The sequence below is a fragment of the Centruroides vittatus genome, unplaced genomic scaffold, assembly GCF_030686945.1.
Source record: "Centruroides vittatus isolate TY-2023 unplaced genomic scaffold, ASM3068694v2 contig_1258, whole genome shotgun sequence".
NCBI classification, from domain to species: Eukaryota; Metazoa; Arthropoda; class Arachnida; order Scorpiones; family Buthidae; genus Centruroides; species Centruroides vittatus.
The window spans coordinates 1-117,301 of record NW_027120806.1 but is presented as its reverse complement, the minus strand read 5'-3'; the positions used below and the strand labels follow the sequence as shown (position 1 = coordinate 117,301).

Genomic DNA, 117,301 nt, shown 5'->3' with positions numbered 1-117,301 from the left:
GTTATTAATTTGTTGCGATACACAACTTATACACATTCAACAGCAGGTAACGAAGCGAAATTCATTTATTTTTCTCCTTTAACATCGTCGATTCAATTTCATATAAAAAATATAATACTCGAATTTCGTCAACCTATTCCTTCATCACGTACGGCAACACAGGAACATCATATTACTTTACTCACAAATAGTTGATTGGATATAAAACCACTAAATATTGTAGCTGGTTTCGGGTTTTTGCCTGACCAACTGCAGGCACGTGACGTTTACCGAATTTACTGTCCGCGTCTGACATCTAAACACAAGAGTCACCTTACAATAGGAAATATCTTCCTGCAGATACACTCCTTCGCAGATTGCTCTCGTCTTACGTTACGCTACCTCACACAACAACACTTTATTCACTTAAAAATCGCCAAATATAAAACAGTAGTAAAAGTAGACCAAGTATAAAAGCCCCGAACATAAAGTCAGAGAAAGTCAACCGCGGAGCAAATTAGTTCCTGTTTCAATTCTATATAAAGAGCTGTAATTCGACTGTAATTCGCAATACTAAATTGTTTCACCCAGAATCTCCCGCTGAAGAGGGAATGTTAGAAGAATTCTTTTACATTCTAGCAAGAGTAAAACATTGCTACATCCCTCAACTACAAGAAAGACATTCACAATTTTGTAATCTCTACTTTCTCTTAAAAAGTATTTCGCCATGCTTATCAAGGGAAATTGTAATATACAGTCGACTCCGCATAAGTCGATACCCCAAGGGAAAGTGGAAATGTGTCGACTAAAGCGAAGTTGGAAAAAAACCACAAAACTACAATTAATATAATACAGTAGTGCTTTATACAGTAGCATAGACTTACAAAACATTGTGTTCTCCATTTACAATTATTCTGTAGATGAAAAACTGAAAAATTCGTTTAGTGTTGTTTGTTTTGAGCACTTAACTGTTTCGACTTTCTTTTTCAACGATCACGAACGCCTTGAAAACATCATCTTCGCAATTGTCAATTGTTGGCAAGTAACGTCTAAGGATTCTTCATGCCTCTAGCGTGAGAAAATGAAAAATTGGATTCTGGTGTGACGTTGATGTAGATTGTATATTTTCTTTTTGTTTATCTGTTATTATTTTATACATAAAAATTCATAAAATGTTAAGGCATTTTATTTAATATGTATATATATTAATAATATTAATGTATTATTATATTATTAAATATATTAATTATATATCAATAAATAAATCGACTCCCCCTCCTGAAAAAAAGTGAGTTCGTACCACACGTGCGGAGTGAATTCATTTTTTCGGGAGGGGTGACGACTTATCGGAGTGTGGGACAGCAAAAGTATGTCGACTTATCCAGTGGTGTCGAGTAAACCGAAGTTTTTTTTAACATTAATGCCTATGTAAGTCGGCCGGGACCACAGAAAAGTGACTACTTAACCAGAGGGTGTCGACTTATCGCGATTCGACTGTATATATATATTCAGTACAGCAAGAAGAAAAAATACACCTTAAACATAAAATTACTGTATATATATGTTTAAAGCTTGTACTGTACGTTTAAATTGTATTTTAAGCTCTATAAATGAATTATAATTTATTATTTTTATAGTAATTTTTATTTACCATTGAAAACTATAATACTATTATAGAATGACTTTAGATAATTTTTGTGAAAAAGCCGATTTAATAATTCATTCACAAACTTTCATTCAAAACATTTAATTTATTAAATACATATTTTTAACATTAAAACATCACACATTTATTATTCAGTTAAAGATTCAGGAAGCAACTGTACAAAATACACCGAACAAATGTCGATAAAATTCACGAGTTTCTAATTTGTTTCAATGTAATTACTTTGGTTTGTAAGGTCCAATAATCTTGCGAAGTTCATCCAATTCGGGAATTCGCTCCCATTTTTGATTGATCGTAATCAGCTGGAAAATATATGTATATGTGCTTAATTAAAATTTATATTTAAATTTCACTCAGAATTTATTTTTTTAGATAGTTTTAAAAAGTCATTTTGTGTCATAATAATAATACAATTAAGACATTTTTAATTTAAGCGTGTCTACACTTTTTTTCATTTGTATTATTCTTTCAACAGGAAAATTGTTGATCTTACACACTTCTAATTATCATGTTAATCTAATTTATACTTTGAAAGTGGTATTTGAAAAAAAAAATTTGTAATGGAGAATTGATATTAAATATAAAGTAGTTATTATACAGGAAACGTCGAAGGAAAAATGCAGAACGGTTAACTTTTAGATTAATTTCAACATTTAAATAGTGAAGAATCCGGAAAGAGCCTATTGTTCTATTTTATAAAAAATAAGATTATTTCTATAACAGGACTTTTCTAAATAAACTGCTTTTGATATAGTTAATAAATCAAACTTTTTAATACGAATAAAAATCCATATTAAAATCCTACCTTCTGTGGTTTCTCGGGATCCACCAATTCCCATCTCGGACAGCCTCCTTTTACAAATCTGTAATTTTATATTAGAATAAACATGTTATTTAATTTATAATTTTATACATTTCTAATTAAAAATGTCAAAAGTAAAAATGAAATGAGACATAACAAGTAATATAAAAATTTTTTTTTAAAGTCAATTCCTACTTAGGTCAACAAAGAAAAATTTTATTTCAGTTACATTTTATGAAACGTCACGTACCTTGCATCTAAATTGTAAAATAATTGATATATAACAGAAGAGACCATTCCTGTCGCAGCGGCTGCCGTAATAAAAACTAATGGAACAAGCTGTAAAAAATCAAAAAAGTCATTCACGTTTCCTTTTATTTAAGCAATTTATGATAAATATTTCAATAATAAATCATATAAAAATAAATGAAAATATACGGCACTAACGAGTTACTACGATACGATTTAGAAGATAATTGTTTATTACCAGTTTGTATTATAAAAATAAAAAATATTAACGTCGGTTATTTATTTAAAAAATCCCAAATACAATTCATCGATAAAAGAAAACAGCGTCGATTACTTTTAAAATTACTAAAATTATTTCTATGACTGCATTGTGAAAACAACGGATTAATATACTCAATAAATACATATTTATGTGTTCATCATAATTTAACGATATTTTACATAAAACTTTCATACATTCTGACTAAAGTAAAAAAAAACTATTCATTTTAATTCACTGGTTTTCTTTTTACTTCGATCATTTAAAAAAGGTTTAGGAATAAGTCTAGAATATCGAGTTTAATAAATATATTAAGTTGTATCTAGTAACATTTTTCGGGATTTCAATTATCTTATAAATAAACTAAAATACATACCTCCGGATGTGTTCTCATTGTGCGCAAAGAAAATAACTTTCTGAAACTGTCCATTAAGGGTTCCCGTCCGGGACAGGTACCACGAAACTTTTCAAAACCCATTTCAACTTTATTCTATAATTTAAAAGTGTATTGAAAATTAACTTATCGTCAACAAAACATTTCTTATCTAAATTGCTTATATCTAATACATTTCAATTACCTACATAAATTTTAAAATTAAACTTTTCTTATGTATAAATGAATAAAGAGTATTGTTCATTAAATTCAGCTTTTATTTGCAAATCTGAACTACGTAAACTGTCGCTATTCAAAGGGAAAGTACAGGAAAGTCTGTTGTCAAAAACACATTAATTTCGAGTTTGCTAGGTACTGTTCAACAACAGTTATGAATCGCGATCCACGTTACAAACCGTACTGCAGCGAAAAATATAATTCAGAAACTCGCCACGCCTTAGCCTATCTTAAAACTAAGAAAACAGATATAAGAGATATATAGAAGAAACGAAGTGAATTGATACCTCTTGTCTCAAAATGGTGAATGGTGGAGACGATGCAGTCTTCGCCGGTCAAACGTAGTCCTACACACGAAGAATACTTTTCAACAAGTGGCTCGTATTTACCGGTCCACCGGTATATATCCTTCTGTCCAGCTTCCCCCGCTGGGTTTATTGTCCCCCTAGGCAACATATCGACAATACAAAAGCCATTAGGGAAGCGGCCAGATGGCCGAGCGGTCAAGGTGAGCAGCCTGCCGCCCTGGGGGACCCGGGATCGAATACGGACGGGTCGAAAAATCCCCAGGAATTTTTCGGGGGGTGGTCCGTCCAGATATGTCGGTCCCCGTCTCTCACCACCCGGCCGCCCCATTGTGGGCCTGGCCGAACCCATAATGGGCTTGCTATAAGAGGCCCTCTTAGTGCCCACAGGGCGGAAAGAGTTACAAAAAAAAAAAAAAAAAAGCCATTAGGGAAGACACAAAAGAGTACCACTGAACATTCTAGAAATGTTTATGAACAACGAACAATGGTGGCGTTAACTAGAAAAGCCTCTTTGTTAAAAGACAGTTTCGCTTTAAGTTAATTAAGCTAGCAGCTGTAGCCTTAGCAGCGACGTCCACACGCGTTTAGATGGCTGCCGCCACAAAATATACGTATTTTACGTACTGTGTGTCAAATCAAGTTTGTCACATACGAAATTGTATTTTAATCTGCTTATAGGAAAAATTAGAAACGCAGTTCTACACATAATCTTCTGTTCGGACATAAATATTTTCCGATTTATTAGTAAAGGCACGTGTTCTACTCACGTTGTTGTTTACAGTTTTACGCAATATCGTATTTTCTCGATCGACTGCCTCCGATATTTTACAGTCTCGGGGACAATTATGCGTCGTTTCTGATTAAATATTTTTATTCGTTCAAAACAACGTATATAAAGAGCCCAACAACAAAAACGAGTAACACAGGTGTAAAAGTGTTGCCCACTAAAGCGGAAATTTCTTAAAGCTCTTTCCATCAGCTTAACTAAAGTAGCTTTACGCTCCATTAACTTTAAAATCGAAAACAAAAGATTTCATTAATCATTCAATATGCTTTGAACTTTGCACTTTGAAATCTGAATGAAGACTGAAATGTCGTTGTTGTAATGTTTTAAATAAATAAATATTTATAAAAATACTACAGAATAGTTTTGAAACATTTTAAATTATATTATAATTAAAAATATTTTAAAACTGTTATTATTATTAATGGTAATAGTCTCGAAGACATCGCTTTTAACGTATAAAACAGAACATTCCTCGTGTTTCTAAATTTATCCCATTTCGACGTTCCTGGTTGTAATTCTTATCTCAGCGGCACACTCAATATTTCATCTTGGGGAGCCGAGTTCAACGGATAAAACATTTTTTAATGCGAATTCAATAAAATTACCATCCTCTTTGATAGCCAATTAATACCTGACATAGAAACTGAACACTGAACACACGACACAATATAAATTTAGAAAAAATGAATTTTAGTAAGGAAAATACTTCTGGAAGATTCACTATTGTTTCTTTTCCTTTTACTTTGTAAAGGTGCCAGGGTCCCTTCGCCCATCCCCTGCTGCGCCACTGGATTACTCATGCTGAAGTTATTTCTACGAATCAATTCGTCTTATCGATTCCAATTCTTTTCGAATCTTTTTTCAGCTGAAATATTGTAATTGTAACATCCTGACTTAAACGGCTAATATCGTCAGCTGTACTTAATTAAACCGACACTAAATATCGCTTTAAGTGGGTTCCAAAGAAATCATGGCGGAGGACATCACAATACAGTTTTTATTTGAGAAAACAATCAGGTATACAATTATGCTCGTATGTGTGTAAGATTAGCATCTAAATACAATTACAAGTAAAACTAATTATTACTTTTCTATCAATGTCTACACCATACTCAAACGTCACTTTATAAGACGAAGCTGTTATCCACGGATATTCCTTGTTTTGTATTGAAAGTTAGTTTCCGGTGGCAATTTGCGTAGTCGGATAGGTGCATTTGAATACAGAGTAAGCAATGGGCGCGGGCAACAGTGTCTACGATTCTGTTATCAGTTACACTCGTAACTGATAAATGGGGTCATCAGCTATTCTTCGTGTTTCGATTCTAACTGTCAGAAGCCCGGTGGCAATTTGCGTTACATATCGAATTTTCAGTGTAGACTACTTTCTCTTCTCTTTTGTCTAACATATGGCTTTACACATCTGAAATGAGATTTATAATTCGTTCTAAACGTAAAAATAAATCAATCATGAAGAGGAATGTAGAGTCACTCAATAGATCTCATCATCTTTCTTTTATTTCAGAGCGTAAATATTCCTACGATGTACAAGTTTTTATCTATGAAATTCGGACACTTAATTTAACAAACCTTCACTTTTATTAATAGATTATAGCGTAAATTACAAATGTCGATAAAATTGGGTTTACTATAATAGAAGTTTATTCTTTTTTCGATTGTAAGGGTCATCATAAAATCGAAATTTTTATTCAACTTTATACGAGATGATCATCACAAAACACGATAATATTAGTTTTTGCCTACATATTAACGTTAACACGATAAAAGTGTGTATATACTCTGTAATAAGAAATTGTCAGAATTTTATTGTTGCGAACGGTCGTATTTTCAGTTCGTGCGATTAAAAATTATTTATTTCAAGTGTTTTTTCAGCTTTTATTTATTCGCTGCGAGTTTATTGTTAGACTACGGTGTTTCTATATTTATGCATTTTTAAACATTGTTAAGGCGAATCTCACAATTAGTGTCAATGATTTTCCGACAAATCGCTATTTGCACGACAATTGATCGGTCGTTGAGCGGTTTATTCGCAGAGACGACGAATGGAATCCTTCTACCTATTTTGCGACGTAATTTTTACTCTTGTCATTGTTAATTTTCGTTAAGCGCAAAGCCAATCGAATTGTTAAAGCAAAATGGAAATTAGACAAATAGTTTATAATTTACATACACATCGTATCCCATATGAAATTTGCACCGTTATAATCTAAACTTTAATTAAACAGAATAATTTCAGGTTATTCGTCATCAGGTTTTCTCTATTTTCACACATGTTTTGTGTTATGGCAATGGACACGATTGTATAATTTGTAGAAAACCGGTTTCTCTAATTATATATCGAACATTAAAAATCGCCGAAAAGTTCAAATTACAATATTTATTAAAGATTTCATTATAATATTGATTTGTGACTTTTTGTTATAATTAAGACGATCATCTGTCATATTATTTAAAATCATTTTTTCATTAGAAATCTTACAGTTTACATTAAATACGCATGTTTTCTTAACGAATACAAGTTGCATTTTCATAATAGTCGTTTCTTTCTTTTGCAGAATGGAGAATTTCAAAGAAGTGGCACACCTCGGCAGACGATAAGCGGGAGGAAAGCGCCTCGTCGTCTTCCGCTTCGGTTCGAGTGATTCGGGTGCTTCCGAAAGATGTCGAGGAGCGCGAAGAGCGCGAGTCGCCTACACCCGACAACAAACGGGTGGTTGTCATCACTCCGAACGATAGCGCCACGCCTGTCGTCGACTACCTGGGACGACGTTACCCGGAAGTTACAGAATGGACGGTGGAGTGTCGATCACGCGAGATAAGACTCGATGGACAAGAGTCGAAAGTGATGGTGGAAACATCCGTCAAGCGGAAAGAGCCTTGGTGGAAAATGCTTTTCTTCTACTGCTTAAAATAAGCCTTTCCTCTGCCGAGTTTTGCTTTCACCCGTGTCCACTTTTCACCGAATATGACTTTCTTACCCGGAAATGACGTTTCACTCTGCTACGACTTAATTCACTGGACTTGATTTTTCATCCCGAATTAGGCTTTTTCCTTTTTAATTGACTGCCAGACGCTTCTGCAGTGTCAGATGACTCGTTGTTCCACTTCGGTTAAATTAATAGTCAATAGAACAACGACAGTTTAATGGTCGGCAAAGTGACATAAGGTAGTGTTTGTCGAGTTTAAAGACTGTGTTACTACATTGTTTAATCGTCTATAAATGGAAAAGGCGACTTATATTATAGGACATTCATGACATTCACACTGTATTTAAATCGGTATTTAACTGTTAACAAATTTTACCATAAATAGCAAATATTGGTCGTTAGTATGCATTACAAGAGGAAATCCATTTCAACGTTGAACTTAAATAAAAAACATTGTAGTCGGTATACGTCGAAACCAGAATTATAATTATTTCAACAATTAAATTTATAAATCGAATTGTTTTAAGCGTATATAAACTTTTATATTTAATAAAATTTAATATTTAAAAGATTCGATATTTATCAAAATAAATATTAAAATTTCACATTTTTAGATTCGTTAAAACTTTTTCTTGCCTCCGGTGCGAAATTACCTTGTGCACCGAATTCGAGAATGACCATGAAAATGCTGTTAGCAAGGTTCAGTTGTTAGTAAGTAGGCATATGTATATACCGGTAATTCAGTGGCGTAGCGTAGTGGGGGCGGTAGGGGCGGCACGTATAGGGAGCGCCAAAATTTCACAATAAATAATAATATCTTGTAAAAATACCTAAATAAGGGGCGGCGAAATTTTCCTCCGCCCCGGGCGGATGACACCCACGCTACGCCACTGCGGTGATGCCATAAAACGAACTCTGTGTCGTATTCACTGTTGCTTTCTCGTTTGAGAGTCGAACGATAATCCCTTAGCGTGACGGGTCCCATCGTTTTTGGTAACAAAATTCCCTTTTAGAAATGTGCCAATGACACCATTTTCCCTTCTTATCGCTCGCTCAAGTTCTCAGGAAATATGTCGCGATTTGATTGAAGAAGATTAATTTTTAATGACGTGTGGCAACCCATTTCTAAATTATTAAACTATTATTATTATAGTTATAGAAAACATTTGGCATATCTACATTGTTTAAAAATTGTGTCAGCCAATAAAATACAGCTTTTGAAACTAAAAAAAAAAAGTCATATTAAATGTTGCTAAATTAAAAATAATGATAAATTCGTAATAATCAACAGTTTATTACGTTTATGTAACTTATTGTTGTTTAAATTTTAATATTATTTACATGTCTAATACATTTAAATATGATTAATCAATTATTTTCAACTGTTTAAACCCGGAATTATCAGCCTAAATGTATATCAATTTTAAAATTGTTTTTCATTTTAAATCTTAATGTAATGTAACTCACCGTTTTAATTATAAAATTCTTTAACTTAAAAAATCCATTTTAAAACTAATTACTGTATCAGGAACAGTTAAAATTTACAAATAATAAATTACAGTACTCCAAATTTTACGAATTCAGATGTTTCTTTATTAATTAACGGACAATTTTACAATCCCCAGACCTTCAAATAGGATGAGATTAAGTTGACAATCACCACTTAACGTCATACATATTAATGCGATTAAATTTCTCTGTTATTGCTGGAATTAAGCTTACGAAACCAAGAAACCATAGACTTTTTCCGAGTTATTCATTCATTTAACAAGAACCGTAGTACAAAAGTAACGGAAAAGAAATTTAAAACGGCTATATGATCAAAGTTTAACGGTCGTATTATGAAGGCAATTTGCCGCCATATTAAAGTGCGGGAAGATAGTCGATATTCTCGCATTGTCTCCCTTCTGTTCAAACTCTAGGATGCGGGCAGCAGAAAAGTATTAAGAACCACCATTCTAAATTACCTATAATTAAATAAAGGTTAACATTGTTTTTTATCTGAAAGAATTTTGCCACCAAACGATGAAAAAAAAATTATTAATCAAATTACCATAGAAATCGTGCATTTGAAATAACCAATCATAAATAAGTTCTTTATATATGCGTAGTTATCGAGAAGGTGGCGCTTCAAGCCAAAATGGCGAGCTTCATTCCGGTCGATGTAAATGTCTCCGCTTGGATCCCTTTTGCTATTTTGATAATTGTAAGTCAATATATATTGGTAAAAGTTCACTTTTAATACACTTTTAATTATAATCAAGATGCTGAATATAATAATAATAATAACCTCGCTTTTAAATAACAGAATGTTATTGATTAGTAATGCGTATGAAGATGACAGGAAAAGTCACGTGGTCACGTGTTTATAGTAATAATACGCAAAAGTCCTAAATAGAAGTGCCAGCAAGACCATTTTGCCTGAATCCAGATGTGGGTTCAAATATTTATTCCTATGTAAAGAAACAGGAAATGAAATGATGTAAATTAAAATTTCTGGTTTTTCTTTTCGGTTAATGTTACCTATGGTAGCAAACACGGCAGCTCTGAAACAGTGGGGACGCACGTTCTAACCTAACCTAACCAATTCTAATAAATTACCATAATTATTGCCAGCCAAATTATTACAACAGGGGCAAGATTCTAGGATTGAATGACGCGGTGGGGAGGGAGGGCAAATTGTCGACCCCCCTGGGGGAGCAAAAAAGTCAAAGAAACCATACCTGTATATGTGCACGTTTGCGAGATATAGCCCTTGAAAGTTGTGCCTACGTTATGCGGGTTCACAAGCAAAAAGCCGGGTCACGTGACCCAATATTTTTTTTATGATTTTACGGGAGTCCCGTCGCTTGCCGTTAAAATTGCCTTTAGTAGACGTTTCCCCCATTTTTTTACTTTGTTCAAGAACTACCATGAATCGATCACTAGTTTAGCACATGGCAGCGTGTGGTGGCGCCCGTACGAAAGGTCAGTCGGGCTGCCATGTTCGCTGCCATATAGTCATTTTGGGGGCTTGTATCTCGCGAAGGCGCGCTCGTACACCCATGGTTCATTAGACTTTTTTTGTTCCTATCAGTATGTTCTACAGTTCTGTTAAAGTCCCAACCGCGTCATTCGGACCTAGAATTGTGCCGTTTAGGAGACAAGCTGCCATGTTTGCTACCATAGGTAACATTAACCTTATTTTCATAAGTGGTGAAAATATATTTTTTTTAATAATTTTGCTGGTAGATTTTGACCCAAAAATACATCTAGGTAGTCCCAATGGTTGTGCTCCTGACGGACTCTTCCCAGAGGGGAGCCGCTGCAGGCCGCCGAGTGTTTAACGTCACTAGTTATTGATTCACGGTAGTTCTTGAACAAAATAAAAAAAAAAAGTCTACTAAAAATAGTTAAACTAACCTAACCTAACCTAATTGAAGTGCTGCCATTGGGACTACCTAGGTAGACTTTAACCTATTTTTGGAGAATGGTGAAATTAACATTCGTTTCTGGTCCGGGCACCGTCTTCCTCTCGGCGTCTGTGCAAAATACGCGTCGTATTGAAATTACGACGGCAAAAGATGTTTCGGTCTAAAATTTTTAATTCTGTTGTTTTCGTAAAATATTTAATTTAACAAATGTTTATCTATTTTCTAACTGTAATAAATTAAAATGATGACGATAATGATACAGTATTTGTTTATAGGTTTTTTTTCAGTCTTTGTGATATTCTATATGTATAATTAGGACATTAAAGATGGTTTCCAAGATTTTTGGATTATTTCATACTTAATTGTGTGAGAGTGGCACACTTTATTATTGAATATTTACAAAATGTAATTAAATTTGAAAATTTCATGAATAGAATGGTAAAACAATAAAAGCTAAATTTGGTGTTGATGCTAATGAATTATTTTCTAAAATAAAAGTAATGTAAATGTTTAATTAAAACGATGTATATCTTAGCACAGATAAGGGAGTGTGACTTCTTAACAGACTTAGATCACCCGAAAACTGGTCCGCAGGTTAAGTAACTCAACCTGCAGACCAGTTTTCATCATTTAAAAAATACGCTAACATTAAAATAAAGTAATATCGTATAGGATGCATTAAACTTAAGTCAAACTTGTGATATTAAATAAATAATATTTAAAATATAAAATATTCAAATTACTGTGTTTTCAAACACTGACTCGACATTCTATTCTGTTAATAAATAATTCAAAAGTAATATCGATACATCAAAAAAAATAAATAAATAAATTTACACTTATTAAATTGAAATCAATAACGTTAATTTCAATTTTTAATCTTATCATATTCCTAGATCTAAAGATTATAATTAATTTCTTTATTTCCAGAACTTGACAAAATCTTACAGATCAGGAAGATAAAAAAAAAAAAGATGAACTAGCCACTGTGGTTACTTGGCTGAATTAATCAATGTACCTTTAACACTGGATGAAGTTTAAAAAATGCTATCATTTTTGATTCGGTTGATAGGCCATCTTTAGGCATGGACAGTTGAAAGTGAAAATGATTCTTTAAACTTTGGTGATTGCTAAAGGTGTATTGATTAATTCAGGTCAGAAAGGTTCTGAGAAACTTTTTAACTAACAAAAAATGTATTAAATAATTAAATATCCTTAAAAATTCATTCCATGATTCATAAAGATGATATAATTGTGTTATTTTTTTTTCAGCTTTTGTAATTGTCCATATTTAGCAGATTTAGACAAAATGTTAGTTTTGTCTAAATCTGTTCTTACTGGGATATAAAAAGGTTCTAGTGTGTTGATTATCCTTCCCGGTGATTGTGCGAGAAGTTGTTTTATTGTCCATATTTGTGAGAAACCGTGCAAATCATCAATTTCTGAGATTGAAATGAACTATAGGATGGCCATTTTATTTTGCTGAAAATAATATATTGTTCTGTTTATTACATTATGCAAATTGAGTTATAAAAAGTTATTGGATACGTCTTTTAAGAAACTCACTTTAAGCATTATATTAGCATATTCAGAGGAAAAGCAAAATAGTATTTTATTGAAGGAGAAGTCGTACTCGATGCAAACCATTTTAATTGTATGGACTCTGACACTATCAAAGATTTGTTTGCAGACTCATGAAGTTATTTTATTGAAAATTTTCTTTTATTCTTGATCTATAATATAGTTATTCATTTATCGAAAATATAAAATTTTACTAATTAATAAAAGGGAGTATACATATTTGCTTTTAGGAGCTAATATATTAGAATTTATTGGTGCTGTGTTTAGTTTAAAACACCTAACTATTCTCTGAGTCCCTTTACGTAAGAATAAATATTTATCTGTTGACACAAAGATTTGAATTAAATGACAGCAAATGATATCAAACAATTTATTTTAAAGTTGTATCCAAATAAAAATATTGCATTCATACAATATTCATACTTTTTAAGACGAATCATCTTACGGTAATAGAAGTATAATATTTTTTACTTGACAGTATATTATCAATCATGTGACAATACAAAGAGCAAACAAGACTTTTTTTCAAGTTTTAAAACACCTAACTACTGTTTTCGCACAACAGATCTTTTGAAAGACAATACAGTGAAATACTCTTGGTTTGTTGATCATACATTGAGGTACAATGCAGTAATAGTTTAATTATTTTTTCAAGTTCTTCCAAAATACCTCTCAAATCAATATGAAGGACATAGAAACAAGATAAATACAGATAAAAGCATTAATTTGATGACTCCAATATTATACAAAGCAGTTTTCTAAACCGATACTGGAGTGCAGATCATTTTGTTTTCAGTTGTGAATGTATGCAATATATATATCCCAGAATCTCTCTCTGCTCTGGTAGGTCTGGAAATTCAAAACTTAATACATCTAAAAGTTGTACATTCCATATGCTAAAACATGGAATGTGAAAATTTAAATTGGATGTTAAAACACATGGAAAGATGTGAAAAATAATTAAATTTTTTAAAACTAGAATACTAACATTTTAAAAATTTAAACTTTTTAGAGGTAATGATTTGCAACAACAGGAAGATAATTATAATAATTAAATTTTTTTCTTAACCTATATAAGAAAGAATTTTTCTTTAAATTTTGGTGAAAATTTAATGATTGTGGCATAAGCCTTTACTAATATTTTCATAAATTATGCACTTTGGCATGTTGTCTTGATATGTTGTTTGTCTTGATTGCAGTTTTAAATAATAATTTGTATCTTGTTGCATATTGTTAAAGGCTTTTTAATGTTCAATCTAACCCTATAATTAGATTTAAAATTGAATGAACTATTCAAGAATTATATCAGAAAAATCTTAGTATAAGTTATAAAGTTTTAATAACAGTACAAGTGATAAGTGTTTCTCATAAAAATTGTCTTCAGATAATATGGAATTTGGGAATGAAAAAGTAAGCAAACTTTGTTGTATTAAAATTATTTACTTAAGATTAAATCTAAATGGGGTTTCAGAGATTATTTAATTCAACATTTGATTACTTTTGTATACGAATCATGGACAAACAAAATGTGTAAGTTGCATATCTAGGACTTTAGAATAATTACTAATATTCATAATTAAACAAAGATAAAATCTTATCTATTAGGTTCAGAAAATTTTTCAGTGTAACTTCTGAATGGTTATTTCATTTCAAATCTAATTGTACTGTTGGATTCAGCATTAAAAATCTTCTGAAACAATTAGCCCTATGCTATAAGGTACAGGTTACTGTTTGAAAGAACATGCAAAAATGCAGTTTTAGATCTAACTATTAATACTTCCATAGTTTCAAATTTCCATATCTACTAGGTCCAGAGATATAAGGCTGCCTGTCCTCTTTGGGACATATTGTACCACATAACAGCACTTGCATTTGTTTGTGTTCGGCACTTGCATTTTTGATTTTGGATTTTCATTATGTTATTTATGGCTTTGTTAATTCTTTTCTTTCAGATATGTTGTGTAAGTATAATATATCTAAAATTTCAATTATATTTCATATACTGTTTTTAAAATTATTATTTATCATGCTGTTTTTGAATAAAATATTTATATTGTATCACAATATCTAAATTACTATTATATAATGGTCAATTAAAACTATATTACTTTTATTATTTTCTTATATTCTGAAATTTTGTTTTGGATGAAATGATTTATAATACTATTAAGTAACTTATTAACTTATTGACAGAATGTGTATATACCAGACATGGGCAAATGCGGCTCTTTTTGAGTTGTATGCGGCTCTTGCTGAAAGTGTTAATTTCTGTTTTTTATTATTATTTTTACAATTTTATCTTTATAATTTTGTGAAAATATGTTTATTAAAAAAATTCAATATTTGTTTTATATTGTATTTATATTATATAATAAAATTACACCCCTTACCATACTATCCGCCATGACAGTACAGAACTGCGGCTCCCGTGCATTTTGCAAAACCTACATTTTGGCTCCCACTGAACTTTTGCTTGCCCACCCCTGGTATATACTGTACATAAATTATAAACGTGTGTTTTTTATATACGCATTATTTTTAATTTTAGATTGTAATTTGGAATGAGCAATTATTTATTGTGACATTGTCAAAATGCCAGGCTGCAAATTTTTAATAATGTTTTTAATTCAGTTAATTTAAAATATATGCTTTCCACTTCAAATTAGTAATGTCTTGCCCTTGTACATCGTACTTTTCCATTAGCAACGGAGTCATGCCAGTCATCTAATTCCTTTTACGGGAAACTTTTTGAATTGAAATAATCTGACTTCAGGTTTGCATCAAAAGTTCATATAATATAGTTAATTGGGGCCGCCTACCCCTAAGCTTTACATATCTGGTCTTGAATTTCATATATCTAACGCTGTTCTCAAGGCTAAGGAAAGACAGACAAACAATGGACAACACTGGGTAGGACTACAATTTTTTCAAATTGCGGCCCTATTATTTATATATAAACTAGTACAGTGGTGCCTCATATAACATACTTAATCCGTTTCAGGTGCAAGTCTGTTAAGTGAAAAGTCTGTTATACAAGACACATTTTCCCATAGAAATACATGTTAAAACATCTAATTCGTTCCGCTGCATAAAATAACCGTACTGTACCATAAAAGAAAAAAAATGAAAATGGAGCAGTCACCAATTATGCCGGGTAGTCAGATATCATGAGGAGGAGGTGGAGGAACACTTTTTTCACACATTCATACAGACACACACTTTTTACACATTGCAGCAGGTCTCTTTTTTATTGTTTTTTAATTGGAGTCAGATTCAAGAGAGGCTACCAGGGCTTGCAGGGTCAACTCCTCTTGTTCCATCCTTTGTATTTTGGCGGCTGGCTTCTTGAAAAACATGTCCAAGGTGGTCTGTTTCTCTCTCTTCTTCAACTCCTGTTGGAAATGACGGGCAACGGTGTCATTGTAGAGATCATTGATCCTGTTGGCCTCAGCTGTGTTTGGATAGTGAGTGTTGTTTAAACTCCTGAACCTCTCCCCATTTGACAAGGAAGTCCTTGATGGCAGCTGTTGAAATTAGTTGATTGGATTGCTCCTCCTCGTCGTCAGATGAAGCTTTCCTTTGAGCTTCATCATGTTCCTGGGCCAGAAGTGCTTGGAGCTCTTCAGTTGTCAGCTCTTCTTGGTGTTCTTCAATGTGCTCCTTCACATCCTCCATTTTCACCTCCAATTCCAACTCTCGGGCCGTCGAGATGATCTCCTGCACCATTCCTGTATCCTCAGCTGGTTCTTCCTGGGTCCATTTAGGAACAAGCCTCTTCCAGGCTGAATTGAGAGTCTTCTGCGTGACTTCTCCCCAGGCCTTCTGGATGAGTCTGATTGCCACAAGAACATCAAACTTCTCTTTCCAGAACTTTCGGACAGTCATGTCTCCACAAAGCTGACATTCTTCAAACACCTTCATAAAGAGAGCTCTGGTGTACAGTTTTTTGAAGTTGACAATGATTGCTGATCCATTGGCTGAAGGATGGCAGTGGTGTTTGCTGGCAGATACTGCACCTTGATGAAAGGATAGCTTTCTTCCAGGATCTCCTCCTGGTTTTTTGGGTGACCAGGGGCATTGTCCAGTATCAGTAGGGCTTTGAGTGTCAGCTTTTTGTCCAGCAGGTATTTCTTTACAGCAAGAGCAAAGGTTTCCAGGATCCATTCCTTGAAGACAACCTGGGTCACCCAGGCTTTTTGGTTAGACTTCCAATGGACAGGCAGGTTGGACAAAGAAGAAGGAAAAAAAAACAGCTTACTCTTCTGCAACCAAAGAGCAACTGTTTTCAAAGGCTCCCAAAATACCTACATCAAGAAGCTATTCTGGGAAGCCAAGAAGGGGAAAACATCTAAAAAAAAAGCAGATTGTCATTGGCAATGGCAAAAGAGTGAAAACATCATTTGCACTTGTTCGCAGTGTCCATTATTTGAGGCATACGTTATACGAGGCACCACTGTATTTATTAATGTTAATAAATAATAATATAGTAAAATAAACTTTTGCTGCCATGGCCATTGACTATTTCAAGATATGATTGTGGAATCATTCTGCTTTAGAACTTATTAGTCATCTCCATTCTGTTTTTCTCTTCAATTTTTGTGTGATTTACTGTTAATTTATTTAACAAATCCTCTTAGTCAATAGGTTAAGTTTTGTGTTCCTGAGAAGATTGTCAATTATTTTATCTATGGCAATATTATTAAACTTGTAATTATTATGTTTTTTATCCAAAAATTATCAAAAAACAAGTTTCATTAACGAGTTGGAAAGATGTTTCAAAGAAACTGCAATATTAATTTTTAAAAAGTTTAATGAGCATATTAAAAGTAGTATTTTAGTTTTGCTTGGATCTCCATCCAATCTTTGCTTCCACAACTATTAATTTAGATATAATCATACTGGTTACTCATGGTGCTGACATGGATCTTCATGGGGATGGAGGTGAAGATCAGATGGAGATCCAAATAGTGTAACTGGCAATGTGTCCACATGACAAGTGGAGTTACTGGTTTGAGTCTCGCTTTGAACTGATTCTTTTCTTTCAGAATCTTCCAAATTATTTATTAAATTAATTAAGAGATGGCACCTAATGTCTATTTCTGGGTCAAATTACTTGACTTTTAATTAATAATTAGTAATATTATGAGGATAATCCCAAAAGTAAGGTCTCCTATTTTTTCTAAAATACAAAAAACCGTTTATTTTCAATAATGTTCATATCATTTTAAAGCTTGAACATTTATCTATTTTTCTACCTAATCGCCATTTCAGTCGATGCATTTCTGTATGTGCTGTGGCAATTTTTGTATGCCCATGTCATACTGGCTTGCCGCCATGTCGTGTTAAACCGATTGAAATTCATCGCCAATTGACAGAAGTGTGTGACGAGTCTTGTATAGATGTCAAAAACGTCCTTGAGTGGTGTAGGGAGTTTGCAGCTGATTGTACTGAAATTCACAACGAAGAAAGAAGTGGGAGAACGTCAATTTCCGACGAGATAGTCAAGAAGGTTGAGCAAACCATGCGTGGAGGTCGGCGAATCACTCTAGATGATCTCTGCATTTTGGTTCTTGGGGTTTTCCCGAAGTACCATTCATAGGAATTTAATGGAAAAGTTGCAGTATCGGAAGGTGTGTGCAAGATGGGTCCTGCGACATGGCGGCGAGCTGGTATGACACGGGCTTACAAAAATTGCCACAGCACCTACAAAAATGCATCGACCGAAATGGCGATATGTAGAAAAATAGATAAATGTTCAAGCTTTAAAATGACACGAACATTATTGAAAATAAATGTTTCTTTGTATTTTTTAGAAAATAGGAAACCTTACTTTTGGGAATTACCCTTGTATTATAGTCCAACGTAATCTGGCAGTCATCTGGCAAAAGTTGTTACTGTTGGATGCATTAATAGAGGCATGTTATTTGTGTGTGTGTGTGTGTGTATGCCCCAGCACTGCCTGAGAAAAAAGTAAGAATGACAAACATTAAAATGAAAACCAAATTAAGAGTCTGGTTATTTTAATGTACCATTGTCATGTTTATCACAAAATGTTAAATAAATTGTACTGTATATTTTGGCAGATAAGACGATAGTTGAATGATAAAAAAAGGCCCCCCCAAAATCCAGGGGTCGTCTTATAGGACAGATACAAAAAAATTTAGATTGAAATTTATATAAATTAAAACCATTATAAAAAAAACCCGACAAACTGTAATTATTTACCAGTAGAGTAGGGTATGTCCACAAAATAGAATAGCCCATATAACGTTTTTGTGAATATCAAGGTCATTACCCAAATGCTCAAATCAGTGCAAACGTTTGCAACAGTCGCAAAGCAGTGCTTACAGATGAAGATAATAAAATTTGTTCATTTGAAAAATTAGGAATAGGACATAATTTTGTATATGCTATACAGTATTATTATCCAGAAGATGTTCGCCGATCTAAACTAAATTCATAGGCCGTTGATAGTTTGGGGGTTGTCTTATAGGACAGACATATGCTAAAACTATAAAACTTTCATGAAAATTTATACCTTGTCTTATCTGAGGAAATATACAGTAATAAGAAAATGTAACGAAAAAAAATAAAAAAACATCAAAAATTTACTTTAAAAAAATAAAAAATTAGTCATATTTAAATTCATTTAACAAAATAAAAAAAAATGAACAATCAGATTTCAAGGCAAATGGACAAAAATTCATGCGTGGCACTGTGAAAAAGTACACTTTGTGTTGCTAAGAATGCAATATTCTGATGATACAGAATGGTGCAATTTCATTGACAAATAGATAGATAGGAATCAATCCTTTTCAACAGAAAATAGTTGTCGACTTTCGCCTGCACGAGATGAAAATTTGAGACGCCCTAATTTTTTCTGATGTTAATTCGTAACTTACTGTTCATGGCTGAATGTGAAATGGTAATTGCAAAAAATGGATCAAATATTTAAACTTGGCACTTTTGAACACTCGTAAAACATATTTTGCGCCTGTTGGTATTGAGCAGTTTTCCTATACAAATGCCACCATGTGGATGGGAAGTTGAAGTTAATTCAACCAAAAATAGTCTTTGATCTTCTCTCGTATGAGAGGATTGGATTGTCCCTGAAAAGTTTTAATGCATTTGCTCAAAACATGATGAAATGTATAAAGAATTAACTAACTTTCTTCTTTATTTATTATATAATTGAATTTTAGACTATGTTGACAGATAACTGAAAAATTTCATTTCATAAAATTTAAAAAATGTGAACATCTATTTACTTTTACAACTTTTAGATTATAAGCATGTAAATGTATTGTAATATATATATATATATATATATAATTATTTGAATGAATTAGTAATAAATAATTTTTGTATAATTTCAGGTAACATTGTTATTTTCTGGTGGTTACGTTCGATATTTTCGGTGCAAATATGACAGTGAAATGAGCTCGACAGTCACAGCTGTATTGGGATTGGCTATTGTTGTTCTTACTGCATTACTTATTCCAGTTGACATTTTTTATGTTTCGTTTATGAAAACTTCGAATGGAACATTTAAGGTAAACCATACCAGTAACAACTTTGATAATTATTAACTATTAACTAAGATTATTTATGTATTTTAAAATTTCTTATTAAATTTTATTTAATATACATCCACCAAAGCCGAATTATCGGGCTAGAGTCAGCTATAATAAATAAATAGTTAATAAGACAATTTGGCACTAGAGCTTGGCGTTAGGCGCCATCTCTTACTAAATTTAATAATTATAATTAAATTATAATTATTAAATTTAGTAATAGCCCGATAATTCGGCTTTGGTGAATGTATAGCTTTATAATGGGTTAGTTGTTATTTATTTTCTTTAATATTTTATTAACCTGCATTCACATGCTGTTATTTTTTCACATGATCTCATGTATAATAAGGCAACAATTTTTTGTGGATTTTTTTTTATGCCTAATTATGCTGCACATAATTGCTGTTCCTCTAATTTGATGATTATGAAAAATCCTGTAATGTGTCTTTGCATGTGCAAAGTTTTAACATCATACATTGTTTAGTTTGTAAGATGTGCTATTTACAGAACAGTGTCCTTGACCAGGAGGCTCCCATCAAAGTTTGCAATAGCATGGGCTAATGTGAAATGAGTTCTCCTAAAAATAAATGGCAAAAGGGTTGAGGCGTTTCTTAGAAGAGCAGAAAATTCTTCTGTAAAATGAAACAACACCTTCACTGTTCCAGCACAATATTTAATCGTTTAAGAACGTTTTCGACTGACTTGATCAGTCTTCCTCAGTAAATATTGTGCTGGAACAGTGAAGGTGTTGTTTCATTTTAGTTTATCAATTCCAGTAAGCATTTTGTTTTAATTTTTCTGTATTTTTCAGGCAGGAAATAAAGCTGCAAAAACATTTAAATTATTGAAAGGTTGTAGTGCCCCAGGATATCTTATGGAGAAAAACATTTAAGATAGTAGCAACTTGTAGATCACCTGCCATGCCATTACCATCACAATTATGCTTGCCTATATCCATGACATCATGCCTACCTCTTGTGACAGTTGTGAGAGATCATCATCAGGTCTCTCACAATTGGCACAAGAGGTAGAAGGGGCTGCAATTTTCCACTCTCATTTTCAGTGACATGTCATTTTTGATGACATCAGGTCACTGAAAATGACACTAGAGTGGAAAATTGCTGCATTGATTGTGTGACAATAAGGAAAATTTGCACACAATTGCAAAGTGTAAGGCAGTGGTTTTTCACAGCAGTTTTTTGAGAGCCTGTAATACATAGAAAACATTTTTTTCAACTGAAATTTTCACACAGACAGACAGCATGTAGCATGAGAATATCATGAAAACACAGCTTATGTGAATTAGAGGGAAAATGTCCTGTGAAAAAATTAGTCAGTGTTGAAAATTACTGTTACTATATGTGATTTGCTGGTTAATATCAGTACAGATATTTTCTGAAATAAATATGACAGGTTTCTAGAACAAATTGCTAGTATTAAATGTATTCTTTGTATTCTTAACTTCTATTAAAACAGTTTAAATTTAGTTGAAACTAAATTAAATATTCAATAGAAAGGAAAGTTGTATATATGACAACATTGAAAAAAAATGAGATTATGAAAGAGAAATTTTCTCCTATAATAAGTAGAAGAGATGTGATTTTATTGCTTCTGCTTTTTTGAAGGGTTTTGGTATAAATTTAATAGATTAAGAATAAATGTAATGTTAAAAATTTCCCGAATTAAATATTTCTTGAAATTAGTGTTAATATTAGAGTATATTTATATGTAGTTTCAATAAATCTTAATTTATTTAAACATAATTGTTAATACTTGATTTTATTCAAAATTGTCCATTATCCAATATGGTTTTAAAAAATTTGTAGTTGCTCATAAAATTGTCACCAGCTCTAGGCACAGGAACAGTTTGATCTTATTCTGTATGAAAAATATATAGAAGGTGGGGGGGTAAAATTGAAAAATTAAACTTTTTGTATTTAAATAAAGCTGGAATTCTGATTAGAATAAACTGTCTTTCCTTTTGACAAGTTTAATTATTATACTAAAGTATACAATATCCACGAAACTTTATCATAATTTTATCCAAAAGTTTTTCTTTTCTCCTCTTTCTCCCCAACTAAAATGAAATTATTTTAGCCAAATAGTTCAGCTTTGAGGAAGTATTATGTCTGAATGTCATATACATATGTTTAGTATTTGGCTGAATATTTGGTATTCTTTGTGGCTGAATATGTCCAAATACTGAATAATAGTGAATATTTAGTTCAAAACTAATATTTTCCACGATTAGTAGTAATTTTTCTTTGAGTAATTATTAAATTGCATTGTTAAATTCTTTTTAGATATTTATTTTTAGATATAAATATCTTGCTTCATTCAAATAAGATATTTTGGAAAATAATACAATAAAAATACTCTTGTTAGTACAGAATTATCAAAAAGTTTTTAATTGCTATTCTATGTTTTATTTAGGATTGGGCTAGCAATGCTACTGTACGAGATGATGCCGAAAATTCAGTTCTTTATGCCTATTACAGTAAGTAAAATTGTTACTTTAAGAAAAAGATTTTAAAATATTTTGTTTCTCATTTTCCTTTTTTCAGTTTTCAGTTTTTATATTCAATTATCTTGCAGTTATCTAATTAATTTTTGCAAAATATCACTGAAAATGATGTATATTTCGCTTTATCAACGAGAAAAATTTAAGAATTATGAAAATAAGGAATTATTAGCTTTTTGACATATTATCTAAATTATTTTAATGGCTTTATATCTTATTTTAAAGATTTAGTTCAAAAGTTTAAACGTAGTTTAAACTAAATTGTAGATTATTGTAGATTAGATTTAATTTAAAATACAATAAACTTTATGTAAAGTTAGTAAGTGAAACAGGATTTACAGAATTTATTTATGTTTATTATAATAAAATAACAGTAATAATAATAAAGAGGAATTGCAGGCTATTCAATTTTCCACAAAATACAATATAAACAACATATACCAACATATTGAACAATACACTATTCTCACAGAACAGAAAAGCTATTATAGAAACTGTATGGGCTGCAAAAAGCATTTAATCATAGATTTTTATTCTACAACAAGAATTAAACAATACAGAAACCTGCACTTGGCATACATTAATTACGAGGCGTGTTTTTAAAGTAAGTACCGTTTTAATATAACGCCGCTGGAGCACTGCAGTTGGCACTTAATGCATGCGCGCTGTGTACCTACATCTGTTGGGAAGCCACAAACACCATTACGGAGCCAGTCGACTGTGTTTACTGTTGTTTGTGTGTTACTGAAATGCCGCCGCTCATTGAGAATCCCGCCGACTGCGAAGTGTGTGCCGTTATTTGTTTTCTCAGTGCTAAAGGCTCGAAAGTGGCTGAAATTCATCGCCAAATTAGTGAAGTTTATGGTGAAAGCGTTATGAGTGATGGAATGGCACGAAAATGGGTTAGGGCCTTTAGTAATGGCCGCACAAACATTCACGAGGAGGAATGAAGTGGGCGACCTTCAGTCATTATCGATGATTTGATTAAAAAAGTGGACTGTAGAGTGAAAGAGAACAGACGTGTGAGACTTTAAAAAAACTGTGCCGTGCCGTACAAAACAAAAGGCGGGACTTACTGAGCAAGGGTGTCATTTTGCTCCACGATAATGCTCGTCCACATACGGCAAATCAAACTCAAGACCTAATCACATCATTTGGCTGGGAACAATTAGACCACCCTCTATACAGTCTCGACCTAGCACCGAGTGACTATCATTTGTTTCTGCATTTGAAGAAGCATCTGGCAGGGCAGCGCCATAACAATCACGACAAAGTCAAAACGACCGTTCTGCAGTGGTTGTCTCATCAGGCGGCAACATTCTTTGAGGATGGAATACAAAAGCTGGTCCCACGATACGATAAGTGTCTCAATATTAATGGGAATTATGTAGAAAAGTAGTGTAAAATATGGGCTTTCACATAAATAAAAATTTTGTTAAAAATGTTTGCTTGTTTTTTTTATATTTCAAAACGGTACTTACTTTAAAAACACGCCTCGTACAAGAAATCATTCAACAGCATCTTATATTTCTGGTTGTTGTATTATTACCCTTTGTATTTTATTTTTTGGCCTTATAATTTTTTATGTTTTATGTACTTTGTATCATTTTTGTGTGTGTGTTTTTGTATTGAAATTGTATGCATACAACTTTATGGATACTTCATAAAGGATTTCTGATGGAATTTGAGATGGAATTCTCTAGTCTCTGGATTTTATCTGTACAATTTAAAATATATATCATCATCAACCATTATCAATCCACTGCAGGATGAAGGTCTCCCCAAGCCTCTTCCACAGTATTTTGTTTTGGGCATTTCGCTTCCATGTTGTGCCAAGATGCCTCTTGATCTCATCAACCCACCGAATGTGAGGACGTTTTCTTGGTCGTTTTCGATCTCTTGGTATCCAATCAAGAACTTCAGATGTCCAGCGATGGTCAGTTCTTCTTGCAATATGTCCAGCCCACTGCCACTTGAGGGATTTTACTCTTGCGATGATATCGGTAACTCCTGTCATTTTCCTGATCCATGTTATACGTTTCCGATCTCTCCTTGATATGCCAAGCATACACCTTTCCATGCTTCTTTGGGTAGTCTGTAGTCTTTGGATTTCTGATTTCTTAAGAGTCCAAGTTTCTGCTCCATAAGTGAGAACTGGCAAGACACACTGATCAAAAACCTTGCGTTTCAGGCACAGGGGCATCTGTTGATTTTTCAAGACTATGCTATTCCTACCAAAAGCACTCCAGCCAAGTTTTACACGTCTGTTTATTTCCTCCTTGATGTTGCCATCCATTGATATTCTTTGTCCCAGGTAAATGTAAGCATCTACCTTTTCCAATTCCATGTTATTTATTTTTAGTAGTGTTTCTTCACGTACAAAACTGTTGTACATAATTTTCGTCTTGTTCAAGTTCATCTTTAAACCAACTTCTTTACCTTTGTTTGCAAGTTCTTGCATCATGTCCTGGAGCTCTGAAGGGCTATCTGTAATGATGGCTATGTCGTCGGCAAATCGAAGATGTGTCAGGTGGTCTCCATTTATCAGTACACCCTTGTTCTCCCAGTTCATTGATTGGAAAACACTTTCTAACACATTTGTAAAAAGTTTTGGGGAGATAGTATCACCCTGTCTCACTCCCTTTTCAATTTTAATATCGTTAGTATCTTGGAACAAGCGAACTTTTGCGGTTGCCCCTTCGTAAATGTTCTCAAGAATTTTGATATACATAGTTTCGATACCATATGCCTTTAGAGAGTTGGTGATTGCTGAAGTAGTTATAGAATCAAAAGCCTTTTCATAGTCAACAAATGCAATGCATAGTGGGATTTCGTATTCGTTTGACCTTTCAATGAGCTCCCTCACAACCTGAATGTGATCAAGTGTGCTGTATCCACTCCTGAATCCAGCTTGTTCTCTTGGTTGGGCAAGGTCCAGTTGTTTTTGTAGGCGATTAGTCAGTACCTTAGTGAAAATTTTATAAGTCACCGGGAGAAGGCTGATAGGCCTGTAGTTCCTCAGGTCTTCTATGTCACCCTTTTTATGAAGTAAGATTATTATTGATCTTTTCCAGTCTTCGGGGATTTTGCCACATTTAAGACAATCTGTAAAGTGTTTCGCAAGTATGGTTTCAGTAGCTTCGCCAGCTTCCCTCAGGATGTCTATAGTGATTCCATCCTCTCCTGGTGCCTTTCCTTTCTTCATATTTCTGATTGCATAAGCAACTTCTTCTTTAAGAATTTCAGGTACCTCATTTGTTACCTCATATGTTGTCTTTACTGTTGGTGCAGTATCTCTGGCATACAATTTTTTGTAGAATTCTTCAACTCTTGCTAATATTTCTTCTCGATCCCTGGTGACGGTGCCATCTTCCTTCTTCAGTGCAAAGATGTGTTTCCTTCCATTTGTTAATTGCTGTTTTGCATTTTTCAGACTTTTGTTGTTTTCAAGGGCTGTTTTCACAAGGCCACAATTGTATTTTCTGATGTCTTCAGTAAAACATTTTCGGATTGTTTTGCAGAGTTCCGCGTATTCGATGTTTGACGTTATATTTTCTTTACTTCTCTTCATCATCCGCCTTTTGCCCATCAATTGTCTTGTTTTTTCTGTTATTTTCTTCTCAGTCTTTCTAATTACATAACCTCCAATTCTAGCAACTGTTTCCATAATTATCTTGGTAATCTGTCTGTTGGTTTCTGATATGTCCGTTTCCTCTTTAGTTAAATTTTCCAGGACTGAGAATTGGTTTTTCAGTTCCATCTCGAATGTTTCATGTTGCTCTTTAAGATTCTTCAAGTCAACAGACTTGGTTGTTCTCATAAGCTTTCTTCGTTCCAATCTAGTGTTAAGATGAAGCCTACCTCTTACCAGCCGGTGGTCACTGCCTGTATTAAATCTATTCAGAACATTGCAGTTCTCAACGTTGTGTTGTTTGTTCGATAGGATGTAGTCACTCTCATATTTTCCTCCGTTTGGGTGGCGCCAGGTCCACTTTCTGCTTGACTTCTTTTTAAAAAATGAATTCATTATGTAGAACTTTTCCGCTTCAGCAAAATCCACAAGCATATCTCCACGTTCATTTCTTTTCCCATGTCCAAATTTACCAACGGAGGTTTCGTTCTTTTCCTTTGCTCCAATTCTTGCATTGAAGTCACCCATGATGATCTTTACATAATGTTTCCCTTTTCCATTCATCTGTTTTATTTCATCATAAAAATCCTCTATTTCTTCATCAGGGTGACTTGCTGTGGGAGCATAGACTTGGATGATCTGTAGTTTATACCTTTTTGAAAGTCTAAGAACTAATCTTGCCACTCTATCTGAAGAACTATCTACTTCTAAGATGTTATCTTTCCACCTTTTGTTTATTATAAAGCCAACTCCACTATTCTTTCCATTTTCTGTGCCTCTGTAGTAGAAGATATGTCCACTTTGCAGTTGAATTTGACCTTCACCTTTCCTTCTTACTTCACTCAGTCCTATCACATCCCACTTGATCTTGAGGAGTTCTTCTTCCAGTTCTTGTAGCCTTGGTTCGGAAGAGAGCGATCTGCAATTATAGCAAGCCAGGTTCATCATCAAATGGCAGCCAGGTCCAACCCGGTGATTCTTAGCACCCTCTGCTTTCATACAGCACTGGTCGCTGCCTTGACCAGGTGTAATCCTGCCTCCGGGGAATGAGGGCCATGGTTTCGGTTGAGTTTTCATCTTGGGGGTTAATGGCCATAACTCACCACGCTGGCCAGGCGGGTTGGTGAGTGAGTGCAGGTAGCCCTCCCTGTTGGTCTTTCCATCTGTGGCAACAACTACAAGATTTGGTACCACAGATGAAAGCTGCCAGTCCGCACCACGTGGAGGTGGGGTAGGACATTGGATAGCTAACCCGGCCGGTTCCACGCATTGTCACAAAATGTTCAGCCTGTGGGTCTCCTTCCAGTTAGTGCTAGCTATCCTTTGCGGACTTTAAAATTATATATATATATTTATAGATACTTCATAAAGGATTTCTGATGGAATTTGAGATGGAATTCTCTAGTCTCTGGATTTTATCTGTACAATTTAAAAAATATATATATATATATAATGTTGTAAACTGTAATTTATACATGGTTAATAAAATGAAAAGAATATAAAGTTGAAAAAACATAAATTAAAATGCTTCCGCATATTTAGTAATAAATAAAATAAATGGAAAACAGTTCAAATTTCTGTATTTTGAATTGATTAAGTAGTATTAAAGTAAAAATTTCTATTCAGAAAAAACATTTATATAGTATATTTGTGATGTTACTTTAATTATTACTGTAAATGTTTTTTTCATTCCAGCTATGTACAGTCTAGTTTTGTGTTTTGCATTTTTCATTCTGCCATTTATCTATTTTTATTACGAAGAAAGAGATGATGATGGAAATAATATTGCTTCTGTAAGTATTGGTAAATTTATGTAATTTTATTTATAGATGTGTTAGATTTAAGTTACAATACTATCAGATATTTATATATTTAAAGTTGGATTTATAAGTTGTTCTTAAAACAAATTTATGAAAGATACCATATTTTATTTTAAAATAAAAGCACCAACTATCACCTGTAATCCACATATTCTCTGACCCCCGGCTTCTCACAACATAGTAGATTAAAAATACTTTGATTTGTAAATACTTATTTGTAAGACTAGATGAAAATGAAAAGAATGAATTAAAGATTTATTTCCTTGTATATATTTTTAGAGAATATGTGCAGCACTGAAGTATACTCTAGTATTTATATTTGTAGCAGTTGTATTGATTCTTATAGGGTAAGTCATTTCTGTTTACTTAAAATTTTATTTTCTGATGATATAATTATTTAAATTTTATGGATTTTTTGGAATAAACTTTTAGTTAAAAATTTGAAAGGCTAAAGCATTAATTTCTTTATTTTATATCTTACTAACACAATCTATTTATAAGTCCTTAAGTTGTTTATAGCAGGAACAAATCATTTTAATAAAAGTAGTTTCACTAAATGACGTTTTCTGATTTCTTATAAATGCTTAAAACTTCACTACATAAACAATCTTTATAAGAAGTCCTTTTATTATTCCTATTTGTAAATATTTTCGAAACTACTCAAATGCTATATAGTTCTAAATCCGAACACGAAGAAACTTGATTTTTAAAACATTTTTTTTAGATATTAAATGATGAATAATAATATGATGCAGCCTGTTGAAATAAGGGCTGGCTACTACATTATTTTTTTTAACTTTTTTGCCAATTTTGGAACTTTAATTCCACAATTATACAATTTTTATATAAATTTTGATGAAGGTCAGGTTTACAGTTTTCAGTTCACTGTTTTCTGACTATTATAGAATATTTTAATTTTTTAAAGCAAATTTTATGATGTAATTGAAATGTAATGCAAATTTTTTACAATTTTTGTGTGATGTGCATTCTTTTTTATTTCATGATTGTTTTATAATTCAAAATAACATTAAACAAATTATTGAATATGTAAAATTATAACATACAAATAAGTTTTTATATTTTTTGTTCCACAGGAATTTCAGATTCAGGAATATATAATTAATTGTAATCAGTTTTTTTTAAAACTATCTTAGTTTTAATATGAAGAATTGCTAACAATTAAAAAGTATTTTGAATACTGAAACAAATTAGGGAATAACTGTTCACTTTAATGTATAACATATTAAATTGAAATGTTTAACCTACAAATTTCAGATTTTAAATGATTGTGACTGTGTATTTTTATAATTCTTATTAAATTATGAAAATAAATTTTATTTTAAACTGGATTAAATATATTTTTAAATGATATACTCTTGATTATTAATGAAGTTTTTGTGCTATGTGCTAGTAATCAAATGAAAAGTGTACTTACAGTGTTACATTAGATCTAATCTCGTAAGCCAGGGATGGCAAACCTTTTTGAGTCCACGTGCCGTATTGTAAGCATACTTAGCTTTAAAGATGTTAATGCGTGCCAAAGTCTTAGACTTAGAATAATGATATTTAAAGAAATTAAACGAATACACTTTAATTCGAATAAATGTAAAAAATCTGATTGAAAAAAGGATGATTGAAAAGGACAGAAATCATATGATACATTATGTGCCAGATGATTTCTCTTACGTGCCACTTTGGGCACGCATGCCATAGGTTTGCCACCCCTGTCATAAGCTAAACTTGCTTGTTATTGCCCTACATATTGCAAAAAACTAAATAAACTTGCAATAAGTAAATAAACAAAGAAGAGATAACATGTGAAATTCTAAATAAATAAATTGTTGACATTTGACAGGTTGGTCAAATGCTACTGAATTCCATCACTTCTAAGTCTGCTCTAATACAAGTAAACTTTTCATTTGATCACCCTGTATATTAATGTTTCATATATATATATATAAATTATTATTATTATTTTTTTTAATGTAGCTTATTTGCACCACTAAAGGATGAACCTCCAAGAAACAGCACTGAATGGGAAAAGTTAAAATTTTTATTTACTGAAATTGGAATTTCCAGTAAGCGTTGCATATAATTTAATTACTAAATATTCATTATATCACTTGAATTAATATTTTCCTTTAAGTTATAATAATTAAAACAATGAATGATATTTTTTAATCCAAAATAAATAAATATAATTTGCTTTATATTAAAGTTATATTTGGGTTAAATGAATTGTATGAATAAAATTACCATAATATTAAATTCTTAAAAAGGTAAGTATATCAAACATGGTGAAACCCGATATGTATATAGAAACATAACCAAATGAGTGCCTTGGTTTTGTGATGTTTGATATACTTATATATATACCTCACTGGGTAAAAAATTAGCTGGCTGAGTGACATTGTGGAGTTTTACTTAGGTGTGGGCTTAGGAGTCGTCCCCAGCCAGTGCTGTGATTAACTGTGTAATGTAATATCTAAAATTTAAATATATCTGAAAGCAAAGGCTTGCTTGGGGTTCGAGTGGTGCAACTGGCAAGCTCCCCGCACCAAGTGGAGCTTGCAGGTTCAAGCCCCGGGGTCAATTCTTTTCATCCAGATGGTTCTAAATCATTTAATAAATTATTGAAGTTATAATTATTAATTTAGTTAAGAGATTGTGCCTAACATCTACCTCTAGTAGCAAATTACTTAGTAATAATCATTAAATTAGTGGAGTTATAGCCCAATTGTTTGGTAATGTTTCATGAAAATGTTTTTAGTATATGAAAGAAAAATTTAATTATGGCATGAATAAATTATTATATGGCAAATAAATAATGACATTATTGAATTTTTAATGTAAGGAATAAAGGATTTCTTAACCAATAATGGAATAATTTTAGTTTAAACTGATATTTTTATTAGAAAATAAACTTTATGGATATAAGAGACTTTAAATTCCATATTTCAAAATTTTCTTAAGATGTATAATACCTTTCAGATTCTCTGTATATATAAATCATAAAATAATTTAAATTATACAAAACATTGTTTTAATGAGAATTTGTTTTATATATATATATAAACAAGAGAATTTGAAAGATGTATCTTTTAATCATTAAAGTAAATTCATCTTGAATCTGTGTAGAGTTTTATATATTTTTTATAATTACTTATAAAATATGTTAAATTATTTTTTCTTATAAGAAATCAAATATTGGACATAAACAAACTATTGTTTTAATCAGTGATTTCTAACTGGCAATATGCACATGGTGGTTTAGAGGTACACAAAAAAATTAATGACGGTAGATGTACTACAAGAATATTCAGATTCTGCTTTGAGATCTTTGGCAGCGACATTGCAACACTCAACAATAAAAATATAATTATATTTATCTGTGTCCTTCCTCTAATGCTTTTTGATTTAAAAAAAAAAACTTGTATAATGCTGTATAATTGACCAAGGCTCCACTGTTTGAAGAACATGTGAAATAAAATGTAGTGGAAATGAGGAAATAAGACAGGAAAATGAGCTACCAAGGGTCAAAAAAGGTTGGAACTGCTGGTTATAATAATAATGCTGTTTTTCCAAAAATTGTGGAAAGATAAGAGATTTGAACACATTGATTTTGTTTTCTACTGTGGACAAAAAATGTCACTATTTAAGTGCTTTATACATCAAATAAAGTACTTAAATACAAAAACATTACAAAGTCTACTGTGTCAAAGTATTCACAGCCAATCCGGCTGTGAATACTTTGACACAGTAGACTTTGTAATGTTTTTGTATTTATTTTCAATGTAAACACGTGTATGCAAATATGGATGTTCTCGTATAACACGGTAGATACGTTTCAAAAAAGTGCCTCGTTATGCGAATCCATGCTATAAGAAATAAAGGACAAATACAAAATATAGGGTTATGTTCCAGAAGTTAACAAAAGTATACTATTCTTTTTCATTACTAAGAGAAATATGTTTATTAAAGCAATCAATCCTTTATTTCCAATCAATAATTAACTAACAAGCACAGTTAAAAGTACTGTTAATATTAATTTTAGTTAAACAAGGGTATTTTCTTTTTTAAAGTATCATCATCATCATCTGAACTATTTTGTTGAACTTGATCAGAAATATCGACAATGTCTTCATTCTTTTATTTTTATCATAATTTTCTATGGATGACAAATATATTAATTGATAATTTGTTTTACTGGGTCGCATTTGTTCAGTCGAGTACCGAGTGACTTTTTTCCAGAATTTGTGCTCAAATACCTAATTGTTCCAGTTGGGAACAGTTTGAGATACCACTGTATTTTGTTTGTTATTTTCATGAATGATTACTTACTTATGGTTAAAAAAAGTTTAATAACACATACCTAAAAATATTTAAATAAACTTTACTAAATACAAAGATTAATCTATAAAAATAAAACACAGTGACAGTTTTAAGGACTAAAGTTTGAAAGCAACGACGAGGACATGTGGTTGATAGGAAAGTTAGTACAATTTTGTTTTCTTTTCCTATCAGTTTTCATTAAAGTGAATCGGACAAAGAACAAAACAAATTGAAAATTTCAATATTCTAAAATCTGTGAACAAATTTGAGATGACATGCATGCTTACTCGAATAAAAAAAAATATCTGATAACGAAGTTTATGCTTAAAAATTGTGAAATTTTATACAAAGATGGATTTCCAAAACCATGTTAGAGAGAAACCAAATGTGTTGTAAGGGGATATCCCTAATTTTCAAACCATATTAAAGCGAAATCGTGTTGTAGAAGTACCATGTTACATGAGGGATACCTGTACATATACAAAACAATAAACAGCTAAGTATCTAATTATTTTCATCATAAAAAGTCATTGGATATTTGAAGAGAGCAATTTTATTGCATAAAAACAATATTACATATTCATATTTAGGATGTAAAGGGAAAAGTACCTGCTGTGTATAGCATTGTATCTGATTTTCTCGTACAAAACTCGGGAATTAAAGTTAAATTCAAATTTGAATTACAAAGGTTATACAAACATAAGTTCGAGTCCTTATTTCTTTATTTTCTTCCCTTTATTCCGATCAGGAACCACCATGCAACTTGCAACCAAAAAAACTTCTAAAATTAACGAACAAAACACTATTAGACGACATACAACACAATTAAAAATGATCTTCGGCGCCGACCTGTCTTTATAGGCTACGGCGTCTACAAAGCATTAAAAACTGTTAGTCTTCCACAATAGTATCCGTGTATCTGATTTTCTAGAAAATATAAAACAAAATTTAAAAATTTTTTAATATTTTTTATCATTATTTTATTTTAATAACATTTTAAATGAATTTATTATTATTTTTAGGAGGTGAACAATCAATTTCATTTATCTTGAATATTCTTACTTCAATAGGGACAGTTACATTAGTTCTGTATACAGTAAGTATAGTGATTATTCAAAATTTATTTTTAAATAAGAATTAATTTTTAAAAAATTTAAATAACTTATTAAATAATAATGGCATGATTTTATACTTGTAATTTTGAATTGCATTTGTTTGAAAGTAAACAAAAATTTTTGAACATGATGATATATTATTTCAAAAACACTTATTAAAATTAATTTTTAATCTTTTTTTTTATTGTTAATAATATAATGTTAGTGGATTGGTTAGTTTGCCATGAAATTTAAGAAGTTTTTACTATGTAATCGATACCTGATTACTGAAATTATATTATTATGAAATATAACAAAAAAACACGTCTTTAAAAAAATCCAGCAATGAAATTTACTAAACAATAACATTTTCGATCGGTTTAACTGATCTTCCTCAGTTATGATAAAATAGAACATGAAAATAGATGTTCACATCTATTTTCACGTTCTGAAGTTAATTGTCAGTTTTAAAATGCAATTATGAATTTATCAAATAGTTTTTTTCTTTGACTAAAATCACTTTTAAAGCACCTTTTAAAAAATGTGAAAATTCTTTGTGCCTTGCAGACATATTTTCCTGCTATTGTAATTTTCCCTGTTCTCTCCCATTCATCTTTTTCAAATTTAATCTATGTTTTAATTGATCTTATTAGACATTCCTATTTGAATTTGTATCTTGTAAGCTAATAAATTTTTAACTATCTTTTTTATCTAAATAATGTCATCATTTCAGAGATCTTTGACTGTTAAGGATGCAACGATGTTTATCGTAATAATCTGTAAACTTACAGTTGTTTTCATTATTAAAAAGTAAATTTTGAGGATTAAAGATAATTTTATGCAATTAAAATGATAGCTCCAGCTTGACTGTACAATGTTTTGTTTTGCTTTGTTTACACACAGCACTACTTTTGAACATTTTGTTAATGAAATTGAAATTAAAAATGTCATTACAGTTTTGGTATAGTTACTTTGGTTTTTAAAGTGTACATTGTAGTGTGTTTTTAAAGTGTACAAGTGTACATTGTTTCAGTATCCTATTGAATAGTCGGACCACTGCAATCCATCAAGTGTTTACCATATTAGAAAGTTCATTTTTCATTTGAATGAGTTTACTGCCAGGAGAAACGTTTTTTTTTTTTATCATCATGTAACTTTATTTTTGTTTTATTTATCAAGTACAGTAAGACCCCACTTAACGTGGGGGATGATGTGTTCCTAGACGACAAAGCGCTAAACGAAACAGCATTAAACGAGGTCGTTTTAACAGAGTAAATAGGGATAGGGGAACATGCGACCAAAAATAAACAAATTTTACTTTAATTTTAAGTTATTTAACATATATTATTACACAAATTAATATAAAAATAACACATGAACTTTACATTTCTGTGTGCATGTTTATTTTTTCTGATGAAAGTCCTGACTTTTCTGAAATTTTTGTTTTTTTTGAAATAAAGTTGTGAAGTTTTGTTTGTTGCTTTTTTTCTTTCCTTAAGCAAATGTTGGTAGCAGAAGATTGCATCCAAAATGCCTTGTTTTGCTTTTGCATTCCTTTCGAAATCTGGATGATTCGCTACAATTTGATCAATGATTTCGGTTATCGTTACCAAACTTTTACTAAGGAAATCTGTAGAGAAATTCTTTGAGTTCTTCGTTTCAGAATCTCCATTTTCCAGTTCTACACGAATTCCTTGTTCTGCCAGTTCTCGAAGGTTGTCGTTGGTAAGGTTCTCACCAGAAACCTGCTGTAACTCCTCAATATCCTGATTGTCTATGTCTCCTAGTCCTGCTATATTGATTAGGTTGGCAATTTGGTCAATATAATGATAGTGATATGCTCTTCTCATTGAGAATTCTTCGATACCTTCAGCCATAACTTCTTCCACACTCCGTTTGTGCATTTATCAGTTAATTCTTGCCAAGCGAAGTCGATATTGCCTATGGCATCCATGCTGTTATATTTTTTCCAAAATTGCACCAAACAAACATAATTCAAAGAAAATACACCTTTTTCTGATTGGTTTGTAAGTAAATATATTATATACGAATCAGTAAAATGCTGCGATAATTTAAATCAGTAAATTTTGAGCTTTTTTTAGGTTCGAGCAGACCATGTTATATTGAATTAGAGTTAAGCGAGGCAGCATTAAGCGGGGTCTTACTGTAGTAATAATAAAATAACAACTGTTAAAATAATAAATCATTTTAATTCTTAATTTTAAGCTTAGTTCATTCAAAACTAATTGCTGGTAAAAAGCATATTGTGTTAGTACTAACACAATATTTGTTCTGCTTTTAGGTCAATATTTCTATTTTGTGAAGTGTGATTGAATTTATCATGTATTTTTCTGCAAGCAAAAATCATTCACCAATTAAACAATGAATTTCTTGAATTGAAAGAGAGAGATTTTAACATGGCAGTCACAGAGAACACACTTCCCAATTATAATCTTACATTATCATAATTAATTTCGAAAATTTGTTTTTGATAAATAAATGAAGTAAGCAAAAAAATTTCTATTACTAGCTTTCATTTTGTTTTGATGATATTTTGTATAGTTTACGTGATTGCTCGTTTCACTGTTGTTGTTTTGTAAAATGGCAGTGAGAATCAAATTTGTTATGTGAAAATAAGTCACATTTGTGTTCTGCTTTTACTTTTGCAAGCAAATGTTTGTCTAAATTAAGTTTAGAGTTCAAAGAGAGTAAGAGCTGAGCAATGATTCTTTAATTTGTATCATTGGATATTAAAATTATTCTCTACTTAATTTTTTCTGACTTAACTTTTTACATTTATTATCATGTTGGATTTAGTGAGTTATACTTGGTTGACGCTGGGTGCTGTGTACTATGCAGGACTAGAGTCAAGGCATAGCAACCAAAACAAGACAAAGATTAAATAAGTGTGTCAGTGTGTGTGTGTGTCTGCATTCAGGAATTTCCTAACATTATGACATGTATTCAGTATAGTGGCCTTCTGTAGTATAATGTATGTGTTTCTATTGAATATAATGTTCTCAGGCTTTTGTGTAGTGTGTGTGGTATCACACCTGTAGAAGAGAGAATGACAGGTACAATAAGCACCCTATCCGTCCTCCACAGATGCGCTATTTCCTGGACAAGTTTTGTGTCCTTGCTAATTTTTTCAGTGCATGTGTTTTGTATATTGTGAGTGTTTGGAATAGATATATCTATAATGTATGTGATTTTATTGTGTTTGTCAATGAGTGTGATGTCTGGTCTGTTGTGATAAATTATTTTATCTGTGATTATGGCTCTGTCGTAATACATTTTGTGCGTGTTGTTTTCCAATACTGTCTGTGGGATGTATTTGTAGTATGGTTTGTGAATGTCTAATAATTTGTGTTTGTTTGCAAGCTCTTGGTGTATTATATTTGCTACTTGATTATGTTTGTGTAAATAATCTCTGTGCCAAGAGCTTGCATCAGAAGTGATGTTTTGTTTAGTTTCTGGCATGATGTGACATTTTCTGCATGTGTCATTTGTGAGTGTTGTATCTTTCAGTATAAGTTTTTTGTAGTTTTTAGTATTTTACTTGATCCATGAATAAGTTGTTGTCTGTATGCTGTCATGTTTGTTTCTAGTCTTGTGATGGTGTAGTAAGTATGGATAATAAACTCATTCATTTCTATTGTCCATTTCGTCCGTTGGCATGATTTTCCAGCCTTTGGTCATTGCCACAGAAACACTAAGGCTAGGTTAGTTCCTCACATCTGTTGAGGGCATTGCAGTAGCTGTGCTTGGGCTGGCACTGTTTTTGCCACCGGTAATTAAGGGAGACTGTGGCCTGTTTTTCGAATTTGAGCTTCTGCCTTGTTAACCTGGGCCCAATATCCGAGCCCAGGCTAACAAGGTCCACATTCGTGGATAAAAAAAATATTGTTTTATTCACGAAACATTGTACTCTGTATATAATATATTTGCGTGACTTCTTGACTTTTGGAGTTTTAAAAATTTTCTTTTTACAGCCAAATTAATCAATAAATATTTGTCATAAAAAGACCAACAGAAAATTAAGCTTGTTCATATTAACTTAAAAGAAAATAATAGTAAATAGAAAAGAAAATATTTTATATAAGTGAATATATTAATATGTTATCTGTAATAGGGAATTGGTTTGCCAACTTGGCCTATTGATATGATTAAAGGATCAAGAAATGTCATAAAAGAGCATGAAGCTGTCATAGAAGAAAGAAAGAATACTGAAAATGAAATAGATTTCTTAAGGAAAAAGGTAAGTTTTATTTATTTAAAATAAAATGAAATAAGCAATGATTAATAGTAATTTAAAATTTATCAGTTTATATGAAATAAAACAGAACATACGAAAGAAATATCCAATTTATGTAAATTTTGTTGAAATGATATTTGGAAATTACATTTTTATTAAAAATGCAAATAACAATAAAAATAGCAACATTTTTATGCATATAGTGAATACATAATTAAACTTCAGAGTTTACACTCTTCTATGACTGCATTAATTTACAACACAAACTCTTAGGAAGAAAAGGTAGCAGCAGATGAGAAAACCAGCTACAGCAGATATTTACACGAACGCGGTATTTAGTTGACAATTGTATTAGGTATATTAACGGGCAAGGAAATTCATGTACAGCAGCACTTTACAAGAAACGTGTGTGTTATATACAAGTATATTAGGTATATTAACGGATAGGCAGGTGAATTCGTTAAGTTATTGTGATACATATCACGAGTGAAGAGCTGGGATGCGTATTAATGATATAAGTTTATTTTTTATAAGTTTATTTGTAAATCTCACATTAGGAGATTGCGAATAGTAGCATTTAAGAAAGTTCCATTACGATTGGCGACGTTTGTTCAAATTACGACCACATTCGACTGTAACTGTTCTTGAAAAAGGTTATTAAAAATAACCGAAAACGTTTGAATTGTAGCAAAAAACAGCTGTGTGTAAAAAGGTGTCTGAGTTTGTGTTGTAAACTTCAGAGTTTATTTTTATCTATGTAAATTTAGTTCTTTTTTCCTACAAGTTGGTAGATTCCTTAGCAGAGCGGTATTATCGAGGAATCTACCAATTTGCAGAAAGATTAGTCGAGATCATAGCTGGATATAACATGGTCTTTATTTCGAGGAACGACAATGTCTTTGTGTTTTATCATCAATAAAGTTTTGTATCATGTTTTGTGTCCAGGAACTTTTGAATCAACTTGATATATTATTATTATTAACAATTAACGAATATAATGTTCTGTATACCTAACTATATTCTGTTTAATAAATTACATCAGTTAGGCCTACGTGGCATTTGGCATATTGTGCTGAAATATGTATCTCGGGTAATTTGAAACTCGATAATTCAAAGTTGTGATTATTTCGTCCTTTGACTTTTGAACTAACGAGGATTTCCTGTATATCCTTAACATTTTTTTTTTATAACATTCAGCTTTGGCCAAAGTTGTGGAACAGAATCCTGTCATAAATTGAGAGATATTTGTGTAATATTTATATAAACAGAGTGTTTTATTACACAAACTATTATAAATTCATTCATTTTAATAATAAATTTGTTTTAATGTTGTTAAAAGCTAATTTTTGGAAAATTAACATACATTTATTATAAATTTATATAGAGATCTCAGAAGAAGTTGTCTTCAAGAGAATCTTCAACACTGTCAGAATTAGAAGAAACTCAGCACTTAATTGAGCGCCAGGAAAGATATTTAGATGAAGAAAGACACAGTTGGACTTATAAATTCAGATTTCTTATTCGACCTCTCCAAATTGTTTTTGGGATATTAGGAGCATCTCTTGGATTTTTAATTTGGCTTTCTTTACTACTAACAAAGTAAGGCTTAAAAATTCTTAGTGACTGTCCTCTAATAATAATTTAATTCATAGAATAAAATTTTCACAAAAATTATTAATATTTTTACATAGCAATTTTAACAATTACATCTCGCTTTCTATATTAACAAATCTTCCTCATACACACCGGGGTGTATTATATAATTATAACTTACTTGTGCCTGTGACCGGTGTGAGAATAGTCATTTCAAATGGAAGGCGTCCAGAAAACGTTTGTTTATTTGAAATGACTATTCTCACACCGGTCACAGGCACAAGTAAGTTATAATTATATCTTTCTATATTATTATTTTATATATTAATTTAGATTTTAACTAGTTATTTTATTGATTATTAATGAAATGAAATAGAAATATATTATAAGAAATACTTAATTGAGCCTTATTATTACTTGAAGACTGTGAAAAAGTATTTCAATTTCTAATGAAAAAATTAAATACTTTTTAATTCATTTTCATTTGAAGCAAATCAAAGTGTAAGGATGAAAAGAATTTGCTTCCTAAATAACAAGATCTACTATGGTGTGTAGATTAGTTTTAGAAAAAATTAGAAATTAAATGTAGATCATTTAATTTCAAAATTCAATATAAAACTCTCAAACACTTTTAGAGTTTGATTAAGAGGACTTTTTGAGCGATTTGTTTTTCTTTTTTAAATTAAGCCCTGTGCATAAGATCTTTGTATTCTTCAAGAATAATTTGCATAGAGCGTCCAATGAAAATTTATCATGTCAGTAACAGGTGGTTGATGTTACAACTTGTTATACATAGAACAATTGAATATAATATCCTAAAAGGATAGTTAATAATTTTACGTAAGGAACTAATAAACACTCTAGAATAGGCCTGGCCAACCCAAATTGTTTCGTGTGCCACTTTGATCACGTGTAACATTGCGGTGGGCCACAATTTAGGCAAACATGCTTTTAAAAAAGTAAAACAAATACAAAATGAATAATTTTATTGTTATATCAAGAGTTTGTACTCACACTTGCGCATTATAACAATGACACATGCAAATTTTCATTTATTTAATTGTTTTGGTATACACATAACGGGAAACAAAAGTTCTAATAGATATATAATATCGCTTAGCGGGCCACACAATTTAACGTGACGTGCCGCGGGTTCACCAGGCCTGCTCTAGAGTTTTATTACAGTCAAAATAAAAGCAAATTAGAAGTTGCTTAAAAAGTACACATATTTGTATTTTTGAATTTTGAATTGTCCATACTTAGTTTTCAAAGACACCGACTTTTTTGGTCAGAAGGACCCTTACATGATTTGTCATGAAAAATATGAATTAACATTATAATATCGCTAAATCAGAACTTGCAGAATGCAATGAAAAAGTTTTAAAAGAAATTGTACTGAGGGATGTGATAAATATTCTGTATTTGAAAAAAATGGAAATTAATACGACTCTTTAGGCTATCAATTTTTAAAAGACTTAGAGAGTTGTCTCTCAATGAGAGTGCTATTAAATGCTCACTTTTTTCTAAGATACACTTATTATTGGAAAACCATGTCATTGATAAAATTATTTCTGAATGGAAAAATTAAGACAAGGTATAGGAAAAATTGGATGTTTGAAATCGGAGACAAAAGCAATGTTAAAAAAATGAAATATCAATGACTATTGATATTTAGTTTTGTTATTTATTTGATATTTTGTTTTAATATTCAATTTACCAATCTTATTTTGCCAGAAAATACCATACTTTTAGCTTTGTTTTTTCTTAAAATTTGCATTCAGTATGTCTCTGTAGTGCTTTTATACCATAAACAAACAGCTAGCTAATTTCGATTGGTTGTATTAGTTGCATAAATACTATCTGATGATTGATAAATTGTTTTCGTGTATTACAAAAAGTTTAATTAAAAAACTTGATAAATAATAATAGTATATATTTGAAGACTCTGAGATAATTTGTTAAACTTTTAACACTTTATAACTTTTATCGCAGTATCTCTCATCATTTCGAGGGAAAGACGTCGAGCAGGGACAAAAATCGACCAAAATCGTATAATCCCTCGAGCGTTTTTGAGATAATTAGTATCCCAAAAACTCTCCTGCCCATCAAAACCACGCCCCTTTTTAATGCCCCTTCGGTTATACTTTTCCGCGTGATTTAAACGAGAGTTTTTGAAATAAAACCTCAATTTTAACTGTTATAAGAGAACATTTTTCTAACTGTTCTCTCTCTATATATATTTTATATAAGAGAACTAATATTTTTATATATATAACTTCGGCAAGACTAAAGATATCGTAAATGGTTTAAGAACCTTTTAAAACAGAGAGACTTTCTTACTTCATAGTCTGCAGTACAGATGCAATCTTCAAAAAACAATTCTTAGATTCCAAAATATTAATTAAATAAAGTTGTCATTCATCTCCTTTTTTTTTTTATTCATGTAAGAGAACTAATATTTTATACAAGTGTTGACAAAAATATTAAATTGTGATGACAATTAAATAAATTGGTTATGTTCGGATGGTGATTAAATAAATGATATGACGCAACAGATAAATTGGATAGTGTTTTTTGTCGCGATGATAATTAAATAAACGACTTGTTTTCTCTCTTTCTTTTATTGTGAATAAATAACATGTAAAATATGTGCTACAATAATGATAATAAAAATGATTACATTTCTTAATTTAAGAATTAAAATAACATTTACATGGATAATATTTTTTTTAAAAATCAATAAAGTATTAAAAATGTCTATGAAGAAATAGAATAATGTCCATAAGATAGTGTGTGTATTCCATTATTTAAAATATATTTTTTTGTCATAAAAAGTTGAAAGAGAGATTTTATTTTGAAACTGTGTGGTAATCAGATGATTTTTACTTATTATTTGTGTTTGACTAAGACTTTTCGCAGCATTGCATCTGTACTGCAGACTATGAAGTAAGAAAGTCTCTCTGTTTTAAAAGGTTCTTAAACCATTTACGATATCTTTAGCCTTGCCAAAGTTATATATATAAAAATATTAGTTCTCTTATATAAAATATATATAGAGAGAAAACAGTTAGAAAAATGTTCTCTTATAACAGTTAAAATTGAGGTTTTATTTCAAAAACTCTCGTTTAAATCACGCGGAAAAGTATAACCGAAGGGGCATTAAAAAGGGGCGTGGTTTTGATGGGCAGGAGAGTTTTTGGGATACTAATTATTTCAAAAACGCTTGAGGGATTATACGATTTTGTCCCTGCTCGACGTCTTTCCCTCGAAATGATGAGAGATACTGTGATAAAAGTTATAAAGTGTTAAAAGTTTAACAAATTATCTCAGTCTCTCAAATATATACTACTATTAATAATAATTAAATATAATTTGATATAGAATTCTAACTGAATGTGTTAATTAAACAAACAATGATATTGGATGTTTTCAATCTAATATAAATATCTATTATTGAATAAAACTGTGAAATCATTAAATATTGAAAATATAAGTTGTTTTAAAACAGTGATATTTTATATAAATTATATTTTTATTTAATAAAGAATATTATTATATTTATTTATTTTAGCATTGACAAGCTTATACATTCAATGGGATATAAAATTGGATATATGTTGTCTGAACCATCTATACCTAACCCTGTGGATTTTGTCCTTGTACAAAGCCAGAAGGTAAGGAAAATTATGTACAATATATCTGTAGAAAAACAAAAGAATATTGTTAAATATTCAAAATTCAATTTATGGCTGTAAGTTAGAATAAATTAAACTATCATTAGTCAGATATTTTTGCATTTAATTTTTTTGTGTCATTTCTTAACCTATCCCATGTTGAAATTTTTTCCGTCGCGTGTCTCTCGATGTCGAATTTTTGTCGATGTTAAGCCTAACAAAAATTCCATGTTTTAGAAGAAATAATCATGGCTATTGTATTGTCCAAAATTATTTTTTTATTTTGCACAAACAAAATAGACATATTAATAAATGTAAAAACAAAAATATTACATTTCGGAAGTTAGTTTTAATATAAAAATTATGCCATCTAACAACGTCTTGTATCAAAAATGTCCTGATACAGAAACGAGATATCTTGGTCCACAGATCGAGGTCATTATGTTTCAACTCGAGATATGTCGGGAATACCAAGGAATTGGTTAAAAACAATACAGGTATACCTCGAGTTACGTCGTTCTCGATTATATGTCATTTGTCAAAAAAGTATAGGAAAAATAAAAATCAAGTTTAAGTCATTTTATTCGACATTAAATCCGTCCGCCACAAATATCGAAGTCGAAATATCACTAGAAAAGCATTAAAAGTATGTAAAATCATATTAAAATATGTACATTTACAGTAAATGTTAATATAATCATCGTAAATCCTGGAGAACGAAACATGAAAGCATCTGTGTTTCTGTGTTGTCGTCTTATTTAGGGTCTTTAAGTGCTCATTATTGGCGTTTTCCACCATAAATTCGACTTACGTTGCCTCTCCTGGAACCAATTACCGACGTAAGGTGAGGTATACCTGTAATTCTGACTTTTATTCTGAAATTTCATACTAATATAAGATTGGCACTATGAGTTATCATATTGATATTTCTCATACTTTAAAGTAGACTGTAGAGATCTTTTTCTAATGTTTGCAAATGTTTTTAAAAAATGATTGGAAATTATGTAGACTGTTCAGTACAGGGTTTTCTAAAATACAAGAATTTAAAAATTATTCTTGATCACATTAGTTGAAACGTCAATATGATAGTTTTTAGAGTAAAGAATATAGATATCGATTTGCATTAAATGTTTCTTATTTCTTATTATTGAAATTTATTTACTGATGTTTTGTAGTTAACAAAAATGCAATTTTTTTATTAAATTGATTGAAGAATCATACCCAAAATTTTTATAATAAATTTTCTGATTTGTCTGTCCTATAAAGGACATTTTAATGTCAAACTTCAAGAGAGAGAAAATCATTAACAAAAAAATAATTTAACTTTATGTTAACGAGTTCTTAAATATATTACAATATAAAATATTTGAAATGCTACTTATTACACACAATTTATTTCTATTTTATTTCAGGTTTTTCCAATTGACTACATAATTTTTGCTGCTATAACTTTATTTTTGATTATTATAACTATATCTGGCATTCAAAAGTTAGGATTATGGTTCTTCTGTGTGAAGGTAAGAAAATAAATATTTTAATAAGAAAAATTGTTGTAATATTTATATCCAGAGTGACTTTAATGTGTAAAAATATTTAATATTTTCATTTTAGTTGCATCCATATCATTAAATAATACTAATTATCACGAAAACAAATTCTTTTTATCATCGTATAGGAAGCAAAATATTTCAATAATCTTCTCAGTCTATCAGTAACAGAGATATCATTATTAACCTAATCACATGCAGTTATTTTTTTTTAAAGGATGGCATATATAAGGTTGCCATTTTTGTTTATTTTTCGTGTCTAATTATGCCACGTGTAATTGCCGTTTCTCATATTTGATAATTCTGAAAGATCCTGTAATGTCTCTTCTCGGCACACGTAAAATTTTAACATCGTTACATTTTTTAATTTACAGGATATTATTTTGTTCATAGAACAGTGTCTGTCAATTGACCTTGCTCCCACAAGGATCCCTTTAGACTTCGCGATAGTACGGGCTAATTTAAAACGAGTTCAAATGGAAATAAATGACAGGAGGGCTGAGGTGTTTTTCAGAAAGACCAGAAAATAATTTTTCTGTATTTTTTGGGCATAAAATACACTGGTGAAAACATTTAATTTATTGGTCATATTACACAAGGCTGTCTTACGGAGACAAATGTCCAAGGTTACGGCAGCTTGTAGATTATGCTCGTCATTATGCAAAGCTGACAAACATTCATGATGTCGTGCCTACCTCTTGGTGGCAATCACGAGAGACCTCATGACACCATTTTTGATGACGTCGGGTCACCAAAAATTATGTAAGAGTGGAAAATTTCCATCTTAGACATGCGATTGTGTGACAATAAAGAAAAATTGTACATGATTGCATGTGGAAAGGGCTGCAATTTTTTGAGGGCCTATTGATAAAAGGAAAAAATTTTTTCTGAACAAAATTTTTACATGGTTGGATATTGTATAGCATGAGGATATCATGGAAACTCAGTTTAATAATTCAATTTGGCAAAAAATGCCCACAAAAAACTAGTAGGTGCAGAAAATTGCTGCTACTCCATGAGATTGTGGGTTAAGAAATAGCTTATATTTTTCTTTTTATAAACCTATAGTTAACAAGAAAAATGTACATCTGATTTCAAAATTTAACATTTTTGATCTTTTGTTTTCATAATAATTAACACAAACAAACTAATATTTAATATTAATACAGTAAGACCCCGCTTAACGTTGGGGATGCGTTCCTAGACGACAAAGCGTTAAGCGAAACAGCGTTAAACGAGACCACTTTAACATAGAGTAAATAGGAATAGGGAAACACGCAACCAAAAAATAAGCAATTTTACTATAATTTTAAGTTATTTTTATATAAATTTTTGCATAATAATATATGTTAAATAACACACAAACATATGCGCACAGAAATGTAAAGTCCATTTCTTGTGACGAAGGTTCTGGCTCTTCTGAAATTCTTGTTTTTTGCGATAAAGTTGTCTAGTGTCATTTGTTGCATTCTTTTTCTTTCTTGAAGCAAATGTCGGTAGCAGAAGATCATATCCAAAACGCCTCGTTTTGCTTTTGCACTCCTTTCAAAACCTTGATCATTCACTACAATTTGATCAACGATTTCAGTTATTGTTACCAAACTTTTACTAAGAAAATCTGTAGAGAAATTCTTTGGGTTTTTCATTTTCAGAATCTCTATTCTCCAGTTCTACACAAATTCCTTGTTCTGCCAGTTCTTGAAGGTCGTCATTGGTAAGGCTCTCACCAGAAACCTGCTGTAACTCCTCAATATCCTGTTGGTCTATATCTCCTAGTCCCGCTGTATCGATTAGGTTGACAAAGAAATTTATACAGAGTCGACTGTGGGCAAAAGCAATACATTAGATTTTTCAGCCAATTCACAACTCACAACCAGAAGAATACTGGAAGATCAACATTTGTTACCATGTGGTAGATAATATCATAGTAAATCTGAAACGCCGATTTGAAAATCTACCGTTAGATCGTGCGGTGGATGCATTTCTTAAATTGGACATGAAGAATGGAGAGGATTTCATCAGTAATTGTATCAATTAAGATTTTTTTATATCAGCCTTGGAAGCTGAAGCAATGGTCATGAAAAACATGATTCAATTAAAAAATGTTGAGATGAATGCTGAAAGTTTGAGAAACCACATTAAAAAAAGAGTACTGCCCTAATTTATATAAACTTTTTCAAGAAGCAATAGTACTCCCAGTAAGCTCTGTCAGCTGTGAGCAAAGTTTTTCTGCTATGAGGCAGATAAAAACGTGGCTTAGAAGCACAATGTTTCAAGAACAATTCTCTCACGTGTCACTGCTCAACATAGAGAATCCATTGTCAAGGAAAAAATTACAGCCGAGAAAGTGTTGAGCCAAATTGCAAAAAGAAATAGAAAGCTGAAGCTAATTTAATTGGGTGTAGTGTACCCACTGAAAGTCTAGATCTGGATTAAAGACAGTGAACTATATTAAAGAACGGGTAAAAAAAATAATTGATTGGTTAACTTTTGTTTAAGGCATTGCTAGAGTTTGATATATGTTACGAGTATGTTACGAGAACATATGATTAAAGGAAGTTTCATATTACGTGTGTGTTAAGTTATTGTCGATTTCTATGGAAATTCCATTTTAATGAGCAATAATTTGAAATAATTCAATTTTATGTCAGGCTGGCCTCTGCTAGGCCCCCATAACAAAACCCTGGCTACACCACTGCAAGCAGACTGCGTTATATCAAACCAGCATTAAGTGGCAGTGTCTTACTGTACTAACTTTTTCAAAAATTAATTTTTTTCAAATTTATGAGAATTTAAAATACACTCAAACCTGTTTTTGTGCAGTCTTTTTTTGTGCGATTTTTTATACGTGCAATGTGTTTTGTGCAATTATTTTTGTGCAGTATACCAATTTGATTGAAATTCATATACCGCACACAAAAAAATCACACAAAACAAATCGCACAAATAAAAAATCGCACAAAAACAGGTTTGAGTGTATGTACAAATATTAGAAGAAACACCTAAAATAAATGAAAGGTTTCTTCGTATTTCATTTTTTTGTTTTACATCTTTGGAACATAACAGTCTTATGGAAGAGTCGAGTTTTATCTCGAGTCTTTCATTTACCTCAATACGGAAAACATGTTAAAATCTTCTCTCTGGTGATGGCACAATTATAAAAATATAATAAAATGGCTTGGATGATACTTAAATAAAAATAATTTAACCTAATGTTTGAACTAATAGATGTGTAAATTGCAAGCTGATAGAGCCAGTTGTTAGTTAGTTATTGGAAAGGTAAGAGCATGTGCACTTTGGCAACATTGACAAAATATCAAGTCCCAATGCATTTACAATGAGAGACTTTCTGGCCAAAAAAGTAATTAACCAATTAGATCATCCTGCCTATTTGCCTGACTTAGCTCCCTGTGATTTTTGGCTATTTCCAAAATTAAAAGCTGTACTGAAAAACTGAAAATTTTCTAATACAGTCGATTCCACTTAATTGGGACACATTGGGACTAATCCATTTTAGCCCAATTAAGCAGCTGCCCCAATTAAACAAACTAATAATAAATTCCAAAATAAAATATGGGTTAATGTTACCTATGGTGACCAAAATGGTGGCACTTCCGGTCGCCATCTTATTTGCACACGTGTGTGCACAAACAAGATGGCGACTGTCGACAATAACCAAAATGCACCTATTTAAAATTTTTTTAAAAATAAAGCATTTTTAAAATGTAAAACTGCTACTTACATTTTTCGGTGCTTTTGTTTTAATATCCTATATTTTTTCCTGCTTGATGACTTTGGACGGTTCCATAAAACAAGTATAACATTCTCTAAATCGACTGTCTGACTACTTTTTTAGGAGATGTTTACTTCTTTTCTTACTTTTTCAGGTATTCCTTTCTTCTGTTAGATGGGTTTGGGGCAGTAGGCACTCACATTCTAATCTAACCTAAACCTATTCTAATAATTACCAAATAATTTCATTTTCTGGCTTTTTCTCGGCTGACAGATAAACCATAAAAACCATTGGCCAAATTTTAATACTTGTTAAGTTTAAAAATAGAAAATTGTACAAACATTAAAAAAACGCGAATGTCATTCGAAAAGAAAACGACCTGCACCTTCCGTCTACAGTCTACACCGTAACCTAACTGAAAATTTGCATAATTCCTCATATTTTCCAAATGGAAATTTTTGAAGAAAATTTGCATATGAAAATGTCAGTATGATAAGTTCCATCTACGTTACATTTCTAAATGCGCATACAGTTAAGGTTTCCAGAAGTGCTGCCATTTTAGTCACCATAGGTAACATTAACCAAAATATGTAATAAGTAGGTAAAAAAATAATAATTAGGTACCTATTTTAATGCTTCATTAAACCAAAATACAGAAAATATTTTTAATATAAATTTGCCAGACTCACAACAATAGATAACTGATTTGCATCACGCTAGTGTTGCCAAATACAGTATTAGTAGTGATGTACACGAGGGTTGACTGTTTGATTCGTTCCTGATCGAACGATTTTTCCTTTCTCCCCTTTTATTTAGAACATGTTCTAACTAAAAAGGGAGAAAGGAAAGGGTTCGTCCAAAAGTCATTTTACGGTCTTCCTTTGAGCACAGTTTCCTTTACTTGCAGATGGGCCACTTCAGCGGGAGTGTCCATAGAATCTGCCAGCTCTGGATGCTGGCAGATTCTACGGACACTCCCGCTGATTCTATGGATTCTCAATGATCAGATGGCTGCTGTCCTAATCTAAATGTAATTATGCACACAATACCTTCCAAGGGAACTCTAGCTGTCTTTTAACTCAGTTGAGAGATCTTGAAAAATTGTCCAGGGATCTTTGTCCCTTTGCTTTTAAGGGGATCATCCGGTTCAATCCAGAGCAGGGTCAGTAGCTCACATTCAGGTCTGCCTCGAATGGAATCCCCATGTGATATGTCCTGCTATGCCGATCCCGTCTGGAAAAACCAAATTGCCCGAGCGAAAGACAAAGCGATTTTGTCTTTCGCTCGGGCAGTTGCCAAACGTTTGGCCTACATGAAATTAGTGTATATAGTGTCTACATATTTTCGGAAGATCCCTAAAACATGTCAAAACTTGCTAAATTCCTTTTCTGCTACTGTCCCAATTAAGCAATTAAATTATGTATTAATTTATTAGTTTGGTTTCCGTTCTTTGAGATTTGGCCCAATAAAGTGGCTGCCCCAATTAACTGGTGCCCATTAAACGGAATCGACTGTATAACTTATATCCAATAGAACGTAAGACATGTACTTGACAGTATTTCAGAAAATGAGTTTCAGACCTGTTTCCAGAAATGGAATGCTGTCTAAGTTAATGTATAGATGCACAAGGAGAGCCTTGAGCATCTATACTTTAAAGGTAATAGTACTTTATGAAAGGAATACCTTGAAGGTGATAATATAGTACCCACTAGTGTACAGTTACACATGTGTATTTTTTAAAGGTACATTCCAAGAATTAAATTGTCACACTGTGTACATTTATAAATAATATAAAGCCTTTCTATATGATGATTTTCAATTTTTAATTTTATAATTTTACAGATGTACACAATTAGAGTGAAACGAACACGTCCACAAGGTTTATTGATGCTTTGTCTTACATTAATGTACACTGTCCTTGGCATAAATATATTGCTCTTCAATATCAGTCCACAATATATGCTGTATGGTAGTCAACACTATGTGGTATGTATATGTGTGTGTGTGTATATATATATTTTAAATTGAACTGCACATTAAAAATCTTTATAAATAATTTATATTACATTATGATTTTCAGGCTAATGTCACTGAAGGAAATGCTACAGTTTTTAAAATAAAACCTTGTTCTACAGTAGCACCATCAGGTTAGTTTTGAAATGTTTTATCTATTTGTGCATGATGATAATTTTATTTTAAGCTAATATACTATTATTTTAATATAACATTTAAAAAAATTTTTAAAGTAATATCTTGTACACGTTTTATAAAGTTGTTCACAATTTTGAGAGTAACATTTCAGTGTTTTTTACTGTCGTCTTCGATTTATTGAATGAAGCATATAGTGCACGAAATACAATATTTTGCTTATTACAATAAAAATACAAATGAAAATGAACAATTTCCATATGAGATAAATAGCATGAATTTTTTTATTATTTTTTATTAAAACTTTAAATTTTGATACATTGGTGCATTACACATTATATTTCGATTAAACCAAGAATAATCTGTAAAGCTTTGGAAAGGTAACAAAAATGTAAATTAGAAAAAATTAAAATGATGGCATCGTTAAAAAATACCTTAATAACCATATTTTTAACATACTCGTCCATAAACTAACAATATATTTAAAATAAAAAAAGTAATGTTTAAGCCATTAATGAGATTATCAATAATAATGTATCTATTACACATCAAAGAACGGTTTCGTTGGCGATCGATGTTATAATTTTTTTAAAATTAGTTAGTTTATAATCTGAAGAAAATAAATCAAAATCAATTTGTGAATAGTTAGATCATTGTTTAACTCGTTTATCGTAATGAGAAAATGAGGAAGACTGCCCTACAAAACAAAAATCGTAAAAAAAAGTATTTGTAAAATATATAGCCAAAATGAAAATTTCAAAAATTTGTCTGTAGAAAGAACTTGTTTTTACGTTTAATATTTTTTGTAAATTTTAAATAAACGATTAATTACTTCTTTAATGAAAGGTCAATATTATAAATATTTCCATTTAGTTTTATTAATTTTTGTGTCAATATAAACTCATTAAATTTAACAAACAGTTAAAGATTATATTATGTCTTTCTTTATACAGTTGTATATTGTTAATATAAAATTCACCGAGTATTTAACAGATGGTGAAAATAACTGGATAATTTTAAATTGTACACACAATTTTTTGTTATGAGTTATTGAAAATGCATTAGAATTATTTATTTATTTATTTAGTATCAAAGAGATTGAATGATTCTTGTTCAATAGATCAAATTCAAATTTTAATATTTAAAATAAAATTTATATTGTATTATTCAAGATTTTATTACAAATGTTATATTCATTTTCAGATGAGTGTGTAATGACTAGAGTGAGTTATTTGCTGTTTGAATTTATCTATAGAGCTTGGTTCTTTGGAGTTATCTATTATTGGTCTAGTTGGGCATTTTTATTGGTAAGAAATACTTTGTAGATCTTAAATGAAATGTAATTAAATAAAAAAAATGATAATATTATAAAATATTTCAGATAAATGAAACAAATTAAAAATGAATAATTAATTAATATAAATAAGTTATTTCTCAAATTTGAAAATTTAAAAAAATATTAAATAACATTTCTGTTTTATTCATATTTGAGATGTGTTATTTGTATCATAAAATAAACAAAAATAATTATAAAAATTGAGTAGAAGTCTGCATGATAAAGTTTTTAGCTTGTCAGTATAGGAATATGGGTTTGAATCTTGGTTCCAAGTCTTATAATATTTTACACTTTAAGTATAAGAAGATATTATAAGATCACTTGTGCCAACTGACACCATTTTGGGTGTCTGACTCACTCACAGCCTATAACATGCTGGTATTTTCATTGATCAATTAATCAAATTGTAAAATTTAAGTGAAAAGAGAATTAATTTAATGTGTGTTTTTATACAAATGAATATTGTTAATATAAAACTGTAATATAAAATTCACCGAGTATTTAACAGATAATTTTAAATTGTTCACATAGACTGACGTCAAGTCAGAAATTAATTTGAGAAACTCAACTTCCACCATTGTATAATGAGCAAAAATATTAATTATTTGTTTGTGTTATTAGATGTCGGTGATCGGATTCTTCGTTGCCATCATCCAAAGGAAAAAATCATCCATAGCGGGACTCGTAGACCGAGACGATTTCGAAGAAAGCGACGACGAATTAATCAGAGGTTAATTTATTAAAGCTCGAAAAACAAACTACATGTATAATACATAAGCATTTATTATATTTTTTTCTCTAATACTTAAATCCCTAAACATTGTAAATAGATGAAAAAATTATTCCATTAAGATCTCTTATTGCTGTTACAAAAATAGCTTATTTATATTTTATTTTTTAGCAAACAATGTACAGTACTTTGAAAAATAAACATATTTTAATTTACATATCAATCAACAAGATATTTTATTTTTTGATCTCTCGTGCTTAAATTCAGATTTTTTAAAATATTTAAATATTACAGAAAAATTCTGAATATTGCATAAAATTTATATACAAATTTATTCTTTGAGATGAGAATTCAATAAATATATCCAAAATATAACGTAATTACAAGTTTAGATTGTGGAGAGGAGAAATGTCAATTTATATTAAATGCTATTTTAATTGTTATTAGTAGTCACAAAAGTAAAATAAATATTAGAATTTTAAAAAATTTAATACATGACTATTTTTAATGGTCATATTTAATCTATTCTTTGATTAATAATGTTTTTTAAAGTAATTTTCAATGTATTTTAATATCTATAATATTGAATATATTTCGAAGAAGCTAATTTAATTTTGGTTTAGGGGTTAGAATATGGAGCTTTGTATTATGTCACTCGTGTCCATTAAAATATAAACTATGGTAAAAATTTAATTTTTTTGCACGAACAAATTAGCAATAACGGTTGTTATCTTGTTGCAGGGGCAGGACAACGTAATAAATAAAATGTGTATCCTTAATTAATAATTACTAGTACTAACTATATAAACTGTTACAAATTGTAACAGTTTAAAGTTAGTAGTAGTAGTAATTATTTATTAAGGATATTAACAAATCTAGTTGAATTACAAATGACATATGGTATAAAATAGGTTTAAAATTAAAATACAAGGTTTAATTTTAAACCTTAGTTTACAAGCAGTAAAGATAAATACTATCAGAGAAGTTCAAATTTTGAAGGATGATTTAAATTTTCTCTAAAATCTCAAACAGAACCATATTGACTATTCTTGGTACATAAACAATTTTCTATGAGAATTATCTGATAAATGTAAAGTTGTTGGAATTACATCAACAAACATTGATTATCCAATTGTGATTAGACAAGTCTTTTTACAAATTAGACAGAAAAAATACAGTAAAAAAATATATTTTAAAAGTCAGGAAGAGAATGTTTATATATATATTACATTAAAATAAGCATTTGTTTGAAATATTCAACATCATACTTATTTTTTAAACAACTAAAAAACATCTATCTCTGTATCTTTACATACAAAATGATATAAAATCATTGTAAAAGTTTCAAGAAGAATATACAGCTACTTTAAGTAAAGGATGAATGTTTTTGACCTCTATTTTGATCAACTTTAGCTCACAATATTGTTTTAAACAATTCGTGATACATGCAGTATAACCCGGAACTTCTTTGGAAATACTGGGTGTATCCTGTGTTCGTTTTGAATATTACCATAAACCGTTGAAATAAAGGCCAGAAAACTTTTCTCCTTTTTAACTGTTGATTTCCTTAAAGTAGCTATATATTTTCTTTATGAAACCTAAAAAATGTATTTTTGTTATATTTAAGATACAAATCTTAATTACTATCTAAAAATGACTAAAATTAGAGAATTGTCACATTAAAATAAAATATATAAATTTTAAAAGTGGTAAAATGCAAAGATATTTATTTTAACCAATACAGTAGAACCTCTGTTAACGAACTTAATCCGTTCCGCGACTTTAACCGAAGCAATTTTTCCCATAGAAATGAATGCAAATACAATTTATCCGTTCTAGCCTCCAAAATTTTTGTAATTTTATTTGTAAAATGGGTTTTCTTTGATGAAAATGTAGTATCTATCGTTACAGCAACAAACACGTAAACTTTATTTAATAAAATAGCACTGTACATACCTTCGTTTGTTGTAGTTGGTGGCAGAGGAGTGGAGATGTACGGAGCTTAATGCTTAGAAGGGAAATCCTCCTCCAAAAAAAATAACGGGTAGCACTTCGTCGGGAGATTCCGAGTCGAGGTCTCTTTTGGTAAGGAACAAGAAATTGATCTAAAGTTGATCGTCTTACTCTCTTAATCAAAATTTTTCTCAAATGCGATAGTAACAATAGAAGACAACAATGCACTATTACTTTTCGCTTTCTTGGGTACCATATTAATTAAATAACATTGTTCAGTTTTGAAGTTTAGCACAAACACTCAGGCATGCGCGAGTTAAGCATTGCTCTTCCAACAGCAGTTAAAATTTGACACAAAAAAACCATTACATTCATTATCCGAGACAAAATTTTTTCAAAAAAGTTTGTTAACCGAGGTTCTACTGTAACAATTATATTTCATTTAATGTAATAAACGAAACTTAACATTTATAAAATACTACAACCACAGCAGCAAGCTTGTGGATAATGTGGGAAATAGACTTCCTTCTCGAATCCGTATACAAAAAATCCTCCCATTGTATTCTTCCAACTGTATGTTGCTTCAGTTACTGGAATAATTCTTACTTTATGTCTCTAATAAATTTAAAAATTAAATTGTATTATTCAGATTTAAATGGTTACATAAAAGTAAGTTAATTTATTATTAAAGTAAGGTTACAAATACATTCATACTTGTTTCAGAATAAGTTCTGTTTGAAATACTTGACTATGTTTTTGTATTAGCTGTTTGGATGCCTTATTAATATTAGGTTGAAAACAAGTAATAGGCGATACCTAAAAATAGAAAAAATTATAATTCAAATCTAACCCTGTTAATTTGCATTTTAACACTGTACATTGATAGTAGATATATAGTGCAGTCAAAAAAGTTCAGAATATTCTGATGATGGTCTAAAAAACAAGCATTTGTGGGTGTCTCTGCAGCATATACTGTGACATCTTTAGGCTTGGTTTTTAAACAAACAAGCAAGAAGAAGAGCAGTTCTTGTTCGGGTTTGTCAAAGCCATTGAATCGTGCTACTTCCTTTATGAACTAGCAACGAGTGGAAATCCACCATTGGCCACCAAAAAACTTTCGAACAAAACTAACGAAAGGTTTTATTAGTGTTCTTTTTCAACTAACAGAGACCACTTTTAACTGAATTTCTTCCAGAGCCAATATCAATGTAGAAAGTTACTGCCAGCTGCTCCAAGCCTTACATAGAACAATCAGATTTGAAATGTTCGGGCCTTTTCACTGACGTAGTGCTCCTGCATGATAACTTACGACAGTCGTCGTGTGATTTTTCATGCATTAGACCAAACAAAAAGTAATGAAGGGACACGATTCACATCAAAGAGGTTGAAGAGGCAGTAACGTAATGGTTCCAACAGCAGTCGTGGATTCTATAGAGAAGATAGTCGCTTGGTGACTTGGTAGGACAACTGCCTAAATAACAGTCGGAAGCTCTTCCGATTTCAATGTAAATACAATGATTTACATTGAATTTTTGTTTTGAGGTATTCTGGAACATTTTGATTGCAGCAAATATATCATATACAGTGGAACCTCGCTTAATGAGCACCTCGCACAACGAGTATTTCACATAAATTTTTACAATTTGTTTTGCTCGTTACCTTACTTAGCAAGCGATGTTTTGCATAACGAGTGATGAGGAGAGGGGAAGTCCTGAATTGTGCATATGTGGCATGCTCCATCAGTCTGTGTTTACCACTCGTTCTGCTAGCGTCTTAGTGTCGCTTGTGATCACATATTTTTCCAAACCTGTGTTCACACATATTACTTATAAACATCAACAACCATAGCCCGTTATATAATAAACACACCAAACGATATGCCAAATTCTTGGGTCATTAAATTTAATGACCAATTCCAAATTAAATTTTAGAAATGTCTGAATTAAAAATTAACTATTTATAATTATTAAATTTAATACAAGATGGAAACATAACTGCCTACCTCTAGTCAAATTAATTAATTTCTAATATTTAATTATAGCATTTACATAACCCAAGAATTTGGCATATCGTTTGGAGTGTTTATCAAACATATTAGCTGTGATTTGTTTTTGTTTCTGCAAATCGAATTCATTCCAGGATGGTTCATTCGGTGCTAGAAGAAAAGAAGATGATGATGATGATTCACACTCCTTAACAGTATATGTTGTACAATTTTTTAAAAAATAAACGTTATACATAAAACATTTGAGCATTTTTACGGCGTGGAACGCATTATTCGTATTTTACATTAATTTCTATGGGGAAAAATTGTTTCGCTTCATGAGTGTTTCGCATTACGAGTAAGACTTTGGAACGAGTTACGCTCGTTAAGCAAGGTTCCACTGTATTAGTTATTTATTATCATATTGTTAAGCAAAACTAAGTTTTTAATTCTTATATTTGGATCTGGAAAAAACAAGTAGTAATTAATATATTAATTTTTCAAGAAGTTTCAGTGCCAGATTGTTTCCATACAAAAATAAGTAACCAGAAAACAAAATTTTAAAATATTGCATAGCATATTTTCATTTTTTAATATTTTACTTTAGTTTTTAGCATTGTAAAATTCAAATCTATGCATATTTAGATGATCAGGTACTGAATGCATTAGACATACTTTTCCAGTTATGCTTTCTTTACTCATTAATGTATTAGAAAAATAAAAATAACGCATTAATTTTAATTTTAGATAAACAAAATTTTGATAACAACATAAAGATAGTGAAAAAAAATCTTACAGAACCTAGCTAAGCTACATTTTCTGGTACCTTAACAAAAACAGAATGAAATAGCAGCAGTTTGTCTTTCAAAAACTTGGGAGTGGAGCAACAATGGATTGCCCACATACTAGTGGCTGAATGATTAATGTTAAAATATCACATGTGGGAATGCCGGGAGGTAGACGGAGTTGTACCTCCTTCCTTTTGGCTCACAGGTTGGCAAGACCCACCCCACTGTTGTGGACCACTAAATTTTTTTTTTGATATCCCGAATTGTAGGGATAAGTAATTATTTGTCAGGTCTAGTGGAGGAAGCGTGTGGGTTCGTCGATAAGATCAAGGTGATATTCGAATAAACGAAACCGTGGTGAAAACAGACAAACAAAATACAGAGAATAGCTCTACTCTAATGCGTCCAGTTCCTAACTGCGGGGCTAAGAGAGAGTTTACAATTTTCGGGGTCATACCTCTTCCTAGAATGGATATTTCGTTGTTATAGCTTGCTCGGGTCTTCGGATTGGACTTTCCCTGGACTGGACTTCCTCGGGGATCGGCTCCGGATTCTCTATCGGGATCAGACGGGCCGTGCGTCTTATTCGGACTTTCGGCGACCCCGTTATCAGCCTTTTTCTCCCCTTATATACTACGGGTCACGTTATCTCCGATCACCAATCGCGATAGTTGGTGAATCGCTGGTGATTCGATCTCCATGACTAAGAGTTTGGATCCGGAGAGAAAGGAAGTGCTTTCCGGCGGCAGAAGTCTGAACATCCTTTTAATTTTGAATTTTTGTAAAATTTTCCACGAGAGGGTTAATAACAAAAAAGGGTTTTGGGCCGGGCTTAACCCGGTCCTCACACATGTAAATAAATTTCCTCTCCTGCCACTGTGCATTTTTGTCTCAAAGAACCCTTATATCTTTTCACAAAAAACTTAAAGGTTCCACATAATCCAGTTTAAGAAACAAAAAACTGTTAAGGGCACTGTTCACTTATTTACCATCCTTTGGTAAAGGATGGCATTTTATAACAAATCTTAGTTTTGGAAAGTTTTTTCACATGTAAAAAGTCAACATATGCTTTACAGAAACATATTGAATTCATTAATCAATTATAGAACCAATATTGAAACACATTTCTAAGTTTTAAAGCAGATATAACTCTTTATAATATCTTGTATATTATAGCTTTAACCTCAAAATTTATTTGCAATATTAAAGATTAATTATATACGGTAAAATCTTGTTTTATCTGAGACTGATATATACAGGTTCATATTTTCACAGGTGGTGACTAGTTAGGTTTTATTGGATACACAGAATTAATTCTAACTATTAATGCATATACAATCAAATATTTTTATTAATGAATCAGTTTACTGTATATAGTAAAAACAAAGCATTTGATTGTTTTTCTATTTAATAATTGTGAATAACTGTATTTATTAATTTGTAAGTAGACATTTGCCAAGGCTGTCAATAAGAAATGAAAAAAATTAATTTCTTACTCTGAAATTCTGATCACTAAATGCAATGTCACCAGTTACATTACAGATTAAGTCATCTGGCAAACTTGTGTCTTCAACAACAAAATCATCAGTATGATTTCTCCTAGAAGCAAAGCATAAATTAAAATCAAGATTTCAAATTCTGTCAAATAAAATCTAGTATAATTAAAATAATTAAGCTACAGTAGAGCGTCGATTATCCGAATGCCGATCGACCGAAACGTCGGTTAACCGAAAGCGTTTGGGTCGGACTGTGTCGTGCCGAATCAAACATTTTTGATACTAGATTAATTTCTAAAGTATAATTCTTTTTGTTTTTATATTTTTCAATATATTTATTTTGTTTGTACAAAATAAAGAAATAATTTTTAACAATACAATAGCCACGATTATTATTATACAAATTTTCGTTAGATTTAAATTCAATGCAAAGCGACATGCAACGGAGAATAATTTAATATATTATATTATTATTATATTATATTAATATACTATTATTGGGATATACTAATATACTATATTAATAATGTATTTTTTCGTACGTAATCGGTTATCCGAAAAATCAATTTTTCGAACAACCCCAGTCCCCGATTGATTCGGATAATCGACGCTCTACTGTATTTTAAAATAGGGAAAGTGTATAACTAACTAATATACAGTTTAAGGTGTGAGAAAGGATATCGAAAGACTCATTGTATAGTCTTAAACTGTATATTAATTTTACAATTATAGTCCTGGCAATTTTATCAAATGTATAACTTATTATTTAAAAATAACAAATAATTAAAATGTAAAAAAGAACAAAAAACTTAATATAATTTAGTTGCTTAGTAACTTTTAATTGAGTAAATAAGACAAACAACATAGTATCATTTACTCAATTAATATAATTTTATTAATTTTCACTAATAAGTATAATAAACATGCTTTGGTCACTATATAACTGGCAGTTTTCCCATTAAATAGTGGTCAAATTGCAGTTCTTCTAGATTGTGGCTCCTGTATACTTACACTATTTCTTTTTACTTGGTATGCCTATTTAGTATTTTTGTAAGTTTGCTGACTATTATGTAGTGAGATGTACAGTACTGTACACATGGATTGTAAACATAACTTGCAAATTAACCTTAAGGCAACTAAACTAAAGACTACATTCCTAAAGTGGAAGGCATTAAATGCTTATCTAGCTCGGTGATTTTCGGTGTTCCGCGAAAATTTTGAAGGTTAAATTATTTTCGAAAAAAGCCCAAAGTACATGTCAAAATTAAAACCTTTTTAAATTGATTATATGATTTTTTCATTGTTATAATATATAAGCATATACATAATGTAGTGAAAAATATACATTCATAAGCAAAATTATATGTGCATAACACTCATTATTTCATTTAAAATACATTTTTGATTTAAAAAAAATTTCATCTAGAACTGTCCGTATTTAGTTCAAATTATTTTAGCATGACATTGGCAGGTTTAAAGTTATTTCTAAGGCAATTATCATGCCACTTTTAAATGCAAATTAAGACTTAATTTTCGTTTACATAAGAAAACCAATTATTAATTTAAATAACCATTGTTGTAACCCGCTTCTATTTTAAAGAACTACAATACCGTTTTATTTAATCGACAAAAAATATAGACAAAAGAATTAGGTTAAGTGACAAGTAATATGGCAACAGAATGTATAAAAACACCACGTGATTTTTCCGCAGAAATTTATGCCACAAGATAAAAACAGTCGAAAAACACTGGTCTAGCTGGTCGCAAAGTGTCAGTAAAGTCACAATGATACTATAGTTATCTACTGTTCTAAAATAAATATTTTAACTACATACAATATAAAATATCATTTCAATTGAGTAGTGTTTTTCAACTGCCAGTCCATAAAAAAAATTTCACCAGCCCGCAATAAAATATTTGACCATTCTGATGCTGGCACAGTTAAATTCAGGTAACATTTAAATGATGATGTAGAGTTATTACATACTATTTATCTATTTAAAATTAACCATGATCAGTTTGATTATCCATAATCAAATTTTTCTTTCACTTACTTAAATCTTAAGATAATTTAAGAAATTAAAATTAGTTTTTATATCTAATAATTGCTTCCATAATTTTAATGAATAAAAAATAATTAGAAATCCTATGAATGAATAAATGAATGAGCTGTTCAGCTATATATTGGTTTATAAATTTTAACTTAGAAGGAAATGTTGACTTATGATAGAAAAAGTTCTCAATATATATTTTATTCAATTCAGTTTGAAAAATAATGTCTAAACTTGAAATATGCATTGCTATGGACACAGGGATTACAAGAAAATATGATAAAGACAGCAACTACCTCGTGTCCAGCACCATCTTCTGTATATAATAAACAGATAACCATATAAAAAGCAATATATTTTCGTTTATTGTGAATTCTAAAATCTAAAGAAAATGTGTTCTTACGTTTCTTCTTGTGGGAGAGGGAGAGGGCCCGGTAAGAAGAAAATGTCTAGGGCCCCGAAGTGGGTTAATCTGGCCCTGACTGTACATGTTTTAAATTACAAACACAGGAGAAATATAGGATGTTCTATATCTTAAAAATTAAATAATGTCACTTACTGAGTAACATTCCAATTTCGAATGTTATCAATTGAAGCTAGCACATGAAACCTGATGCAGGCTTATGAAATATGCCAAAAACGTTTGTGTTCTTAATCAATTCATTTGCTGGAAATGCAAGGATGGTGTTGAAAGTTACAGGTTTAATCATAGTTCCAGCTTTGTTCATTGCTTTTGATGATGAACATTTCTTGTAGGTTGTATATTTTACAAGTTATTTTAGGTGACTAATTAAAATGGAAAACTGTCTATTGAATACATTCGCAATCAGTATCTATATATACGTTACCGGCAAAACCCGATTTTACACCAAACTAGTTTTGCCTAGGCTAAACTAGTTTAGAATTATTATTCAAGTATATTAATAGTTAAAGTAAAATTAAAAGGCAATCAATTAGATGAACAATATCTATTCAAACATAATCTACTTAATTATAAAAAACGGGGTTGATGTTACCTGTTACCCTAGATATCGAAGGTGGCAGCTCGTCTCCTATTTCGGCAATCAGAAGACGGGAAACAGTGGGGATGCCCGTTCTAACCTAACCTATTCTAATAAATTACCATAATTATTAGCAACCAAATTATTAGAATAGGTTAGGTTAGGTTAGAATGTGCGTCCCCACTGTTCCCTGTCTTCTGATTGCTGGAATCGGAGACGAGCCGCCATCTTCGATACCTAGGGTAACATTAACCAAAAACGGTATTGATTAGAAGTGACACAACACTTGTACAAAACTATAAAATAAAAATAAGCTAATCAGTACTTATCAATTTGTATTTTTTTATTAAGCCATGCACTTTTAAAGGTAATTAACTTTCGAAAATATTTTCAAAAATTCAAACAAAATAATAAAAATAACTTTTAAAATCAAACTAAAATTAAAAATGAACTTATTTGTGTTTCATGATGAACTTAAATTAACCATTAATATACTTGAATAATAATTCTAAACTAGTTTGGCGTAAAATTGGGTTTTGCCGGTAACATATAATACACACACACACACACATATATACATATATTATGTATTCAATATATTCAGCCAAAAAATGGCATCATTCATTAATAAATGAGTTTATGTTGTAATAAAAAGAGTAAAATTTTCAAAAGCTTTAGTGCTTTTGAATTATGCATCTTACTTCAAGAGTAAACCAGACAAATAAACATCAAAAACACAGTAATATATTTTCATGAACTAATTTTTATACTAAGATGTGATTAACATCTTAGTGTAAAAAATACATTATTTTTCCCCCTCCACTCATCTCGGATTGAGTCTTACCAGAACTTATTATTAAGTTTGTGATGCGTGGAAACTTTCCAATATATGTTGCAAGAAAAGCTGCCACCAAAACATACTCGTTAATTAATTTATTTGCAAATAAATAAATTAATTAAATTGATATGATTAATTTGTGTAAAATGAAGGTTGGAAAAATATTTTTCCAACCTTCATTTTCTACCCGATAATGTCCCGTAACTAATCAACCTGATAATGACCCACAAGTCCTCAAGTGTTAGAAAATTTTCACTCCAGAAAAGCAATTGAGATTGAATTTTATATTTAAAGATCTTTAACAAATGTTTTTGAATTTATAAATCTTACCAAGTAACAGTGAGTTCTACAAAATGTTTTAATTTTCCTCTGCCTTTACAAGTATCGCATTTGATTACTCCATTACCGCAACATTTCTCGCATCTAAAAAGGAAAAAAAAAAATTTTTATTACTTTAAAATAGTAAATATTTACAGTAAATACAAAAATGAATATCATTACTATTAATAAAAATATTATAAGCTATATCAATTACTGATATAACTTATCAACACAAATGAAAAAACACTAAATTGATTCAGAATAGCTTGATTAAAAGTTAAGAAATAAACTAATGTTTTTACAAACCAGCTTTTAATTTGATGAAATAGTTCCGCGACACTTGCGACAATCTTTCCTTATAGGAAAATTGCTCCAGCAATTGCATACAAAGCTAATTTTAGGATAACTTCAATAGAAGTTCATTGATAGGTCAGGTAAAAAAAAATAAAAGAGCTTTAGTTCTGGCAGCTACCTACAAGGGAAGGTCTATCATAAATGTACAGTACATTTTCATTTTATGGATTTATTTCATCTAATTAGAAAGATATGGTTTGTAAAAATTATTAAATGCTAGTAAACTTGAAAAATTTATGAAATATTTGTGTCTTTTTTAAGAATCTTCAAATTTACTTAGCTGCAAATTTGCCTTAGCTTTTACGGCTGCTTCAGAAATTTCAGGAATTGGTAAAACAGTAAAAATATTTATTATTATTATTATTATTATTATTATTGATATTATTACATTCACACACAAAACACTGTCTAAAAATTGAATACAGAAAAAGTTATTTCATTCCAAATAAACATTTAACTTAATATAAATCACCCCAGTAACCTTCATTTTACTCCAGTATATTACTGGAGTAAAAATAAAGGTTACTGAGGTGTTTTATATCTCCACTTTTCCAGTTTGGATTAGTTTCTCTTTTCCATTTAAGTTAAACTAACCTTTTTCTTCCATTTCCTTGACATTCATCGCAAGTATGACCGAGTTGCGTTTTGCCCGTTCCTTTACACCACTGACATAATTCCTATATTTTAATATATAAAATTATAATTTTATTACTACAAATATATTCAATTGTTACATATTTTGTAATTATACAAGTATCTCTGACCTTGCTTAACACAGATTCACTATAATGGAATTGACAATAGTACCAATCACTAAACATATACTGATAGGCATTTGTTTCCTCCGTGGTGGCTGTCAAATGTGACAACTATTCTCGTCAGGAATAATGATTTGGTATGTTTAACTTTATAACATTTGTCAATTATGGAAATTGGAATTCTTGTAATATATTATCAAGTTATTTATTTTTTTGTAGTCTGAGGAAGGCCTACAGCTAAAATGCAAAATGATATAACTGCAAAAAATAAAGCGATGCAAACTCTGATTTGAAATCTTTTGCCAATGATACACTTCTATTTGGTGCTTATGTAGAATATTACTATATGTATCCTCCAGTGATAACAATATGATACATCCTCCGGAATTTGCCTTTTCAGATATAATCTAACATCGGCATAAAATTTTTTCTAAGTGATGTACCATTAAGTTTCTAAACTCAAAATTTTAATTCTTAAATTTTTAGATTTTTTTATTATTTTGAGGCATGGAATTTATACACGTCTCCTTAATTTAACAATAATTAAACATGAAAAAATAAACTATACCTTCCAACCATCAAGACATTCAGGACATCTTTCCATGCATCCTCCCATACACATATGACAAATTCTAACAGAAGCTGTATGAGGAACCTCAATTGTTTTTACAGAATCAGTAAATTCCATTTTCGGTTTCAATGGTATATCCCAAGGACCGGGTGCAATTCCATTCATAGGTGTATCTATTGTTTCACCTGTAAAATTTTTAACAATTTACATTAGCTCAAAAAAATTCATCTATAATTTATGAAATAAAAATATCTTAAAAATTTTTCTATTCAAAATTATTCATTGTGGTACTTATCATAAGTACAAATGTTTAGGGACAAATGATACAGGAGACAATATTAATTGAAAAGTAGGTAAATTTCTAATGATAAAAGAATGTCTAAAATGTTTTCTAAGTATCCTTTGTAGTTAATGAAAACATACTTCCTGACGGAAATTATGTAAAGTAATTTTAAACTTATTAAAATTGTATGAATAACTATAATTTAACTATAAACAAGAAAACTATATTTAGTAACAAGTGGTTTCACTGATATCCAGATATCTGTCGACAAAATATAGTATGGCCAAAAAGTTGCTTGCCAATAAGAGTAATAACTTGCAGTGTGAATGATTCAGTAGATGCGTACAGTACATGTGGATTGTGACTTCCTTCGGAAAGTAATGTTCAGTGACGAGTCTTTCTTCTTCTTGGATAGCATTTCTCATATACAAAATGCACGGTACTGGTCTCAAGAAAACCCTCATTGGATGCACCAGTCAAACAACCCTGGTGCTCCAAGCGTTAAAGATCAAAATAAAGAAAATTAGATTTATTAATACAATTCTAATTTTATTTCGTTCAATCACAAATAAAATATCAAATGCAGACGTTTTCCCACAAAAATTACTGGCATTTTAAACCGTAAGGAAAAATCTTGTAAAATCAACATAATTTATTCGTGTAAATCTGGACAATCGGGAATCTTTTTTGCCAATTCTTAACAGTCAAATCCACTCTCTGTCGATTACATTTATGAGTTTCTCCAAATTCTGGTTTTCGTATGGGAATGGATTAAAACTTATATCGGGCTCCTGTGTGATTGTGGAATATCAATTTAGAATTCAATTCAAAAGCTTTGCTATTTCTATTGCTACCCATCTTTACTTCTGACAATATACAAGAATGATAAAACGACCCAGATAAAATACTTTTGTTTTTAAACACTAGGAGGTGAGCATCCGGTAAAAAATGCGAATACATGGTTTACAAAAATTATATATACAAGTAATCGAGTTTAGGCACATTACTAATAATTTATATTAAAGAAATAACTTTAATCTTAAAATATTAAAATAGTATTTATATATAATAGTAAAAATTATATATTTTTTACTATTATTATTTACCATAAATAGGATAGCTGTATTCTTATTAGTTTAACTCTATAATCCTTTATGTCATGTATAGTATTTCCTATAGCCAACAAATATCCAATGTTTTTGTAGAAGACAAAATTTAATAATAAATTATGCATGGTTAAAACCATTGGATATTTGTTGACTGTAGGAAATACTATACCTGATATAATGGATTATAGAGTTAAACTAATATTATTTATTAGAAAAATAATTACAAAAGATACAGTGTAGCCAAAAAGTTATTGCCAAATGGGAAAAGAAGATATATTACAAATTACAGATGAAAGACACTGTAAATGACTTTAATAGAATTTAGTGCAGTCTGTGTGAAAGCCAGGTTGATACTAGTGTGAGTATGGAGTTCTTGTACACTACAATGCTTACCAGTAACTCATTATCTGAGTGTGTTGAAAACATTTTGAAGTGTTGTTTACAACGCATGGCTTCACATGTTACCAGGGGTCAGACTGACTGGGTGACAGAGAACTGGACGACAGTCAACTGGGCTACTGCTAATAGGGTGCCAGACATCTGTACAACAAAATAACAGATAAAAAGTTTGTATTTTGTCTATTGTTTGTTTTCTTTCACCATTCTTTTATATTGATCTACAGTCTGGTAATTTTAAATAATAATTTTTAAGAAATGAGTTAATCGTTTCTTAAAAACTATTATTTACGAATTTAAATTTACAAAGCAAAAGGCCGATTTTGTAATTAACAAACATATTTATACAGATTACAAACCATATTTATTTATTTTTACAACTAAATAGAAAAGTCTCGAAGGACGGTGGGTGTCTACCCCAAAATTAACAAATATATGTAAAAACAAAGACAATTACATAAAAATAAAAATACATTACATTATACATTAAATACAATTTATACTTTTTTGTTTTAATTTATAAGTTCTTGAAAGAATTTGTTTTTGAAGAAGTGCTTTGTTAACCATTCTGACATAAAATAATTAATCATGCTACAGCATGTTATTTGATAATATTTCCTTCTCCTAAGTTGGAAATAACTCATAACTCATAATTCATAACTTAAGACTCATTCTTTGTAAGTCTTAACCATATATATATTTTACCGATAAATCATATGCTTGTTAAACATGCAAAAATTAAGTTTCTGTTGCCCAGTTAACCACCGTCCACTTGACTATCACCCACTGTGAATCGCCCAGTTGTCATATACCAATGTTACCATTGCAAGAGTTGTTTGTGGAATGTTATGAAGAACTGTACCAATTCTGTACCAGCCCATACCATTAAGTCACACCTCATCCTATACGTGAGATTGTCTTTTACACGAGTAAATATGGTAAATTAATCTGGACTTTATTGCCTACTCTGACAAATTTGTGGTGGTTCTTAAAAAAGAAAAGCAAAAATTACCATTGTATGGAGTGTGTGCCCACTTCGTTTCACGACTTTCTCCAAATGTTTCTAATTTATACTAAAAAATAAAAACAAAAATAAATAGTATATAAATATCAGTGCATTAATAAATAAAATTCCAGAAAATTTCCAAGAAAAATATTAAATGATAAAAATAAAAAACAAAGAAATTAGAATAATAAGTAAGAAATCACCACAATACCAAAATCCAGCAAAAATAAGGGAAGAACACTTTAATAAAACTAACGTTTTCAACCAACTTTATCTGATATCATCAGTTTTATAACAAAAATACCATAAAACATAAAATAGAATATATAAATTTGATTAAAAACTTACTCTATTTTATGTTTGATTGTATTTCATTATAAACCCGACGAATGCTGATAAAGTCAGTTGAAAACATTAGTTTTATTAAACTGTTCTTCCCTTTTTTTCTGCTGGATTTTGTTACTGTAGCGATTTTTTATTAATTTATACTTAAAAATTACTTTCATGTTTAGTAAAATAAATGAAAAGTATTTTATAAGAATCATATTTACTTTTGAATAATGTGAAATTTATATTGAAATTAACGAGACAATGAAAGTATAACTTTACACTAAATATTTTGCAGAGATGATTTTAATGTAACTTATTCATGACCAATAACTTCACAAAATCAGATGTTATACCTACCAGTACTCTAATTATTTAATTTGTGAATTTATCAGTTATTTCATCATTTAATCACACTCAAACAATATCCTTTGCTCTATTAGGTTTTCAAGATAATAATTAATTTATAGAATTGAAAATTTCCTTAATATAATTTAACTAGCCTTTAATCTGTTTATATTTAGTAGATTATACTTTCTACAATTACATAGTACATAATTTTCTTGAAGGGTTATCACACAATTGAAACCATTATTGCCTTATTTACAACCTAAAATGCATTTCAGCCCCTGATGTTAAATAGCCCTCATCAGTTATTATATATATATAAGGAATATAAGGTTTATGGAAGTTTGTATGCATCTTGTTATATATAGGGAAAAAATATATTGATATATAATTACCTAACTGATAAGGGTTATTTAACACTAGGGTTATGACCCTTGTGTGATGACCCTTCAAGTGAATTATGTATCTGTAGAAAGTATAATGTTTTTTCTTAATATATTAGGTCCTCAATTTTTTCAAATATAATTCACATTTTATAACATTTATATTAATTAGCCTTTAATCCCTTTTTTAATATATAATAAAATATACAAGTACATAATACTGTACATCATTTTAATGAAGGGTGATCATACACTTGAAACATTTAATTCCTTATATGTCTCCTAAAAATTTTTTGTCTTGTATTTAAATGAGGATTACCTAACCGACGAGGGCCATTAACACCAGGGACCAAGATATATTTTAGGAGGCATATAAGGCATTAAACGTTTCAAGTGTATGATCACCCTTCATTAAAATTATGTACAGTATTATGTACTTGTATATTTTATTATATATTAAAAAAGGGATTAAAGGCTAATTAATATAAATGTTAACCCTTCATTAAAATTATGTAGTACATATTTGTATAAGTATATTGTATTATATTTCACAACTTATATTCTAGTAGAGTATCATGTTTCAGAAATTTGAGATAATTTAGTGAAATTTGTTCATGAAAATATTCAGTTCTGTAATATATAATCATATAATATGAAGGAATTAAATACACAATAATTTTACACATATAAAATATTTTAAAATTACTCACATGGAATGCACTTGACATTATGATATCTCTAATAACCATATTTTTAGCTGGATCACTTCCGTAACAACAATGTTGAGAAACATGTTCAATAAGTGCTTCTCGAACTTCTTCCTCTGTTAATCCTACTCTTCTATAATAATATAATTCAGTTTCATTGTATTAAAGTCTTAAATGATTGTTTTGTTAAAATTTTTACATTTTTTATATCGAAAAATTCTATATTTTCCTAGCTGTTCAACTATCATCTTGTATCAACAGTCATCTTGCTAATTTTTAATTAAAAATGGCATACCAGGTAATGTTGGTGTCACTGATTTTGATAAAACATAATGAGGATATAGTGCATTCCCAACAACTGACATGTGCCAAAAACAATAAGGCACACTACTCAAAATTAAATGAGAAAATTAAAATTTAATATTGTAAATTACTTAAAACCTTTAGAATTTCCACTATTTATAGAGTGACTCAGTGGGGGCATGCCAGTTTCATAATCATAAGGTTGGTGTTTTGAATCTCATTGGTTTTGTGGCCGCCAGCACCAGAGATCTAGAACATTGTCTGGCAACACTTCTAACAAGTTGTTGGCTGGCAATGTGAAATAAAAAGAAAAAACGGCGCAAAAGTTTGTTGATTTGCCCGGGTGTAGCCTGAGGATGTAGACAACAGCTCTGATTTTATTTAATAAATTTAATGAAGTTTTTTGTTACTGTTCATGTGTGACTGCTTAGTGTTAGTTTTTTTAAGGATCAGTAGGATTGAATGACAAAGTGGTGACCTGAATGTGATCCAATTAATGAACTACTTGGACTTTCGACTGAACTGAATGTCGAACAACTCTGTGCCTATGAAGGAACTTTTTTTGACAGGATATGCAGGTATGATCAGTTTCTGAACCATAAATTCAATAAGAAGACTAGAAGTATGTGATTTGAGCTAAGCCTAATCCAAGACTATCCCGTGCTTTCCCTTGTAGCTGCATAGTTAGGCGTCCAGAATGGCAGAACAGAACGAGCCGGAAATTGGACATTACAGGTAAAAATGCCTATCTTTACTAAAACCAATATCAAGTTATTTTTTGTGCAGTTAGACATGGCTTTTGCCATTAATCAGATTACAAGTGAAAACAGTAAGTACAACTATTTAATCATTTCCCTGGATGTGGAGATTCTATGTAATGTCAGTGATTTAGTATTTGACCGTCCAACTGAGGCCCCATTTTCTAAACTCAAAAGATCGACTCCTCGAAATTTTCCAGAACTCTGCTGCTAGAGGCTAAAATTCTGCTTGAAGATCTGGTGTTAGGGGATCAGAAACCCTGAGTTTTACTCCATAAAATGAGAGAGCTTTCAGCAGCAAGATTATCGAAGAATTTCTTAGAAACTTGTGGCTCCAATGTCTCGCCAAAAATATTCAGACAGTCCTGGCTGTTAGTGGTGATGAACTAGACAAGCTAGCCACTCTTGCTGACAAGATTGCTGAACCTACAGAACCAACCCAACTGTCCAGCATCAACTTAGAAGCCAAAAATCCCACAATCAAAAATCTTGAACTGGAGATTTTAGAACTCACAAGGAAGGTTGCAGAACTTAATGTATCATGTACTGCTTGCTCCCATTATCGTAGTACAGAGAAAAACTGACATGACCCGAATTCGAGGTACTGCATTAGTTCACGCTCTCGAGGAAGAAGCCTCAGTCATCAGGGATATTGTTACTACCATAAGTTTAGATCAGCTGTTAGGAAATGTCATTCGCAGTGTTCCTTCGACTGAACTGCTGATCAGGGAAACGAGCTCCAAAATATAGCCATTTGTTTGTGTATGACAACAAAATGCCTAAATTTCTTAATTGAATCTGGAGCAGGTTTATCAATATATGCAGACCATCAAAATCTAACTGGGCTTCTCCCCTCCATATGGTGTCGAAAAGCCATAATGATTGGAGACTGGAACCTACTGGAGACTATCGTGCCCTGAATAGGATAACTGTTCCTGATCACTATCCATTGCCACATCCATTTGATCAAAATTTACACGGAGCCTGAGTATTTTCCAAAATCGATTTGGTTAGATCATATACCAGTTAACCCAGATGATGTGCCAAAGACAGCCATTACAATGTCATTTGGTCTATTTGAATTTGTTTTCCTCCCTTTTAGTCTCTGCAACACAGCCCAATCAAGCCAACGATTCATGCATGAAGTTCTGCAAGGCCTAAATTTCTGTTTTTCATACTTAGATGACATCCTCATCACTAGCACCTCATGGGAGGAACCTTGTGTCTCTTAATACACCTAGTAGTGAATATAAATACAAATAAAGAGAAGACACGGTCTCGGAATACATATTTATAACATAATTTATTGTTGTTTATTGTGCATTTATGTTACGGTCTACTCTCAATGCTACACTGTAATATATTATCGTGTTGTAATATATTATCGTTAAATGTATTCATTTTGTATTTTACACTCCATCTGCGCTACATCTTCAGTCACATATCCTGTTATTATTAAACAATCAATTGATTGTATATATTTAGTTAACTCTGTATATCCATTCATACTCTGTTATCACTTTTCTCATTTATTTTAACATGTATACACATTATTGTTTATACTTATTGTCTATCTTTATTTATATTCATGTATACTATTGCCAGCTATGCCTAGCAGTGCTGACCATGTACTTTTGTGTGCCTTAATAAAACAATTGAATTGAAATTGAATTGTTGGTCCATTGCGAGAGAACGGATAGGGGTCTACATGGGATCAGACCTGTTTGTATGTGCTCCGTTTCTTCCAAAATTTTTCTGTGGATTTTTAGCATTACAGACATAACTGAATTTGTTACATAATTCTTAACTTACCTTTGAACAGTTTGAGTATTTGTAGGAGGAATACTTGGACGACTTGAATTAACTGGTGGTACTAGTCTCTCTAAATAAAAAAAATTTTTTTAAATTATAAATATTAAAAAAAATATTATCAATAATAAAATATTAAATTGATAAATAATACAAAACTGCTTCAATTAAAATATGTGAGGTTTTTATCCTATTGACATTCTCTTGGTGAGATCTAAATGGTGGCTGATGCAAACCTCAACTATGCTTTGATTCTCCTTAGTAAAAGGTCAATGTTGTGTGGATCTGGGATGAAGAAAGGCAATGCTCATATGTTTATATCTTTTTGTGTATTTGTGTACAAGCATTATCTCTTACCTGATTCTATTGTATTGAACAAATGCTAAGGGAGTATAACAATCCACAATTTATCCAACTACTTAACCACCAAAATTTTGATCCAGTAACTGACTACTGTGGCTACACGCCATGCTTAAATTGTATATTTTTATATGTAATTATATCGTTTTCATATTTTATATTTTCTATTTCCTTTGTTCCTTTCTTCCCAACCTATTTATCCATTCTTCTGGAATGTACCTATTGCTCTTACCCTTTCTTTGTTATTTCGATGACTCACCCCTAAAACAAAAGAGGGAGTGCAGCCCTGAGGGAAGAGAGAGGAACACGTGGGTCATTCTGGAGCGAGAACTCGAGTTGGAAGGAGCGATAGTGGAGTCTCCCTAGTGCGCCTAGTACCAGAAAGATAGGGACAAGGACGATTTGAACTGTTTTAGAGAGTGAGAAAAAGAGAAAGTGTTCGCCGATCCCCGTTCCACCGTGATACTTCGGCCTGTAGGTTTGTCAATCTAGTCGTGGGTACTCTCTTCCCTTCCCATTCTTAATATTATCTTTCTTTTATTTCTTTGTTCTGTATAATAGTTTTAATTTTATAATTTAAGTAATATTGTCGAGAATTTTTATTGTACACTAGAATTAAGGTTTATAAGGTTTAAGAGATATTGTTGGGAAAATTTTTTGTACCAGATTCAGTATTTGCTCGTGTATTGTCGGTGGGAAAAGGTGTTTGTTGGTATCCCCTGTATCCTGTTTATTTACGAGCGAAGAAAATAAAACTCATTGTGTTTTGTTTCCCTCAATTTCGTTTCGTTGTCTTCATACCGCTCGTTAACCTCACACTACTAAACCTTTCTTGACCTTTATTTCCTTTAGAGCAGCGGTTCCCAACCTTTTTTTGACCAGGGACCACTTTGATTTCATTGTTGTTAGCAGGGACCACAAGGTTTAAGAAAAGTAAAAAATAAACTGTGTTAATCTAAAAATAAACTTTAATCAAAACTTTTAACATAATCGTTAAACTCAAGACTAACATGCTTTAACAGTACTATTATAATAGAAAACAACATTTTTAGTAAAAATTAAATCCAGTTTGTATCAATGTGGGAATAATAATTTAAATTGAATAAAAGTTTTAAATCTTTCGTGGACCATATTTTAGCTCTTGCGGACCACTGGTGGTCCGCGGACCACTGGTTGGGAACCGCTGCTTTAGAGTAACCTGTTTTTCCTGGAATCTTTACTTCTTCATAACCAGCAGGGAAAAGTTTTTACTTTTCTTCCCTTCTGGGAAATGAAAGATGATGGTGAGAAAGTTATTACAAGAACATCCCTCTTTTGAGACAGATGTTCCTAGTTAATTGGATGATGGGGTAAATGTTGAATTTTGTAATTTCTTGAGTTTTATTACGTGACATTTCCTAATAAATATTTTATTTTAATAAGTAATCAAATTCTCACAAATATTAAGACTAAGTTTATAAAAATGTTAGAATTTTTCAATAATAAATTAGTTACAAACTTAATAATTTAATTAATATGCAGATTAATTAAATAAGGTTTCCATTGCTATAAAATTAGTTTGAGATAAAGCAGAATAATGTGACTAGTTCTAAAAAAGTAGTAGATTTGTTTTAAATCTAGACATGACTTCCGGTTTGCATTGGAAGTTCATATATAGTTAATCAGGGCCTACTGCCCCTAATCTGGTCTTGGATTTCATCTAACTCTGTTCTCGAGATTAAAGAAAGACAGACAGTCAGACGGATATAGATGGATGACAGTGGAAATTTATAGATCTGCAGACCAATATCATGTAACTTTAAGTTCTTAAGTATTTTTTCTGTTTCCTAACTGCAATGTGGTCTTGTGTTATCATGGTGCAAGAAAAAATCCATTTGGGTCTTACTCTGAAAATACTTATCTTGTCTGCTCTGGGCGGTTCACACTCAACTGCTCACACTTCACTGAAATAATTGTTTCCTCATTATACACAACCTTCCAATGGTAAAAATTCAATCACCGATTGCTGTTTTGTATGAAATGAATCAGACAAGTTCATGTTTAACATCTTATTTACTAGAAAGCTGAATATGCCACTTTACTTTGAAAAAGCCACACATGCCAGTCAAGATATATATTGATTTCTGTATGTTTAACTATATGCAGAAAGTTTCCTTGCCTCAGATTATCAGCTCATTACTAACTAGCAAGTGATGTATGGTATGTATATTCGTACAGCTCTAACAGTGATTATCATATTATCGTGTCATTTTTTATTTTTGTAAAAAAAGCTTTTGTGTGAGTTACAGCTTTAAGATGAAATTTTTTGTTAATTTGTGACCCCTATGGATGTAGGCCCAAGACATACATCTCATATACTTATGCAATAATTCACCACTGGATCAACTGATCAGGCTTTGAATCTACTCATGGCTACTACATGATCATCAAGTGTTTCTATCCCCAAACTTCATGGTATGCTACGATAGGAGACCTTATTTATCAATCGTCATAAATAAAAAGATTTATACTAAATTAAGTAATTATATTTATTGTTATTATTATTATTATTATTTAATTGCACATGTCATCCCTACAAGAATGATTGTTATTTTTTAAGTTAATATTGCTACATATTAATTTTAATAAAAATATTTACTTGGTGTAGTTGTAACTCCTTCATATCCTGGTATACTTGTACTTTCCATTTTATCTAGAGAAGTTGATGACGGTTGAACAATTTCTGTAAAATAATTTTTAAGTATCATTTAGATTATTGAATATTTTTCTAAATATAAAAGAAACAGACTGAAATATAGAAATTTGTATCTTTATTTGCAAAAATATTTTTCAAACCATTGAACACTGTGAAAGGTTTTTAGACTGTGTCTCTGTGTTAAGCACTCCAGTGTTACTAGAAGTTGTTATTGCGTTACATGAATTTAAAGTTTCCACTTTGAGTTAGAAACATCAATTTGTTCAAATTATAAGATTTGACTCAATGGCTTTAATTATTTAATGAGTAATTAATATTTAAATAGTTAGACACAGGTAAATTATGAAATACACAAGGATTCTTAATAAGAACCAAACTAAACTAAAGATAAATGAGAGAGAATAGGTCTTTTTATTTATTAAGTACTTTTAGACAATTTATAACCAACCTACAATAGCAATCTTATCATTGTTTTTCATGTATAGAAATTTGTAACAAGATACACAATGCAGTTATAATATAATATTAAGTAATTCAAAGAACATTAAAATATGAAAATAATCGCATGATATGTATTTATAATTTAGAAAATACAAGGGAAGTGGTGCTTCCAAAGCTTCCATGGACGGCACGCAACTGCTATTCTATTAACAATTTTTAAATCCATTTTCATTTAAGCTAAGATATATATGTTACGGCCAAAGCCCGAAGTTTTGCCAGTTCCCGAACTGGCTGGTCATTTCGCACTTTGGCCGAGCGGTATGGCCAAGGTCTGATGTACTCGAAATGACCAGTGTATATGCTACTTTGGCTGGCCATTTCGCAAAGGGGCAGGTAATCCCTGGCTAAAATTCGATATGCTGATGCAAGACTGTCCAGTAGGCGGCACATCTTTTGACGGTGTTCTCAAACAACTGTGAGGTCGCCAAACCGCGTGTAATGTTCTCCAGTTACAAAACAATTTTCCCAATTTATTGTATAAATTATGCTTACAAAAACAGTATCTTCTGTCCAAGAATAGGATAATGTGATGGATGGTTGGACAGTTGGTCAGTTGGATAGTTGAACAATTGATCAGTTGGACAACTGGACAGGGTGCAGTCGTGTAATAGCTCGTGTCAAGAGATATGCATCATTTAAAATGTTAGAGAAACAGAGAATATTTTCACTATGTAGGATGCCACACAGTATCAAAATCCAGTGGAGAAGCTGTCCGTGTCTTTGAATTGGTCATTTTTATAAACTTTTTTTGGGTTCCAGATCAATCATTTTGATTGGTCGATCCTCCTCACCTCCACTTTCTACAGTAATTAGTCTTCACTCGTTACCTAGTGTAACGAGATCATAACCTGGATTGCAGGATGAGTCAATGTGGTGTCTCCATTCAATCCCAATCAAAGATGGTCGATCTTGGAACTTACATCATTCTATTGTTTTAATTCGAGAAGTTCACTTTTCTAAGAATTATTTTTAAACATGCCCTTTTATGGACATAAGTTTTTATCTTTCTTCTCTTATCGGTTTTATAGAATAAAAAATTTATAAATATAGTTCTGGCTTACTTCCACAGCCTCACACAACTGTATTCCAGAAGTGAGTTTTTCGTTCTGCACGAGAAACTGCTCACACTAGAATCGGTTGGCACAGAAGAAAAGCTACTATGAACTGTCGCATCTCACCAATCAGAGACAGGTGGCCAAGGCTACATTCGATGCAATTATACTACTAAGTGCACAACAGATCACCACAAATGTGAAAAGTACAAACGGTGTGTAATTCGAAATATCACGAAAGTTCATCTTGTTATATAAAGTGATGGCAGAGATTGATAATTTACTAAGATTAATAAGCATAACACATAATTTAATTTGCTAATTAATAATCAATATCAAGTGTGAAATTATACAGACCCACCAAAATCTGCTCGTGACTTTTTCTTCCGACTTTGGCCAATCGCTCCATGCCATTTCTCAAACTGGCTGGCCAAATACCAAAATCAAGAAACGATCGGACATTGGCCAGTCAATTTGCACTGATTTTGTCGGACACTCCCACTTGGCCAATTTCGGGCTTTGGTTGTAACATACATATAAGTTATAATAAAACAAAGATATGTAATAAAGAATATAATGAAATGTAAATAATTTTTTAACCAAACTCATGTAAAGTGCAGTGCAGGTGATAATTTAAAAACTAAACTAAAAACAAAAAACCGATAGCTGTTTACAATATTGATATTGTGTGTACAGTGTTTCTAGAACGAATTTGGTTTATTCGTTTCTTTCGATCTCAATTAGTTAAATTTCTTGTTATCTATTTTATTTAAAGTGGTTTGGTATTCAGGGCTGAATTGTTAAAATTCGTCAGCCAGAGATGTAAGATTGTTCTGTTTTCCTGCTGACAGATCCAGGAGATTGATAATTTAAGAGTTAATGTAAGTAATGGTTTATAATGATTTTATGCAGAGGGACCAGTTTTATTAGAATTGAATAATAATACATCTTCCTCATAAATAATTGAAGAAATGCTGCCTTAAAGATTTTTTGTCCCAAGGTGATATTTTGTTCGATAATGTACTCAACTTTCTTAATGTACATTAAGAAAAAACATTTTAGAAACATTTTTAACAAATGTTTTTAGGACATTAAACATTGCTTTTTCAGATTTAAAAAAATATATTTATCACAGAAACCACATAATATTATCATGAGAAATATTCACTAATCAATTATTTTTCAAAAACATCTCATTTATATTAACTAAATTACTATTACTAATTTTTAAATTAATTATTGTGAAGGTTTCTGCTGTATAAGATTTGTAACATAATAAATGTTTTAATAGATAATGATTATTTGCTTAGAAGTACAGTTGCCAACATTTGCCAACTACTCGCCTGGAGGATTGCCCCTCAAAATAAACAGTCACAATATTTTATTTATTCAACAATTATATTATCATATACGAGTACAGTATATATATTTATATATAGTATTACACAGTTAACAATCCAACATTATTTTATATAGTAATATAATTGTAATGCTTCTTATTTCTTAAAATTATATATTTTTTTTCTGATTTTGCTACTTGCAATAATTTTTTTTTGGTCACGTTGAAATAAATAAGAATGAAAAGCTTCGCAGCTCACGTCGAAATTAATTCGAATGCCTAACTCTGCTTTAACGAGCTCCACTCTCATTCTACTTCTATCATTTCTCCAAGCAGATTCCATTATAGAAAAAATTCTTTCCACAGATGCATTGCTTACAGGTACGCTTAGAACTTTGCCAACAATTTGTTTGATTTCAGTCACATCAAGGGTTTTCAAAATAGACACCCATATTTTTTCTGTTGATAACTCCTCATTTGAAAGTTTTTCTAAATTGTTATTTTGAATTAAAATTATTTTGTCATATAGAATATCTTCATTATAGTAATAAGTATTAAAACTTTATCACAAAAAAGGATATTTTAAAAAATTACTTCTACAGACAATTTCAATTTTTACTTAGAAATAAATGAATTCATTTATTAAAGGAGACAAACAAAAATTTATTTGAAAAACACAAATATTTGTTTTATTTGGGTCTCTAATTAATAAAAAACGACGAAACACCATTTTAAAGTGCATTTTTATTCAAATAATATATTTATAAATAATATGTAACCAAAAACGCATCCAAGTCAAATTTCTGTAGCCCAAAAAGTAGCCAATGCGCCAAATGATATTTTTTTATGCGAAACTGATAAAAGGATAGCCAAATTTTGCACAAAGTAGCCAAATCTGGCAACGCTGCCTATGGTAGCGAAATATGGCGACCCTTCCAGTAATCTCGATGACATGAGTGTTTAGTAATGAAATGTAGATGGCGCTTATCGTAATGATGATTTTGTATGCAAATTTTCAACAAAAGTTTTCGATCTGGAAATATGAGGAATAATGTGAATGTTACAGAATAATTAACAAACCGATTTTAAATTTTAATATTAAAGAAGAATAAGTAAAACATTGATATTCCTGGTGAAATTACTAGTAAAACTGGAGACTGGATAAATGTCACCAAAACTGGAGTCTCCAGGCGAAAATGACACGGTTGGTAACCCTACTTAGAAGACTACAGAAAATTATTTTCCTCTTCTAGTTGATGTTTTCCGTCAGCAGGAACAACAGCCATACAAGATTGTCTGAATATATTAAATAATAAGAATTCAACTGAAAATTTAGTGCATATTTTATAATTAGGATAATGTTACCTATGGTTCCAAAATGGCGGCTCGTCTCTGATTCCAGCAAATAGAAGAAAGGAAACAGTGGGATGCACGTTCTAACCTAACCTAACCTAACCTATTCTAATAAATTACCATAATTATTACCAACAAAATTATTAGAATAGGTTAGGTTAGAACGTGCGTCCCCACTGTTTCCTTTCTTCTATTTGCTGGAATCAGAGACGAGCCGCCATTTTAAAACCATAGGTAACATTAACCTATAACTATTATTGCTTTTATAATTCCGGACACTCTGTCGTCATCAATTCTTTTTCCTTTTATTCGGGGTCTCCCCCGGTCATTCTGATGCCAATTTTTGGCCCCCTCGATGTGGGTTCCTGTCCGTGGTGAGGGGACCTCCCAGAGATGGTTTAGTAACTCTTCTTTACCATCCCTGGGATCTGAACGCCCACCCACGTGTTTGCCGTGCGTGGTGACCCGTATGCCGGAAAGGGGGATCCTGGTAGTTGAGGGGCAACATACCGTCCCCAACACACTGCTTTGGCCCCTGCTTCGGATAAACGGGAGGCTCAAATCAGGCTCCGTTTGAGTCAATCGGCTGGTCGTTGAGTCATCCTTGACCTCGGCTTGGAGTCAACCGATCGATGCAGACCGGGCAGACACGTCAGACAAGGTGTGCTCTTCTCGACTGCATTGTGAGGGTATAGCTCCTGGGAAACCCTGGTGCGACGGTCTATGGGAGTCTCCCATGTGACGGCATCCCCCTGTTGGGCCCCATGGTGGGTGGGGTCACTAGGAGCTGAATATACATTCTTAAATATGGATTGCAAAAACTCAATTCAAGCGACCAAAGTAAAGACCTCCAGCCAACCTGCTTACTTAATAGTACATGCAACTGGAGAAAAACCCCTTGCTAAGTGTTCCCTCTTTTTGATTCAAAAGCTGTTTGAATCAACCATTCGGCATTTGAAAAAAATTCAAAAATTGAGGTCAGGGGACTTACTTGTAGAAACAGCCTCTCCTCAACAAACAACAAAGCTTTTGTCAAGTACAACTCTTGGAGACATGGGAATATCGGTCACACCACACGGAAGTTTGAACTCATCACGTGGTGTGATATCTGAGTTTGACTTGATGTCTGAAGATGAATCAGACATTCAGATCGGCCTCTCGGACCAAGGTGTCACTTCTGTCCGACGCATTTCGATCCGTCGAGACGGCAAGTTGATACCCACTAAACATTTAATTATCACATTCAACAACCCGACACTGCCATCTTTCGTTACAGCAGGATATCTGCGCTGCGCAGTTCGTCCGTATATTCCAAATCCGCTGCGTTGCTTTAAATGCCAGCGATTTGGACATTCCCAGACCTCTTGTCGAGGCAAAAACTTGTGCGCACAGTGTGGAACTGAAGGTCACAACAGTACTGAATGTAAAAGTACGCCACACTGTGTGAACTGCAAAGATGCCCATCCTTCCTACTCACGAAAGTGTACCGCATGGCAAAGAGAAAAAGAGATCCAACGGGTAAAAACTGTGAAAAACATCTCATATCCAGAGGCTCGTCGTATGGTCACTCCAAGTGCACCTATGCAACAAAAGACATTTGCTGCCGTGTTGAAATCTACTAACACATGTGGGGTTCAAACAGAGATTTCTGTATCCCCAAGTGAATCTTTTACACGCCATGCGAAATGTTTAATACTGTCATCTATGAAAACACCAGAACAGGAAAGTACAAAAGCAAAAACACCTCTACCAAAAACTGGGATAACAACTAGGAATGTGGGTTCCAAAAAAGCGAGTAAGAACCCACTAAACAAACAGAGAGTGAAAGCAGCACTCTCCAAATCCAAAAAATCGGAGGCTCAGTCGATGAGTGAGTTCTCTGATATCTCTGACGAAGAGAATAAACTGGAGGTGACCCAAACAACATCGCCTCTAAAAGGAAAATCATCAGTTAAATTGAAGAGGGACACTTTTGCAAAGAATGCTGTATCAAACACATAATGGATTATAAAATAATTCAGTGGAACTGTCGTGGTTTCCGCAACAACTTCTCTGACGTTAAACACTTGACATCACCTACCACATCTCTCTGCGTGGCACTCCAGGAAACACATTTAAAACCTGGAGAAAAAATATCTTTAAAAGGATTTGGACTCTACCGCAAGGATGATGATAGCCACAACCGCGCCAGTGGAGGTGTGGCTATACTGGTTTCAAACTGCATCCCGTCCTTACCGGTACAAATAACAACAGAGCTGCAAGCTGTGGCAGTCAGAATTTCTATTGGAGTAACTGTCACAGTTTGTTCCATATACTTGCCACCAGATGTCAGAGTCGAGGAAGATGAATTGGATGCCTTGGTTGAACAACTGCCGACTCCATTCCTTTTACTTGGTGATTTCAATGGCCACAATCCAATGTGGGGCAGTCTTGACATAAACCGTCGAGGCAGGGCCATTGAGAGATTTATAGGCAATCACCAACTGTATTTATTTAATACTGGAGAAGTGACATACTTCCACGCCCCAACAAGAACATTCACTGCCATTGATCTTGTGGTAGTACACCAGTATTTTTTTGTATATTTCTAATATATATGTATATATTTCTATACTTTCTTCCTTCTTTGTTCTCGATTCTTTTGTCTTTCAACTTCTAGAAGCTTCTTAATATGGGTGGTGAGTCACCTACTTCGAAAACAAAAGAAAGGTGGTAACCCTGAGGGTAAAAGTAAGACAGGATAAGCTACTTTTGGCTGGGGCGTCGGAGGAAGAAGACGCAGTGTAGTGTTCTCCAGACTGTTTTAGCATCAGTTGGAGAGACATTAGTCAAGCTAAGACTGAATATTTTGATCTCAGGACTTCTGAAAGTTATAGGAAGGTTTTTAACTGAAGATATTTACGTCGTTTTTCCTCAACCCTCAAGAAAGAAATATTTCGGCCACCACCACCACCAGAGTGTTCACCAATTTTGGGTACCCTTCTTGTCTCATCCTATTCTCTATCCTTCACCTTCTTCTCTTTTTGTTTGTTAGTATAAGTAGTTTAGTTTTTAGATATAAGACTTCTGTGTACCGCGGTAAATTTTATATTGATCGTTTATCTTTATCTTTTGTCGCGGGGATCGCGTCAACGAGTTCTGTCTGGGTTTAGTGTTAATTGATCGTACAAGAGTACGAACGGACTTTACGAGGAGCATCGGAATATATAAGAATCCTGATTATTGTACAGACCACGGGTGTAAATAAAAAACGTTTTTATCTTATTTCCTGGTATCTCTTTGTTAGATCATAAATCACCACGTGCGTGTGTTAACAATCTATCATTAGCAACCCCGAATCTGTTTTCAGCGTTTACATGGGAGGTTGGATCTAATCCACTCTCTAGTGACCACTTCCCAATATTTTTAAAATATCGAGGCAGAGAAAGCTGTGAAACAGCCCGTCCACCACGCTGGAAATTTGAAACGGCAGATTGGCCTGCATTTTCCTCTTTGGCTAACATCACTGAGGAAATGGTCAATGCTGCTGATATCAATGACGCAGTTGAATTTGTCACTTCCAGTATTATTGAGGCAGCCGAAAAAACAATGGGGATAACATCAACCAGATATCCAAAACATCCGAAACCATGGTGGGATCAGAATTGTGAGGCAGCATTTAAAAAACAAAAGAAAGCATGGGGGATTTTCAGAAGATACCCCACTGCTGAGAATTTGATAGCTTTTAAAAAAGCAAAGGCAAATGCCAGAAAAATAAGGAGGCAAAGCCAAAGGGATTCCTGGAGGAAGTATGTTTCTAGCATAACATCTTCCACCAGCTCAAAAGCAGTCTGGGATAAAATCCATAAAATTAATGGGAAATATGCTTCTCACTCTCTGTCCATGCTGGAAAATAATGGCACAATAATCAGTGACATAAAAGGTATTGCTGATTTGTTGGGTGAAACATTTTCGTCTTCATCCAGCAATATTATGTATACAACAAATTTCCAGGCTTATAAAGTCCAAAGTGAAAAACAATATCTAAACTTCCACTCTCCATCTAATGAGGAATATAATGTGCCATTCAGCAGAATAGAACTATGTACAGCAATCTCTCGCTCGGGGAATACTGCTGTAGGGCCGGATAAAATCCATTACAGCATGATTAAAAATCTGTCAGACAATTCCCTTAGTAACCTTCTGAATCTGTTCAACAGAATATGGACAGAACATACTTTTCCTGACTCTTGGAGGCTATCAATTATTATTCCCATACTCAAACCAGGTAAAGACTGCAAGAATCCCTCTAATTATAGACCAATTTCTCTGACTAGTTGTCTCTGCAAACTTTTCGAGAGAATGGTAAACAGACGCCTGATGTTCCTCCTAGAGGAAAAGAACTACTTTTCACCACATCAGAGTGGATTTCGTAGGAACAGAAGTACCACAGACAATTTAGTAAACCTTGAAACATCTATACGCGAAGCGTTTGTAAGACGACAGCACTTAGTGTCTGTGTTTTTCGATATAGAGAAGGCTTATGATCGCTGCTGGCGATATGGAATACTCCGTGATCTGCATGAATTTGGACTGCGGGGTAATCTGCCAATTTTTATAAAAAACTTCTTGCAGAATTGAAGATTCCAAGTTAGGATGGGCAACACTTTGTCTAGGCCTTTCACACAAGAAGAGGGTGTTCCTCAAGGTTCTATTCTGAGTGTGACTCTGTTCCTAATCAAAATTAATAGCATAGCTAAGTGTCTTCCTCCCAGTGTGAAACACTCCTTGTATGTGGATGACTTTCAGATCTCCTGTCAGTCTACTAACATGAGTTTTATTGAAAGACAACTGCAAACCTCCCTAAATCGCATAGACAATTGGTCCAAGATCAATGGTTTTACTTTTAATGCAGAGAAGACCTCGTGCATCCACTTTTGCCGAAGGCGTGGTTTGCACCTGGACCCTGAAATTCACCTAAATGGGGTTAAAATCCCAATGGTCAATGAAGCAAAATTTTTGGGTGTCGTGTTTGACCATAAATTGACGTTCTTACCACACTTGCACAATTTGAAGAGTAGATGTTTAAAATCTCTGAACCTTTTAAAGGTATTATGCTGCTCATCCTGGGGAGCAGACAAATGTTCGATGCTCAGGATATATAGAGCCCTCGTTCGCTCTAAGCTGGATTATGGATGTGTTGTTTATGGCTCTGCGCGAGAATCTACTCTTCGGATGCTGGATCCAATCCACCATCAAGCATTGCGTTTGTGCACTGGTGCATTTCGAACTTCTCCTGTTCAAAGTTTGTACGTGGATGCTTATGAGCCTCCACTATCTCTCAGGAGAGAGCAGTTGTCTTTGTTCTATTACATTAAACAGAAATCTCTGGCTAAACCTTCAGTTTATTGTAGAGTATCAGATACTCAGCTGAAAAGATTATTTACAGCTCGCCCAAGTTGTGTCCCTACATTTGACATTAGAATGGAGAATGTAAGCAGCACGATTGACCTGGACACAAGCAACATTTCACAGGTCGAGGTCGATAATATATCACCTTGGTCAACTCCTGTGATTAATGTTGACTTTAGCTTAAAGCAGTTTCCTAAGGAATCCACCCCGGACTACATCTATAGGCAGCACTTTGCAGAAATTCAACACCAGGACAGGAATTTAATTCCTATTTATACTGATGGATCGAAATCGGTTGATTACGTTGGCTCAGCCTTTGTCTGCCAGGATGAGATCGTGGCAGAACAAATTGCATCGAATTCTTCCATCTTTACTGCAGAGTTGCAGGCTATTTACCTAGCCTTAAAATATATAATTAGTAAAGGTCATCGTCGCTGTGTTATTTACACTGACTCAGTTAGTGCACTTCAGGCTTTGATCTCACATGAACCTAGTTCTCACTCTATAGTGATTAAAATTCGCAAACTGTTTTGCCATCTTATTGCGAGTAATATTCTTGTAAAATTTTGTTGGGTCCCAGGCCATGTAGGTATAAGAGGGAATGAAGAAGCTGACGCAGCTGCAAAGTCAGCAAGTCCTTCTCAGCATAGAATGTTTATTGAAGGAGGTGACTTGAAGCTGGTCGTTAAAAAACGAGTAGCAGAGAGATGGCAAAATGTGTGGAACGAACAAGTCCACAATAAACTTTACGAGATCAAACCTATAATAGAAAATTGGACACACAACAAACAGTATGATAGGAGATCTGAAGTCATTCTTACTCGTCTGAGGATTGGACATACTCGGCTTACTCATCAATACCTTTTAAAGGGTGATGACCAGCCAGTATGCCAGTATTGCATTTGTATTTTAAGTGTCAAACACATACTTTGCAACTGTGTTGCTTTTGACCAGAGTCGCAGACAGTATTTCGGAAATGCAAATTTGAGAGAGATTTTGGGCCAGAGGCCAAATCTTGATAAAATACTGAACTTTTTGAAAGTTATAAATATTAATAAAGAGATTTAACTAATTTATTTATTTATTTAGTATATATTTATATTTGTGTTGTACTGTTTGTTTGCACTTGTTTGTGTTTTTGTGTTGTATTGACGTTTTGTGATATATATATTTAGCTTTGTTTAATTTTGCCATTTGTCATGGCGCAGTATAGCCTGTATGGCTCTTGTGCCAAAAAACTAGAACTAACCAACCAATTTTTGGCGAAGTTGCCGATTGCTCCAATACGCAATTTTGTCTCTATTTCCCTCGGTGAGTAATTATTTTCAAGTTGTGTCACTCACGGAGGAAGTACTGTACTTTACTGTATAACTATATTTATACAGTAAAGTTCCTTGATTGCATCTATGAATAGAATTTTTCTTCTTTATGGGTTTTTAACAAAACAAAAAGCATAAAATTAAATTGAGATTTTACTAATTTTTAATTCGCATTAGCCCTGGTTCTCACAATTGAGAGTAATGTAAGAATAATAATTGAGAGTAAATTGGTACAACCTATTACAAATTGCATATTCTAATGAATAATTATGTCCCTTAATTTTTTTTAATGAAATAAACAATAAAGTTGAAGTTGATATTTTTATTTGTTGGTATTGCCTACTGTTTAATAAATAAGTACCAAACGGCAAATAATTGATTTAAATTTTATTGATATTTATTTGTTTATAAAAACATGTGTTGATGTTGATCATTCAATTGTCAATTAAAAAAAAAAAAAGCTTAATAAATTACCATTAATTTTATCAATTTTTTTTATCAAAAACAAATATCAAATAATAATAAAAACCAATTGTAAATAAAAATCAATTTTTTAAATTTCATCTGTTTTTTGACTGTAGTCGCTATTTTTTTACAGTTTAGGTACAATTAGGTTAGAAAAATTCTATATTTTGGCCGAAAGAGGGCGATTGGCATAGAGTCCGTACTTCTTTGTTCCAGTTCATATGGAGATTTGAGTCCGTACTTTCTGTATTTCTCCGGTTTATATGGAGATTCTGGCCTTGATACGCCTTTTCTCCGATAGATGGCGCCACCTCCCTGCGAGAAGCGGCCTGTCCGTACTATGTACTGTACTTCTCAAGGCTTGCTAAGTGAGCTTTTGGATTGTTGGCCGCGTTCGGCCAGTAAAGCGGGGCCAATGACCTGACTAGGGTAAAATCCCGGCGGGCTGCCGCGTACTTCGGGCATTGCACCCAGAAGTGTGCCGTAGTCTCCTCGTCCCCGCAATGCGGGCATAGAGTCCGTTATCACGTGATCACCTTCTATTCGGTTGGCGTATGAGGAATATCGACTAATTGTATACACGAGCGAAAAGAAAGAACGCCAACTTTCGAAGATTTCATTTCGTTGAAAAAATATATCTAATCGTAACGTTACACATCTCAATGTGTAAAAAATAACAATAATTATCAGAAATTGAACAGTTTGGAAAGGTAAATGTCGATTTTAAAGGGACTCAGTAAGTGATAGAGCATCCTTTCTACAATTATTGAATAAACTCGTAGGAAATCAAAAATAATACTTACATAATGTAATTAAAATGGACGACAATCGACTTAACACGATGACGGAGACGTAGTCAATAGCGCAGAACTTTTTCCGAAACTACTAGTTGATTTCTCGGAATTGTTTGTTCTATCCTGACTACGCCCATTTCTAGAATTCTAAACCCGTAAGGGAAGAGTTCGAAATGCGTGACAGTTTATTGGCTGGATTAAATTCTTGGCTCCGCTTACTAATTAGAGGTAGGATTAAGTAGAGGAAAACGAGTTTTCGTATTCTCAGTAATGAGGGAAGACAAAATACAGTAAAAAGTTTCTTTTTTCTTTATACGCTTGCATATTTCACACACAATGTGTAATAGGTATTTCTCGTCAGCTATTCGGATTTTTCACCGGATGCTCGCCCTCTGGTGTTTAAAAATAAAACTATTCCATCTGGGTCGTTTGATTAATTCTCGTGCATTATCAGCAATAAATATGAATAACAATAGAAAAAGCAAAGCTTTCTGTTGCGTTCCAAATTGCAATTTCAAAGATTTACGGGAGCCTAATATAAGTTTTCGTCTATTCTCACACGAAAAACAGATGATTATTCGGAAATCGGTCGGTTATATTTATGAGCTTCTCCGAATTGTGAAAGAGTGAATTAGACTTAAGAATTGGCAGTTTCCCGATTGTCCAACTTTACACGAACAAGTTATGCTGTCAATTTTAAAAGATAGTTTCTTAAAGTTAAAATGCCAGTTATTTTATGGGACACAGGGTCGGATTTAAGCATTTCGAAGCCCTAAGCTGAACTCTGCAAGTCCCCTTACCAACCCTTTACAATTTTAGAAGTCAATCATAAAAAGAAAAAAATTAAATCAGACTATCTCTCTGATTCAATACGGTTATTGGAAGAAAGAGATGCTAGGTTTCACTAGTCTTCTGTTTTATAACTGAATTTAATTAAATTTTTATACCCATTCCTTTAAAAATCTTTTTTAAAATTGGTTTTATCATTTTTTAAAAAAAAAGACCTTACGTTAATTCTTAGAAAAAAATTAACGAAATACTACACAAAATAAAAAGTAAAGTATGTTTTGTTGGTTTGTAAAAAAAATGTTTATTACAAAATTCGACTTTAATTTTTTTTTTTTTTTTTTTTTTGTTTGTACAAATGTTTGAGACTGCTTGAAAGTCGAAGCCTAAGCAACAATTTACATAGCTTTTTACTTGTAAATCTAACCCTGACAGGACACTGTCAAAGCTGATGTTTTTAACAAAGGGCACAAATATGCATAGAACGATCTCACTCACTTGCTTTGATACCACATAATGACGTATCCCACTAGCAATAATTGTTCTGCTACTATAAAATTTCTCGATAAACAGCTGCTGGCATATGCTGCTAAATGATATAGCAGCATATATCATTATATCGGGCAGTAATATATGATTAATTTTACATTACTAGTTACAAACGACCCAGATAAAGTAGCCATTTTGTAAAAATTCAGAGCCCTCTATAGTTCATGAAAAACGCGAATTGCAGGCTATTTAGCAACTGGCCCATGTGTTTTCATTTGTGTTTACCGTTCTAAGTTTCGATTCTCGTTTTACGTACTGTATTCGGATCAATTGAAAGTGGATTATATTTCCTGTAATGGCTTAGAAAAGACCGTCTAATTACCAATATATTGATCTACCGTTGAAATTTTGCAGCGGCTTAGAAAAGGAGAAAACGCCAGCAAACTCAGTAAAATTTATAAAATTTCACTATAGATACAGCGCAACACTGTCAGTATCGTCTACCTATTGGTTAATTTGCATATTTCCACAAAAAACTACCGTCTACCACGTCATATTTTATAAATTTGCATAATCTTTCACATTCTTTTTTACATCACGTTAAACGTCATTACGTATTACGTCAGTAAATTACACGATAGCTCCCTCTATCGCTATTACCTCACGACACCCGGATTGGAGATTACCGGAAGCGCCGCCATCTTGGCACCAAGGGTTACATTAACCTGGTTTTTTTTTTTTAAATGCTTATTCTGCAGAATTTGAACACTAGAAAGAAAAATTGGTAAAGTTTATCTGTACACGTTTTAGATATAACTGCTAAATAGGGTAGTTGCACCAGTGAATGTCCATATTGTTAGAAATTTGTTTAAAATAAGAGCCACGGCAAGAAAAACTAATCAGAAGCGCTGAATTACTGAAAATATACTACATTTCGAAATATTCTCTTACGCGTGATAGTGTTTGAAATATGGCAGCTTTTCTGAGATGTGTGTGTAAGGTGTAATCTTGCTTGCATTGTAATAAGGTAAGAATTGTTGCAAAGGATTCATATAGTAGCAATTTAAAATAATAATTTATTGATTTTCCTAAGCATTGAGTAAGGAAATAGTTTCGTTGATATTAAAGGTGTGTGGATAGGCGGTTTTGTTGATATTTAAAGGTGTGTAGATAGAGGGTGGATCTGAGAAATGATTCTTTTTCAGTGAAGGAACTCTTCAGTCATTTTAATGGTGATATAGTAATATGCATTATTTTCATTTTTTAGCACAAAATTCAAAATCTGTGAATGTTGTTTTATACTAATGTATGAGTGAAGGACCAAAAAATGACTTGTGCCAGAATATGACCATGGTTCAAAATTGTGTGGTCATTTATTGCTGCACATTTTAATTATTCATCTCAAACCATTTTAAACATTTGAATTTATTTTTATTGAAATAAATTCAAAATGGCAGATAAAATAAATAAAAAAAAGAAAGCCTACAGTCGTTTTCAATATAGTGAAGATTTGTGTGCAGCTGTAGAAGCAGTACGTGAAAATAAAATGAGTGCTAATAAGGCTAGCAAAAAATTTAACATTCCAAAAGGAACTTTAATAAAATAAATTATATGGGAAGGTACCAATGGAGCGAAAAATGGGACCCGCAGCAACATTAACTAAAGCGGAGGAAGACGGGTTGGAAAAATGGATTATTGGGAAAGACAAATTGGGTGTTCCCATGCATCCTGGTGAAGTAAAATACGCAGTTCAGGAAGTTATGAAAGATATGGAACGAAAGAACCTATTTAATAATTGATCACCCAGGAAAAAATGGCTAAAGCCTTTTCTAAAAAGTTACCCTAATGTAGCGGCAAAGAATACAGAAGTGATATCTAAAACTCGAGAAGTTACAGAAGAGATGATAAGGAATTAGTTTGAAAAATTATATAATTATTTCAGAGAAGAACATGCAAGTGATATCCTGCAAAATCCTTCCCGTATCTTCAATGCAGATGAAACAGGGATGCTATTTTTTTAAAAACTGGCCAACTTCTGGAACCTAAAGTATATAAGAACTTTTGTAACATTGCATCAAGACAAGAAAAACGGCGTATCACAGTTTTGTGTAAGTTTTCTGCAAGTGGCCAGTCAGTGGATCTTATGATAGTGTTCCCATACAAGAGAATTTCAAAGCATATTACAAATTCAGTTCCAGATGGCTTTACTGTAGGCAGAAATTATTCAGGCCGGATGATAAGTACCAGATTTTATTAATAGGTTGCAAATGTCTTCTATCCTTGGCTTCTGGATAAGAATATCCAGTTTCCCGTATTATTGCTCTTTGACGGATATAACTCCCATGTAAATGAAAAACTGTATAATTTTTGTGTTGAGAAAAGAATTCTCCTCTTTTGTTTATTGCCAAATGAAACTCATATTATCCAGCCTTGTGATGTTGCAATTTTTCGACCGCTTAATCGTCAGTGGAAAAATGTTGTCAGAAAACACAAGCAGCGATCATCAAAATCAGTTTCTAAAACTAACTTTACAGCTTCATTCTTTGAAACTTACAAGAAAACTTTGAAATTGGAAACATGGGTTTGAAGCATGTGGTTCGTTTCCTTTTGATCTAAATAGGGTGGATTATTCAAAATGTATTTCTGCTAGGCGTAAGGAATTGTTTTCCGAAAATGAACCTTATTTATCAATTAATTATGAACTGCAAATGATAGAAAATAAGATTCCACTTAATTTGTTATCAGATTTCAAGGAAGCCATTGCATCTGAAAACAATCAGATAAATTTAGAAAATTATTGCAATATTTCCTATCTATGAAATAAATCTTTGTATGAATTATCAAACCGATAATTCATACAAAAATTTGTAACATTGTATATATGACATTTTTGAATTAAATACCTTTTCTAAAAATTAATATTGTTATTCCAATTTCTTAATCTGAAATTTCATGAATGAATCAATACAATTTCCAACACATATATAGTATACAATAGTATGAAATTGCATATAGTATCCTAAACCTCTAGTCATTCACTAGCCTCGGCTGATCAGCTAATAGAGCCATATGGTCATTCACTGGTGATTTTTAAATTTTAAAAATATCGTGCCATTAATTTAATCAATATTACAGGAAATTAAAAATTCACTTTTCGAATGAGTAGTGCGAATTTTTGGTAACCGGCAGTGACCATTACTTGTGTTAAACGTCAGTTTGTTAAGTGATTATATTCAAATCTCTTTATCAAGATGCTTAATCGGTCATTTACTGGTGCAACTACCCTATCTTAAGGACGGTCAGATAAAGAAGTGTCAAGCTCACGAATACCGAAAGTCTGAGAAAAATACGAGAGATCCATAAAGGATATCAAGGAATTTTAAAATGAAATGTTGAACTCTGATACTACATTTACTGTACAAAGGTTCTTTTGTAAAATATAAATAGAATATTGTTTTCAAATAGCATTTGTTAGACATTAAATTTAGAAATGAATATTGCAAATGTGTATTGTTTTAATTTAAAATTTATTTTGTATACTAGTACTTTTTATATATTAACAGGACTTATTATACTGGAAAATATGGATGCAGATATTTGGTCTTACAGATCAAAAATAATGTTCTTTATTTAGTTCACCTGTGAACTAAATTATGAACTACACGCAGGTGAACTAAATAAAGAACATTATTTTTGATCTGTAAGACTAAATATCTGCATCCATATTTTCCAGTATAATAAGTCCTGTTAATATATAGAAAGTACTAGTATACAAAATAAATTTTAAATTTAGTTTAAAAAGGACACAAAGGCATAATAATTAGTGTATTATTTTACTTCATAATGTGGGTACCGAGGAGGTACGACGAAGTCGGACCTCCGTCTAGTTTCGGCTAACAAGTCGGAGGGACTTGACTACGAGTCAGAGATGGCTTATTTTTCTGTAGGGTTTCCCGCGGGGACGGAACTACTTTTTCAATCGGTCGAGTGTAGGAGGGAAAGGGGTCGTGGTAAGGCGACAGGCGATATTCGAGCAAAGAAGACACCAATTAACAAGATAACAACGTTTATTGGATATTAATGAGACGATACAAAAACTAATATCTAGGGGATGACATACCGTATTTTACGGACTATAAGACGCTACAGATTATAAGACGCACCTTAATTTTTAAGCAATTTAAAAAAAAAAAAAATACCTATAAGACGCTACGGACTATAAGACGCACCTGAATTTTGGAGGCAATTTTTCGAAGAAAAAAGTGCGTCTTATAGTCCGTAAAATACGGTATATATTAGTATATCCCTAACACGCGAGGAGAGAGTTCACATTGGCGGGTTCCATCCCTCTTAGGGAATCCGTAATCCAATATTCCGCTGGACACAAGGGTCGGCAATTCTTTTGAAATATAAGAATCGGTAATTCTCTTGAAAATACAAGGGTCGGTAACTCTTTAGGCACAAAAGTAAAATTTTACGTTAGGCACAAGGACAAGATGGAAAATCCAACGTAACTCGATTTCGGTCGACGATCCACTCCCCTGAGGGAGAAGGAAGCATCTTATATAGCTTTTTGATGGGAAAAGCGGTCACGTGATCTCTCGCGGAATGTGATCGGGCCATAGGTGTTCCCGGGATTTAAAACAATACGGCGAATTCGGACGTTAACTATAAACTCAAGCTGCGAGCTGATCTGCACACAGCGCGAGAATAATGGATAGTTGACATTTATACGGCGAGGGACACAATATTTTCTTGGTTAGGAATGTTTCTATCCAGGTTGTTTATAATAGGGAAAAATTATTACAAGTTTGAGTCTAATGGAATTTCCAGATCTCACAATAATATATACAATCCTTTGAATTTTTTGGTGAATGTTATGAATTTTCACATATTTAATTAGTGTCATGTGACCAAAAAGTTGGAAAGCGCTGCTATATAGTAATTTTTAGTCTATTTTACTATTTTATATTGTGTTACATAACAGATTGTTTTGTTTTATAATTAATGTATTTAATAAATTTGTATTTCTTTAGTAATCAATTTTCAATATTAAATAGTTTATTATTATTATTAGTTATTAAAAATTACATTTCTTATGATACTTTAAAGTTACATTTCTTATGATACAATAATTAATGCTTTTTGTCTATTAAAATAACTTTAGAATTATGAATTTCCAGCAAAATTATTTTCTATCAATTTATCAATACTTTAATAAATGAAATTAGGATAAACTCATATTTAAAATTTTTTATTTATAAAAAAATACACTTTCATTTTAAAACGTTTTATTTAATTTTTAACACTTGGGAACTATATTAAAGTTTTATACACAACTATTTGACTAATACTTTTTAATTTATCAACGTATAATTTATCTTAGGAATCGGTTTGCTAAATTATTGTATGTGTTTATATTGTGAGATCCGGAAGTTAAGTAATTAATTAAGTACAACGTGGGAGAAAAGTTTTTAGACGATTTACGATATTAATCAATATCTAATTGTTGACCAGTGAGAACGTCGAAAGTTAAACAATTTCTCGGTGTGAATGTGACGACGAGTCTAATTCCCATCGCTCAAACCGGCCCATCGATCAAGTGTCATCACTGCAAAACATAAGGTCACATGATGTAGTTCCCACACCTGATGGGGATATAACGGCCGCTCACTTGATCATCGGGCAATCGTTCACCAAGAAGTGTCTTATACATGTGTGTCAAGGGCGAATTCTCTGAGCTTGCTTGCTTAGCATGCGCCGCATGCTTAAAATCTTTTGTTTCGTGGAACACCCGAGGTAGGTTTGCGGAACACTGGTTAAATAAGAACCACTGGGTGAAGTGATTTACCGATAGTGACTCCATACACTGCACTGTTTGTTAATATTCTTCACTTGTATATCCATTTTTTCATCCCCTCACTAATGGCCAAATGTATACAACTACCGAACATTGTATTCTCAGCGTGGCTAATGGGCTGGCTGCGTGATGTTTTCCGATATTTTTTATTCTCGTGTCTAACAACTAAATAGAGACTGGTTTTTTCATATAAGACCTTCCTGCAGGCATCTTTTCCTTTATAGACAGCACATATACATCGATGCATTAAACTGTCAATCCAGTATTTATTTCTCTCATTAGATGATTTATTTGTAAACTCTTAATTTACTATAAAATATTCAACTAGTAATGAAACACAATTTTAGCTGAACACGGAAGAAACTATCGGGTGATGTGGAAATCAACAAGCAAATTCTGTACCAAGTAATTAAACAAATAATAATCGATCAACGTGTCTCTAGTACTGGAAAACGATTTTCCTTACTCGGCAAGAGTCAGACTTGTCACTTGATGCAACTATGTCTTAGAACATTGAAGTCCTGCTCAGGCTTTCATAAGAACGAGCCACAGAACAAAGTAACTACCGACAACTTTTTCATTTTCTGGGATTTGATAAAAACTTGAAGGAGAACGGTAATAGTCTAGTTGAAACTAATGAATCGATAAACGAGAGATCTCATCTCAAGCTAAAAAGGGTGAGGAACCCATAAGACATTTGGGATATGAAAACCCATGACTACACTTTGAAAATTTGCCGGGGAAAAAAGGAAAACGTAATTCTTTTGAGTAACCTTCACTCGCGGGAACAGACAATAAAAAGACATCAGACTGGGTAATCTTTTCCAAGACAAATTACGAAGTAGACGTGCTTGATCAAGTCTTGAGAAAGTACAGTGTAAAATCACGAAGTCGTCATTAGGCTATCCAGGTTTGACTCCGCTCTCGTAAACACGGGGATGCTCAACCTCAACTGAATGGTAATGGAAAATGTCAAAATGCGTGTTTTGCAAGGATTGAGTGCATAAATAAGTTTCGAAGAAAAACACTTTACTTTCTTCCATTTTTATGTGTATATTGATTTTTAATAATTTTTTAATTTAATTACATGGATGGATAGGAATAACGAAGGATGATTCAGAAGAATGTTCATGCTTCTTAGACAATAAAACTTGAAAATATTACCCAGAACAAATGTCACATTTATTAACTAAGATCATTTTTCCGTTCAGTACATTCTGCGATGACTCAGATTTTTCGGGAACTCATCTGTTAATAATAATATCCACAAATACAATAAAATTAAATTTTTAAATAGAATACGAAGGTATATAGCACGAGTGTCTGGAATAGATAAAATGCTTGATGCATGCAGCGCCAAAAGTGCCAAAGCGATGTGTGTTGGTAAAAATATTCGTACGTCTTCCGCGTGTCCCGAAATATCACCATACAATGTTTGGTTGCATTTGGTTGCAATAACAGTTGAAGCTAATAAAAGTTATTAAACAGCTCTAGCCATCGTTAAATTTAATTACGATTAACCCTTAAAGTCAATACTGTGCGAAGGTTTTTATAACGAAACAATACTGTAAATTCGACAATAATTTTCCTTACATTATTTACAGTATTTCTCACATTTAAAATTGATTTAAGATAAATGGATCTGATTACAGTGTTCTGCAATGACAAACAACAGATCGATTTCTCAAAATCCGTCTTGTGTGAATGTAGCGACAGAATAGAAATAATGCTACGTTTTTATTCAAAAACAACATCAGTCTTTCTTTATTTACCGTACTCCTCGGATATTTTACAACAAATAAAAGAGTGAGTTTCCGTAATTATCTTTTAAATATTTGCGTTGGCATATTCTAATTTGCATTAATATTGTTATCTTCTGCTATATTATAGATATCTGGAAGAAGGACGAGAAACCATAAGATCAATGCAGAATGCAACGGACATATTCTGCATAAGCAAACGATTAGGCCTACGAAATTTCAATAAAGCGTGTCGAGATTTCATGACCGATCCGTCAAGAGTTAAAAACGTGTGTTATGTACATGACTTAGCATGTCAACAGAACGACAAGCGATTACAATATTTGTGCTGGAATATATTAAGTTCGAAATGGCAGGATATTTTCTCATCGGACGAATGGATGAACTGTGAAGCAACAACCATCGATAGACTCGTTCGTAGGCCAGTAAATATACATATTGACGAAACAGACATCTTCACAGTAGTTTTAAAATGGGCCAAGAAAAAAATTAATAGTGAAAAATCTCTGAGGCAAGTCATAAAACCATTCCTTCCGTACATACGATTTCTGACAATGCCGGAATGGTTTCTGGAATCTCATGTGTTCGTCGAACCGATCTTAACGGACGTAGAAAGAGATGCAATAAGATGTTACTTGCAAAATAAGGATTTCGAGGAGACATGGTTTATTCCGGACAGCATTTGTGACATTACATGCCCAAGAAAGCACGAGTTACTCTCGTCCTGGTTCTCTTATGTGAATCGTAGTGCATACTTTATTAACGCAACAAGGAGTATGAATAGAAATACTCGATTCATATGTGACATAGTTGCTAAGGAAGATTGTTTTATCAACAAATTGTATCTTCCTATAACACATTGCAGGAAAGAAGGAATAATTGTAATCTTAAATTTTTGTGTTAACGTGAAGTTATGGACGAAATCGCGTTACAGAACAACAAGTAATACGAACGGGTGTGTTTTATTGAACGGTCCTCTACGGATTCTAAGGTTTACATTTTTTCGATTGATTGTTAAAATTCTTGAGAAACACATCATTGAAGAAAATAACATAATAATAAGTCCCTCGGCAAATTACTACAATCCACTGGAAGGAATTCAAAGTTTTAAATATTTGAAATCTGAAATGAAATTGAAAGATGAATTTGACTACATTTACTTCGATGTTATGCCCTATTTTTAAAAACGGATTCACAAATTATTTTTCGCTTTTATTAAATAATGTTCATCTGGTAATATTTACAAAATTATGGGTTTTAATTTCGAATAATTAAATTTAAATTTTCACTATCGAAGTTTCTTGAGTTATTTAAGTTATAAATTTTGATTGTATCCATCCTGTAGGCCCTAAAAGAACCTTTTCTTTTTAGACCCACTGTATCAATACATTCGTCCATTCTCACAATTGGACGTCTCGGTGGTGAAAGACGGAGCGTAACACATTTTAATCAGATTATCAGTGAAAGTTCTGTGGGGGGTTTCCGGATTCGATCCTGCCTTGGCCTCTTCGGCTATCCACCGTCTATAGGCGGATTAAAAGTAGGATCGGAACCAAACACCTTTAATAACTCACGTTACTTCTGACACTTTCGAGCGACTAAGGGCTGTTTCACACTATGACCGACTGGACCAACTGGCCCGACCCGACCGATGCTATAATCGGTTCGACTAGTAATAGAAGCATTCACATTGAGTACGATTATATCTCGGTGGCAGATTCGCAAGGACCAATCGTAACGGGTGTTAGAAATCGTTTTAAGTTTTTTTAATTTTTTAAAATATTTTTGTAATCTACCTGATTAAACTTTGCAGATACGATCTTATTGGCTGTAGTTCGCCGACTGCTCCGACCCGACTACAAATATTTAACTTCTTAAATTGTCCGACTGGAACGACCAGTCGGTCGGCCGACTACTGTTGCCATGGCAACACGACTTCGAGTCGGTCATAGTTTGAAATAGTCCTAAGCCCAACATGTGAAAATAACGACAATTCGTCTTTTAGATGCAGTTTTCTGATTACGACTCACTGTAGACAAAGCTTGAATAAGCAACCTTTTCTTTCAAGTGCTGTTCTTTTAAAAATAAATTTTAACACCGAAAACAAATTAAAATTATATTATTTAAAAAACACGATGCTAATCTTAGGTGGAAAGAGATTTTCAGCTCAAATTATTCAATAATTTGACTTTTGACAACAGAAATAATTGCAAATAAAACAAAATTTAAAGATATTCTTTACTGGTTTCTTCGGACTCGCACGGAATTATGTCAATGTTTCATTCCGTTTAGTGTAAATTTCAAAGATCTATAATGTCATAAGAAAATATTATGTTCATTCACTTCAAACTGTAATAAAAATATAAAGGAAATATATATAAAATGAAAAGTAAAAAGTAGTCGAAATTTTTATTGTATGAAAGAAATTATACAAGGATTTATGGGGAAAAAAGTACATAATCAACTTAATTATTGTACATTTTTTCTTCTCATTTAATGTAATTTACTTCAAACAAATATTATTTGATATTGTATAAGGGAATACAGAATTCCGAAGAGGGAATACAGAATTCCGAAGAGGAACTACGAAAAAAGGAAATTAAACTATTATGCGTTGTAAAAAATTTCTGGAAGTTATTTTAATTTTTCATTCCTATGAGCACTTAACAGGGCCTTTTCATCAGGCCCATTACGGGTTCGGTCAAACCTAATCCACGGTAGGACAGACTACTAGTGAGGAATAAATCCCGATAAATCTGAACGGCCATCCCCAAAAAATCCAGGGAGTTTTTCGACCTGCTCGGATTCGATGTGGTGTTCCCCAGCGTGATAGGCTGATATCTATCTCTATCGGACCAGGCTTATATCTATGCAAAGAAGACAATTGCCTATGTCGCAGATCCGATAGGATTTCTTAAATCCGTTTGCAAATTCACATATAAACAAAAGTATACGAATTTAAAGTGTACTGTACAATGAACGAATCGAACATAGTGACATTAAATTAAATTATAATTCTTCATAATAAATGTAACAAAAGTATTATTTATTTTTTGAAAGTCCGCATTCCAAGCTTTGTGTAGGACTCGAAATGTTCTTAACCTGGAATTTCCTGTAGAGTAAAGCACTCAGATTAATTTATTTTATTAATATTTACGTATTTTAAAAGTATTATGTCGGAAAACTTACCATAGAGTGATTCTTTTATTAACTCGTGTCGACTTTCGGTAGTGTCGAATCTTCAGACGAGAATAAAACTGATCTTTCAGCTGTTACAAGATTCAATGAAAAACAACTTTATGAATATTAATTTTGAAATTTTTATCGGGCAACGAAGTTTATAGAAGATATCTAAAATAATTGTTCTGTAAATACAAATTTTCCAGATCAGATCACACGAAAATCCTTTCAGTATAAATTTATATTATATTGTTAGAGTTTTATTGAAATTTATTGATGTGAGCAACTGATAAATCCGTTAAAGACCAAGAAAAACCAAAATAATAGAGGATTTTGTGCGAGATAGGGCGTGGCAAGTCTTGTGGGAAAAGTATGCGACGGCTGTTGGAAAGGAATTTCATGTAAGAAGTGGAATTTCAAACCTCAATTTATGGGTTTGAGAAATTCCACAAGAGCCTAAAGTCAATGTGTGAAAGATCAAACGGAATCCACTGAAGTCAGGAGTGACATCATCTGTGACTTCTGAATCAAAGGAATCTTTCGATAAACACGCAAGAGGTCATCTAAAGATGAAAACGTTTTGTAAAATGTGTTATATAAAAACGTATACATGTGTGGATAGCTTTAGAAATCTTATCTGAATTTTACGAAAACTTGCAATTTGCATTGTTACTTATGATTTCGGCTTTATTACTCAATGTTCATTTCTGAAATTGACTTCACTACATTATAAAACAGATAATTTGAAGCTTATTGCATAATAATCAGCAATGTACTTGAAAACAAGTTTTTATCACCACAGATCGCAGTTAATCCATTTCTTGAATATATACAAACACACACACACACATATATATAATAGATATTATAGGATTGATTCAATATAAATTTCTTTCAGAAAAAAAACACGTAAAAAGTACCAAATCAATTATTTAAAATTTATTTTGTATACTAGTACATTCTATATATTAACAGGACTTATTATACTGGAAAACTATGGATGCAGATATTTAGTCATACAGATCAAAAATAATATTCTTTATTTAGTTCACCTGAACACATACACTTTAAACATGTGTTTCGGACTTGTTTGTACCTCCTCAGCAGGCCTTTAAACGACACTTTCTATAATTAACAATAATCAACAATTAAAACCTGTTTCGATACAACTATTACTAAAATTAATTAAGAATACAAACATTTCCCGACAATAAATATCTAAAATTCTTACAATTTTTGTATTTCCGGTCTTCTTTACATTTCCACTTAAACTTACGACCCACAGCAACCATACAATTCTAAGCATTCCTAATTTTTTACATTAAAAACAGTTTAAAACAATAAATTGAGTTATTATCTAAATTATTATTTTTATTCACTTACTTCTTCTTTTGGTTTGTTCGTTCCACGCAATTTTGTTTCAAATACACTCCCATCTCATCGTTTACACTTCTTCCTCCCCCCTTTTTATAATGCTTAACCATGATTGGTGGATCTCTCTACCATTGTTGTTATTCATTTTGTTTGTTTGCTTAATTATATTTAAATGCTCGTACAGTTGTCTTTTAAAATTATTTTTTATTTTTTTCCCCTTTTTTCTAATTTTTACCGTATTTAGATCTATTGCACAACCTTCTGTATTACAATGTTCCGATACTGCCGAATTTGCATATTTTCCTTTGATTGCTCTGATATGTTCACTTAATCTTATTTTTAATTCTCTTTTAGTTTCTCCTATATATGTTTTATTTGGATTGCAATTACAATCAAATGAATATACTATTCCTTTCTCCTCTGTTATATCATATTTTTCTTCTTTTCTGTAACATAATTGTTTTTTAGTTGATTGTAATTTTTTGGAAAAAGTATCTACAATTACTTGTTAATAAGACATTAAATTTATTGATATAGGCCATACATGCCAGCTTGGTGAGTCTTAAGGTAAACTCACAGTTGGAACAACCGACGAACATTTGGGAGGGAGGACGGAGGAAAAATTCGCTTTCTCATAAGTCATGAAGCTAATTAAATCCTTTTTGAGGGGCACAATTAATTTTTGCTCATTTCTTCTACCACGGCAGATGCGGCTTTAATTTGAGTGCAAACGAAGAATTACATAGGACTAAATTACAGCATCATCATCCAATAATAGGCGATTCAGCTCAGCTAATTCTTCGCAGATGTTACTTACATCGAAATAAGTTACGTCTGATATTTTCAATATCTTTTGCTGTAAATTCTAATCTAACCGCTATTGCAACATGCGAGAGAAATTTAAAGCGAAACGTTTTATACTTCAGACGTGAAATAGCCATAATAAGAGAAATAAGCACAAATGGCAGTGGAGATTTGGACAGCTGGATATCTGCTTTAGTCCCCTTTCTGTTTCGAGACGGACCAGACCTTAACTTTTAATGCACAGGAATTATCTTCTCGCCGTCTAAATGCGCTTTTACCTAATTTCGGTTACAGAATGGGATGTTTGGGAAGTCAATAAGTATCTGTATCACGATCTTCTTTAGACGAGGTTAACGGAGCAATTTGTTTTCCTTTAGGATCGAGTAAAAACTTCCACGAATTATAATAATAGATGACTGTGATGCCATCTTGTATTCTGTTATCTATTTGTGAAAACCCGCTAAAAAATTAGATAATGTAATAAAAATTTCTTGATGTAATTATTTGTCTCCAAGCCTTGTCCTCCCGTGGAAAATTCTGCCAACGTCCATTATCTGTACTATGCTTTAGATTGACATTATAATATCTATATATCCTATAGGAATAAATATTTAAAACACAAAGATGTTATGGTATTCTAATTTTACGTACCTTTTCCTTCTTACAATATGTTAAAATGTTTCGTGAAAACAATATTTATATATATGTTACACCATATACTTAGCCCAGAATTCAACCGTGCAGAAAAATTGTATTACTATTATTAAGTGATTATTTTTGTTTTATCATCAAATATAATTGACGTTATTTCGCAATATATTTAATTTTTTATATAAGAGGACAAGAGTAAAGCCCCTTTCTCCTTTACCCTTTTTACCCTCTTAATCGAAAATAAATAAGTGGAAAAGGTTTTCCCTTTACTTGTGAAAATACATACGAACAGAAAGTAAAAGCAGAGAACACTAGCATTATTTATAATCGCTTAGTTATTGATCAATTTTAAATTAGCCTTAATTTAGCTTTGATGAAATTATTACGAGTCATCATTGTCACGTTGCATGCCATTAAAATTGACAGAATGCCGAGTTCGGTATGAAGACGTCAAACGAAGATTACACAATGAGCCACTTATAAAAGAATATCAAAGACAGAAACTTTTTCATATTCTTTTTTAAAAGCGCATTTTTTTATACAAAAAGTTTAACCTCTCGTTGATCTACTAGCCCGTAACAAAAAAGTTAATTTTATATTGTTATTATGCAGTTATTAATTTGTTGCGATACACAACAACAGCGGATAACGAAGCGAAATTCGTTTATTTTTCACCTTTAACATCGTCGATTCAATTTCATATAAAAAATATAATACTCGAATTTCGTCAACCTATTCCTTCAACACGTAAGGCAACACAGGAACATCATATTATTTACTCATAAATAGTTGATTGGATATAAAACCACTAAATATTGTAGCTGGTTTCGGGCCCTGACCAATTGCAGGCACGTGACGTTTACCGAATTTACTGTCCGCGTCTAACATCTAAACACAACAGTCACCTTACAATAGGAAATCTCTCCCTGCAGATACACTCTTTCGCAGATTGCACTCGTCTTACGTTACGCTACCTCACACAACAACACTTTATTCACTTAAAAATCGCCAAATATAAAACAGTAGTAAAAGTAGACCAAGTATAAAAGTCCCGAACATAAAGTCAGAGAAAGTCAACCGCGGATCAAATTTGTTCCTGTTTCAATTCTATATAAAGAGCTGTAATTCGACTGTAATTCGCAATACTAAATTGTTTCACCCAGAATCTCCCGCTGAAGAGAAAATGTTAGAAGAATTCTTTTACAATCTATCAAGGGAAAAGCATTGCTACAGCCCTCAACTACAAGAAATGCATTCACAATTTCGAAATCTCTACTTTCTCTTAAAAAGTATTTCGTCATGCTTATCAAGGGAAATTGTAATATATATATATTCAGTACAGCAAGAAGAAAAAATACACCTTAAACATAAAGTTACTGTATATATATGTTTAAAGCTTGTACGTTTAAATTATATTTTAAGCTCTATAAATGAATTATAATTTATTATTTTTATAGTAATTTTTATTTACCATTGAAAACTATAATACTATTATAGAATGACTTTAGATAATTTTTGTGAAAAAGCCGATTTAATAATTCATTCACAAACTTTCATTCAAAAGATTTAATTTATTAAATACATCTTTTTAACATTAAAACATCACATATTTATTATTCAGTTAAAGATTCGGGAAGCAACTGAACAAAATAAATCAAACAAATGTCGATAAAATTCACAAATTTCGCTCAATGTAATTATTTTGGTTTGTAAGGTCCAATAATCTTGCGAAGTTCATCCAATTCGGGAATTCGTTCCCATTTTTGATTGATCGTAATCAGCTGGAAAATATATGTATATGTGCTTAGTTAAAATTTATATTTAAATTTCACTCAGAATTTATTCTTCAGATCGTTTCAAAAAGTCATTTTGTTCATAATATCTGTTGAATAATAATACAATTAAGACATTTTTAATTTAAGTGCGTCTACACTTTTTTCATTCGTATTATTTTTTCAAGAGGAAAATTATTGATCTTACACAATTCTAATTATCGCTTTAATCTACTTTACACTTTGAAAGTGGTATTTAAAAATAAAAAAAATTGTAATAGAAAATTCATATTAAATATAAAGTAGCTATTATACAGGAAACGTCGAAGGAAAAATGCAGAACGGTCAACTTTTAGATTAATTTCAATATTTAAATAGTGAAGGACCATTGATCCTATCCGGAAAAGGGCCTATTGTTCTATTTTTTAAAAAATAGATTATTTCTATAACAGAGCTTTTCTAAATAAACTGCACTTCATATAGTTAATAAAGAAAACTTTTTAAAACGAATAAAAATCCATATTAAAATCCTACCTTCTGTGGTTTCTCGGGATCCACCAATTCCCATCTCGGACAGCCTCCTTTTACAAATCTGTAATTTTATATTAGAATAAATTTGTTATTTAATTTATAATCTTATACATTTCTAATTAAAAATATCAAAAGTAAATACGAAATGAGACATAAAAAAACACATTTTTAGTGTAATAAACGTTTTGTGTATTAAAAGAAAAACGTTCAATTCATTTAAAGTAAAAACATGTTCAAAGGAATTTTACATTTTATGAAACGTCACGTACCTTGCATCCAAGTTGTAAAATAAATGATATATAACAGAAGAGACCATTCCTGCCGCAGCGCCTGCCGTAATAAAAACTAATGGAACGAGCTGTAAAAAATCAAAAAGTCATTCACGTTTCCTTTTATTTAAGCAATTTATGATAAATATTTCAATAATAAATCATACAGAAATAAATGAAAATATACAGCACTAAAGAGTTACTACGATACGATTTATAAGATAATTGTTTTTTACCAGTTTGTATTATAAAAATAAAAAATATTAACGTCGTTTATTTATTTTAAAAAATCCCAAATACAATTCATCGATAAAAGAAAACATCATCGATGACTTCTAAAGTTACTAAAATTATTTCTATGACTGCATTGTGAAAACCACGGATTAATATACTCAATAAATAAATATTTATGTGTTCGTCATAATTTAACGATATTTTACATATAACTTTCATACATTCTAACTCAAGTAAAAAAGTATTCATTCCAATTCACTCGTTTTCTTTTTACTTCGATCATTTAAAAGAGGTTTAGGAATAAGTCTAGAATATCGAGTTTAATAACTATTTTAAGTTGTAGCTAGTAACATTTTTCGGGATTTCAATTATCTTATAAATAAACTGAAATACATACCTCCGGATGTGTTCTCATTGTGCGCAGAGAAAATAACTTTCTGAAACTGTCCATTAAGGGATCCCGCCCGGGACAGGTACCACGAAACTTTTCAAAGCCCATTTCAACTTTATTCTATAATTTAAAAGAGTATTGAATATTAATTTATCGTCAACAAAACATTTCTTATTTAAATTGCTTATGTCTAATATATTTCAATTATCTACATAAATTTTAAAATTAAACTTTTTCTTACGTATAAAGCCTACCGCGCACTAAATTCAACGTTTATTTACGAATCCGAACTATGTAAACTGTCGCTATTCAGAGGGAAAGTACAGGAAAGTCTATTGTCAAAAACACTTTAATTTCGAGTTAGCTAGGTACTGTTCACAACAGTTATGATACGCGATCCGCGTTACAAATCGTACTGCAGCAAAAAACGTGAAACTCGGATTCAGAAACTAATTCAGAAACTCGCCATGCCTTAGCCTATCTTAAAATTATGAAAGCAGACATAAGAGATATATAGAAGAAACTAAGTGAATTGATACCTCTTGTCTCAAAATGGTGAGTCTTCGTTGGCGATCTTCTCGTCGAACGTAGTCCTACACACGAATAGTTTTCAATAAGTGGCTCGTATTTACCGGTCCACCGGTATATATCCTTCTGTCCAGCTTCCCCCGCTGGGTTTATTGTCCCTCTAGGCAACATATCGCCAATACAAAAGCCATTAGGGAAGACACGAAAGAGTACCACAGAACATTCTAGAAATGTATATGAACAACGAACAATGGTTGCGTTAACTGAAAAAGCCTCTTTGTTAAAAGACAGTTAAGCTATTTCGCTTTAAGTTCAGTTAGCAGCCGTAGCGCTAAATGGTTAGCAGGGAGGTTCACAAGCGCCGAAGACAAGTTTGGATGGCTGCCACCGTAAATTATACGCATATTACGTACTATGTGTCCAATGTAGCTTGTCACATACGAAATTCCATTTTAAACTGGTTATCGGAAATATTAGAAACGCAGTTTTTCGCATAATCGGGCATTAATATATTCCGATTTATTAGTAAAGGCGCATGTTCTATTGTTGTTGTTTACAGTTTTACGCAATTTCGTATTTTCGTAATCGACTGACTGCCTACGATATTTTACAGTCTGGGCGACAATTATGCATCGTTTTTGACTAAATATTTTACTCGTTTAAACAACGTATACACAACAATAACCAGTAACTGAAATGTACAAGTGTTTCCCACTAAAAGCGGAAATTGCTTACAGCGCCTCCGGCGGCTTAACTAAAGTAGCTTTACCCTCCATTATCTTTAAAATCGAAAACAAAAGATTTCATTAATCATTCAATATGCCACTTTGAAATCTGATTGAATGCTGAAATGTCGTTGTTATAATTTTTTAAATAAATGAATATTTATAAAAACACTATAGAATAGTTTTGAAACATTTTAAATTATATTATAATTGAAAATATTTTAAAATAACTATTATTATTATTAACGCTAAAATTCCCGAAAATATCTGCCAATATTAGAACATTGCTTTTAACATATAATACAGAATATTCCTCGTGTTTCTGAATTTATCCCATTTTGACATTCTTGGTTGTGATCCTTATTTCAGCGGCGCACTCAATATTTTATCCTGGTGAGTCGAGTTCAATGGACAAAATATTCTTTAATGCGAATTCAATAAAATTATCAACTTACTTGACAGCCAATTAATACCTAATATAGAAATTGAACACACGACACAATATAAATAAATAAATAAATAATTTAATAAGGAAATGACTTCTGGAAAATTCACTAGTGTTTCTTTTTCTTTTACTATTTTTTTTTTTTTTTTTTTTTTTTTAACTTTTTTACCGCCCAGTGGGCACTAAGAGGGCCTCTTATAGCAAGCCCATTATGGGTTCGGCCAGGCCCACAATAAGGCGGCCGGGTGGTGAGGGACATATCCGGACGGACCATCCCCCGAAAAATGCCTGGGGATTTTTCGACCCATTCGGATTCGATCCCGGGTCCCCCAGGGCGGCAGGCTGCTAACCTTGACCGCTCGGCCATCCGGCCGCTTTCTTTTTACTTCGTAAAGGTGTCAGGTCCCCTTCGCTCCATCCCAGTTCTCCACTGTTTCGAATCTTTTTTCAGCTTAAGTATTGTAATTGTAACATCCTGACTTAATCGCTAATATCGTCAGCTGTACTTAATTAAACCGACAATAAATGTCGCTTTAAGACGCTTCTGCGCAATTTGCGCAGAGTCGGACGGACATTTTACATTTTACGTTTACCAAAGGACTACAAGACCTTCACCAATAGGTATAGCCTTGAAAAAGGAAATATGAAGGGTTATAACAGAAGTGAGAAGAATGAAGAAAAGAAAAAAAAATGACAGGAAAGTGTGAAACGTGAGGCTTTAGAGCACCCAGCCGATTGCCAATTATTTAAAACATTAGATTTAATAAATGTTTTATCTTTATACAGGTTATATAACATTGTGATAGGAATTCTTCTGTGTATTTACTAACGTATAGAAGTAATTGATAACAAGGAAATTGTTAGTTATATATTATTGTCGGGAAAAAATGATTATAAATTTAATTTTTTTTTGTAATTTTATTTCAGCACCATGTTTTTGTAAACCCGCTGAGGAGGGACCAGTAGGTCCGAAATACAAAAAAAGTGTGTAAAGTGTGTACCGGTATAATACAAGGTGACCAATAAGGATTGTTTGTTTTCTCCGAATAAAGTTTTCCTCTATTGCTAAAGCCAAAACAACATTGCAATACGTCCTATTAATAGGCTAAGTCCTAGTAGACAAAATTTATAACAAACAGAAAATAAGGACATAAAAGCATATTCATTAATGCGTATTAATTTTCTCCCGTGCAGTTGGCAACAATTCTCTGTAGTCTTAACAGAAGAAAAGGTTAAAATGGTGTCCGGTAGACTCAATCGTCGATTTGGAGACGCCGAAGGTCCTACCAATTATATTCAAATAGACAGATTGGTAAATTTTTCTTAAAATGTTAGATTGTAATTATTATATATTTATTTATTTATAAGAAAATATGGTTATTTACAGTTTAATATATTTTTCAATACCGACGTTTTATCTGTCTCTTTTCTCCGTTATCACCAGGCTATGAGTCACGTAATTGTAAAATGGAAAATCTACGACGGAAAAGTGGTGAATCGAAAGTATCGTGCACGCACATTATGATGTATGCATAGGCATACGTGGACTAGAGCGATAGAGAAAATAGAAAGGGAAGAGCAAAGACGAGAGCTTAAAAAGGATAGGCAGGATCAGACTCACAGATGTGCGACGATTCTCGAACGAATAGGAAATTGAATACATGTGACTAATAATATTTTGTTTTTTTATTTTGTGCGGGTTATAAGTTATAAATAAATATATATATAAAACAACACTAACCCGATAACATTAAATCTAAATACCAAAATGATTAATTTACCGTGTTTTTGTTATTTCTTACTCCTGCTTTAAGGTATTCGGTATTCGGCGAAATAGCTAAAAATAGGCCGTATAGGCCGAATACCGAATTTATTTGTATCCTGCAAATCGAATTCGCATTTCAGGTTGGTTCATTCCGCGCTAGAAGAGACGATGATGATTCATGCTCCTTAACAATGTTTATTGTATAATTTTTTTTTGAAGAAACATTATAGGGGAAGGTGGTGTAAGATGGAGCCATGAGGACGTCTGTTTATTTGTGGTTAACACGCTTTCATGTATCTTTTATTTGGGGAACTAAATGTCAACTTCAAAAGGGGACACGGGAGAAGAGAACGTCTAAATCGCTTTCTTTGTTTGGAAGGAAGACAGTTTTCCATGTTTCAGCAATACTTCATGTAATTTTACTCCCGCTACGAAGTTTCTACAAAATAAGTATTATTGTGAACTTTTACATTACCTTTTAGATGGAGATATTATGGTATTCGAAGTAACCTTTAAAACTGAAATTGTCTACTTTTGAAATAAAGTTGACCCGTGTTTACAGTCAGTATGAAAAGATTACGTTGGGGCAAGATGGGATACCCCATCTTTCTCATGGTTGGCCAGGAATTCTGCTGCTGCTACAGGCATTGAAATATAGTGCAGTGAACTAGTTTTAAATTCGTTGTCATTGATAATTCCATATCACCTTTTCGACTATAAAAAATAATAATTTTAAAAATGGTGCTTTTATAGAAAACAAAATATTCCACTTTTAAATCGTATCTACTGTAATAAATGTATACAGTATATACTGTATTACTTTATTATTTATGTTTTTACGTTTTATTTTATTTATGAAAACACTTTTTTAATTTAAATACTATCTTAACAAGAAATAAAATGTGAGATAACAATCGAAATAAAAATATTTTTTTCACGAAAAAAATATCGTCTGCTGACAAAATAGCGAAACTGAGCATGCGCGAAGTAACAGCATCGTCTGGTAAAGTAAATACGAGTAAGTTCAAACTTTCATATTTATTTATTCGGAAAATAATAATAAATGTAGCCGTTGTGATAAATGGACACTGTTCTTGTGCCAATATTGAACAAAAAGGCCAGTTTAACCATTTTAATTTCTTTTTCTTATATATAAAAATAATATCTTTATCTTACCCCACGGGTGGGGCAAGATGGTGCATTTACATATAATTTTACAATATTAAATTTTCTTGTTTTTAAAAACGTTTTTCAAAAATTAAAGTTTGTATTTTATATTACCGAATGTTGTAGTTGCTGAGAATAAAAACATTATTATTCTCATTAAAGTGGTTGTCATCTTATGACTTTTCAAACCTTAACGTCCTCATCTTGCCCCACTTTCCCCTACGTAAAATATTTGAGTATATTTTTCGGCGTGGAACGCATTATCGTATTTTACATTAATTTCTATGGAAAAAATTGTTTCGCTTAACGACTGTTTCGCATTACGAGTAAGAATGTGAAACGAATTATGCTCGTTAAGCGAGGTTCCACCGTATATCTTTATTGCTTGATCAAATTTGTATTACGATTATTCTGTAGTTTTACAATTACATGTCGAAATATTTCTTACACTTTAATCCAAATGTTAAAATGCAAATTATTAAAATTAAAAGATTCGTCTGTTAACCAAGCAATACCCAATTATAGGAATATTGCATAGACCATTCTGTCAAACACAAAATGCAATAAACATACTTTTATAAATACATTTCTAATTTCATAGTTTTTTATTGATTAATTAATGTGGAATAATTAATCATGTTCTTTTCTTACGAGGCCATCATTCTTAATATTTCTACAGTGCATTATGGGTTCGAATTTACGAAACGTTTTAATACCGGTTAAAAGACAAATATTCAAAACGATATACCGGTTAAGCCTTAAATTATCAGTAATTTTTATATTTTGGTTGCAAATAGCGCACTAGTGATTATTTGTAGACACTCGAATAAATCGGAAACTAAACAATTACTATGCGCTATATGCAAATGAATACCCTTTCTTCTATACCAGGGGTGGCGAACCTATGGCACGCGCGCCCAAAGTGGCACGTAAGGAGAAATCATTTGGCACGAAATATATCATACTATTTCTGTCTTTTTCAATCATCCTTTCCGTTTATCATTTGATCCATTTTTTTTTTCAATCAGCTTTGTTACAGTTATTCTAATTAAAGCGTATTCCTTTAATTTCTCTAAATATCGTTATTCGAAGTGTGAAACTTTGGCACGCATTAACATCTTTAAAGCTAAGTATGCTTACAATATGACACGCGAACACAAAAAAATTCGCCATCCCTGTTCTGTACTAAAAATCAGCAGTTTCATTAACTGAAAAATAACATACTGTGATTGTTTAGTTGCCGTAATTAAAAAGTTGCCACTTAGGCTATGCTTAAATATATGTGTTCAATTCTGTCAGCTAGAATTTCTGTAACATTCTAGGCGTTACGAGTAAAGAAACAAATTTCTAAATTACTAAGCATAGTGCTGTAATATGATACGGTAATGTAAAAATATGAAGAATTTCATCTAATCACCATTAAGTGATTTCAGGATAGTGCACTCCATACACCGAATTGTTGTTTAATAGCCTTCAGTCTTATATCCATGTTTTCATCCCTCACTTATGGCTAATTGTATATAATCACTAAACATTGTATTCTGAGCGTGGCTAATGAGCTGGCTGCGTGATGTTTTCCGGGATTTTTTATTCACGTGTCTAACAACTAAATAGAGATTGGTTTTCCATATAAGACCTTCGCATCTTTCCCTTAGCAGAAAGCACATATATATCGTTGCATTAAACTGTCAATTCAGTATTTATTTCTCTCATTAGATGATTTATTTATAAAATCTTAATTTACTAGAAAATATTCAACTGTTTATGAAACAATTTTAGCTCATAACGAAAGACGCCATCATGGTCGATGTAAAAATCTGCAAGCAAATTCTTTACCAAGTAATTAGACAACTAGTAATCGATCAACGTGTTTTCAGTTTCTGAAAACGATTTTCTTTATTCGGTAAGAATCAGTTGCAACCAAGTGACTATGTCTTAGAAGATTGTACTCCTGCTCAGGCTTTCATATTAGGAAGTTGTGAAGGTGACCTTCACCACTGTAATCGTCGAGCCCTCTCTTCTGTTATGTGAGGAGTGAGTTGAGTTATGGGAACTCTGTCAAAGGGAAGTGTCACTGTTACTCTATTGTTACTTTAGTTTTAGTTGTAACGTGTGTTGTGCTCTAATGTGCATTCCTTTTCAGTCCGCTCTTTCTTTGTCTTACCTCGACACCATCCTTTATAATATCCATATTCTCGGGGGGGCGCTGACAAGAGATTGTGGGTGTTGGTGACTTTTCGGAAGAGCCGTCTGGAATAAGTTCGTTATGGAAGAACTAAGTAAAAAGGATAATTACCAACTTAAGATTACAATACTTAAAGTGCTATTTCCTTTGGAATTAATTATGACCTTATTAATGATTGGCGGAATCGAAATAAATCCCTCGCTCTCCTCCTCAGTCAAGTCAACCAGTATGCAAAAAAGGGTGCGAAGAAGATCCCGTAAAGAAAATACTATGGACGTTGAGAAAAATAATCAGCTTGAAGAGATTCTGGGGGAGAAATAATTATTAGAAGATTATGCGAGAGATACTGTTGGAACTACGAGAAATTCTACGATTAAAGATTTTTTTGAGCTGACTAAGGAACCAGAGTTACAAAGTGGTGGGGAGTCCATTTATACTCTAAAATCGATGTACAGTTTAATTCAAGAAAAGATAACTTTTTTAAATCTGGAAATTCGAACAATAAAATCAGAAATTAACAGTATGAAAGAAGATAATTTTAAGGCAAAAGAAGAGATGAAGAAAATTTGTCAAAAGATACAGATATTAGAAGAAAAGTCCAATTCTAATAACAACCTAAAAGGTAGGTTTGAATTGGAAATTGATAAATTGTTAAATGAAACTACAAAAAGAAATATAGTCATTTTTAACTACCCATTTAAAAATTTGGATCTCTTAGAAGAAGTGAAAAAATTTATTAGTGCAGAGCTAGAACTTAATAATATAGAAATAGAAGGACTGGTCCAATTAAATAACAATAAGAATAATTTAATAGTTAAAATTATAAGGGAATCGGTTAACGCCAGAAATCTAATCCTGAAAAAATTCTGGTCAGTGAGACCGAAAATGGTTGATGAAGAGAAGAAAAAAATAGTTATAACACCTGATTTATGCTTGAGATCAAGGATTAGAAGAAAACAGATATTAAATAAGATTAACTTAGAAAAATCAGATAACAGTAGAATTCTAGTGAGAGATGACTGTTTTATAAAGGATAATTTAATGTATACCATTGATATCAACACTGGAGAGAACATACAATTGAACCATTTTTTGGATGTAGGCAAAAAACAAAATCAGATAAGGTTGTGAAAAACTATAAATCAAAACAGAATTTCTATAAAATGGATAATAGTAACAAAAAAGTCACTTCGGTTCTGATTGAAGACGAAGTGAGAGTTAATGATAAGATAATGTCAGACAGTGATAATAATAGGCTCTTGGTGAGTTTTTGGAACATCCAGGGTCTTAGTGAAAGATTACATAAAACCCCCGTTAGAAAACTTATAATATCAAATATCATAATTGGTTTTACAGAAACATGGTTGACGTAGTTGAGCGATGCGCATAGAAATTTTTTAGAACAAGAAAACAGTATAATTGTTAGTAACGCTCAACGAATAAGCAGATTTAGTCGCCCCTTACGGGAATACTGTTGTTAATTAAAAAGAGTCTGGGGGACATTCTTCTTTTACCATATATCAGATTGCTTTATAGCGGTGATAATAAAACTAAACAACAATTTTAAAACAATTTGGTGTAACTCTTATTTGGGATTAATTTTATTTTATCTCGCACCGTCCATAGAGAAGAAATCTGTTCTACACGAAGCACAAATATATGTAGAAAAATGGTCCACGATAGTTCGGTTATGGCTACTTGGAGGTGACTTTAATGCTCGCATAGGCGAGAATATTGATACTGTGTTTTCACAGATTTTTGATAATACAAGTGATATGAGATCATCTAAAGATAAACTATCAAACATAGGAGGTAAACAATTAACGAATTTCGTAAAGCGAAGCCAGGACATGGTACACAAAGGAGAGTAGATTACAAAAATTGGATCAAATACTTTAGCGAATTTTCAGAATATTACTTGGTTGAATACAGACAAACACAAACGGAAGTTAACATAATGCAATCAGTAAGTCATGATCAGATATTTATTGTTGAAGAAGTTCAAGAATGCATTAAAAAATTAAAAGATAAATCAACACCCGTCTAGCTTTCGCAAGATATTCACATCTATTTTAGCCGACAAATTTAACATTTGGACAGCCTCAAACAATTACAAGAATGCTACACAATATGCCTTTATGAAAAACAAAGGTACCCAAACAGCACTGTTCGTTTTATTATCGTTAATTCAAATACAATTACTTAAGAAAAGACGAAAAGTTTTTTCTCTATTTTTGGACTTGGTAAAAGCCTACGATTTGATTAATATAAATGAGTTACAGAGAAAACTAAAAAATTATAAAGCATGTGACCGCTTGATAAATATGATAGGCATTTTGTTTGGAAGATATGAGACTATAATTAAACAAGGTAATACCTTCTGGTCACCTTTTGTAACTTATAGAGGGTTGTGACAGAAAGACCCATTATCTTCATATCTTTTTAATTTCTATCTATTTGATTTAAATGAATGTTTTGTAAGGAAGGAGGATGGTTTTCAAATTAACAACCAAACTATACACTCGATTAACTATGCTGATGACATTGTTTTAATTGTCCCTACGGCAGCTGCACTTCGCAGGAAGATTAAACAGATAACTGAATACTTGGACGATCTTAAAGTAAAAATAAATCCCAAAAAATCAGTTATTATGATATTTAGAAACGGTAGTAATTTAACAAAAAAACAAGACGTTCTTTATAAAGAGTGAAGAAGTGAAAATAGTCAATGAAATCAAATTCCTGGGAATTATATTTATGCCTAACTTATCATTTGACATGTAATATAAAACAGCAATAAATAAGGCTAATAACTTAATAAGTAACTTAATTATGCTATGTTGTAAAGCCAAATTTAAGAATCTACAAAAACATTTTCAACTTTTCAATGCTATTGTTATGAATTCATTAAAATATGCGGCTTCCAATTTAGAGTTTAGGTAAATTCAATGATTTCGAAAAACTCAAAACAGATTTATTCGTAAAATTTTTCAATTGAAATATAATATTCCGGGAAGTGCTTTAAGAATGGAATTGAGTAGATATAAACTAAATACTATACTAATAAAAAGATATATAAAATTGGACTATGAACTCAAAGTTGCGTTTTAATTAAACACTTGGCTTTATTTCCATCTTTATTTAGTTGATACGTGGCACGGTTTCAAAGAAGAAATAGAAAATTTCAATTACAAAAACGGCGAACTCCATCAAGAAAATAATACGGCTATCTCATTGGAGTGACATGATTGAGAAGATACAAGATATAAATATTGTGTGTAAAAGGGGATTACTCCGTTTATAGAAAAAGCAAGATACATGTGTCGATTGAGTTTAAATCTTGTATGAATGGCAGATCGAGTATGATAATGTTGACTGATGAGCGGCTCCATGCCCGAAACATGCAAATGGCACGTATCAACTAAATAAAGATGGAAATAAAGCCAAGTGTTTAATTAAAATTCAAATTTGAGTTCATAGTCTAACAATCAACAAAACACGGTTTCAAAGAAGAGATATATAAAATTCCTAATAAAAAATTATTAATGAAGGAGATCTAACAACGGAATTATTGAACTTCTTATATCAAAAAGCAAGAGAAAAAGATTTAAACAGGAATTGGATACTACAATTATCAAAAATACTTAACACATATGGGTTCTCTGTGACGTTATTTATGGAACAAACAAACACTAATGAATAGCAAAGTAAATGTTTAATACAGAGTGTAATGAAAAATTCTATTCGGCAAGTCATCGAAGCCATACAAAAACGAATAAACCCACCTTGGTACAAATTAATCTTAAATTACCCATCGAAAAATAATTAAATGTTCACGAACCTTGCATAATATGTTAAAAAATTCTTTATACAGCTCAGATTAAACAAAAATGGGATAATGATCAATAATAAGTTCATAGAATATGCTCAAGTCATATGCCCATCGTGTAATAAATCATTATCGAAGTTTCATATTTTTGGTGAATGTGATATGGCAACTGAGACCAGTCAAAGATTTGACACAAGTATAACAGCCAACTGCTGAAATGAAATTAATATGTATAAGCTCATTGAAAAAGCTAATACTAACACTATTTTCAAGATATATAACTATGTGAATTATTTTTTAAAAGATTGTTAATAAAATTTGATGCTAGTGTTATCAATATACGTATAACGTATGAACTATGTAGGTTAACTTAATAATACAAAGTGAAAATGTTAAAATAGTAATATGTTCTTAAAAAAATTTAAAGGGACATTAGTTCTATTGTGAAACTATGTTACAACATAGAATGTTCGTACTATACGTTAATTGTTTGTACAATATTACTGATAAGCGATTTCCAAACGAAATTATGTGGTCTAATAGGTTATGCAACCAAATCACGTCCCTTGTAACAGGCGAAAGCCTTCTACGCTCAATAAAATTTTGATTGATTGATTGATATCCATATTCTGACATTTCACAAGGGTGAGTCAGAGAACAAAGCACCTGTCAATAACTTTTTTATTTTCTGGAATTTGACAAAAACTTGAAGGAGAAAAATAATAGTTTAGTTGAAACTAATAGATTGATACACAAGAGGTAATTAGAAACTTATATAAAAAGTCTCCATTTTGCCCCGAGCATCGCCTAGCTCCTTCGCTAGTTTTAAATTACTTGTAAATAAGAAAGTACACTTTAAATGACATATATATTTAAAGCTTCTATGTTTAAACTATATGTTATGATGCTGTATAAATAAAATGTAATTTATTAATTTTATAGTAATTTTTATTCACCGTTTAAAACTAGTAACAGTCTTCTAGTGTAACTTTAAATAATTTTGTTAAAACGCCGATTTAATAATTCATTCAGAAACTACGATTCAACACATTTAATTTATTAAATACATTTTTTAACATTATAAAAATACATATATATTATTTAATTTAAAATATAAAAAGCAACTATACAATATAAATCCAACAAATGTTGATAA

General features: G+C 31.8%; 4 protein-coding genes and 2 long non-coding RNA genes across 7 annotated transcripts; 3 read left to right on the top strand and 3 right to left on the bottom strand.

The window, feature by feature from the left end:
* Positions 1-1,691: 1,691 nt before the first annotated feature.
* Positions 1,692-2,801, bottom strand: LOC136988529 (uncharacterized). The gene is made up of 3 exons (XR_010882773.1): positions 2,698-2,801; positions 2,451-2,508; positions 1,692-1,947 (listed from the first exon to the last, which is right to left on the bottom strand). It is a non-coding gene; the product is annotated as an uncharacterized lncRNA (long non-coding RNA).
* Positions 2,802-9,707: 6,906 nt separating this feature from the next.
* Positions 9,708-52,810, top strand: LOC136988488 (lysosomal cobalamin transport escort protein LMBD1-like). Of its 2 annotated transcripts, XM_067286370.1 has the most exons (16): positions 9,721-9,811; positions 14,408-14,560; positions 19,976-20,152; positions 22,607-22,670; positions 28,021-28,118; positions 28,425-28,492; positions 30,135-30,223; positions 33,500-33,573; positions 37,704-37,829; positions 39,211-39,425; positions 42,991-43,093; positions 44,506-44,610; positions 50,216-50,359; positions 50,454-50,520; positions 51,725-51,828; positions 52,479-52,810. In XM_067286370.1, exons 2-16 carry the CDS (start codon positions 14,516-14,518, stop codon positions 52,590-52,592), a joined length of 1,593 nt encoding a protein of 530 aa, XP_067142471.1. In that variant the 5' UTR covers positions 9,721-9,811; positions 14,408-14,515; the 3' UTR covers positions 52,593-52,810. The 2 variants fall into 2 exon arrangements, with proteins under 2 accessions (XP_067142464.1, XP_067142471.1); XM_067286363.1 differs by lacking the exon at positions 14,408-14,560 and having other exon boundaries at positions 9,708-9,811.
* Positions 52,811-54,271: 1,461 nt separating this feature from the next.
* LOC136988481 (protein SSUH2 homolog) lies at positions 54,272-87,597 on the bottom strand. Its single transcript, XM_067286348.1, has 11 exons — positions 87,410-87,597; positions 75,130-75,213; positions 72,135-72,204; positions 69,265-69,394; positions 67,503-67,563; positions 64,700-64,887; positions 63,968-64,050; positions 63,029-63,121; positions 58,809-58,911; positions 55,255-55,356; positions 54,272-55,155 (listed from the first exon to the last, which is right to left on the bottom strand). Exons 2-11 carry the CDS (start codon positions 75,176-75,178, stop codon positions 55,009-55,011), a joined length of 1,026 nt encoding a protein of 341 aa, XP_067142449.1. The 5' UTR covers positions 75,179-75,213; positions 87,410-87,597; the 3' UTR covers positions 54,272-55,008.
* Positions 80,239-81,432, top strand: LOC136988504 (uncharacterized). The gene has a single exon (XM_067286383.1). It carries the CDS (start codon positions 80,239-80,241, stop codon positions 81,430-81,432), a length of 1,194 nt encoding a protein of 397 aa, XP_067142484.1.
* An 8,541-nt stretch (positions 87,598-96,138) lies between the features above and the next one.
* On the top strand, positions 96,139-97,558 carry LOC136988521 (uncharacterized). Its single transcript, XM_067286394.1, has 2 exons — positions 96,139-96,341; positions 96,426-97,558. Exons 1-2 carry the CDS (start codon positions 96,172-96,174, stop codon positions 97,477-97,479), a joined length of 1,224 nt encoding a protein of 407 aa, XP_067142495.1. The 5' UTR covers positions 96,139-96,171; the 3' UTR covers positions 97,480-97,558.
* A 6,423-nt stretch (positions 97,559-103,981) lies between these two features.
* Positions 103,982-104,962, bottom strand: LOC136988514 (uncharacterized). The gene is made up of 3 exons (XR_010882772.1): positions 104,877-104,962; positions 104,611-104,668; positions 103,982-104,085 (listed from the first exon to the last, which is right to left on the bottom strand). It is a non-coding gene; the product is annotated as an uncharacterized lncRNA (long non-coding RNA).
* Positions 104,963-117,301: the final 12,339 nt, after the last annotated feature.

What these genes read in the sequence shown, in the direction of transcription:
- LOC136988521 (XM_067286394.1), top strand. Translation starts at nt 96,172, where the DNA reads ATGGATCTGATTACAGTGTTCTGCAATGACAAACAACAGATCGATTTC. An exon ending in ATTTTACAACAAATAAAAGA is followed by an intron (nt 96,342 to 96,425) that starts GTGAGTTTCCGT and finishes GCTATATTATAG; the next exon opens with ATATCTGGAAGAAGGACGAG.
- LOC136988504 (XM_067286383.1), top strand. Translation starts at nt 80,239, where the DNA reads ATGGATTGCAAAAACTCAATTCAAGCGACCAAAGTAAAGACCTCCAGC.
- LOC136988488 (XM_067286363.1), top strand. Translation starts at nt 9,746, where the DNA reads ATGGCGAGCTTCATTCCGGTCGATGTAAATGTCTCCGCTTGGATCCCT. An exon ending in AGTTCTTTATGCCTATTACA is followed by an intron (nt 22,671 to 28,020) that starts GTAAGTAAAATT and finishes TTTTCATTCCAG; the next exon opens with CTATGTACAGTCTAGTTTTG. An exon ending in TCCTTGTACAAAGCCAGAAG is followed by an intron (nt 43,094 to 44,505) that starts GTAAGGAAAATT and finishes ATTTTATTTCAG; the next exon opens with GTTTTTCCAATTGACTACAT.
- LOC136988481 (XM_067286348.1), bottom strand. Translation starts at nt 75,178, where the DNA reads ATGGAAAGTACAAGTATACCAGGATATGAAGGAGTTACAACTACACCA. An exon ending in GGCACACACTCCATACAATG is followed by an intron (nt 64,888 to 67,502) that starts GTAATTTTTGCT and finishes AAAATTTTACAG; the next exon opens with GTGAAACAATAGATACACCT. An exon ending in GTAGAACTCACTGTTACTTG is followed by an intron (nt 58,912 to 63,028) that starts GTAAGATTTATA and finishes CTTTGCTTCTAG; the next exon opens with GAGAAATCATACTGATGATT.